Raw genomic sequence first — 144,179 nt, forward strand, 5'->3', positions numbered from 1 at the left:
TTTCTGATTTTCCGTTAATAATTCTTTGAGGTTAGTCAATGCATTTCAAGGTCTAGTTTTTTGATTTATCGTTAATTATTTTTTGAGATTCTTTTTCACATTTGCATCCATTTCCGATTTTTCCCTAATTATTCTTTTTGAGGTTAGTTCAATGCATATTTCCTTATTGTTTCCAATTTTCTATTAATTATTTACAAATTCAAGTGCTCTTCCAATTGTGCTAAATATCCACTTTAAGAGGCTCAAAAGCATCTCATCAATTGCATTATTATGCTAAATATCCACTTTAAGAGGCTCAAAAGCATAATATTAAAGACAATTGACTATGCATTTTTTACTCATAAATAACAATCAAGTAATTTAGTCTATGTGAATATTATATTTGACATAAATCTTAAACCCGTAATTACCACCGCTTTTTTATTTTTATATTATTATAACATGAAAACTGTAATATTTATGTTGGTTTCTTACCCTGCATACGTGCACACATCTTCATATAGCCAAGCCTAAGGAGCATTTCAAGCTGCCAAATTAAAGCAATTCATGATCTGACTAGTATAGCAAGTATTTTAGGATACCACCCTTACCATATAGAGTCCCTTAATATGATATGTTTTAAAAAAAAATTGGAATACGAATCCTCTTCGAGTGCTTTTCGTACGTAAGAAGTGTTATTTAATTAAAACAATATTCATACGTAGATGATTTGTTAGGACTATTGAAGTTCAAGAGGGATTTATACGCCCACTAATATGGATGGATCTCGATCTCGGTGACTACGATTGCAGAAGAATTTCGTAAATTATTTAATAATTTAATTCATTCGCTTGCTAAGTACAGTTTTATCATATAATGTTTTCGTATGTATAATTTGTACATGCGGCGGTTTTATTAACCGATGATTCAATATATGAACTTCTTTTCTATCCTTCTTCAAACCAAGAGCTAGATGAGGAATGCATATTTACACTTGATAATTAGAATGTAAGTCGTCCTTTCAAGACTGCATGTAGCCTCAGACATGCGACACCCATGCATGATATAACCTGAGTTATATATAATAATAGTCCCTTTTTGAGCTCTATTAGATTGTCCACGTCAGCTTCTTTACTCACGACAATATAGGGAAAAAAACACAAAATTTTGACAAATATTTGACGATAATTTAGAAATCTCCTTTACTTACTAAATAAAATCTTAGAATTCATATAATTTAACTTACTAAATAAAGGGTATTATTAAAGTTCTTCTACATTCAATCAATTTTCTTAGTGGCTAATAAGCACCCAAAACTGTAATATTAAACCCCATTAAGGACATATAAATTTGGTTAATTATGTGTTTAATAATCATAAAATAAGTATGTTTTCGCATTTTGCAGGTCTTCGCGAGAAATATGAAAATATTGGTTAAACCCTGCGTTAAAGCACGAGGAGCGATGTATATATGAATTCTTCCAAATCAGCCATGTGAAGCCTAAACAAATCCATACGAAGCATCAAACTTCAAGCTCCCACCTCTTGAACCCGGGACTCGAATCGACAAGTGAGCTGCTCGGACAATCGTAGGCGATATAAACCCTACGCATAAGCGGGGAAGTTGTAAAAACTGCCAAAAGACCGGACCGCCCACTGGACTGCATTATGGACCTTATATGGCCCATAAGATTTGATGAGTCATCATACAAGTCAAGACAAAGGTGCAAATAATTAGTGCAAAAGTGACACCTTGCATGTAGTTAATAAAGTTAGATGAGATTAGGTGTTAATAGTGAAAAAAGATAGGTGTCACTTTGTTGTGGATTGTGTGGTTAAGAAAGAAGTAAGTGTGGTTTGGTGTTTCACGTGGGAGGAAATGAGATTTCTCTCAAATGAAGAAGAAAACAAAACAAGGGGGGACACTTCATTTACTCCCTTGACTTCTTTTCCTTTACCATACATTATTTTAGTTCCTTAATCTTATTTTTTATTTTTAGTTTTTGAGTTTTGGTAAAAAGCTTGTAATAGTTTTAATGGAGGAAACCTTGTGTTCTTCTAGTTGAAAATAAATCTAAGTGCAAGTGAGTTTATATAGATAGTTCTTCTTCCTTTTGTTCTCTCTCTCATTCTACATTCTACACTTGTCATATTTTCCCAAGGAACATGAGCTAAATCTTCCCTTTGTGGGGACTTAATGATGCTCATGTGAGGGAAACCTTTGTTATTTGATTTTAGTAAGTTGTTAGGAAGAACAACTAGACCTACATCCTATCCCAAAATGGTAGTTGGTGTAGAGTCTAGTTAGGAATCAAGGTGATGAGCTTAGAGATAAGTCATTGCTTTGGTTCCACATACTAGCATGTATGATCTTAGAGATGAGTCATATATGTTAGGGATCAAGTTAATTTTTATTAAGACTTGTCTAAGAGTTCTAGGAAGATTAAGATGCACTTACTAAAAATCAAATAATAGAAGTTATCTTCATATAAGAAAAATTAACTCTCTACTTTTGTTTTAGTAAAATTTTATCTTGTCTTAGTTACATATTTATGTAACTTAAGGTTTTCAATTTTTGTGCATTAAAAGAAACCAAGTAGTTAGTATTAATATAATCATAGCTAAATTTACTCACTAGTTTCCTAAAAGAGTAAAACCAGTTGTAAGTGGTCCTAGAATTTAGGTTGGTTCGAATCCCTACTCAAAACCATATGAACACGAAGATCGTGAGTAAGGAAAATAATCTTTGAATTCGCACTTTGTTCAATAAGAGATTCATATCTCTAAGATACACAAAAGGTGAAGATCAAAATGGCGTCGCTGCCATTCTAAAGACCAATGACTTGTACTACAGACTGGAAATTGCTCCAAGGGGAACCCCCACCCTCATCTTTCCTTCCTTTTTGCTGTTTTGGCAAATTGGTATATTTCACCCTCGAACTTGTCAAGTTTTACCACTTACCCCCCTAAAGTTCAGTTTAGGCAATTTTAACCCTCAGACTTGTAAAGCGAGATCCACCTTCATATTTCCGGTTCATTTCCCAAGACCAAGAGTGGCGTGGATTAATTTTTCTTCACGTGAAATTTCTAATTTTGAGATGTATCAAATTCTTGCACACTCAAAGACACTCTGGTCAAGTCAAGTCAACAAAGACATGAGAAAATCACGTGACCTACCAACAAAACCACTCGCTACAAGACAAAAAAAAAATTATTCCTCTCATTATTTTCTATCCCCAAATCCCCAAATACCTAATTTGAAACCCTAATTCACAAATTTTCAAATTGAAACCATGGAAAATCTAAATTGAAACCCTAGTTCACTGTTGTTGTTTCTCAAACTCATCATTTTCGCTCAAACTCTTCATTGTTCTTTGCTTTCAAATTTTAGATGTCTTTTTGTTGAATACGACCGAAGTAAGTAAATGTTTGATTCTATGATATGTCCATAGTAATTTGCGTTATATAAATGTTAATTGTACATCTTCCGATGTTAATTTCATTACTTAAATGCTGATGGATTTTTTCTTATCTTAAAAGTACATCATGGTGGGACTTTTGTCGTAGCCCCAATTTGCTTGATATGATAGGGGAGAAACTAATTGTTCTTATGAAGATATGAATGCTAAAATGACATACCTTTATCTCAGAAATATGGTAAAGGATTTTGGTTATCCTCCTAGTAGTATAGCTGAAATTTTATTTAACACTCTGGGGTGGAATTAGAAAATAGGTTAAGGCCACTTTAGGGTGATAGTGATGTAAGCTCAATGGTAAAAGAGGTGATGTATTTGGGAACATAGAAGTTTATGTTATACACAAACAATCGATGCTAGTGATGATAGTGCTTCTCGAGTGATCTTTGAAAGTGAAGTTGGTAGTATAGACAATGTGAGTGATGAAGAGTTACTTGAGGTTAGGCATATGAGGGTTGAAATGAAGAAGTGTAAAAGAACATAGATGAAAATGGTGAAGGGGCTAGTCAAACCTGCTGCAGATGACATAAATGGTGAAGGGACTAGTGCTCCTCCCGATGTGGTTCCGATGTGGCATTGTCCGAAGAAATGGAGAGCACCTTGGGTACAAGAAGTGAGTATGGAGAAGATGGAGATTACAGCCCATCAGAGAGTGATGAAGAAGATGAAGCTGCTTTGGGTATGAGGTTTACAAGTAAAGATGAGTTCAAGGACTGTCTAAGAGATTATGGAGTGGCAAATGGTTACCCAATTAAGTTTATAAAGAATGAATCAAGCAGAGTAACTGCTATTTGTGGTGAAGGATGTAAATGGAGATGTCATGCCAGTCCAATGCAAGTTGAGTGTAGCTGGCAGATTAAATCACTAAATGATTTGCATGAATGTAATAGGGATTTCAATGCCAAATTTTGCAATGCTAGATGGCTTTCTAAGAAGTACAAGACTCAAATCCTTGCCAACCCTAGGTGGAAGCTAGAGGACTTTGTTGCTTCTGTTTTGCATACATATGCAATCAATGTTTCATTGAATCAATGTTCCAGAGCTAAAAGTGTGCATTGGGGGAGAGGGATTCAGTTATGATAGATCACTATGCCAAGGTTTATGATTATGCTCATGAGTTGCTGACAAGAAATCCAGGTAGTATTGTTAGAATGCAGGGTGAAAGTGCTACAAATGAGCTTAATTCACCAAAATATTTTAGAAGGTTTAATGTATGCCTAGATGCTCTAAAAAAGGGATGGGTGCATTGTAGACCTGTGATAGGGTTGGATGGTTGTTTTTTGAAGGGTTATATAAAGGGTGAATTGTTGACAGCTGTAGGTAGGGATGGGAATAATCAAATGTATCCAATTGCATGGGCTGTAGTTGAGGGTGAAAACAAAGATTCTTGGTTCTGGTTTGTGAATTTGTTGGTTCATGACATTGGTGTGGCAGATGGGTTTGGGTGGACTATTATATCAGACAAACAGAAGGGGTTGGTTGATGCAATGCACACACTTTTGCCATTGGCAGAACACAGGTGTTGTGCAAGGCATGTATATGCCAATTTTAGGAAGAGATTTAATGGTTCTATGTTAAAAGGACTTTTTTGGATGACTGCTAGAAGTACCACCATTCCAGTTTATGAGAGGAACATGAAAAGGATTGAATTAGTGTCAGCTGATGCAGCAGAGTACTTGAGGACCAAACAAAATCCAGAACAGTGGTGTAAAGCTTTTCAGTTGGATACATCTTCTTATGATGCAGTTGAGAACAATATGAGTGAGTGTTTTAATAGTTGTATTATTAGAGCAAGGCTCAAGCCCTTAATTCATATGTTGGAGGACATTAGGATTTATATAGTAAATAGGATGCAAAAAAAGAGGGAAGCAATGCAGAAGTGGACTGATGTGTTTGCTCCAAGAATTAGGAAAACCATTGAAGAAAACAAGATGGAAAGTAGAGACTGGTTGTGGTATATACCATGGGGCTGAAGATTTTCAGGTTAGTAATGGGAATGATGGATATTCATTGACCTAAGAAAGAGGATTTGCAGGCTGCGAGAGAGTGGATTCTTCTTTGGGATTCCATGTTGTCATGCAATTTCTGCCATCTTTAAAGCTACCAAGAGGGTGGACAATTTTGTGCAGCCATGGTATAAGGTTGAGACAGTTAAGCATGCTTATGAAGAACATATAAAACCTTTGAATGGAGAAGTACAATGGGTGAAGACCAAATGTATAAAATTGTTGCCTCAAAGGCAAAAAGAATGCCAGTAGACCTAAAAAGAAATAGGAGGAAGGACCCACATGAGTCACCAAAGAAGGGACCACAAATTTCAAGGAGAGGGAAACATATGAGGTTTAAACCGTAAGGAGATGGGGCATAACAAGAAAGGATGCGAAGAACCTATTGCACCAACTCAAAGGCAACCTAAATTGGTTTGTAAGTGGTTATTTTATTATTTCTATTTTTATTTTGGATATTTACATTATTGACTTTATATTGTTGTTTGGGTTATTTTGGATATTTATATCTACTTTCGAAGGTGAAAAGAAAAACAAAGAGGGGAACACAAGTGCACCACCACAAAAAGAGATCAAAGAAGAAACAGTATCAATAATGCCATTCTTATCTTTAAACATATGATGTTTAATTTGTTTACTTTTGGGTCAACAATGTTTTTTTGTAGGCCCCAAGTATTGCAGACTCAATCACGTGATCTCCAAGTGCAAGCAGCTCCACCTTCCAAAGGCAACAACTCCACCTTCAAGTGCCCCCACAAGTACAACAACTCCACCTCCAGTGCCCCCCACAAGTATCTGGTGCTCCAAGTCTGGCTCCACCTCCAAGTACCCCCACAAGTACAAGAGCTCCAAGTAATGCACCTCCAAGTATAACAGCTCCACCTCAAAGTAAAACAAATCCTAAAAGCAGATCCAAAATGATATGGTATTGCTCTATTTCTAGTAGTATCATGTACTTCCTTTATTTGTCTCGAAAGTACACTTCTTCTTCTCTTTTACAACTTCTTAGTACTTCCTTTACAACTCTTTTTATTTGTCTCTACTTCATCGGTGGTATGCTTTGCCATATATAGCCTAACTTGCTATGTGTAGAAAATTAAAGTTTGCTAGAAATCAGAAATTTATAACTTGTTTAAGAGAAAGCAGAGACTTAAAAAGTAAAGCGGCTTAGAGCTTTTAAAAATGAAAGCTGATAACACTACATTTATAAGAGGGAGACTTAAAAATATAAGAGAATGTGGTATGGTCTTGCTCTGTTTATTGGTAAATGTGGTATTGCTTTGTTTATTGGTTTTGTTTTTAATTTGTATACTTCATACATATACACACATGTCATATTTGTAGGTCCCAACTATGAGAACCATCAAATCCGGTTGTTGCTTCACAATGCATCATCTACACCGAGGAGGTAAACAACCCAAAGGCAAAGTTTGTGATTCTTGCTACAAGTCCCGCCAAGAATACAAGGTCATCAACTGCTCTTACTGAGACACAAGCATCAACTGCACCCAAAGGTAAACAACCCAAAGGCAAAGCTGTGATTCTTGCTACAAGTCCTACCAAGAATACAAGGTCATCAACTGCTCTTACTGAGACACAAGCATCAGCTGCACCCAAAGGTAAACAACCCAAAGGCAAAGCTATGATTTTAGATACAAGTCCAGCCAAGACTGCACCTAAAGCCTCTGCCAGAAAAACATCAGCTGCACCTGCAGGGACAGAAACATTAGCTGCACCTAAAGCTCCTACTAGAAAAGCTGCATCAACTCCAGCCGTGATTCTTGATTCAGGTCCATCCAAGAATACAAGATCAACAAAGACTTTGGGTATTAAGCCTCAGGGTACGGGCTATAAGACCAAGACCAAGACCAAGACCAATTGGAGGATATAACACCTCTATTTAATTTGGTTATGTCAGTAGGCATTGTTAGTATTGTCAGTAGGAATTGTCAGTATTTTGGTTCTGTATTTTGGAACAAAGTTGTTTGATGTTGATATGTTTAATATTGCTCGTATTTTGGAACAAAGCTATTTTATGTTTTCTCGTTTAAGTTATGTTGCTCTGTTGGAACAATTGTCAGTATTTTGGTTATGTATTATGTTGCTCTATTGCTCTGTGCCTTTAAGTTATGTTTCTCTGTTGCTCTGTGCCTTTAAGTTATGTTGCTCTGGAAAAGATTACCATTCAATTTGCTCAATTCTAAGTTTATAATGTGGAATGTGATGTCTATCTCATTTGAACAGCAGGAGGCACAAATTTGGTTTGTTTTTTCATTCATAACAAATTGATAAATAGACACTAATGCTCTCATCATCTATAGCTTGTTTCATTCAGAACAAACAGACACTACCGACTCTAATGCTCTCTACTCTGTAATGGTTCACATCCACATATCATCTAAAAACTCAACGAGTAAGGTTTGCATAAAACATACTTCCAAAGACATCTCAAAAATCACTTCAACCAGTCAATACATTCAATCTTTAAAGTCGATACAATTCACTTCAACCAGGACAACAACAAGTAAGCAAAAACAAACACTATAATCCATTTCTTCTTCTCGTTCTTCTTCTTCAGTTCTGTAATTTCAGCTCTCAATTCTGCAATTTCAGCTCTCAGTTCTGCAATAATCACTTCATGATCATTCCCTGCGGTGGATCAACCGGACAAAGAATAAACACCTTTCTGGGTGTGGAAACTTTCTACACCCAACAAATCTTCTTTCGGGGTTCGTTGGCGTCTGAGAAATCCATAACTTGGGTTCAAGTCCACAATAGCAAACGGTTCGGAATCGGGAGTTGCCTCGAGAGTTCACAGATGTGGTAGAATTAGACATAGACATCTAGAATTTGAGTAGAAATGATGAGTTTGAGCAGCAACAATGAAGAGTTTGAGCAGAAATGATAAATTTGAGCAACAACAGTGAACTAGGGTTTCAATTTAGATTTTCCATGGTTTCAATTTGAAAATTTGTGAATTAGGGTTTCAAATTAGGTATTTGGGGATAGAAAATACCAGAGGGAATAATTTTTTGTGCGCGCGCGAGTGGTTTTGTTGGTAGGTCACGTGATTTTCTCATGTCATTGTTGACTTGACTTGACCAGAGTGTGCTGAGTGTGCAAGAATTTGATACATCTTAAAATTAGAAATTCCACGTAAGAAAAAAATTATTCCACGTCACTCTTGGTCTTAGGAAATGAACCGGAAATATGAAGGTGGATACGTTTTACAAGTCTGAGGGGTTAAAATTGCCTAAACTGAACTTTAGGGGGTAAGTGGTAAAACTTGACAAGTTCGAGGGTGAAATATGCCAATTTGCTTTCTCTTTGTTTTTCTACGTTTTTGTTTTATTTTCACATTTTTTGCCTGCATAAGCGACACGACGATTATCGGATTTTTTGTTTGTACTTCCGGGAACAAAAGTTAGTACCGGGAAAGTAAACTACACAAGAATCTAAGGTTCTTTGTGAAAATTTTAGCTCATTGTAGGAGAATCCTCTGCGTGCGTGGTATTGGACTCGCAACCCCAAGTGGAGCCCGCATTCGCGGGTGTCTTTCTCTTTTGCTACTCATGTTCTAGCTCCAACATCCACTGATATATCTTGAGACATATCCGGGCCTAACTCTGGGGACTCAGAATGAAAAATTCAAATATCTTCCGGGATTAATTATGTTAATGGATTGAAACGTCTGTTTCATTTCTTTTTTCATGGACTAGCGGGGCCTTCTGAGTTCCACATTTTTACTGTTTTTGCATGAATGTCATGTACATAGTTATTATGTATTAGTTTATGAATTATTATTTACGTATTAGCCTAGAAATATGCATGAATCATGTTTATACACCTGTAAATATTTATATACGATTAACTGGGCATGAATTGCATATTAATGTATATTTACATATAAATGGTACTATTTTGCATGGTTATCTGTCTTTCTACGTATAAGTGTCTATTGTTGCATGTTTAGTATTTCTCTACGTATAAGTACACGTCCTTGTATAATACTTCGATTTTGTTCAGAAAGAGGAGAACATTCCAACGATGGTTAAAATCTGAGTTGGGTAAGTTGTTTCTAAACCCTACGGGATGAAGCTGCTCTCTATATGACACTCGCAATCTCAATGAGTATTGCCGAAATCGAATTATTATGTAATACAAGAGTCGTATTTTAGTTTATGTATAATACGTTGCATGTTTAGTTTTAGCATTGTCGTATTTATCTGCGTACGTATACTATATTCGCATGCTAATGTATTTAGATACGTATGAGTGATTCAAATTTGCCTGTTACTGTTGATATACGTCTACGTAATATCGATTTACAAATTAGCATACATATACGTATTACTGATGTATATTTGCCTGTACGTATTGAAGTATTTATCGATGATACAACCTTGCCTATTCGTATAGCTATATGTATGAGTAGAGTATCTTCACATGCTACTGCATCTAGTATTGTATGAGTAGATCGTATTTGCATGCTTGTACTTTCATCCTTGCATAAATCTTTAAAAATAAATAAATAAATAAATAAAAAATAAAAATAAAAATAAAAAAGTTTGAATGTGATTTTGTCATATTCCAGTGGATGGCATTTTTAATGCCGATCGTTTTGATATCTCATTCGTTCAATTTGGAGTTAAAACGAATTGAAATTCCACGTTTGAAATTTCGGGACATTTCGGGACATAAGGGGAATTTCTGGAAATCATTTGGACTTGGACCAAAAATTGGACCTGACCCCAAATCACGTGTCCGGTCACAAAAACCCACACGCGGGGCATCCCACATGTCAGCCCCTCATTTTTTCTCCCCCCCCCCCCCAAATCCGGATCTTGGTCCCCCATAGAAATCCTTCGCGCACGCGGCATCATAGGTCCAAATTTGACCAACGCACGCGGGCACTACAACACCGATTCATCCAATTTTTTAACACTAACATCCCCTCACTCCGTGTAATCAATATAGGCCCTCAAAAATTCATCTCGATCCCTCTATGGCTGGAAATCGGAGAATCACAGTTGAGAGAAAATTTTCAAATCTCTATAATTCTGGAATGTTTCATCCATTTTTCGATGGGGAAATTGCTAGTGGGAATATCTTTTGCATCGAATTTCAGCTCATTATTATGAAGATTTAGTGTTGAAGTTTTTTTAACAATGGAGGTTTTCGGGGGAATGAGTTTTGGATTACGGCGGATGGGTTGGAACGTGAACTCACGTTGGAATTGATATCGACAACGACGAATATTCCAATCAACTCCGATAGTGCGACACTGTTGATTTTGGAGTATCCGAATACAATGGAGTTGATGTTTGACACGCTTCTCGAGGGAGAATACAATGCTACCTCGAACTGCGTATACCAGCACTCGCTCAAACGTAACCAACTAGCCGTTACTCAGTGGCTGGCTTACAACGTCATTCGAACTTCAAATACGTCTGACGTGAACAAGACATTCTTACACTTGTTGTGGATCCTCCAGGAGAAGAAGGATACCTTTTGTATGGTCCATTTCTTGGGCCATGTTCTTACGTCTGTGTCAACCAGGTCAGCTCCTCTTGCTATACTTGTTACTCAGCTTATGCTTAATTTAAGGTTTCAGTCCGCTAGTCCTTTAACTCCAACAAGGTCTTTTGAAAATTTTGCGATTTTTGAGACTTGTGTCATGGATCACTGGGACCCTATAGCAAGAGATGATATTGAGCGTGATAACGTACCTTCTCCTCCTCCTTCACCACCCAACTATTTTAATGAGGATACCATGTGCCGAATCAGCACTCCCATGGAAGCTTTGAGACACATGAACACTAGTATCTTGGAGGATGTTTCTTCGTCGGGAAGAGATGCTTACTTCCCAAAATGACTTCCAACAAGAAATCATGTCGCCAAGGCCGTTTCGAGAGAATGATGATGGCAAATCGCGGCAATTCAAGATCAACTCTGCTGATCTTTGGTTCACATTCGGACCGATCAACTCAACTCGGGGAGTTTGTCATGGCATTTTAAGTAGAAACCCTGGTTCATCTTCTACTAACCCTGAGGATTCCTAGTAGTTGTTTATTTTCCTTGGTTTAGAAATAACTATGTCATTTATTTTCCTTATGCATTGCATTTTTATTTTTCTAGTGATAAAAAATTATATATCGTTTGATTTCTCATAATTTTGTATCTCCAAACGGTTTGAATGAGAAATGGTTTATGATATGAAATTATTGTACTTCGTAATATATTAGTTGTTCCTTGATACACTGGGCCTACTCTCAAAGCCCAACGGTCAAAACCTAACGAACTAATCCAAACGGTCAGATGCTCAACGGTCAGATTTCTAATTATAAATCCAACTCTCCTCTAAATCTATGTAACATGATCCAGAATATCTAAATCTATGTAACCGACAACTCTCTTTCCTTCTGTCATTTTGTATATTAGTATGGTGTGTTAAATAATTCTCACACATTTATGCGGTTTCATTATAAAAGAGAAGTTTCAGTATTAAATATTTGTGTGTATTAGTTGTATTTTTACCTATATAAAAAAATAAAAATAAAAATAAAATAAAATAAAATAAATCAACAACTAAGAAAACCATAACAAAGAAATTACCATCTAAATCTCACCAAAATAATTCTATCTTTACTCATGGTGTTCGGAGAAGATCGCCGCGACGCTACTACGGTGCGCGATAACACTTGTCACACACTTGCGCATTTCGATTATTCTATCCATATTCTATTCTTGAGGGTATGATCATAAATTCTAAAATTATGGGTAGGTCTAACTGCCATGTGAAACCTTCCCCATACTTTCTATCATTTTAACATCTCATTAATTGTTTGTGGAAATCGACATGAAAAGACTTACTATGGATACCCATTGTTCTTTGTTCATAAAGGTCGATTGTCACAACAACCCATGAGTCACTTGTGTTTTCATATATTAATCCCCGGATTTAACTAAACTTGGAATCTCGATTGGTACGGACTCATAGATTGGCTATAAATCTCTTTTTTTCAGCCATTCTCTTTCAAGCATTCTTCACTATACTTCCCTCCGTAATACTTCCAAATGGATCAACCAAGAAAAATAATGTCTGAGAAAGACTACCTGAACTTTTTTGAAGATGGCCGGTTTTCTCCTTATTTTGACACTGAAATTATACGTCGAGGATGGACGCATCTTCTATATCATTCAGCAGCTGGTTATTCCTGAGAATTGGTTATGATGTTCTACCAATTAAGCGGATCTGAAAATGGAAAATTCTATGTTAATGCCTATGGACGACGATTGGAATTGACTAGGGAAATTATCTCCGGCATACTTCAAATCCTAATGAATACCCAGGAGTTCCTTTTTCCAGAGTCATCATTTGATTCCGTCAAAACTTTACTACAAGCTACCGTATCTCATGGCGAAGTCGGAAATAGACATCACGTTGTTCTTCAACGCTTTTTGAAACAAAATCAACGAGTTGTGCTCCACTGGTTGGGACACAATGTGGTAGGTACATCACACCAATCAAAAGTCACAAAGTCTCAACTTCACCTACTTTGGGTTTTGCAGACTCAAAGGGATGATTTTTGTCTAATCCAACACCTGCGAAGCGTGATCACGGGAAAACAAAAAGGTCAGCACCTCTACCTACTTTAGTCACGCAAATTATGATGCGTTGGAGTTATCCAATAATTTCTCCAGAGACACCCCTTCAAAGAGCAAATATTAGTGTACTCCAAACAGACTACTCCGTTGGTTTTTAGACTCCTGATACTCTGACAGATGAACAGAACAACCCAAGCTCAAACTCTGAACTTTTCTTTGATGAAAATGTCATGCTAAACATTTTTAATCCCATGGAAGGCATTCAATTTCTTTATCACGGCATGCGGGAACTACACGCTCGTCAGAATATCATCATTACAACTCTTAAGGATTTCCAAGAACGTCAAGCAATGCATGATGTTGAACAGGAGAAAATCTTGGAAAATCATTCTCAGTCCTTGCAAAATCCGCCTCTCTAATGGAGAATCAAACTACACTCTCTGCGACCAAGGGGACATTAAGATGCATTTCGGCTAACAAATTGAAGAACTAAACCTTTGTGGTGCACGCGATATCGTCTCCAATAGCATCATAATAATCCATGATTTTCTTATTAAATAAAAATGGAATAATAATACTAAGTGAATAAATAAATAATCGTATATATTATTACGCTTTTCGTCATATTATTAATTTTGTTCTTATCTTTGTGTCTTCTTTTGTAAGAAATGCTTGATAGAATCATTTACGTTGTGACTAACTAATTTTAACATGTGATTTTCAATGTCATTACAGGAGGGTTTATTTTCTTCCATACTCATTTATCCATCCAGTTTGCCTTTCTCCTTGCCCTTTTTTTTACTTCATCCACCATGACATCTTCATCAAACATTGCATCTTCATCAAACATGACACCTCCAAAACTCATTCCTGAGCAATTCTTTCAGTCTATGATGGATTCCAATACTTATGGCCATCTCTTCCGTGACTACATCACTAACATTGGGTGGTCTTCCCTAGTTCTTCAACCTGACCAAACTTATTCTCCGAGTTTAGCCGTATACTTTTATGCTAATATGGAGGACACACCAGCATTCAATCATGCGCATGGCTTCTACTTAGACGGGTTCACAATCCTAGTTGGTGACACACATCATATTTTCTCTGAATAACAGCTTGCCCTAACTTTGGATCTTCCATATCACGAACCGGCCGCATCATGTCATTACATCTATCATAATTCTTACTATTCCTTTCAGTGGCAAGTTTTTCACAAAACTTACGGTGATGGTCTTGAGATTAAACGAGAAGGAGATGGCCATGTACCATGGCGCGACATCACCATTCCCTTAGCAAGCATGACCATGAACATGGGGACTGCAATGTTGTTTATACTCCACGAACATCATGGGAGATTGGAATTTTCTATTGCCAATGAGGGCCTGCGTAGTATTGATTCAGTGTAATCGGCTCAAGGTCATACATTATTTAACATCTTAGGATGTGTTATCTCCAACCTGAAACGAGCTCGCACTTTTCAGGATCAGTATATTCTTTTACCTGTAACCGCTTGCCGAATCATGAAGACACATTTTCCACAGTTTGCAACTACTTTTCATGACTGGGTCAAGGTAGATTCTATGTGCCCAACAAACAAAATCATTCGTTCATTAAGGTTTAAGTAATGGAAACGTCTCGCTCGGTACCTGAGGCATGTTCGTTGTTACCCGAAGGATGAAAATATGAAGAAACATTTGAACAAATCTGGAGACAAAGAATGGGCAGAAATTTGGCAGACTATTATCTCTTGGCACGATGCTAAGGAAATGCATTTCCTTATTGAGGACGCCAGACCAACACATCCTGCTGGATGGTAAATTTGAGAATGACATTGTACATATATCTAGCTAAATAATTATGTTTCGTGTGCTATTGTTTTTCATTGTTTATTTCTGTATAATATATTATGTTCTCAAACCTTTGTGTTCTAGCAATCCAGACCTAATTTTGCTCACGGTTCTCAGGTAATTTCTTTCTTTATCTATTGATACTTCGAGGACTAAGCATCATTCTGTTTGGGGGTGTCTTAAACTTGTAGCAAAAATTAGGCAAATTGTAGCCTGTATATAGTTTTTATTTTCTTGTTAATAATTTTACTTAGTGACAAAGTCTTGTCTCCTTTTCAATGATGAAAATTGTCTAGAAATCTCACATTAGTATCTGAGTTAGGATTTGTTTTAAGAAACTTAAGATAATACGTATGCAATAGTTTATACATCTTTTCATGAACATTCATGTACTGAGTATCATTGATTGTACATAGCAGTAAGTTTTTGGAACCAACGGTTAGTTACTTAAACGATCAATCCTGTGAGAATCTAACTAAAAAGCCTCGATATGTGTGATATGTGAGTAATGACATAGAGGAGTAGTTTTTCGACATTAAAGAAAATCACGCAGCGTCTACTTACTTGATCACCACCGAACCCTAGGAGAATTTAGGCCTTCTTTGGATCGACATAGCTAAAAAAAAATTCTTACCTATTACAAATTTTACCGCTAGTCACTCCAATCGAACCTTTCATCAAAACCTTTCACTTTCACAAAAAATTCCTTACCCATCTATTAAACCAAATAAAAGAACCTACCTAAGTGATGAGTAAGAGAAATAGGATGAAATGTGGAAAAATAAAGAGAAAGACTTGTCCCAAATAAAAGTCAGTTACAGTATCCAGAGGCTTAAGAACAAGGTTGGAAAACTCAGTTAGAAGAAGGAAAGAAAACAAGGATTTCTCTAGTATAAATATCTTGAAGACCCTATTCTCTCATACTCGTAAATTTTGATTATCCATTTCCATTTTCTTCTACACCATCACCTAAGCCCCACAATACCTAATAAAGACCTTTAGCTCATTTAGGAGTAGGAAGGTGTGATAATTAGTAGTAGACGTGATTGATCGACCTCGGCTCCTCTGACTGTCATTGAGATGTGAGGAAACGTGCGCCCATTGCACACTGGAGTTAACGAAACCTGAGTGGAAATTTTTTGAGTGAATTTGTGTTTCGACACAGACCTGTGATAAGAGCCCAAAACTGTAGTTTTAACCCCTTAATAATACTACTTTTAAACCAATTATACGAGTAATAAATAAGAGTTAATGTTAATTACGTGCTTTTATGTATTTCAGGCATGGAACTCAATTATGTGCAGAAATGTGCCACTTTGGCGGTATAAAGGAGCAAAGGGTTGGTTGCTAAGAAGTTCTATGATAAAGGCCAAGGTTCAAGGAGACAAAGCCTTTATGAAGCCCGGTCAAAAGCTGAAAAGTCAACACGGGCAGAAACAATGCACAAGTCAGCAGAACTTCCAAAAACCATATCTTTGGACTCAAGTCTCGGATTTGGGCCTACCTTACGTCAAAACTACCGCCTCGAAAAGAGCTTTCCAATGGTTTAAACCTTGACCCAATCAGAGGAATAGAAGTGGACGAAAAGTCTGCTGAAGTCAAAGTCAGCTGAAACGGGCTCTGTGGACTGAAGAAATTGGGCTTTGGGCTCGATTTTCCGGCCCAAAACATGGCTCCTCAGCCCATGCACAAAATTGTGGATCTGGTCTCCTCCTTTACATAAAACAAGACTTAGCTCTTAAGAGAGGGGATAGTTAGATAGCTTAGATAGAAAAGTAGCCATTAAAATAGCTTGTAGATCTAGTTTTTGAATTGAATTAGTTAAATTAATTAGTTTCATACATTGTTTTAGATTAAGTCTTTGAATCATAGTTCTTCATTGATTAGATAAATAAAATAGTTATTTCTTGTTCATTTCGATTTTGTCATTTAAAATTGTTAGATCTAAATTCAGTTGTTATTCAATTCTTAGTTATTAATTTAGAATTCAAATATTGTTAGTTAAATTTAATAAAGTTATAATCTTTATATTACGTCTAGTTTTAATTCACATCGTAGTATAATTCCCACCATTGCTCTCATTAGACTTTGAATAGATTAGTCAATCTAGGAAACTTGAATGCTAAAGAACTAAGAGTGGAACGAACTTTTTACTTCACTCTATTTCGATAGAATTGAGAGTATAGAAATCTTTGATAGCAACGCGTAATTAAGTTTAGTTTCACTTGCGTTTTGAGTTTCATCGTTCATTTAAGTAGGTAAATTATTCAATTTTCATTATATCAAATGGCATTTGCTGCCATCTTAGTACTCTTTTAGTATTGTTTTCGTAGACTTGATAGTTTTTCAATGTACCATAACCCACCCACCCTTGTTTGGATTCTCACCGAGGTTGTCTGCGTTTCGCCTTTGCAAGTTTCCACGAAAAATTACTTCCGGGCACTTTTGCGCCTGGCAAGCCAAAGTGGAGCGCACCCTAGCCACACTGGAATCCCACCCTTTGGCTGAGCGCCACCTGCTCCCTACCAAGGCCAACTTGGAGCGCCACCTGCGCCCACACGCCTGGAATCCTACCTTTTGCCTGATCACAACCTGCGCCCTGCCTAGGCATATTCGGAGCGCACCCGCACCCTCTGCTTAACTACCCGATTTCCATAGGTTTGTTTCGAACTTCCATTTCTTCAAAGTTTTCAGTGTTCTAACTTGTTATATACACTGAGCACGCATAAACAAGACGTTATTCATAAGCGAAGCAAGGAGGCTTTCAGGTACTCTTTTCTTCCACACCTCGCATCTTCTGTTAGAGGTTCATACTAGCATATTAGGATTGTTTGGAGTGTTGTTGTGTTTCATTAATATTAGTCTTAGCCTTGCATGAGATTAAGGTCGGGCCGAAGAAAAACACCTAACGTAATTAACCGACAACGGCAACAAATAAGTCTTTCTAGTATACCACTCACTACACCTCTAGCTAGCATACCACACACACCACCTAAAGTAATGGCTGAAGAAAGAGAGTCTCCTCTCTCTGACTCTTACAAAGCCTTGAACGATAGCCCTAAATCTTGCATCGTTCTATCAGACCCAGTGGGGGATTTCCGAATCCCCCCAAATATATTTAATTTGTTACCCGCTTTTTATGGGTTAGACCATGAAAAGCCCCTATCACATCACATTAGGATTAACCAAGTCCTTACTACATTCCACCATCCTACGGTAAGTCTTTGAACAAATTAAACTAAGGGTATTTCCCTTCACCTTAGCCCGATAAAGGCGTCTTGGTTAATCGCCCTGCGCCTAATTCTCGTGGACTCGTGGGCTAAACTTGTTCAACTATTCATGGAACATTTTACCCACCATCAAGACCGATGAAATGCTTTCCAAGATTCATTTCTTTCGACAAAATCCTCATGAATCATTTTCAGAGGCTTGGAATTGCTTCACCGATCTACTTATAGAGTGTCCACATCATAACCTCGCGAAAGACACGTTAGTTCGTGCCTTTTTCAAGGGACTTCTACACCACCATAAAGAAGTCCTTGACATAATGAATGGGGATAGTTTCTTAAGTAAAGGAGCCTCAGAAGCTTATAAATTTTTAGAAGATCAGACTAAGCGTAATAATAACTGGGGGTAGTGACGATATCTCCCGCAACGCTAGTTCTTCTACAACAGTAAAGGCCACCGGTATGTTTGAGATGAAACCCAATTCGAAACTTAAAAATTTAATCGAATCTCTAACTAAAAAGGTAGAGGCTATTTCTGTTCAACAAACACCTACCCCCGTCATGAATGTCAACTCCAATCCATGTAATTTCTGTTTGAGTCCAGAGCATCCCAACTCCTATTGTCTTTTCGCTTATAAGCAACAACAATCACAACAAGATAACGTTTGTTCCATTAATAGCAAACCTAACGCAGCTTGGTGACAAAACCCCAACTTCGGTTGGCGGAATAATCAACAACCTCCAAGGTTGTTTAACCCAAATGTTTGGCAAACAAACAATTATAACCAAGCTCAACCACGACAAGGTCAAGCACAAGGTCAGGGTAATTATAATAATTATAACGATAATAATTATAATGCTAATATAGGTATCGTTTCGATAAATAATAACTACCAAAATTCATTCATTAATAATCAACATGACATAGTTCCTGTCACACAACCAGTAGCAAATACTACTCCACAACTGAATCGTTTTGATACCTTTATGCAATCTCAACAACAGATTTTACAAGCCATCCAACTTTCCTTACAGCAGTTAGCTCAAGATAAAGTACAACCCAAAGGTGTGTTTCCAGGACAAGCAATACCTAATCTTAAAACACCAAACACAGCCTTTGAAGTAAACGGTAATACTAGTAACGAAATTGCAAATGTAGGAGAGATAAATTCCATCACCACTCTCCGTTCAAGCAGAGTGGTGGATAACAAAGTAACTATGTCTATAGTTACCCCACAAGGAGTTCCTACACCATATATTATACTAGATACGCGAAAACGTAAACCGAAGATCCTACCCCAGAGGTACCGGTTAAACCACAACCTAAGAAGCAAAAGCAAAGGTTAGATATCCAGTAGAACCATACGCTAAACATAGTAAGAAACCACCGTTTCCCCAGAAATTAGCTATGTTAAAAAGAGATACAAACTTTGATGAGATTAGGGACGTTTTCAAAAATCTAACGATTAACCTACCCTTTCTCGACGCAATTAAAAAATTACCTCACCACGCTAAGTTTCTTAAAGAGTTGTGCATTACTAGGAGTAGGACAAATATTCCAAAAGCGCCTTTTCTCCTTTGAGCAAGGTTCCAACTTTATTAGAACATAATGGAATAGTTAAGTACAAGGACCCCGGTCGATCCTATCAGATAATACACCTTAGGAGATACTCACACGACCAATCGTTTTTTATTAGACACGGGGCGAAGTGTTAACTTACTCCCTTATTATTTATATAAACAAATAGGTCTACAAAAATGCAATCTACAACAATGATGTTGCAATTAGCTGATAGGTCTATCAAGTATCCTAAGGGTGTAGTGGAAAACGCGCTGGTTAAGGTTCAAGATTTCTACTATCCTGCAGATTTTGTTATCCTTGATACAGAAGTTGCTAACGACGCTGTCCCGATCATTTTAGGGCCGCCCTTCTTGCTTAACCGCCAACGCTTTTATAAATTGCCGCGATGGTTCAATGTCCTTATCTTTTGGCCATCTTTCCGCTGAGGTCAATGTATTTAAACCGATCACACAGATTCCTGATACCAATAGCGATAGATAGGTTAGTATGATCGAGAGTTTAGCTCATGATTATGTCAAAACCACGTTTCCAAATAATTAGATGCACAAATTCCTTTCCTTTGGACGTTCCAACTTTAATAAGGACTCCTTGGACGTGGAGGGAATTGAGGAAGATTCCCTTCAACTCTTTTGCAACTCTTCTCCGCCACCTCGAGAGTCCCCTCCTATTGATAATCATTCACCCACCTCACATCATTCCCCTTCCACCAATGTATCTCATCCTACACCTTTTCAAAAGAACCTGGAGTTTGCACTTGACCCTCTTATTTCTTCTGTGCTTAATGATTTTCTAAATCCGCCTAATATGGATATAATTCCCGAAGAAAAGGCACATGACACCTACATTTTCAGAATGGAGACAGTTCCTACCTACACCATGAATGAGTTTTGTGCTAAACTGATAAGAGCCCAAAACTGTAGTTTTAACCCATCAATAATCATACTTTTAGACCAATTATGCGAATAATAAATAAGAGTTAATGCTGATTACGTGTTTTTATGTATTTCAGGTAGTAAAGTCAATTATATGCAGAAATGTGTCACTTTGGTGAGATAAAGGAGCAAGGGTTGGTTGGGATATGAAGTTCTGTGATAAAGGCCAAGATTCAAAGAGACAAAGCCTTTGTAAAACCCGGTCAAAAGCTGAAAAGTCAACATGGGCAGAAACAGTGTACAAGTTAGCAGAACTTCCGAAGACCATATCTTTGGACTTAGACCTCGGAATTGGGCCTATCTTACATCAAAACGACCGGCTCGGAAAGAGCTTTCCAATGGTCTAAGCCTTCACCCAATCAGAGGAGCAGAAGTGGATGAAAAGTCTGCTGAAGTCGAAGCCAGTTGAAATAGGCTCTGTGGACTGAAGAAATTGGGCTTTGGGCTCGATTTTCCGGCCCAAAACATGGCTCCTCAGCCCATGCACGAAATTGTGGATCTGGTGTCCTCCTTTGTATAAAATAAGACTTAGCTTTTAAGTTAGAGGAGTTAGATAGGTTAGAGTAAAAAGTAGCCATTAAAATAGCTTCTAGATCTAGTTTTATTTGAATTCAATTAGTTAAATTAATTAGTTTCAATTCATTGTTTTAGATTAATCCTTTAAATCATTGTTCTTCATTTAAGTTAGATAAATAAAATAGTTATTCTTGTCATTTCAATTTTTGTCATTTCAATTTATTAGATCTAATTTCAATTGTTGTTATTCAATTCTTAGTCATTAATTAGATTTGAAGTATTAGTTAATTAAAAGTAGTAAAGTTCGCATCTTTTTATATATGTCGTTTTAGTTATAGGTAGATCTTGTCGCGAATTCACGCCAGAGTATAAAACCTCCACCATTGCTCTCATTAAACTTTGGATTACTAGTCAATTGTAGAAAACTTCAATACTAAGGAACCGAGAGTGGAGCTAACTTTTTACTCCACTCTATTTCGATAGAATTGAGAGTATAGAAATCTTTGATAGCAACGCGTAATTTAGTTTAGTTTTCTTGCGGTTTGAGTGATCAACGTTCATTTCGTAGTAAACTACTCTTTTTATGTTTATCATAAACTCACATTCTCATTCTTTCCATTCTTTCCTTCTAATACTTATCCTTATCCACCATATCTTCCAAAACCATCCATTTTTTCACACTCATTCACTTGGACAACTTCTCGTTCAAAGATGAATAAGAAGGTGCAGTGCATGCTCGGTTACGTTCTAGGTCTATCAGACTTCGTTTTCATTCCACTAGGTTGCACCGTAGGAAACCTTGGTGCCTGATTATGTTTGGGGGTGCATTCCATGTTATTTATTTATAGAAAGACCCACAACTCTTTAGGTTGTTGATATATGGAAACTGCAGGGTATTAATATATATATCCAGTTATTTGTTAAAGTCTTTTCGTATCTGACTATAAACGACTCATTTGGTTGTCTGGTGTACTTCTTATCACTTCCGTATACTGATAAGTGTACTATTCAGGTAACCGGGCCCTCCCTATGGAGTGTGTGCCTGTAAGTACCGGATCCTAAGTCCGCGATTAACATAATTCACGTTTTCCACTCTTGCATGTTTTCTCGGTTTTTGAGTCATGTTCTTCTATGGTGTAAATTATGCATTTATTGCTTTCTTGTTTTTCTTATATTAACTTTTATTCATAAAAAATTAAAAATCATTAAAATCACAACCATAGTAAGTCGAGAAGTCTCAGGAATCTGACTTTAAAAGACCCACTTTAAAAAAAATAAAAAAAAATCCCAACTCTGTGTCTAAAATTTGTTTGGGGGTGGGGTGTTCGTTCCATCCTGAATTGTTCAACTCTCCAGTTCTGTTGGTTAGACCATTTAATGGTATTACAATTCGGATTGACATTTTCTATTAAGTTAGATTTCATTCGTTTGCATAACTTACATCATGCACGCACTTCAAGGCATTTTTCATCTTCTTATATGTCACTCATGGTCGGAATAGAGTGTTTTATGGATCATTAGATTGGAAATTCTCTCCTGATCATTTCCATATCTCATTCGCATAAATCGGACCGGTAACGAAGCGGGAATTTTAGTTTAAAGTTGCGAGAAAAATCGACAAAAATCGGAAAATCAATTTGGGCTTAAGCCCAACGCACGCGCGTGCGTCTCCCTCCTCCAAAACAAACTGAATCGCGATTCTTTCCAATTCCGCCATTTCCAAATTTAAAAATCTAACCAAAAATAACAATAAAAATAAACCTCAATACACCCACGCCCACAATACAATTCCAACTTTGATTCTTCTCCAAAACACTCTTCCACCAATCCCAAAAATTTCCACCACCGAAAATCACCCAAAACCAAACGAAATTCGAACTACCACGCCACCACTATTATTTTGTTAGTAAGGGAGCCTCAAACTCCATTCCCACAGTCCTTTTAAACCCCAAATCATTCTAAGATATCAATGGCTCAAAGATGAAGGTTGTTGCCGACAAGCGTTCTGATCGACCGACTTCCACCGCTTTTTACGGTGATGAGATGATTAGCAGGGGTTGGAATCGGTTGTGGTACTCGACAGATGATTTCTACCACTCCAATTTGGTCGAACAGTTCTATAAGAAGAGAGAGTTGGCCGATCACAAAATTTTTATGAAAGTGGCTGGGACTCAGAGAGAGTTATCGAAAGAGAAGTTGGCTGAAATTTTAGGCATTACGCCTGGACGCCACATAGAAGCCACCATGCAGGAATCCCAATATACAGGTGTTCTTGCATTGATTAACGACACCCTTATGGAGGGTCAATATAATACGACTTCTCATTGTGCTCGACAGCCATCGTCATCTCTAGCACCAACTAACCGGTCAGCTTCGATTGGATTGGTAAGAACACCATTAAGAAGGAGAAAGTGAGCGACATCAGGTTCACATGTCTGCACATTCTCTGGATATTGCAAGAAAAGAAGTATGAATTCTGTATCCTCGAGTTTTTGCTAAATATGATTAGAGGAGTTGGGAAGAGTATCGCACCATTTCCTCGTTTTAATTACTTAAGATAATGTTGTCTTGGGGAATAAACCAAGAACCGAGTGGATAATGTTGAAATTGCATGCAAATGAAAGTAGTTATAAGGAGTGTATCAAAAGACTTGGATGTTGTTGGGAGGGATAGGGTAGTGGATTCGGATGAGGAAGGGGAAGACATGACATGGTTGGATGAAGATGCCTTGGAGAGGTGTACATCTGATTTAGAACGATGTGTCGATGTTGCATACTAGCGTGCGTTGCATTTACACTATTTGTGAAGATATACGAGATAGACAGATTATAGTTCGAAATAAAAAAACGAACTTTAACACGAGTTTTGGAATACTCGAAAAGGGTCAGGAAGATATCTTGATTAACATGGAGAATATCAACCAGCGTCACCAGGCCCAGTATATAGCAATAAAGGCTGAGATGGAAGCACAGCGCTTGTTCCAAGTAGAGATTCTACGACGATGCCACCCTTTGAGGGTTCTGTTTTCGGATGAGTCCGAGAGGCATGGAGCCGCCGCCGCCAAAGAAGGAATGGATCGGGCCCTTCTTCATCCCATGACCAATCTCCATCTCAGGGCCCTTCTTCATCACATGGCTAGGTGTTTGAATAATTTTGTGTTTTGTTGTTATTTAGTTGTTTTTATTGTTTTATTAGTCGAATATTAGTTAAGTAATTAAATTTGAATTTGGTTGTTTTATGTTGTTTGAATTAAAATTTAATATAATTTGGTTATTTTTGAATTGTGCGTGGTTGTTATCATTAATCCCACCTTTCCAAATTGTTTGGGGGTGGTATTAAATAGCTTAGCATAATTCATTTATATGTTCGTCTATTTTAGAATTTGTTTTGGAGTGAGGGTTGAGAATATGACCGATATGGCCATCACTATGAATAGATATTGTGGTAGGATGAAATCTCGATGAGTTAGGCTGTTTCTATCCTCAATTCAACCTAAAAGATATTAGGGTTGTCTTAGAATCAAGAATATGAGTTATTTCCGTTTTCGGGTTTGAAAAATTTTATTATTTTCGACAATTGCCTTAAAGCTTTTTGGCAACTTCCCGATTCATTTTAGCAATTTAAAACCTATAAAAACTGCATTCATTCTACACTCATAACCCCAACTACATCTCATATTCATCTCTCACGTTTCACTCCCACTTTACCATATTTTTCCTTCAAGACTTCGCCTATGGCCTATCGGCTCCCACTTAGACTTGCCCCAGAGGAGGAGCCACTTGCGCCTCTAAGCCCTGTCGAGAAATCCTACCCTAAGCACGACTGCCTACTCAAATTTCAAACCAGAGCAGCGCCCTGCTCGCCAAAACACAAAATTCCGAATTTTCATCCGGGGCACCACCAGCCCATCCGAGCTAACGGTGAAGCACCCCTGCCCAAGTGCCTGGACCTCAAATATCACCAGAGTGCCACCCGCGCCCACCCCAGGCATAGCTTGAGCGCACCTTGCACCCTGACCCCTGTGAGCACCAAAAATTTCCAGTTTTCCGAGGGTTGTTCCAGGATCCTTCGCATCTTTTCCAGCAAGTTTATTGGGGATGACATTCCCTCGTATCATACCAGAACAGTCATTTGAAGATTTATTCCAAAGTAACACCTATGGTGCGTGGTTTCGCGAAGTTATCATTCTAGCAGGATGGGAGCCACTATTGGTAAGTCCTAATGAACTTTATTCTCCCACACTTACATCTTATTTTTATGATAACTATAAGTTCTTTGATAGACCAAATGGAGAACAAGTGTTCTCCATCACCATCGGGGATGAACCAATGGAAATTTCCAGGTTCTTGATAGCCTTTGTGCTTGGACTTGCTATGACGGCCGAAATACAAGACTCATGGGCCTATTTGGTAGATAATATGTACATGTATAACTATGATGATTTGCATGAGTATTATGGGGTAGGAATCTTTACGATAGAGGACCAAGGGGATTATAACGTCGCCCTTGGTAGCCTGTCTATAAACGTGGGCACTGTTATGTTTTGGATTATGCTCAACACATTAGGGAATGGCGTTATTCTTCCGTGAATGACCTTAAACTTGTGATATTTTCCTTGCTTTAGCGGGGACGTACACTCTATGATATTCTCCGGACCTTAATGTCTAGTTTAGCCCGAGCCCATGGTGGCAAAGGGCATGAGCACCTTCTTATGCCTTTTTTAATAACCGTATAATGCTATGTTTCTTCCCTATTTTTTGTGCTCGTTTCACGGATTGGGTTGGGGTCGACATTGTGAGACCCACCAATTGTATTATTCGATCGTTTTGTGCAATGACTTGGCAAGGGTGGAGGATACAACCTTATCAGGTTGGGCCTTACACCCCATCCGACCAAGTAGCGCTTGACATGTTAGCTATAGTAGACGATAAGTGGTGTGAAGCCTGGCAAATTACCATGGCATGGCAGGATGCGAAGGAACCTCATTTCTTTATTAAGGATGAAGAAGGAAATGAGGAGGAAAATGTTTAAATGGGAGTGCAGGTAAGTTTTTATTTCAGTTAGTGTCTGTTTATGTCCCAAGCAATCTATTTCTCATTATCCCATAACGGGTGGAACTCTTATAGAGTTGCGTCAGTTTTTCTTTTCTATATTAGTATGTTATAACCTTGTTTTGTAGATGTTCCGGAATTTCACGCGTTTCAATGGTATTTTCCTACCCTCTTTATTTAAAATACTTTGAGGACAAAGCATGCTTCTTGTTTGGGGGGGGGGGGGGGGATAGAAACACGTGTAATTAAGACATCTGTTAGGATATAGATATGTATAATATGCACTTGTTTTCTAGCTAAAAAATTCAAAAATTTTAAAAATATAAATAAAAAGTATGCTATACACTTAGGAACATTGGTATTGTTTTCTTTCTCTATGCTCTCAATAATCTAGAAGTCTCACGTAGCTTTTGTATTAGAATAGTTTTTAGAAACTTCGGCTAATATGTAGGTAATAATCCTTGCATCTATCTATAAATATGTTACATGAGTATCTATGATTGTTGGCAGTAAGTTTCTGAAATCTAGGCTAGAGTACTTATTCTACAAATCCTGTGAGAATATAGCCCAAAGCCTTATATGAGTGACACATTTGAGAAATGACACAAGGGAGAAGTAAAATCCGGATAGAGAAATCACACTCCCACTTGCTAGATCGCTATACCATATCCTAAGCGAGAATTTAGGCCCTCTTTGGATCGATATAGCCAGAAATTTCAACCTATGAATTATTTTCCACTAGTCGCCCCTCTGAGCCTTTCTTTAGCCTTTCATAAACCACTATTCCTTTACCCCCCATTACAAAATAAAACAAAATAAAAAATCAACCTACCCAATTCTTTGAATAAGTTTGAGAATAGAGATGAAGAATAGAAAAGAGAATAACCTTTGAAATCAAGAACTCGTTAGTCGCTTCAGAAGAGAAAAGTAAGTTTCCATCCAAATAAAATAAATAAATAAAGAGTTAGAACTCCAAAAATAGAATCAAGGAGTCAAAAGCCAAAGAAAAAGAGAAAAAAAATATGGCTAAGGATGGAAACAAAGTGTAGAAGCAAAAGTAAAGAATAAGGTTTTCTCTAGTTACATAATATGAAGACTCTATTATCTCAGACTTGTTCTCTTTGAATATCCATTTCCTTCCTTCTTTAACCATCTCCTAATCCCCGCAACACCTAATAAAGACCTCTAGCTCAATTAGGAATATGATAGTGTGATAGTAAGTGGCAGATGTGTTTGATCGACTCCCCGGCTTCCTTGTGTGTCATTGAGTTTGTAAGGTAAAGTGTGCCCACTGCACACTAGAATAGCGAAACTTGAGCGGAAAAATCAAAGTGGTTTTTGTCTTGACATTTATATGAGGACCTACTTAAGGACGATATTCCGAGTTTTTAGAAACGGACCTGCTAGTTCATCTCATAGTATTACTCATTGTAAATATGTTTATTCGTAGATGATAGATTATTATGCATATATTAGCTTAGGTTTCGACTTGATTATTCTGTATTCATTGTTAGTGAGATGTATAGATAATTGAGACATAGATAAGGAAACAATAGTTTTATTTCTGAGTCGTTGTAGTATAGATGAAGTTTGTGAGTACCTTCATCGAAAACTCTCACGAGGGCTATAACTTCGTCCACTAGGGAATTCCTAGTGGTTTAAGGCCTGTTGCATATGGTCAATGCAATCGCGACTCTAATTTAAACGAGATTAGTTAGAACTCCATTTTTTGTCACTTATGCTAATTTCTCATATTTGCTTGAGGACGAGCAAAATGCTGTTTGAGGGTGGTTTGATAAGAGCCCAAAACTGTAGTTTTAACCCTTTAATAATACTACTTTTAGACCAATTATGCGAGTAATAAATAAGAGTTAATGCTAATTACGTGTTTTTATGTATTTCAGGCATGGAACTCAATTATGTGCAGAAATGTGCCACCTTGGTGATATAAATGAGCAAATGGTTGGTTGCTAAGAAGTTCTATGATAAAGGCGAAGGTTCAAGGAGACAAAGCCTTTATGAAACCCGGTCAAAAGCTGAAAAGTCAACACGGGCAGAAATAGTGCACAAGTCAGCAGAACTTCTGAAGACCATATCTTTGGACTTAAGCCTCGGATTTGGGCCTACCATATGTCAAAACGACCGGATCGGAAAGAGCTTTCCAATGGTCCAAGCCTTCACCCAATCAGAGGAGCAGAAGTGGATGAAAAGTCTACTGAAGTCAAAACCAGCTGAAACGAGCTCTGTGAACTGAAGAAATTGGGCTTTGGGCTCGATTTTCCGGCCCAAAACATGGCTCCTCAGCCCATGCATGAAATTGTAGATCTGGTCTCCTCCTTTACATAAAACAAGACTTAGCTCTTAAGAGAAGGGATAGTTAGATAGCTTAGATAGAAAAGTAGCCATTAAAATAGCTTGTAGATCTAGTTTTTGAATTGAATTAGTTAAATTAATTAGTTTCATACATTGTTTTAGATTAAGTCTTTGAATCATAGTTCTTCATTGATTAGATAAATAAAATAGTTATTTCTTGTTCATTTCGATTTTGTCATTTAAAATTGTTAGATCTAAATTCAGTTATTGTTATTCAATTCTTAGTTATTAATTTAGAATTCAATTATTGTTAGTTAAATTTAATAAAGTTATGATCTTTATATTACGTCTAGTTTTAATTCACATCGTAGTATACTTCCCACCATTACTCTCATTAGACTTTGAATAGATTAGTCAATCTAGGAAACTTGAATGCTAAAGAACTAAGAGTGGAACGAACTTTTTACTCCACTCTATTTCGATAGAATTGAGAGTATAGAAATCTTTGATAGCAACGCGTAATTAAGTTTAGTTTCACTTGCGTTTTGAGTTTCATCGTTCATTTTGTAGGTAAATTATTCAATTTTACGTATATCAACTTGTGAGAACCCATTTAGGTACGTTCTCTAAAGGATCCAGAAACGACCTTGCTAGTACATTTCAATGAAAAGTTCACTGCATGTATGATCATATGTAGATGTTTTAATTATTGAATGCATATTAACTTGAGTTTCAAAGAAATCAATCCTCGTTCCCTGTTAGGGAGATGTATGGATATCTGAGATTAATTTAGGAAACAAGTTTTTGTCACTAAGTCGTTGTAGTATAAATGAAGTTTGTGAGTATCTTCTTTGGAAAACTCTCACAAGGCTATAACTCGTCCACTAGGGAATTCCTAGTGGTTTAAGGCCTTGTTGTATATGGTCAATGCAATCGCACTCTGCGAAACGAGAATTAGTTAGGACTACACATTTTTGGCCACTTATCTGTTTTAATGTCTCTTCTTTGCTTGAGGACAAGCAAAGTGCTATTTGGGGGTAGTGTGATAAGCACCCAAAACTGTAATAGTAAACCCCATTGAGACATATAAATTTGGTTAATTATGTGTTTAATAATTATGAAATAAGTATGTTTTTGTACTTTTGCAGGTCTTCGCAGTAAACATGAAAATATTGGTTAAACCTGCGTTAAAGCACAAGGAACGATGTATATATGAATTCTTCCAAATCAGCCATGTGAAGCCCAACAAATCCACACAGAAGCACCAAATTTCTGAAGCTCCCACCTCTTGAACCAGGACTACTAATGCGACAAGTGAGCTGCTCAGACAATTAGGGCGATGAACCCTACGTATAGGCGGGAAGTTGTAAAACTGCCAAAAGACCGAACCGCCACTAGACTGCACGTGGACCCACTATGCAGGCCCGTAAGATTTGATGAGTCATCATACAAGTCAAGACAAAGGTGCAAATAATTAGTGCAAAAGTGACACCTTGCATGTAGTTAATAAAGTTAGATGAGATTAGGTGTTAATAGTGAAAAAAGATAGGTGTCACTTTGTTGTAGATTGTGTGGTTAAGAAGGAAGTAAATGTGGTTTGGTGTTTCACGTGGGAGGAAATGAGATTTCTCTCAAATGAAGAAGAAAACAAAACAAGGGGGGACACTCCATTTACTCCATTGACTTCTTTTCCTTTACCATACATTATTTTAGTTCCGTAGTCTTATTTTTTATTTTTAGTTTTTGAGTTTTGGTAAAAAGCTTGTAATAGTTTTAAAGGAGGAAACCTTGTGTTCTTCTAGTTGAAAATAAATCTAAATGCAAGTGAGTTTATATAGATAGTTCTTCTTCTTTTTGTTCTCTCTCTCATTCTACATTCTACACTTGTCATATTTTCCCAAGGAACATGAGCTAAATCTTCCCTTTGTGGGGAGTTAATGATGCTCATGTGAGGGAAACCTTTGTTATTTGAATTTAGTAAGTTGTTAGGAAGAACAACTAGACCTACATCCTATCCCAAAATGGTAGTTGGTGTAGAGTCTAGTTAGGAATCAAGGTGATGAGCTTAGAGATAAGTCATTTCTTTGGTTCTACATGCTAGCATGTATGATCTTAGAGATGAGTCATATATGTTAGGGATCAAGTTAATTTTTATTAAGACTTGTCTAAGAGTTCTAGGAAGATTAAGATGCACTTACTAAAAATCAAATAATAGAAGTTATCTTCACATAAGAAAAATTAACTCTCCACTTTTGTTTTAGTAAAATTTTATCTTGTCTTAGTTACATGTTTACGTAACTTAAGGTTTTCAATTTTTGTGCATTAAAAGAAACCAAGTAGTTAGTATTAATATAATCATAGCTAAATTTACTCACTAGTTTCCTAAAAGAGTAAAACCAGTTGTAAGTGGTCCTAGAATTTAGGTTGGTTCGAATCCCTACTTAAAACCATATGAACACGAAGATCGTGAGTAAGAAAAAAAAATTGAATTCGCACTTTGTTCAATAAGAGATTCATATCTCTAAGATACGTAAAATGTGAATATCAGTGGCCGTTTGGCAACTATTATTGTAAGAACTAATTTTATTCTTAAAATCAATTTTCACATAAATGATTTTGACTTAAACCCTTATGGAAGAAATGATACCAAACAACCAAATACAAAACAATTTATGATTTAATGATGGGAACAAATATAGAAAGAGAAAATTACTAAAAAAGGAAAAAAAAAATGAAAATAAGGTAACTCATTTGAAGAGGAAAGCTCCACAATTTATGTTTCTCATTTTTTAAGCTAGTTTTTTTTTTTTTTTCCTTATGAATTAATTGATTATCTCATTTTGAGAATGAGATGATGTTTTTAAAATTCTCTACCAAACACATTTTTTTATACTAAAAAACAATTATGATAACTATAATAGATTAATTGTCATATAATCCATTATCACAATGGTTTCCAAACGACCCCTTAGTCAATCAATCAACCTTGAAGAACAGGTATTTTTTTTTACCCAAATTTGCAACCTACTCATATACATATACTAAAAGTCTCTTCAAGTTCAATAATGTTTGGGTATCGATCAATCTATTTGTACATCACTAAAGAAGCAGATCGATCAGAACCCACTATCAATATGGATGATTAGTTTAGTAAAGGGTCGAACTTTCGATCGAGGTAGAGGTAACATATAGATGAAACTGCTCTTGCCTGAGGATTGTTTCTTCACAGTTATGCAACTTCATGTCAGTCATTTGTGTTTTATTACTTGGACAGTGTAAAGGAGTGTTTTTATCTTCTCCTAATTACAATAAGGAAGAACGGGAAGGGTTTGGATTTTGGATGTGACCGAGGTCGCTGTGAGCGAACTGCCTACGTATCTTCTCTCGTTTTTTCTTTTTCTGGGGAGAGAAGAATCAGGTCTGACGTAGTTCCAGTAGGTGGTATTTATAGAGTTTAGGGAGAGGAGATCCTTCTGACACGTGTCCTCTTTTGTACAAATGTAGGGTGGAGATCATGGATGAGTGTTGAATTGGATTTTGGATATGCCCTGTTGTTATTGGGGGTAGATGCGGTAGTCCCTATTTTCCGGTGATGAGATTACCACTAAGATCTTGGCAATCATTACACCTGGTGGGGTGTGTCTCTATTCGAAACGTTCTGTATCTGGCGAAGTGTTCGTACTGAGATATCTTCGTTCGCACCACCTACTCGAGCTGCTCGCAGGTCGGTCTTGGAGGTCGCCTTGGATTCATCTATGCTGCGCACTCGTGTGCCTGCTAGGGGCGCTGTTCTCAGATCTGTCTTGGAGGTCGATATCTTCAGTTCGCTTATGCTCCTCGCGAGTGCGATGCCCTATGAGGATATCGCTCCCCTACACAGCCCCCTCTCAGTAGGGCGTTGATGTAAGGGGAAAACGTGCTGCTGAGAGAAAGATTCGGACGAGTGTGGTGGAGCATGGGCGAACAGTAGTGGAAGAACTGACTGGTAGGGCGCCACTTTTGAATGCTGTGGCCTGGTGAATTTGGCGGGAAAAAGGTAGTTTTACCTGGCTTGCACGTGACAGAATCGTAGCAGTTGGAGAAGAAACGTGTCGCCGCGTTATGCGGAACTGCTGAAAAGACAGTGCCTTGGAACACGTGTGCGGGCTATAGCGTAGGCTGTAATGATTACTCCTTGGTAACTGAACGGGCGGTTTATACAAAATCAGATTTGGGATACCAAAAAAAAGGTATTTCGTGTTTTCTTCCTCCGCAAAAACGCCAGCTAGGGTTTCTCAGGTGCGTGCTCCTGTTGCTGTTATCTTTCCAATTTCCATTTGTTTTCCTCTCTGTCCGGCTCGTTAGTTTAAGTAAGTAGGTTATTGTAAGGCTATAGGGTTTAGGACTGAATATTTGATAGAAAAGAGTTGTTATAATGTCTGATTCGGATGATACTCGATCGGAGGAGGTCCGAGAGATATCTTTGAGTTGTGGAGAGTACGAGGAAGAAAAGCAAATAAGTGTCGTGTGGGGCTGAGTTGGAAGAAGAAGATAGGATAGGCGGGGGTAATGCCCGATCTAGGTCGAGGAGATAGCGTGGCCGAAAGACGTCGGTCGGGGAGAGGTCGTCATCAGCGATGTGCCCCTAGAAGTGTGAACCGTCGTCTTTGTTAACTCTTTCCCCGAAAGAGGGCAACGTATGGGATTAAGGTCCCCGACACGGAGATATCTGAAGCCACGATTGAGTGAAAATGTTCGTAGTGAGGAGTATAACCCGCCGAACGGTGGAGTTATAATCTGTGAGGGTCAGCTGAGAGCGCATATGCATATACCGTTCTCGAAACTGGTATGCGACTTCTTGGCGCTTTGTTGGAAGTCGCCCTGTCAGTTCGTGGGTAACACCTGGCGATTATTTAAGGTGTTCGACCTGTTGAACGCGAGTGGGGAATATGACATAAGGGCAGCTGACATAGTGGAGCACTATGTGATACGTCGATCGGGGAACATGAACTTTAGCTTGCAAACCATGACGACGCGTTCTGCTGTGATCGATGGAGTAAGCAATGAGGCCTGGACTAAGAGACCGTTGTTGCTAGTCGGCAATTACTGTTTGAGCGGGTGTATACTACGAACTAGGATTTGTAACATATCCGGTGGGTAGGAACACTTTTCTGTTGTTATTTTTCAGAACGTTTGATAGTTGTTCTAACAGGTCTTTGTTTTGCTTTGGCTGCAGAGTTTTCTGTGAAGCGGCGAACTGATCGTGGGGAGATAGAAAGATTTGCTCGGCTGAGTCGTGCGGAAAAACAAGCGAAGTTGCCCGAGGTTGCACATTTCTTTGTAGAAAAGGGTGGACCGGCAATTCGGGGAAAAAGGAAAGCGCAAAAAGAGAGAGCTCGAGCTCCGCTAAGGCAAGGAGTGATGGAGGCACGAACGAGTGACCTGATAACACGAGAGGAGAGGCAGCGGGTGCATGGGAGCGCAAGGCGTCCTGTTAGGGGAGGAACCTCAGGAGCTGGAGGATCGGGCAGCCGGCCTGAATGGGGTTCGATCGAGGCTCCTGTGGAGTTGGAGCCAGTGGTGTTGACCGCTCGTGCTAGGGGTAGGTCGGAGAGGAGGCCACGCGACGTCTCTGAGCAAGACGCTGGACGAGTTGCGAAAGTAGCTCGACACGCTCGTGGGGATGGCGCTAGCGCGGGGGGTGGATCTGATGGTGGTACGGCTGGGGCCACGGTATCTCGCCGTAGTGGGGCCCGACCGGAGCAGGTCATGGACTTGGCCACTTTTGGAGTGGAGTCGAAAGACGCTCGATTGGTAGCGATCCCGATCTGGCGAAGAAGGCCAAGGCTCGGCGAAGGTGAAGGAATTTGGAAGCGGTTGTCGCGGATGATCCGGAGGACATTTTGTCTATCCGGACGAGCATGGGGGCAATAATCGCGGAAAGTTTAAGCGCTGTTGCTTCAGATCGATGAAGATAGCGGGCTGTTTGCTAGAAAGAGATAATATTTGGATGGCAACCGCAGAGAGCTAGATGAGAAGGGGTTGGCCGACAACTTGAAACGAATGGAAATTGCGCAATGCGTGGTATGTCTGTAGTTTCATCTGAGGTAACTTGTTTGCTTATGCAAATTGTTGTTGTGCTAACCATGTGTAAGTTCGTGCAGCTGGTGAGTGGATTCCAGAAGTTGAAAGAAATCGCCCAGTTCGCAGAATCAGATAGGGAAATGGTAGTGAAGCTGACTGAGGAGCTGAAAAATGTCCAGGACGCCTCGCAGATGGAGCGCGAGGAACTGGAAGAGTTGAAGAAAGCTCATGAAGTTACCGAAGTCCGCCAAGATGTTGAAAGATACTGAAGCGGAAGAAGATTTGAGGCAAAAGCTAGAAGGCGATTTGAAGATAATGTTCGAAAGCGACTACCGTGGAAATTGGTAGTCGAACGAGCGAGTATGCTTTGCTTGCGCAAGAAGGTTGCTTTCGACGCGTAACCAGGCCTATGACACGGGACTTGAGACTTTCGTTGGTTGGAGGTGACTACAATGGCTTGAAGGAGGAACACGCATTTGCCGCGTCAGTCCCTTGGTGGAGGAGGTCGAGGGATGCCGTTAAGAGGCGATTACCTCTTCGTGGCGTGCCGAAGGGGGTGGCTCGGTTCGCTGTTACTGGAGCGGTGATGAGCTTAGAGTTGGATGGCATAGCGATTATTGTGGGCCGGGAGAGATCCGAGGTCGATGAAGCTTTTTGGCGTGGAGGGATAGCTACTTGTGCGGATATGACGAGTTGTAAAAGTTGTTGCTTGTCTTTTTATCGGCTTATATCTTTGTGATACAATAGAGGCCCGGTTTCTGGGGTAACACAGGCAGTTCGCCTTTGTTTGTTTTGTATCTTGTAATCTTGAACAAGTGGGTGTTACTTGCTGATTCGGGGTAGCCGAATGTTGTTAACTTGTGTGGGGCCGGGTTGGATTTTCTGAGTAGTCTCAGCAACTCGGCTCAAGATTTGAGCTGTATGAAAAAGCTGTTAAACCAGGTCGTCCTTTGTGTGCATGCGATGGTAGATATTTGTTGTGCTTGTGTATGTCTGAGTCGTGTGCTCGCTTATAGTTATGCAGGATTATACGACTTATAATGGAACGTAGTAGGCACATTGTGGTGACAACCTCCTTACTTATGTTTGGTAAGATGGGAGGAGCGTCCTGTTGTTGGAGTGCGTTCGATTGCGAAATCGCGACGCTGGCGTGAGCATCGGATCATTTGGAATCTGGTGCGAGGCGGAGGTCGAATTGTTTCGTATTATTCGATCGCCAACAAGCTGCGGTGTTCCACGGCGTGCGTGACACGTGTAGGGAGACGAGCGGTTCATGGGACATAATGATGGCGGGCAGATGGCGTTTGGCGTCTCAAGGTGATTATGAGGCACTTAGGAAAAGACGTTTCCTAAGGAATATAAACCGCTCCTCAAATATCATCAAGGAGTTTTATCATTGTTGTGCCTAAGCTTCCCTTCATCGTCTTTGTTCTGTCCCTTCGTTGTGCCTTTCTGTCGCTGCTGTTTCATCAGGTATGTGGTTTCTTATCTGCGCGTGTTATTATGTTTGAGAAATACCTAGAGTAAGCTTGAACTCATGACGCAAAGATAACTTTCTTTCGCTAGGTTAGGATGGCTAGATGTCGATGCGTTTACGAGAGAAGCGTCACCACTATCAATGGAGGAAATGGAGTTTGAGCCTCATGTTCATGGCGATCGGGGAAAGAAAGGTTGTCGATGGGGAAGCGAAGGGTCATAAGCGGCCCGAGGAGAGATAGTCGCCTATTTGGCGGCATTGTGTTCAGTCGCCACAGCCGAGTGGGTGAAACGAAACGGGTCGTCGTGGTTGGAGCTAACGAAGCCTGGGGCAAAGGTCGCCCGATCCATCGGTGAGAGGTCGTCCCCAATGTAAGGATGTGGGGGGCGAATTACTACACGGGGAAGGCGGGGAAGAAGCGGATGGTGAAAGCGTTGGTTGTAGCTTCCACTCGGCTCCCCATAGCGACTAAGCGTTACGAAGGGGATTGTGCTAGATGGTGATAAAGCAGAGGTGGAGGACGAGGACATGGGGACACTACTGGGGACGATGGATATGGCCGCTTGTTTGGTGAGCTCTTGATACCTTAAAAGGCTGCCAGGCCGACTTCCGGGAGTCCGGTGTTCTAACTTTGCTCATATAGTTTCTTGGAGGATAAAGATGAAAGATCTTTGTTGATAATCGAGACTAGTGGTAGCCCTCACGTGGAGCTGGGGTTGATGCGAGCTACGTGGGGGGTGGACAAGAAGAAACTAGAAGTGATGTCCACCAAGTACCAGAACGTAGCTCTGGAGAATTATTGATCTTGGTGGCCGGATATGACTTTGGAAAGGGAATTGGGCTGTTGTATTTGCTTATGCGAAGAAATGTCGAGGTAAAAGTAGCGAAGGCGATATCTTGAAGCTGTACGCCTATGCCGCTACGGGACGAAAAAGTATGACACTCGCCGAGGAAAACGATTGCGGCGAGGAAGGAAAGCCCGAGATCGTGTGATGTCGGGGTCATTTCGACATCGCTTCGACTAAGCGCAGCCCCGTAAGACAAGCATGTCATTCGCGAGAATTGATAAGGTGATCTTCATTTAACTCTGTTGGTCTTGAGTTGTGAGTGTAGTGCATTTCTCTCTCTTATCACGAGAGCAAACAATAGAATTTGTGTTTTCGGGCTTGCTGCGGCGATTCGGCATTTTCATTGAGAACTGGTTTCCACGAAAGTGGCGGTTCAATACTTGGTGAATTTTTGTAATGATCATCGATCACGGATTTCTGGGTAATCCCAAGGAGATCGGTGGATGTATTTGCTATGACGTATGGTCATATAATGTTATTGTGAATGTGTATGCATGCTGCCGTGTACTTGTGTGTAACTAGCATCGACTCGATTCTAGAAATATCGCCCCTGTCATGTAGTCAGCCCTAGAAATAGAGGTCGTTAATGTGACAGGAATTGGAGAGGCTATGGTGCCTGTGAGCTCCGGAGAGCGTTTGCTCGCGGAGAGCGTTCTCGTGTGGTCGATCCTAGAAATATAGGGCCTCGTCGTAACAAGACTTGGAAAGGCTGTAGAGCCGGTGAGCTCCAGAGAGCTGTATGCTCGCGGAGAGCGTTCTCGTGTAGTCGATCCTAGAAATATAGGTCCTCGACGTAACAAGAATTGGAGAGGCTATGTAGCGGTGAGCTCGAAGAGTTGTATGCTTTCGCGGAGGCGTTCTCGTGTAGTCGATCCTAGAAATATAGGTCCTTGACGTAACAAGAATTGGAGAGGCTATGTAGCCTGTGAGCTCGAGAGCTGTATGCTCGCTGAGAGCGTTCTCGTGTAGTCGATCCTAGAAATATAGGTCCTCAACGTAACAAGAATTGGAGAGGCTATGTAGCGGTGAGCTCGTGAGAGTTGATTTCTGCGAGGAGAGCGTTCTCGTGTAGTCGATCCTAGAAATATAGGTCTTCGGCGTAACAAGAATTGGAGAGGCTATGTAGCCCGGTGAGCTCCAGAGTTGTATGCTCGGGAGAGCGTTCTCGTGTAGTCGATCCTAGAAATATAGGTCCTCGGCGTAACAAGAATTGGAGAGGCTATGTAGCCGATTGAGCTCGGATAGTATGCTCGCGGAGAAAGCGTTCTCGTGTAGTCGATCCTAGAAATATAGGTCCTCGGCGTAACAAAATTGGAGAGGCTATGTAGCCGATGAGCTCCGAGAGAGTATGCTGGAGAGCGTTTCGTTATGGAGTATCTTCTTTGGGCCGAGGTGGCGAAGCTAAGGAAAAGCGTGTAAGCGGCGTCTCTATCTTTGGTAAACTGGTTGACTTGCCAATACAAATAAAGATAGCAACTTGTATTAAATGACACAGGAAACTTATTGGACATTAATGTGAACCAAAAATATACAGCATGGATGGCGCTATTGGTAAAAAAAATTCAGTAGATAAGTATTCCAAGGTCGAGGCAACATCTTCCCCTCTTGGGTTCTTATCCAGTATGCTCCATTGCCAACAACGCGTTCCACGATGTAGGGGCCTTCCCATGTGGGTGCTAACTTGGAATCGTCCTGCGTCTTTTTGAGCACTAGGTCTCCAGGTTGAAAAGACCTAGGATGAACTCGCTTGTTGTAGGAGTTCTTCAGAGTTTGCTGATAAGATGCGACTCTGACGGTAGCGAAGTCCCGCTTTTCTTCCAACAAGTCGACGTCTCGTGATAACACGGAGTCGTTATGCCCTGACTCGACAAGTTCGATCGAAAGTGGTAGTGACGGTTTTCGGTGGGAATTACGACTTACGTGCCATAACATAAGGAGAATGGCGACTTCGCCCGATCTTGGAAGCGGTACGTGGTGCGGTGAGCCCATAGAATGTTTTCAACCGATTTGGCCATTGGCTCTTATTCTTTTCAATCTTTTTTCTTCAAATTTTCCAAGATTGCTTTGTTCGCGGCTTCGCTTGGCCATTACTCGGCGTCATCGCGGAGTAGAGAACGCATGAATGATCTTCCACTTGGCTAGGAACTCTTTGGTATTCGCCTTTGAATTGAGGCCCATTGTCCATTACTAGTGTATGTGGTAAACCAAATCTGGTGATAATGTGAGTCGGATGAAGTTTGGACATGGGACTCTTTGACGCGTGTCGAGAGGAATGGCCTCGACCCACTTGGTGAAGTAGTCGGTGGCAGCTAGGACAAAGCGGAAGCCGATACTCTTACGTGGGATGAATGGTCCCATAATGTCCATGCCCCACATGTGAAATGGCCACGGCTCGCTATCTTGTCGGTTAGTTAAGTGGCGCAGGTTGGATGATATTATGGGCGAACGTTTGGCATTTGAGACATTTGAGGGCGTATGCTTTAGCATCGATCCGCATCGGGGCGAAATATCCTCGGAGAGATGGCCTTGTGAGCTAATGAGCTGCCGCCCGCGTGATTTCCACATTCTCTCCCGTGGATTTCTGCAAAAATCAATTGACCACGCTGCGGGGTAATGCACCGTAAGTGTGGGCCCCCAGCGGATTTCCTAAACAGCTTGTTTTGGACTAAACAATAACGACGAGCTTGATATGGACCTGCGGCCTTGGTGCTCCTGGGGCCGCACTACCATCTTGATATAATCGATGATGGGCTGCATCCATGTTTGGCTCAACTGACTGGCGGAGAGAGGAAAGAGGTCGCTTATCATCAAGGTATGGTCGACTTGGTATGCAGGTCGATCGACGACTTCTATGAGAACTTGTCGGGGAACGCAGCTCGGGGTCTGGGTAGCCAAGTAAGCTAAACTGTCGGGTGGCGGTTCTCCTCACGCAAGAAATGATGTATGTGTACCGCTTAAAAGAAGGCAATAAGCCCGATGAACGACACGAAGATACTTGGAAAGGTTACCGCCGTGGGTAGTGTACTCTTTTGCAACCAACTGCGACGACCGGTTCGCGAGTCACTAAAGACTTGGAGCTCTTCGACGACACGGTTTGCAAATGCCATCCTTAGTCCCCTAATTAGCCCGTTACTCCGCCTCATTATTGGAAAGTGGCAAAGTCAATGCGGATCGACTTTTCAATCATATTTTCGGGGAAACTAAGGCGACTCGATGCCACTTCCACCGAGATTACTCGAACCATCCACAAAAAGAGACCCGGAGGCGATTTGACTCTCGTTTTGGTGTCTGGGAGCTCAGTTTGTGGGTCCCAGTTGGGGTCCTCGACTGGGAAATCTGCTAGGAAATCGGCGACGACGACCTTTTTCGAGAAGTCGCGGGGACGAACTCTATGTGGTGTTCTCGAAGTTCTTCGGCCCAAACTGCCATTCGAGTAGTCTTGTTTTCTTTGTGAAGGACTTTCTTCAATGGAAGGTCGGTAAGAACTTTGATTTGATGTGCTTGAAAGTACGGCCTGAACTTCCGTGCGGAATACAACAAAGCAAATGCGGCTGCGTTCAGGAAGGAATAATTCTTTTCGGTGGCGTGAGTGTCTTACTCGTGAAGTAGATCGGCTTCTCTGAATTGTTCTCCTCTTTAAAAGAACTGAAAGCTGATGGGCGAAATCGGATCTGACGGATAAAGCCCCAATGTCTCTCCATATATTGGTTTGGCTAAGGCGGGGCGTGGTGAGATACTCTTTGAGAGTAGCGAATGCATGATGACATTAATCGCTCCATGAAAACGGCTCGCCTTTTTGAGGAGCTACTGAACGGTCTACACTTATCCGAGGCCCTTGATATGAACGGTTGGAGCGCGACCATTCCCCGACAATTTACGTATCTGTTTCTTTGTGCGTGGATCGGGCATATCTAAGAACGCTTTCGGATCTGGTCGATTTGCCTCGATCCGCGGCTGCGACACGATACCCTAAAACTTGCGGAGGGCGGCAAAGAGGCATTTTTCTGGGTTCAACTTCATGCCCGTGACGGGCGAAGTCCGGAGAACGCTTGTTCGAGGTGGGTGAGGTGATCACCAGCTTTTTTGCTTTTGACCACCATGTCGTCAATGTAGACCTCCATGGTGTCGCCTAACATGTCTTGGAACATGTCCGTGACCAGGCGTTGGTATGTCGCTCCAGCGTTCTTCAGACCGAACGGGAGGACGTTGTAACAATAGATCCCTTGCTCCGTAATGAACGAAGTCTTCTCTTGATCTTCCTCGGCGAGTGGGATTTGGTTGTACCCACTGTACGCATCCATAAAGGAGAGGAGCTCATGACCACAGGTTTGGTCGACAAGTTGGTCAATGCGAGGCAAGGGAAAACTGTCTTTTGGCGTGGCCTGATTGACATTTGTGAAATCGACACATAGGCGAACTGTGCCATTCTTTTTGGGGACGGCGACAATATTTGCAATCCACTCGGGGTAGTCTACCTTTTCGATGAAACCGACTTGTTTTGAGTTTTTCGACCTCGTCATTGATGGCTTTTGAAAGCGCAGGGATAGTCGGCGAGGTCGTTATTCGACTGGTCTAGCATTGGGGTTCACATTTAATTTGTGGCATACGCGAGGTTAGGATCGATTCGGGCACATCGATATCGACCAAGCAAAACATCTTTATTCATAGATAAGAAATTTACAAGGTGGGATCGAGTGTGGGGTCGAGGTTAGCCCCTACATATACAAACTTCGGTCGATCTTACGTGCCAAGATTCACTTTTTCTTTTTTCACCGGAGGTTGGAGGTTTACTGATGATGGCATTAAGCATTGCTTGGCGACTTCGCCGGGAGAAGGGTGAACTCTGGTGGGGACGATCCGACCGGTCGAGGGTGAAGCGAATTGTTCAGGCAACGCTACCGGGGTATCCACGACTGGAGAGTGGGACCCGCTGCAAAACACGTTGATGGTGCGGCCGCGGCCGGCAACCGGGTATGGCTGACGACATGGGTCTGAGACGATCTCACGAGACTTTAATCGACGGAAGTCATCGCCGTCGTTGGTCAATGCTAGCAGGTCTTCATGCGTGTGACTTCGGGACTCGGGGCGCGGTAATGCGGCATGGAGAGAACTTCTGCTTGTGAGAGCCCCCAGCGTTCTGCTTGGCAGTTCGGGGTTGGACTTCTGCGACTAAGTCACGTGCCATTGTGTAACTGGTGGGCTCGTGTATGATGGGTGTCGATCCATCGCGATCTCACCGGCCGATACTATCCGGTTCTGATACGCTTCAAGCTGATTGCTTCTAAGCTCCATCATTCCCCTAGGTCCTGGGAAACGTAGAACTTGATGCAATGTTGATGGGACTGCTTGCATCTGATGGATCCAGCGTTGCCCTAGTATGGCATTGTAGGACGATTTAATGTCGAGAACGCAAAACCGTGTATTACATGTAATCTTATCCTCTCGAGATCCCACCGATACTGGTAAGATAATGTCACCAATGGGGTCGGCTCTGGAGCCATTGAACCCGTAAAGGGGGGCGATTGAGTCTACGAGAACGGACTTGGGGAGGTTCATCTCTTGCATGGTGTGGTAAAATAAGATGTCGCAGAACCGCCGAGGTCGATCGGGGCGCATTTATCGGTCGCTGATTTTGACATGAACTACCAATGCGTCATTATGAGGAATGCAGACTTTGCTTAAGTCGGCCTCTGTGAAAATGATATCGCCTGCGCTGCGACCTGAACCCCGCGGGGTGTGGGCTGCCTGTGAAGTAAAATGATAGACTTCCTGAAGAGCGCCTACCCGACGTCTTTTCTCGGGGAAGAGGTCACGCGGAATCGTCCGGAAAGGTAATCACATGAATAGTGCGGGCATTGTCACGATCGGACGAGTCTTTGCCTTCTCGTGGCGAGAACGATCACGGGGCGTCCTCACCGTGAGGACGAGCCCTGTACCTCTTTGGTGGTGAATGGGTGAGGTGGAGATCGACTCACGCATTACCGACGAGCCATCAACTTGTGACGCAGGTCGCCATCAGGAATGCTAGTGTATTGTTTGATATGACCATCTTCCACCAGGTCTTGGAGATAATGCTTGAGCCCCCAGCATGCATCAGTTTCATGGCACTTTGCTTTGTGAAATGCACAAAAAGGCTTGCCAGTCGACCGCGGGCTGCACGATGTTTGGCCGGAAAAATGAGGCGCGTTTAATCTTATCCAGGATGTGACTAGGGGAACGTGTCGACACAATGAACTCTCTGTTTGTTATCGATCGCGGCACGAATTTGCCGGTGCAAAGCGACTGGCGCACTTCTTGACCCGTGGGGTACGATCCGAGACTTCGGCGACCTCGTGGTTCTCTGCTAAACCATGGAGTTTTAAAGTTTCCTGCAACTTGATGTATTTGTCCACGCTGGCGTAAAGCTTCTGGACGGTGTCTCTGGCGTTCCTTCATCAAGCGACCTAGCGAGGTCGGTGTTTCGCGACTCGGCAAGCATTGGAAAAGGCGGTGTGGCGTAAAGATTCTTTCAAGCCACTTTCCATGCCGCAAGATTCGGCCTTGAACCGCCCTAGGAATTCGCGAATGGTTTCGTCCTCCTTGAATGATAATTGAAACAGAGAATCAAGATCGCCTTCTTCCGCTTTGTTGTGGGATCGGTCGGGCGAACAAATCGAGAAGCCGATTGAAGAAGGTGTTTATAGAATCGGACTCGATTGAAAAGAACCAATCGAGGCGCCATCCTTGAGGTCGGGCCGGAAATAATCTGCGAGTGGAGATAATCAAACTTCGGGTGGTGTAAAGTGCCAAACTCGAATATAGCGAGCCACATCTTGACCCCGGGGCATGTCTTTGCCGTCGCACATGGAAAGCGTGGCTGGATAAAGTCGTGTGGAGGGTTTCATCGAGGACCTCTGCGGTGAAGCGGAGATGCACGATACGCCTTAAGCATCTTGTGCACAATCGTGTCGAATCCTTCTTCGCGGCGGGTCCGCCAATCCTTTGGGATAACTTCATTAATCTGGCGATTAACGTCATTGATGATCTTTGTGCTTTCGGCCCGTTGCCGACTTGTTGTTTGCCGGTAACTATCCACCGAGCACGTAAAGTAGCATTTTCCTCCCGAGCAAGGAAATGCTCTCATTCGTTATTCAATGGTGGGAAAGGTTCGAACTTGATCTTCTATGCTAACCATGCTTCGTGGGGTCGGAGAGTTAGAGATGGATGAAGCCGATCTAAAGTGGCTCTCGATGTCGAACCCACGGCGGCGCCAATGTAAAGGAGTGTTTTGATCTTCTCTAATTACAATAAGGAAGAACGGGAAGGGTTTGGATTTTGGATGTGACCGAGGTATTTGTGGAGTTTAACGCCTGCCACGATCTTCTCTTCTTTTTCTTTTTTACGGGGAGAGAAGAATCGGTCCGGCGTAGTTCCGGTGGAGGTGGTATTTATAGAGTTTAGGGAGAGGAGATCCAACCGACCGTGTCCTCTTTTGTACAAATGTAGGGTGGAGATCATGGATGAGTGTTGAATTGGATTTTGGATATGCCCCGTTGTTATTGGGGGTAGATCGGTAGTCCCTATTTTTCGGTGATGAGATTACCACTAAGATCTTGGCAATCATTACACGGTGGGGTGTGTCTCTATTCAAACGCTCAGTATCGGGCGAAGTGTTCAGATCGAGATATCTTCGTTAAGCACCACCTACTCGAAGCTTTCGCAGTCGGTCTTGAGGTCGCCTTGGATTCATCTATCGCGCGACTCGTGCCTGCTAGGGGCGCTGTTCTCAGATCTGCCTTGGAGGTCGATATCTTCAGTTCGCTTATGCTCCTCGCGAGTGCGATGCCCTATGAGGATATCGCTCCCCTACAGACAGTGTCGTCAGAAAATTGGAAAATCAGGGGAGAAGTCCCATAACCTAACCAACTTTTCGATGAATGATCGCTACTCCCTTGGACTCCAGCCACCATCCAGTACGTGAAGCTAGCTAGGTAGCTTTAACCAAAGACGATGGGGAAGCTCAAAAAATGAGAAAGTGTAAAGCTTCTATTCCTTTTCTTTGAGGCGATCTAATCATGTTATTCACATGTGCACTGATATATTCACTCCCTCGAAAAAATAAAACTATCCGATAACTCTAATGGTCAACTTAAGCAAACTTAACAGATGATGTTTATGCTAAGATAAAATGGAAAAATAAAAAATTAGTTACAATGAAGGAGGGAAGAAAGAAGTATCCTCATTTACTTGTCTACCTTTGGTCGATATAATAAGGCTTCAACTTCGAATGAGCTTGTGATTTGTGTGATCTATGAAATGATATAATAGCTACCTTAAATTAGCCATTGATTAATGGAGCCATTCCATATATGCCATCTATGACCAAGGAATTTATAAGCCTGGCCCATAAGACGTTTGTAACGATGGGGTTGTGGGGTTGTGATATCAATTGCTCTGTGGGTAAAATGAACCTTTTGGTCGCATGCTCTGGACTTTTTAATTTAGAACATAGCTTTGGTCCCAGTAGAAGTGTAGGAAGGTGAAGCTCACACCTTGATTAAAGAACTAACTGAAGCCTTCCGTAGAAGGTTCAGAGCAATTAACTTCATTCTGACCAGTAACAATGCAACAAAGAGCAAGAAATAACCACCTCTCAACTCGATTATAGAATCAGCTAGAAATTCAAATTTCCCGGATACAAAGTGCGCTGCAAAGGTAAGATAGTCCATGATTTCAGGATCCCAACATATTTTCTAAAATGTGATTTTCCTCATCAATATAAACAACAATAAGATCGCTTCTTCCATGTTATTTGTAAGGGTAGTTGGTCCCCATATCCACAACTGAGGTGGCAAACTTAACATGTTAAACTACATTAATCACATCATAGGAAAAGAAAAAGAAAAATACTCACATCAGTTGGTGGTCGTTGACCAAAAAGAAAGGCACCTCACGTCACTTGTAATGAGTTGGTATGTGATATAAATTCTAAATGTTACAGAGGCGGGGCATCTAAATATGCGAAGATTTTGGTATGGGTATGAATTTATGAAATGCCTGTTTTATTAAAACATAACAACTATACTCATTTAGTAGAATGTCAAAAAAACTTAATCATCTATACTCAAGTGTCATACACAACTATACTCATTTCATAGAATGTCAAAAAAATTGACAATCAACTAAAATGCTAACAATCAACTAATATGTTCCACAACTAATAAGTACAAAATAACTAACAATCAACTAAGATTCTCCACAACTATATATCAAACAACTAATAAGTGTTATTAATCCACTTCCTTATTTTATCAACCTCTATTCTGACTTCTGCATTCTTAATCTTGCCTTGAACAATGGGTACACCCAAGTCCCTTTCTAGAAAAGCACCAACTGTAATCCCCAGCTCATTTTGGAGTAGCTCCTTTCTCACTGCTGTAACCTGTAAATAACTTGCTCTTTGCTTTGCTAACACATTGACCTGAAAAGAGTTGACATCTATGAAAAAGTCCTGCTATATATCTTATTCCCCTTAAGTCTCCTTTAGCAAAAATAAAGATGTCATCAGCAAACAGTAAATGGCTTAGCCCCATCACTTTCTTGACTTTGACCATTGGCTTAGTTCTCTGAGAAAATTCAACCCTCTACTAAGCACGTCTTCTACCGGTGCAAATAGCAAGGACCGCATGGACCTTCATTCACCATGACTGATAGTTTAGCTGTGCTCCAAATGAAAAAGCACGCAACACGTAATTATTTGTGTCGTTGTTTGTGTTATGTATCTTTTGCAAATCTTACTTAGCCTATTATATATATTGATTAGTATAGTGGCTAGCAAGGTATCAATCCTACTCTAAATAACTAAGTGATGATAATAGAAATTTCTAATCTAAATTACTCTAATGGATGCAAGTAAAAGATGTGGCTAAGTAATAAGTAATATATGGTTGATTTGATTTGAGATTTAAACTATGTATAAAATAAACTAAATTAAATATATAAATATGAATTAAGAGAGAGAATATCTTGGGAGAGATGAATTCACCAAAATCATAGAATTAGTCTAACAAATCTACCTATCATGCTTAATATAAATCACCAATAGAAACTCACCATACCTACAAACCTTATGCTCATAACCATGATGATAATATGTGGCTTTCAACGTGCTTTCTATCTTTCCATCAAATACTTCTTCAATCTCCAATGATATCTTCTATCTAACCAAATTGTGCTTTTAAGTGGCATTCAATATACAACTCTAGGTGCCATGAAAATCCACATGTGGCATTAACCATACAACTAATTGAGGTGCCATAAAGAATCCAATCATCACACTAGAACACTAAAAACTAGAAGAAAAGAATCTAGGGTTTGTGGTATTTGGCTCTACACAATCTTGAATTACCCAAGACCTCCTAACCTCCAGGGGGCGTTAGATCAATGGACGAATAAGAAGAAACTCAATGAGGGATTTAAACTAAAACATGATAGAAGAAGAACTAAACTAAAACATACAAAAGGCTTCATCTCCCTCCCAAGAGAAGGAGATTAGCCCTCATACTATCTTATGAACACAATATGAAAAGGAATAATCTTTATAGCTATTAATGGTGAAAAGGTCCGAACTTTCTTCTCTCTTAATTCTAGATCTAAGATGCAAAAACTAAATTTCCTAGATGATATAAACTGAGGTTTTTTGTGCCTTATATATTGGCTTACATGCTCGCCCGGATAGAGATCCGAATCCTATGTTTATTTGGTGTCAAACTCTCGTAATCTTTCTAGAAGCAATCTTGGAAAAGTTAAATTCGGTTGGACTAAAGTTAGGCGTGGCCTACTTTCCCCTTGGGCTATTTCCCAATTTGTAACGGCGACTTTCGGTTTCCTAATTCTTGTGAAACTTCGGACTTCTTTTCCATGTTGATCTCATCTTCCTATGAAGTGAAATTAAGGCTTTGAGATCAGATTGAAGACTCTTCTAACTCAATTATTATCCTCTTTTAGTGTCCCATTAGGCTTGGCACTTATGGAGACAAATATGACATATTTGCCCTAGGCCTTTAGCTGTAATTCCCAGTGACTCCTTTTTGACTTGTTTGACTTCTTTTCCCTCCATATTTCATATTTAGGTTCTTTAACCTGCAAAAACTCAAATTGCATCATATTAGAATATCTAAATATAAAATGGAGACTAACATACACATAATTGGGATTATAAATCATTACTTTTGAGCACTTATCACCAAATCTATGCATCAGACTCCAAGAACTCCCAGCTGAGTGTATCATATGCTTGTGAGATGTCAATTCTGAGACCAACATTACCAGCAAATATTTTCTTCTTCAGTTCATTGGCCATTCCAGAAGGTAGGCCAATGTTTGCTTGGAATGCCCTGGATGCATCTCCGTTTGATGAAACCTGCCTATTCCTTTGACATTAACTTCTCAACAACATTGTTAAGTCTCATTTGTAAAAAAAATTCAAATGATCTTCAATTCATAATAAAATTACCCATACGGATGTGAGTAATAAAATGTGAGTCCATTCCATCGGGTCCAGACGAGTTTCCTTGATCCATTGCAAAAATTGCCGTTTCAATCTCTTTATAGGAGGGAATTGCAATTATCATCTTCAGTGACCAGTTTAGGTATATAGGTCTTAATTGCATTCTTCATCCACCTCCAAAGTCCAAAAGTTCCAAACCTGGAAAAAAAAAATGAAAATGGAGAATAAAAAAGAAAATAAAAAAAGTGATAACGGACTTGAAAACCTTTGGAGTTAATGAGGAAACGGTCACATCCTATAAAATAACTAAAAATAAGCTTACTTATGCCATTCTACTATTCTAGTATTTACCTCACGTTGGAGAAATCTAGCTTCATTACACTCTTTAACATGTAAAAAAAAAAAAAAAACAATCTATCTGAGTGGAGAAGAGCGATGAATAACAATCAAATGTATGCATCATTCTAAATTGAAATAGATCCAATTCTTCTATATTAAAATAGATTTAATTCATATAAAGCTACAATATGAGAAAAGCAATAAAAGAAGAATAAATAACTAATCCAAAACAATAAATAACCTATTAAAAATGCAATCTTTTATTCATATCACTTTAACTTGTGAGCACGCACATGCTGCTATAAGGGTATTGGAATTTTGAAATAAAGAAGAACACACCTTGAACGGAGGTGATCCGATTTTTAATGTAAAGAAACATTCATCTTCTCGCCCATTCTACCAAACGAATCCAATATGCTTCGAGTTCCTTGGAGATGGCGGCCACAGAAGACTTGAAACTCTAATTAAATTTGGGATTCAAAAAATAATATAGAGTGTATTTTTTTGGTAAATCTGGAGTTGAATACTTCATTCTTAATCTCAATCATCGATGCCCTAAGAAATTTTGGAATCTCATCACCTTCTTTGAGTGCAACTGATCCATGCCACAAAGTGTTATCATAACCAATGACTCCTCCCACCTTAACCAATTTCATTAATTTTTTGTGATCGTTTACATAATTTATCTTGTCCGCATCCACAAAGGCAAAATCGAAGTTTGCTTCATTCTCACCAAACCAACATTTGGTCTAAAACAGCTATGGCATCAGATTGGATAAAGTTGATTTTATGTTTTACACCAACCTTTTTGATAGAAGCTAGGCAAACCTTTGATCACTTGTATCTGAAAAACATTCACATTAGTTTGAAACTTAATGACAAACTAATGCAGACTTTAAAGGCAATGGATCTTTAACAATTATTTAATGTAAATGAATAATGCGTGGTTTATTTGTTGGGTGTACGTTCGGTACCTCCTGGTCTTAATACTTCTAATGGAATTGCTCTTGATCACTAACTGATGTATCTGCCGATAATGTTGAAACTCAATAACATGAGTTAACTACTTCGACACAACAATTTACCTTGCACGTACCATCTCCAAACCATATGGGTGGTGCAATGGACTCATCCCACTATATTGTGTTTTACATTTTACATATATACCAAAAACAAATAAAATAATAATAATAATAATAAATGATAGGATTAACTTAACACATTTTAATAACATGGGCTCAATGTTTATCATAGGTTCAAAAAGCTAACCTGACTCATTTGCATTGAATGAGAACGACACTTCAGAATCTTCCTTTGACGAATTGGTTATACTTGGAAAATCTGTCATCCATAAGAAAAGCTTAAAATCACAAAGATGGAAAGAGATGCCAATGGGATCTTCAAGTTTTTCCCAAAGTGGTGATTCATAGTATTTTACCTTGTAGTACGAATGATAATATCAATTTTGGTATATAAACAATAAAGGCCTAATATTCCAATAAAGACATCATAAAAGAACCGACTAAAGTAAGGTAATAGACCTAATTGAATAAGATGAAAACTCATATACACGATGATCAATTAAAAATAAGTGTACGAACAACTCCTGGCTCTATCTTTGCTTTGTTCATGTCTTATATGGGTCCCTGGGCTAGGTTCAGTGTTTAGTATATCTATCGACACGGTTAGTGCGTGTGATGGGAAAAAGCATGGATCGCCTAGCTTAGCCTGGGCAGGTCCTTTGAATTTGAATTGCCGGAATCAAGAGTCTTATATACTATGTGACTTCCAGGAAGGATAGTCCCTTCGTTCACTCTCCTAGAACTAGCTTTCAGTGGTACCAAGCCTTACTCATTAGTATATTCTCATTGGTTGAATTATATGATCATAACCATAGAACGTGTACAGGCCCACTTTATGGTCAGGATAATTGAAGTCTACACGTTTAGATTGCAAAAATACATGTATGGAAAATTAACTGTGCAAAATACATATATTTAGCTCACTTTATAACATTAGAACCATGATAAACATGACCCAGTCAAACACAAACGCAATGTGGCGCTGTGATTGCAATTATTTAGATAGAAGAAAATTTAAATTTTATAACCTTGAAGCAAATTGCTATTACCTTTTTTGTTGGCCGCCTTGGTTGTATTGTCTCATGGACTGAAATCTCCTTTTCTGATTATATGAAACGCCTTCCAAATGCTACAATAAGCAAGCCAAATAAAAATTGATTCTAAAAAGAAACTCTCGCACTACATACATTAATTATAGCATCTATAATACTTTAATCGATTTATTCTAACCTGATTTCTCGTTGTCTGGAATTTCAGGAGGGGAGTTTCTAAGTGGAGAAACAATGGTTTGGTGAGATTCAATCGTGTTGTCATTTTTTATATTCCTTCTACCATTAGGCTTGAATCAATTTTGTTCTGGCCTTATTTTCTATTTCAATTGTTCACCATTCTCAACCCCAAAAAAACAACAAACCCCGACTTTGCCAAAAAAAAGTGGTGTTTTCAGTGTCTACTTTTCTTCAATGTTTTTTTTTCCTATAGTCTATTTCCTGGTGAAATTCAATCCGTATTCTACCAGTGGATTCTAGAGATATCACTCCTTTTATTGACTGATCCATAAGCATGTGCTAGTCGTTAAACGTGAATATCCAAGGAGTTATTAACACATGAAACAATATTAACATATTCTCAGCTAGGATTCTCTCATCAACAACTTTGATAATCTTACGACTAGTCTAGAAAAAGAACAAAAGAATATAAAGCGTAGGCAGTAGGAAAGAGGAATCATAAACAACGTACTTTCTTTTGCCCCATGAAATTCCACGTTGAACTCATTGGTTCAATCATTAATTGGCCTCATATTGTAGTCACTCATCATCTTAATCCAAAGATGCAACTTCCATGTCTGAAGGTGCAAGTGTGAAATCTAGAGATGTGCAAGAAGAAATTAAAATGATATTAAGATTAAAAAGAAATGCACTCACACAAAAACTGGAATTTAACACACAGAATTGCTAGGCTTAATCAATGATTTATTGTCAACAATATACTTAATAGTTAATATTGTGACTCATGTGAAGCTATACCCAATGCTTGAAATCAAGCTTAGATGGTTTGTTAAAACCACAGTCCAATCCTTGCTCATTGTAAGATGAAGAAGCACCAGTACTTGTTGACCCAAAAGAAGTTAAAGCAAGAAGATGGGGCTCAGGGTGGGTAAGCTGCACAACTTGAAGGATCAAAACAAAAGGCCGCTTCAAAATGATGTATTATGGTGGAAAATATGTTGCAATTGACAATAGTTCATAAAGAGATCAAATACACAAACCTTGAGTGGAAGCAATCGGCTACAGTAAAAGATTATTAAAGAAGATCTGTTAAGGTTTATTTTGAAGATAATGAGAGCAGTCAATTATATATTAACTTAACAGTTTCCATAGTTTCTAAATATTCTGTAAGTCATTATAGCTTAGTTGGTAAAACATTTGAGTAATGATAGCAGAGTTACTGATCTCTTTAAAACAGGCTTGCCACACTTTTTTACCAACCAAGAAAAAAATATTCAAGACTTATAAAAACATTAAATTTTGTGGGACTCTTACTTCACAGTTATTTTCTCCTTTTTTCTCTCTTGATTTCCATAGAGAAGTGCTTTTGTAGTAATATTCCTTTTTTGTCGTCCTGATTTCCTGTGAGTAAAAAGTCGTCTGGATATTCAATATGTCCTGATATTCAATATTCTATATACGACGAAAAACAAACCTGCAATGACACGACCCCAAACAGAACTTCCATAATTGAAGAAGGTGGAAGGTTCAGAACAAACCTACAACATTGTTCAGAACTTCCAAATAGTACTGCAATCAGTACTTCCAATATTCAAGGTTTCGAGAACGATGGCTTTTGTTCTTCACTTTGTTGAAACCTTGAAGAAGGTTTATGAGATTGGGATAGAGAAGACATTGTGGGTAATTAAAGTATGGGGGTTTAGGAGGCTTATTTCCCGGGCGAGTTTTTTCCCCTCTAATTTGGGTACTTAAAATTTGATTACGTGACACCCTTAGAGACCAGGAAAATGGACTGTTATTCTTTTTTCCATAAATACTCTTCTCTAATTTCTTTTTCAATATATTTTTTTTTCAGTAACAACTAACAATCTTATCCTTTTTCAAATCTAAGTATATAAAAAGTGATTCACTCAAATATTTTCAGTTTCCCACATCTACATCCATTCTCTTCTTTCTTTCTTAGTCAATCCTCTTATTCACTTCACCATTCTCATTTTCTCCTATTCATCTTATCAAACCAATAAATACTCTAATTAAAAATAGGATTAACTAATTTTACCCCCCCCCCCCCCCCTCCCTACTAGATGAGCCAATTAGGATTTCCCACCTATTAGATGGGAAATTAGGGTCTCCCCCCTAAATACAAACAAAAAAAAAGTCAAAGTAGGGATAACACTAGTTCATCCTTAAAAATATTTCTTCAAATTAAAATGTTACTTTAAAATTTCTAGACAAACTCCAAATTTCAATTCATAGGTAAATTTATGTTTTTCCAATTCCCAATACATACACAATATCGGTTTAGTGAACTTGACCCATGCTAAATCATGTCTCCTATGTCGCAAATATCCCTACCCTGCCTGATTTAATATATTATTTATTTGGTCGAATTTAATCACTTAAAAAAGTTAAAATACACTAACCGATTTTCTCGGGTCGCCTTTGGACTTTTTTTTTTTTTTTTTTTTTATGCAAATCATACTTATATTATCATATAAACCAAAAGAGCAAGAACCACTCAGTCTTACACAACCATAGGCCTACAGTTTTTTACTACCAAATAACTTGGAAGATCTGCAAGGTCTAGCTGTTGTCTCGCCCAACTGGCTAGCCTATCAGAGTCCCCATTTACTGTTCTACTTATCCATCTAAACACCCAGGAGCTAACATCTGCCATCGTTTGCTTGATGGCTTCTCCTACAGCTTTCCATTCCCATCTGCATCTATCCTCTTGTACTGCCCCTATGACCTCCTTGTTATCTCCTTCAAACACAAAATGCTGCCTATCCAATCTTTTTGCCAACTCACTTGCTACTTCTGCTGCTTCCATTTCAGCTTCTGCTGGATCCATTGCCTTGTACCTCCTCACCGCAGCTCCAATGATATTTCCCTCATTATTTGTTGCTATTGCCCCTGCTCCAGCCCAGCCTGTTTTCCTGCAGTAGGATGCATCAAACCGAATTACAACACTCTCATTATGTATTACAGGGAAATTAAAATCTATTCTATTGCTGTCACTAGATGAGGAGGTATTAGGGATAAGGGATTCTTCTCTGAAGGCCTGATAGCACTTGTCTGCTCCCACTTTGCTCTCCCTGATCATTCTCTCTCTATTTGCCTTTCTCTTCTCAAACTTGAGCTCATTCCTGGTTTTCCAGATTTGCTGGAGCAAGTATACTATATGTGTGCCTGCCAATCTTTTTCATGCTCGGAAAGCAAAGACCAGTCATAATGAGGTCAATCTCTCTAGCGAGGAAGCGGTGGTCCTTATGTATTCTTGTTCCCACTTGGGAGCCAAACCACAGAGCTCTTATCCAGTCACAATTGAAGAACAAGTGTTATGCACTTTCCATCTCTTTGAGACAGAATTGACATGAAAAATCCCCAGCCATTTTCCTTTCAGCAAGGATGTTTCCCATAGGTAACATCTGCATATACATTTTCCAGATGAAGAGCTGAGTTTGAGCTGGGATGGGAGCTCTCCATATCTTTCTCAGGGTGAGAATATTACACCCAGAGTTCTGGCCCATCTCATCCTTAGGGGTCAGGTAGTGGTAAAGTCGACTTCTGATCATTTTACCATACCTATCATACCCCCATCTCATCTTGTCTGCAATGTTAACTTGTGGTCTCACTTTGATCTCTAAGACCTTTGCACAAACAAAGGGGTCCAGATAAAGGCTCAGCTTTGCTTCATCCCATCCACTCTTATCTGTTTTAAACAGATCTGATACTTTCAAGGTATTCCATTCAGGAGCTTGCACTCCTAACTCCTCCAGGATAATGGGTTTATTGTTACACTTGATCCAGGGGTCATGCATGACTGAGGTAGACTCACCATTGCCAATAGCCCATATTAGCCCCCCACTGATATCATTGAAAGTATTATGCACCCCTTTCCAAAAAAAGGAGGCTTTATCTGGGGGTTTTTTCCTATCCCCTATCCAGTTCTTCCCATATATGCTGAACATAGTTTTTGTCCACAGGGAAGTGATATCTGTGGCAGCTTTCCAGGGAAGCTTAGCTAGCATGGCCTTATTCATATCTCTTGCCTTCCTCAGACCCAAACCCCCAACTTCTTTGGGTTTACAGATTTTATCCCACCCCAAGGTGTGGATACTTTTAGAGCCCTCCTTTCCGGACCACCAAAACTTCTACATGCCTTATCCACTTTATTACAATACGTAGAGTGGGGTAGATAAGTGGACATGGCATATAGTGGGTGGGCCTGGATCACAGCTTGGATCAGAGTGGTTCTTCCAGCTTGTGATAGGACCTTGGCTTTCCAGCCTCTAATTTTCTTATGGATTTTGTCTACCAGATAGTCAAAGTCCTCAGACCTCTTTCTGGTGAGCATAATGGGAACCCCCAGATATTTCTCTTTTGGGGCAAAGTTTCTCACTTTCCAAAACCTGTTTAGCTTAATTTTCTGTCTGAAAGACACATTCCTACTAAAAAAGATGCTGGATTTTTCATAATTAACCCTTTGGCCAGAGGCCTCACAATACTCATCTAGGATCCTCTTTAGATTTCCACTTTCCACCATGGTAGCTTTGGTGAAAAGGATAAGATCATCTGCATACAGCAAATGTGTCAAAGCAGGAGATGCTCTTTTTATCTTGATCCCATGGATCCTATCTTCTTGCTCTGCCTTGGCTACCATCCTGGATAAAGCCTCAGACACAAGGATAAAAAGGTATGGGGATAGGGGGTCTCCTTGTCTGACCCCTCTTTTAGGGACAAATCTATCAAGAGGTGAACCATTTAGCATGACCTGAAAGGATACAGTTGAGATACATTGTTGTACCATATGTCTCCACTTCTCATGGAATCCCAATCTCTCCAAGATATTATCCAGAAAAGACCACTCCACTCTGTCATAGGCTTTGGCCATATCAAGCTTAAGAGTCAACCACCCATTATCCTTACCTCTCATATTCTTCATATTATGGAAGACTTCACTAGCTATCCCCACATTATCCCCAATGTTTCTGCCTTGGATCTGAATTGGGAGAATACCATTTTATAGTTTTGGGGAATGTCTGTATCACAGTTTTAGTAATAAATTTGATTGCACGAATTTTGGTGGGACATTAGAGGCCTCCAAAGCAGAGACTCCCTCCTATCTTTTTGGGCGATGTTTGGATCAGACTTTTAGTTGAAGAGACCCCATGTAATGCTTTGCTCGTGATGAAGGGGAACCTCCAATTAGACTAGTTACCGATAGTGACAGCTTGTTCATTATAAGCTCAGTCCCTCTGAATCACCTCCTGTTCGGTCTTTATCCAAAACCCACTTTAATCATCTTCACAGGAGCTTTAGTAATCACTTTCATAGTTCCTCTCTATATGCTCCACTATTGGCTGTCTATTTTTCTGATCAGATACCTGTTTTGAGTCTAGAGGGTGGAGATAGTAAAATCGAACTAGAAATTTCGGTATCCTTCTGGTCCATGGATTTGGAGGTGGAGTGTTCTCTTGGAGGCATGTGATGGGAGTGTTGGCAGAGAAAGGATTGTCATTTTTTTTATTCATTCAATATTCTTATTTCCCCTGTTTGTCTGTCACCTGTTTTATTGAGAAAGAGGAGTGTCTTCACCAGTGGGTTAAGATTAAAAATCAAATGTTCAAATGTGTAAATTTTACACTTTACTAATTAAAAGAAATAAACAAGTTTGGAATGTACTGCTTCACTATTGTATACAACTGTAAAGGAAGGTGGGGAGAGGGTCTTAAGAAGTCGGTCATACTTCAGATCATTGATCCTGTGATTTAGGATAATTATAATCACTACTGTAATATTTGTAATTTATTATTCTTGTACGAGTTCCATGAACTATGTGTTCCTACTATCCTTCGAAAGCGGAAGCAAAAAGTTTAATTCCTACTAAGTGATTTGGTGACAGTGTTTATGGTTTTACATCTAACATTTGAAATTCCAATAATAAAGGGGAAAAGATTGTAGACGTTGAGGTAAAGATAACAACTGAACATATAGTGTGTGTTTGTTATGATGGAAACACTATGGAAAGGAAAAGAAAATAAGAGTGGTCCACCTTTTCCATAGTTTTTAAAGGCGTTTGTTTACCCATGGAAAGAAAATGGGCTTTTCCATATGGAAACAAATGGAAAAGGTTCTGTGTCTTTAACTAACCCCTCAAAATTTTGTGGAAAGGAAAGGAAAGGAAATAGATAGATAGGGACTTACTACTAATACACTCCACTCAACAATACAATTATTCCTTTCCATAGCTTTTGCAAACAAACATGATTATTCTTTTTCCGGTTTTTCTTTTTCCTTTCCCAGCTTTACCAAACACATACCATTTAAAATTATTTCATTTCCATTCCATTCCATAGTGGACCACCCATTTTATTTCCTTTCTTTTCTATGAGTTAAAATTTAACAAACACACCCATAGACATGTAGAAGTACTAAAAATGATGTGCAGAATACTAGCGGTAATTCATTGACTGAAGATTATGATATAAAAAACTAAATTGACATCATTTTTGGGACAACACATTGATGGTATGCCTACTGGTCAAGATTTTATTAATCCGCTTTAGGGAATAAGGTCTAACTATCAAAGAAAAGTTTTCTTCTAGGATCTATGTGTGGAATTTAGCCGGTTGTTTAAAGCATACTTGGAATGATACAAATTAAACTCTCTTCTGAGGTTACCTAGCATTCTGAAGTTGATCAACAAATGTCAGAAATGTCCTATATTTTTGCGTTATGCATGATTTTGAGGTTTGAGGAAAAGCAAGTCCGACCTAAATAGCAATGTGATGATTACACATTCTTTATTCAGATAGTTTTGGTTACTATTATTTTGGGACTTGTCTAAGACTGTAACATACGATCTTTATGCTCTATACCCAGGTTGATCTTCTCCTTTCTTTCTGTTTGGAAATGGTCTTCAGTAGTCCTTGTTGGCCATGATGATGGAGGTCTGCTTGCTTTGAAGGCTGCACAAAGAGCACAGGAATCTGTAAATCCTGTACATGTAAGTAGTTTGCTATTATTATGTGTTAATAACTCATGTTTGGATCTTTAGTATAGAATGAATTTATTTGTTCAAATATGTTTAAATTTATGGCTTAATAATATCAAATTAGTTTATTGGGGTGTAAATTTGCGGTCATACAGTGCTGACACTAGAATCTGATGTAATTTCAGGTTGATATCAAGGGGGTGGTATTGCTCAGTGTCAGCTTCTCAAGAGAAGTAGTACCTGCCTTTGCTAGGATCCTCCTACGGACTTCGCTGGGAAAGAAGCACTTGGTTCGCCCTCTGCTGCAGACTGAGATTACCCAAGTGGTAAATAGAAGAGCGTGGCATGATGCTACCAAGCTAACCACAGAGGTTTTGAACCTGTACAAGGTAGCCCACACTCCACACCACTTTCAGTTGCTTAACTGTTTTGTTGATGAACAGAAGTGCATTACTTTGTTTCATGAGTATATAAAGTAATCTGCAATTAACAAAACAAGTAATTTATTCTCAAAATAGGCTCATCGAGATCTTAACCTCATTAAGCTTGGCATTTCGTGTATTCAGCAACCTCTAGCATACAAAGCTTTGTTTCTTGGTATAATAAGTAATCTGAATTTCTTAAAACAAGTGGTTTAGTTTCAAAATAGAGACATGGAGATCTCAACTTCAGTAAGGTTGACATTGCTTTATTCGGCAACTTCTAGCACACAATTATTTGTGTGGGAAGTTGAGATTTAAGCAATAGTGCTTACATGAAAACTTCATTTTCAATGTGAAAGATTCTTTTTCATTTGTCAAGGGTTTGCCTTCATTTTGGGGAGCTTATATGTGACTTGGATTCTATAATTGCATACCTTTGTGATTTTTTTAATCTTTTTCCCTTACCGACTTCTTAGTCTGAGTCCAATGGCTCCCTATCCCTTTATAAAGTAGAGCTAAAGTCAACATATATAGAGAGTAAAATAGAATATATAGAGAGTAAAATAGAGATAGAGAGTAAAATTCTTTGTATATATACATAGAAAAATAATGATAGAGTAAAATATGTTGATTTTAGCTCTATTTTGTTGACTTTAGCTCTACTTTATTGATTTTAACACTACTTTTAAAGGGATAGGGAGCTATTGGACTCAGCCTTAAAAGGTGCAGTACTTACATTTGTATTGGCCAGTACTTGAATTTCCACATTGATAAAAGTTTTGATTTAAAAAGAAAGGGGGACTCTATGCTTGGATGTTCTCAGACTAGTAATTTAAAAATCAAAGGTTTTGAAATGATTGGGATTGTTTAATTGGTGTATTTAATCCAGTTTTTACATTGCACCGCTGTTAGTGATGACATAAAAGAATTATGGAAGGAATTTTCAATTTTCCAATTGAGAGAGGGAGAATTTAATTCTTTTTCTTAGATCTGTGACCTACTTGCTGAATTGTGGTACCACATTGTAACAGTTATCACTTAATGTTAAGAAATTTTGTAATTTTTGGTTTGCGAGAGTGTCCTACTCTGTTGGGTTACTGAAATCTTTCGCTTGAAATCAGGCACCACTTTGTGTTGAAGGTTGGGATGAAGCACTTCACGAAATAGGCAGGCTGTCGTATGAAACTATCCTCTTGTCACAAACTGCAGAAGCTTTATTGAAGTCGATGAAAGAGCTTCCGGTTTTGGTCGTTGCAGGTGCTGAAGATGGGCTTGTCTCATTAAAATCAGCTCAAGTTATGGCTTCAAAGCTTGTAAATTCTGTAAGTCTTCTTTGGTTACTTTTCTTGTTCTAGTTCTCTCTCTGAAAGTTATGATGCGACCAGAACTGATTTACTGACTTCCTGTTTTCTTTCGGTCTTAAAAGACCTAAAAATATTGGGTTAAAAATTAAACTAGAGTTTCTGAAGCATGGGATAAATTGTCTAACAAGTGAATCCATAAATCGTCTGTCAGGGTTAGACACAGTTCACAGTCCTGTTCTTTTTGATTCACATTCGTGACTAGGAGGATATATGTAACTAAAATGACATTAAGAGAAATAGCAATAATTATAGTCGTATCGACGAAGACGACGATAATGAATCAAAAGTTATGCAATATTCTAGGATTGGTTAGGATCTTTGGGTCATGGCAACTGGAGCCTACGGTTGACAATCTAGGATTATGATTAAGATCTGATACTTTCAAGTGGGCTTTATGCTTTAAGTCGATGCTTCACTAAGTTCTATTCAGTTGATTTTAGTTCTAAGTACCCAGAACAATCACGCACCTTTTGAAGTCGTTTGACTTTTGAGCTCCTTACATTCCAAATAAATACAATTTTCCTGACCATTTTATTCTACAATTGATGGAATAATAGTACAAATTGATTAATGATTTATGTAATATATCTTTTTTTCTTTACTTTTGTGCAGAGACTAGTTGCAGTATCAGGGTGTGGTCATCTTCCACATGAGGAGTGTCCAAATGCATTACTCGCAGCTTTATTGCCCTTCTTAGCTAAAATCGTATCATTGCCCGACCATCACCATATCTTACAAAGACAATAGAGACATTCTCTAATCAGTTATACTAGGGTTGTAAGTTATCCCTTTTTTTCCTCTTGTTTAATTTACTTCGGGAGTTGGGGCAATATCTCTCTCCTGGGTAGTTTTGAGTGTTAGAATGGAGCCAGACCCTAATTCTCTCAGGGTTTAGAACTCCCTCGTGTATTTTTCTATTTTTATCTGTTCTTAGATTTATTTCGTTTTATGTTTGCTTTGATAGTGGTAGTTTCCACCGAGGGGGTGGAAGGGCCATATATTTGTACATTTGCAGAATGATAACGTGTGCATTCATGTCATGCTTGTTTGATTTGACCTAAGTTTGCCAAGCTCCTTTGCCGTTCAAATATACAGATTTTCTTTTAGGTTCTCCGATTACACAGTGCGTATATGCATTCTTACGTTTATCAAATATTGGGTGGCATGGGAAAGCTTTTTTTCTCTGTTCTTTGTTTTTTTGAAGGATTTGCTCAATGTTTCGGAAAGAGTCATTTAGGACGTTTTAGGAGACACTGTTGCATAGTGTTTTTTCAATGAGGTTACCTAGCCTTTTAAAAACAAATAAAAAGACGGCAAGTTTTGAAAATCAAGATTTGCAAGTCAACAGCTAAAGAGTATAGTGATCTTGACTCAAGATCAAGGAATTCCTACGACTCTGTGATTGTCATTTTGGGCGGGGCTTGGACTTTGTTTTGCTCATTGACAGCCCTAGTTTGGGGCGCTATAACCAACAAGTTACTATTCTCTTGGCTTCCCTTAACCCCTCCTGCAAAATATACAGCAGCAAAACTCTGACATGGCAAACCTTTAGTCTTGAATTCTTGATGATTGGTGTTTTTTGTCAACTCTGATACAAGTAGAGAGCTCATCTAGTTTCTATTCGCCAAAAAACCCAATTCGAAAACCCTTTTACTCGTCAGCCCCATAGCTACTGTAATAAACTACTGAGTTCTGAATATCAAATGAAATGGAACAGTAACTTGAAATGAATAATAAGCAAACAATCTCTCTGATTCAAAGAATACAGCAGAGCCTCAGTTCTTAACTATTTTCTACTTAGCCACCTTCACTCCTTTTCTCTGCTCTTATTACACATGACCTTAGAGATTTACTTTCCTCCTTGCCCTACACGTGTTCACATCCTAATCCTAATCCTAATAGGTTTGGTTATTACAATTACTAGGTTACCCTTACTAACAAAAGTAATACTTAGTCACTCATGACAATACCGATCCCTAAAAAAAATCCTTGTCCTCAAGGATTAAACTGAGGAAAATGCATGCTGATGTTTGCCCAATCCTCCCAAGTAGCATCTTCTGGTGGAGTGTGTGACCATTGTATGAGCACTTGAGCATGACTTTGTTGTGTCTAGGGACTATTCTCATGAGAGACAAAGAAGCGGGTTCCATCAAGAGTCGACCTCGCATGATCTACCGGTGGAAGTTGAGGCATAGGTACCGTGGTGGTGCCTAGTTTCTTCTTGAGCTGTGAAACATGAAACACGTGGTGGATTTTTGATCTTTGGGGAAGGTGAAGCTTATAGGCTCTGCCCCCACTTTGGCGAGACTTGAAATGGACCATAGAATTTAGCCCGAAAGTTTACGGTTCTTCGAATGGAAACCTGTTGTGCAATGCAGAAGGTTGTAGCTTCAAATAAACCCAGTCCCCCACTTGAAATGATCTGTCCATGCGTTTCTGATCTGCAAAATACTTCATACGCTCTTGAGCTTTAGTTAAACTCTCTTTGATCACTGCGACTATACTTTGTCTCTGTTTAAGGTAGTCCTCGACTGCTGCAATAGAGGTGTTGACTGTAGTGGGAATGGCAAGGTGGGGTGGGGTGTATCCATAGAGAGCTGTAAATGGGGACATTTTGAGGCTTGTGTGGAAATTAGTGTTGAACCACCATTCTGCAAGAGAGAGCCATTTCCCCCAGTGTTGAGGGGTGTTTCCAGTCATGCATCTAAGGTAGTTTTCCAAGCATGCGTTTGTGCGTTCTGTTTGCCCATCAGTTTGAGGGTGATAGGCTGTACTGAGATGCAGCTCTGTCCCTAGTGATTTAAACAAACTTTGCCAAAAAGAGCTAATGAATACCTTGTCACGGTCTGAGACTATGGTTTGAGGAAGGCCATGCAATTTGTAGATGTGATCCATGAAGACTTTGGCCACTGTGGATGCGGTATAAGGATGACTAAGAGCCACGAAGTGACTATACTTAGTAAATCTGTCCACGACTACGAGAATAACTTCCTTCCCTTCAGATTTTGGTAGCCCTTCAATAAAGTCCATACTAATGTGTTGCCATGCTTGTGTAGGAAGAGGTAATGGCTGAAGAAGTCCCCCAGAAGGGAAGGTTGTGCTCTCCCTTGCACCTTTGGCATACATCACATGTAGTGACAAAGTGTAACACATCTTTTTGAGGCCTTGCCGATAGAAGTAAGTTTTGGCTCACGAGATATGTGCCTTGTATGCCTGAATGACCACCAACAGAGGATGAATGAATTGTTGCTAGTAGCTTGGATCTCAAGTTAGTGCTGCTGCCAATGAGGAGTTTGCCCTTGTATCGAAGTACACCTGCATCATAAGAATAAGGAGGTATACTATTAGGTGAGATCATGAGTTGTGAAATAACATGTTGGAGAGCGGCATCCTGAGCATAGCTCAATGAAGCTTCAACCATCCATTGTGGATGTACAGTGGTAATGAGATGACAATCTCCTTGTTCCTCCACAACCCTAGAAAGAGCATCAGCTGCAGTATTGTCTTTTCCTTTTTTGTACTTGATTTCGTAATCAAAACCTAGCAATTTGGTCAGCCATCTTTGTTGGAGTAAAGTGGTAATCCTCTGCTCCATGAAAAACTTAATACTTTGCTGATCTGTGTGGATTATGAAATGATGTCCCGTTAGATAGGATCTCCATCTTGTAACTGCCATCACAATTGCTAGTAGTTCTTTTTCATAAGTAGAAAATCCCAATGCCTTGGGGCCTAAGGCTTTCTTGAAAAAAAAGCAATAGGGCGACCATTCTGCATTAAAACAGCCCCAACTCCTCGTGCACAAGCATCTGTCTCGACAATGAAAGGTTGCTTGAAATCAGGAAGTGCCAGAACTGGTGTTGTTGTCATAGCCTTTTTCAGTTCCACAAAAGCAAGTTTCGCTTGTGACCATTTAAAACTATTTGTTTTAACATGTCTGTGAGAGGTCGACTGATGGTGCCATAGCCTTGGACATATCGTCTATAGTATCCGGTGAGTCCTAGAAATCCTCTCAAGCCCTTGATGGTAGTAGGTTTGGGCCAGTTAATCATTGCCTCCACCTTAGTGGGATCAGCTGCTACTCCATTGGAAGTGATGAGATGACCCAAGTATTCCAGTTGAGACTTAGCAAAGGTACACTTGGAAGGTTTTGCATAAAGTGTATGTGCTCGCAACAGGGTCAGAACTTGCCTTAAGTGAACTAAATGTTCCTCGAAGATGGTATTGTATACCAAGATGTCATCAAAGAAGACCAAGACATGCTTGCGAAGGAAAGGTGCGAATATCTCATTCATCAAGGCTTGGAAGGTAGCTGGCGCATTAGTAAGACCAAAGGGCATTACCTTAAACTCATAATGTCCTTGATGAGTGTGAAAAGCTGTCTTGTACACATCTGCTGGATGTACCAAAATTTGATGATAACCTGAGCGGAGATCAATCTTGGAGAAGAACCGAGCTCCATGCAACTCATCGAGTAATTCATCTATGATAGGCATCGGAAACTTGTCCTTCACTGTCATGTCATTAAGCTTTCTATAATCTACGCAAAAACGCCATGTACCATCCTTCTTCTTGACTAATAACACTGGTGAAGCAAAGGGCTGTGACTAGACTGAATTAATCCAGCTTGAAGCATTTCTGCCATTAAGGACTCAAGGACCGCCTTTTGAATGTAGGGTTGCTTATAGGGTCTCTGGTTGGTAGGTTCTGCATTGGCCTTGAGTGGAATGTGGTGGTCTAAACTTCTGGAAGGTGGAAGACTAGTTGGTTCTTGAAAAACATCTTCAAATTCCTGGATTAGGGATGTTACTGCCACTGGCATGTTTGACTCCACTTCGATGGCTGTAATAGAGAAAATTTGTCCCACCAGTGCATGGGTATTTTTCCGCAAAAATTTGGACAATGCCTTTGCAGTGATCATTTTAAGAGAAGCCGTTTCAGGTCCCCCTTTGAGCACTATCTTTTTACCATCTCTTTTAAAGGTTAACTGAAGTTTCTGAAGATTGATTATCACATCACCTCATTGTTTGAGCCAATCACCACCTAGTACCATATCACAACCACCCAAAGGTAATATCCGTATGTCCTCCTCAAAAGTGTGACCTTGCATGTCCCATTTTAAATGGTTGCATATCGCTTTACTAATAGTCTTCTCCCCATTAGCAACTGTGACTAACATGTGAGCTGTGGGATCTGTCTTACACCCTGCTTGCCTAGCCACTTCAGAATCTAGGAAGTCGTATTGTCTTGCCGATATATATTAGTATAGTAATAGGCCTCTTTTTATCATACCACGAATACGTATTGTGTTCTCGCCCACATTCAGTCAAGGCATGTAGAGAAATTTCCATGTCCGTGTCATTTCTCTTTGTGTAAGTTGTTCCTCTTCACTAGTAGCTTCCTCTAGTTCCTTTGTCATCTTACGTTTCCCTACGAGCATATACAAGTATTGAGTCTTACACTTGTGACTGGTTTGTATGTTTCATCACAATTATAACATAGTCCCTTCTCTCGCCTCGAATTTCATTTGGTGGGTGTGAGTCTTTTGATGGGGGTAAGTTGGTAGGTGCTTGGTTTTGGTTGTTATTGGTGGGGTTGTTGGTGAACTTAGCAATAGGTGGAGCAGTTGGGGTAGGGTTTGTAGGAGTTGTCTTTTATTTGGAAATGGTGGGGTGTGGAAGTAGGAAGTTGTCGTGTTTTGGAATGGTTTACGTATTTGTTTGGAGGTTTGCTTTCCTTGGGCATCTATAGTCGCCTCTCTGCATTCGGGCAAGGTATAAAGCATCGCTAAGGTGAGTTGGTTTAAACATTTGGAATGGAAGCTTTTAGTTCTTCTTTCAACCCACTCAAAAACTAAGCACAAAGTATTCCTCCGTCATTTGTTTATTCTTGGTCACCATAAGGGCTTGGAGTTCTTCAAATTGTTCAAAATACTCATCCACAGTACCCAGTTGAACGAGTTTGTTGAAACTTCCTACATAATTTTCCTGCCCGACCGTTTCAAATCTAGCACAAATGACTTCTACTAACGCCTCCCAATCTAGTAGTGTCTTTCCTTCTTGGTAGGTAAGGAACCATGAATCTGCCTTACCCTCAAAGTACAAAGATGCTATTTGAATTTTTTGAATGTCGTCCATCGTGTGTAATCGGAAAAATAACTACATTTCCTGGCCCAAACTCTCGGGTTGGAGCCATCAAAACGAGGGAAATCTAGTTTTGGGGTCTTGAGAAGTTTACCGGGATCCCTCCGGTTGACTTGAAAATGCTGACGTGAATGATAGGTGGAGTTCTCTGCTTCAATAGTGGAACTAGATGGTAGCTCATTTCTTTGTTGTATTTCTAATTCCTTTTCATCCAACCACTTAAACAGCTTGTTCGAATCGGCTTCAAACTTTTCGTCCGCAAGTTCAAATCTAGCATCCATCTTCTTCTCTATAGGTCACTTCTCTTGATTGGGTCTCTCGATCAACCTTTGTCATTCACTTGATTCACTAAACCTTGCATCTCGGTCAGCTGGTTTTGGGTTCCTTTGGCTAATTTCTCTACCTCTAGCAACGTCATAATCACCAGAATCGAACGCTCTTGATACCAATTGTAATAAACTACTGAGTTCTAAATATCAAATGAAATGGAACAGTAACTTGAAATGAATAATAAGCAAACAATCTCTCTGATTCAAAGAATACAGCAGAGCCTCAGTTCTTAACTATTTTCTACTTAGCCACCTTCACTCCTTTTCTCTGCTCTTATTACACATGACCTAAGAGATTTACTTCCCTCCTTGCCCTACACGTGTTCACATCCTAATCCTAATCCTAATAGATTTGGTTATTACAATTACTAGGTTACCCTTACTAACAAAAGTAATACTTAGTCACTCATGACAGCTACATAACAGCACCCAATTTTTCTACAGCAACAGAAAAGTTGATCCGAAGATGCCAACCACACACACGCACACATGATGAGATTGGACAAAGTGGTCATATTTTGTGTGCGACTTCACACGGCCAGATGAACTTCCAATTTTGTTTTGCACGATTTGATGTGCCGAGAAGCATAGAATATATCCTTATTCGATTTATGGGAGTTTGGTGTCATTTAAAGGTCATGGCTGAGTCCTGGAGGGAGCAATCCGATTGGAAAGTAATTTTTATACCCATATTGCTATGGATGATAGTGTGCTGCCATCGGGATGAAATTCCCCACTTGCGGTCATATCATAGGCATCCAAATTCCCCGAAGTAGTATTTTGAAATTTTGAGGCATTGAATCTGACAAATCACAGTGAGCTCAAAATATCTTAGAACAAATAGAACACATCCCTGGGACTACAGGATCCACATTTAAAATAAATAAACACGAGCCATTCATATCTGGCTAAGGTTTATATATAAACTCTGAAGTCCAACCATACTTTCACCAATAGCGCAAATACAAACACCAAAATGGCCAGACGACCAGAACTTGCGGTCCATTTCCCACCTATGTGTCAGTTCCAAACGTTCACTGCCCCAAAAGCCTACCGGAGCTTCTTTCCGTCCCTTCAGAAAAGGAAGTGTAGTCTATAAAACTAACCAAAAATTCGACTGGGGTGTTAAGTTGAGTGTAGTGGACCAAAGGCAACAAAGTTCAAAGGTTGAACTGAAGCAAATGGTAGATTTCTTGTATGAAGACCTTCCACATTTATTTGATGATCAAGGGATTGATCGAACCATGTAAGATGATCAAGTCAAGTTTCTGGACCCAATAACTAAACATGATACGATAAGTGGGTATCTCTTCAACATTAATCTTTTGAAGAAACTGTTCAAGTGTTCAACCCAGATTTTGTGTTGCACCACGTGAAACAGGTATTATTACTATTTTTTTAACCACTACCATTCTAGTGGGTGACTGTAACTTGTTAATTCTCCAGTCTTTTTCAAAACACTTCTGGTGTAGAAGAGCATTCTATGTCTCTCTTAAAGTTTGTCGTGCAATATACCATAGTACAAAATATCAGGATATAGGTATTTATCGATATTCAATTTCTGGATATGTATCGTGGATATATCCTCCTCTTTGGAGATATTTGATATTGTTTCACATGCAAATATCGTGGATATATCCAAAATATCGATAAATATCGTAGATATTAAAGATATTTCTTGATATATCATGATACATTATTTATATTTATTTAAAATATAATGGTAAATATTAAATAAAATTATTATATATATAAAATATCGCTAAATATCTCCAAATATCGTAAAATATCCCCAAATATTACAAATATCGCAAATATTATCAAAATATCACTGATATTTGCAGTCGTATATATCTCTAAACATATCGTGATATTTATTTATCTTTTTCTGAAATATAAATAGATATTTCAAAATATCGCGATATATTGGGATATTTTATACTATGCACTATACTACTATTGTACAAATAGATTATAGGTACACTTAGGAACGCAGACGCGTCGTTGCGTGCTAGCAATGAAAAATGGGGAGGAAAAATGAAAGGAAAAGAATTATGTATAATGTAAAATATTACATATTAAATTTTGTCCGAATGAAACTTTAATTAAGGGAAAAAAAAAACATTTGAAATCGTTAGTTTTTTTTTTTTGTTTGATCACGATTTTTTTTGCTTCTGCCATGCTGCGAATAAATATATTTGAAGATGTATTTAACTATCTGTAATTTAGTTAGTATGTAATTAGTATTGTATATGCCACAAACTTATTTACCTAAAAAATAGATATTATGTTGAGGAAATTCACCTTTGTGCTGCTAGTTGTGTAATTTTCTTGGCGATTTTATATGTGATGGAAGAGCATTGTTGGATTCATATGAGTGTACTACCTGTAAGATATAAAATACTACATCATGTTGTGCAACATAATGTGTATTCTTAACTGAAGAATAAAATATCTAAAGAAAAATGCAAGAAGAATAATCTTTTTCTTATTATTGTCTTCAAAATGATATAGCGAATCCATTAGCAAATGTTTTTTTGTCGTTGAATATTTTGGTTTGATTAAGTAAGTAAGTAGGTTGGATAGAGGTAGAAAATGTAGCTAACAAAAAAAACCCATTTTTTTTTTTAAAATTTAGAAACGTTTACATTTAAGTCGGATATAATATGTGGACTGAATTGAATGTATAAATAATAGCTTTCGATAAGATGGCTATGTGGTAAGATTGAATGATTAAAATGATGGAGGATTGAATTTTTTCAATCCATTTGTATGGAGGTGCACAGAAGTAAGAGCAGAGATAGACTGCATGATAATAAAATGAAACAATAAAAAACATGATATTAACTCAAACAATGATTTTGAACAAAATTTGCAGATGTGTGCAGTCAAAGAATCTAGATAGAAACGAGCTGTAACGCAAAGCGAAGGGACTCATTTCCCCAATATTATCTTAGTTAAAGGATTTGGCCAAAGGGAGAATCTAAAGCACAGCTGAAATGCATCGTCGTATTAAGCAACAATGGTTATACTACATGGTAGGCAGTAGCTGCACCTGAATCATGAGGGGCCTTCAAAGAAAGTGTTTGTTTACCATTATCATAACAAACACTATTACATGGCAGAGCAAATCTAGTAGTGTTTTTTTTTGTTATCGAACAACTATTTATGTAAATTCTATCACATTACTATTACATGGCAGAGCAAATGTAGTAGACATTAGTAGCATCACTGCTGCATTACAGAATAAATTCCAAGAACAAAATATCTAATAACCATAAATAATAAAACAATAGTAAGTTTAGGACAATAATAATAACGACATAGTCCAAGCCATTTCCAGGATTCAATCCTATTACCGTTTACATGCTCCAATCTCAAACTACAACATCAGCAGCATAAAGTGCATTGAAAGTTGGCGATAACAGGTGTTTGACCTCATAAATGCGTACTCCATCCTTTGTATAACTATCAACAAACAGATCCCAAGTCGACCCACAAGTACCAAGTAGATTCTCATGTTCTTCAGTATAAATCTCAGGCCGCAAACCTTCTCCAACTAAAGGTCCTAATAAATCATCCTCCTTCTTGGTTCTCTTTTCACGCACTTCTGTGTAGCTAACAGGAGTTGCATTTTGTAACCTGTAAGTCCAGAAAACACCAACGCCTAACTCCATCAGTAGCCCATTGTGTTTCATTTTTTTTTTCAATATTTTGAACAAATCTAAAAACACTCATCATAAATTCAAAACAAAACCAAAAAATGACTAATCACAGAAGTTACTATTTGAGTAAATGCATGAAAGCAACGAAAGGAGATGGTCTATTATTGAGGCCAAGCATTCAAAGGACAACACCCTAAATTCATTTCTACTTGACGAAATATAATGCAAATATCATTATGATTGGCCGAAGCACATTCCATAACAACCATTGCACATAATCACTGTATTTGGTAACAGGATAATCCAGCAGCCAACCAATAAAAAACTCCATTAATATTTACGTGTGATGAAAGAGAACTACCCGCCATGTGTTTGTTTTTGAAAAGGCTTACTATCCATGGAAAAACGAAATGAGAGAAAACTAACCTCATCCATTGCCAGTGCGTCTATGCAAATCCTCAAAAAGAAAGATGGAGATAAAATATCGGAGTTCGGAGGAGTTCGTGAAGAGAGTATAAAAATCATATAAAGGAGAAGAAAAAAAAATTGGAGTTTGTAAACAGAGATGGAGAAGAGATGGAAAAGGCAAGAGATGGTAGAAGGAAACAGAGATGGAGAAGAGATGGGGAATGGTTTGAAAGCGGTGTCTTTTTGGCTATTATTTTGAAAAGAGAAGTAACCGGTTTTTTTTTTGGTTTTGTTGTTTGTTGAAGGACAAACAAAGCCTTTTGGGTACCCTTGTGATTTAAAAGTTTGGGTAAAACCAAGGATACGTGAACTAAACTAAACGGTGGCTAAAGTGTCCGTATTCCAACCATGCTACCACACGACCTATATAAATGAAAAATAATTTCGTTTGTGATCTGCTTCTATGAGTCATTCCCATTGTAACAACAAATATTCCATTATTACAAAAAAAGACAAATTGCATTCAAAAGCTTAGAGAAAAATTCCATAATAATAGGACTTTAGCATCTCACTTTTTGATATGTTACATATCGTTTTTGATAGGTTACAAAACTCATAAATGCATTCATCTGTTAAAAGCTTTCGGTTGAAACAGAATTCATAACGTAGTTCTTTATATCACAAAATATCCTCTTTTGGAGTTGATTTATTGCTTCATAAAGTCGTCGACCTTGGACATAATAGAAAGCCTACTCGGTATGAATTGAAACGTATCTCTTCTTCTTGTTGGTGGCTTGTTTTGTGGGATGACTTTAAGCTTCTATTTACCAACAGCTATTCGGTAGATAAAATTTGAGTACTTGTTCCACTAGAAGAAGAGATGGTATTTGATTCTGGCTGCCTATCTCTTCTTGACTTTTAGTTTCTATTTGGAATATTCTTGTGAAGGCAACATCGTCAGAATCATGACCCCATCGATCTACTTCTTATGTAGGTTCAAGAACATTTTCTCCTCGAAGTCATTCTTCTGTTTTGGATTGTGATTGGGTAGTAACATTTTCTCCTCGAGTCGATGTAGTTCATCCCGCTTTTTCCGGCGGCTTCTTTATGATGGAGTGTGTTAATCTCTTGAGAAAGTACATGTGTTGCTTGTTTTTTCGCTTCTTATTTTGTACTACGAGAGGAATTACTTTTCTTGGTGGTTCCTAAAGAGATCACGAGGGGGCATGTCGAGAAATCAATAAATAAACTTCAATATAGGCGATTAGCATAAAAAAATGTACAACTATTTTGTTTTGAGGCCTCAGATTGTAGATCCTTGCGATGATTAATAGGATTGATGTAAGATCCCATCTAAACTTAAACCGAATAAGAACGCAAAGGTGGACTTCAACAATGAGAACGCTCCCATGTCGCCTTGATCCGGCCGTCTTTGCGACAAACCAATTTTGCGACCATCGACCCGGACATGAAGCGAACGCTTACGGTACTAAGAAGCTCGGATAGAAGCGCAAAGACGAAGATATTGCAATGTGTCTTGTCTAAGAATTCGCAACGAGATGGTTTTTTACGTTTCATTACGGATTGTCTTATGAGGTTGAAATGTTGGTACGATTTGTGGATTAAGAGGAGAGAAGATGAAGCAGTTCGAGGAGCTTGCTTGTATACCATTTCTAGAATCGTTTGCTCCCAACTATCGCTTTACGTATAACAATAGACCCATGAGCATGAAAGCAAGCGAGGGGCCACCCCCTTCTCTCACAAAGGCATCGTAAAACACGAATGATATATGAAAGTTAAGATCAAAGTTAAAGAGCAAATAAATGTTTTAAATCCATAAAATGAACAAAGAAAACATAGAAGATCAATTGAAAATCACTCAGAAAGCGTGTCAATACCTATTACCCATAATGAAATTTAAGAATGACCGCCACAATTCCATTATTTGTCCACATGATTAAACTTTATACTTTAGCCATTGATCAAAGATTTTAAAATCCGGCTAATAGGTGGGATAATAGATCTCCTAAAACCTATGCGGATAATAGAGTCCAATAGAAAACGGATAAGGAAGCATGACGAAGAGAAGAGTTAACAATTTAGAATATCCAAGAGTTGCACATTGTTAAAACCAAGTAGTGACAGACACCATTCTTTTCTTTTGACTTGTTTTCTTATAATAGTTAAAAAGCAATAAAGACACAACAACTTCTCTAGAACTCTTGAAAAATACAAAGACTGGCTAAAGACATGCACAAAATGCTTAGCACAGACGATTGGGTCGCTGCAATGGTATGACATAGCTCGTTGACAAATAAATAAACTACTCAATCTAGCCAATTAATTAAAAGCCGGAGCTAGTCACAACAATGACAGCAAGAACAACATCAAACAATGCAGGTTTAACCAAAGATCATGCCCATACTTTAAAAACATTTCCATTTAGAAATGTTGCGCTTAGGTACATCCTGCATACCCAAAAAAAAAACCGAGTAAAGAAATCGTCAACTGTGATGTTAGCATAATACATGCACTGATGGGAGATGTACCTGCCTTAAGAGATGCATATGTTGACAATAGGGACAGAATGGACAATAAGAATCCGCAAGACTAAATGAGAAAAAACCAAATTATTAATTACTAAACCACTACCCACAGCTTCAAGGAGAAATGTTTGAAACACTCAACCAATCAACCATATAAGACACAAATAATTAACTTAATTTAAAAAATGAAAGGATAACATCAAATTTGTTAAGGATGTGTAATATATAAATGACTTTAATTAGCACAAATAATATTAGTTTTTAGTTACTTAATACAAAATTTTCAATAACAAAACACTATAAGTAAGTAACATTTCTCATTTGATCAAAATATACATTGTTTACAAATCCAACCGTACATGAAAGTATAAAACACCTCATCAAGGAAACCGGTAAACAGTGTATGGCATTAACATAAAAATTCAAGGCCAATAGTAGTGCATACCTTGTCGAGTCGTGTTGTAAGGGCATACGATTGGGGGAGCCACCAATTTCATCTTAACGGGGAAAATCCTCATTTCCAAAGAAACTTAAGTTTTCGCATGGCAGCCTGTAAAATGGAGAAGAATGGACGTAATATGTGCTTCAAAGAACTTAAATTTGGGCAAATAAGCTAAACAAATCATATTAGAAAAAAAACGAAACGAATTGAAGTCAACAAAGATGAGATCATGACCTTGATGTGAAGAACCACTTCCATCCGAAAACATTTCATTTCATTTATCCGTTTTGTATTTTCAGTGGCTATAGGGTCATCGCCTCCTAATGTTGATTAAAAGAGCATCTTTAATCTCATCCGACCACCGGTACCAAACTTAGTGACATGTGTAGTGACAAATTGATAAGTTAAACAGAAACAGAATACCTTATACTACCAAATAATGAGGGGCGCGAATTGTAGTTACCTCCTTTCCATCTTGACCAACTTCCTTAATCTCGTGAGTAAGTCAGTTCAAAATGGAGTCAGGATGATTCACGATTAACCTGAATGCCTGGTTAAACAATAACACTTAATCAAATTGCAAGTCAGTCAACAACGTGACTTTAAGGTGAGCATGGTCTAAGAAATACCTCATATGGATGTCCATATTTTCGGTATAGAGGCCAACCATATGCATGTCGATATTATTAAGTAAACTAATAGATAACAACCAATAACTACACTAAACAACTAATTCTATAAACAAAATCAACAATTCATAGATTAGGAACCACCGGAATAGCAACCTTAACAGGAAAAGTTTCTGGCGGAAGATTTGTAGTAAGAAGTTGTCTTAGACGACGGATTGCCTTGACCTTGTTTGCGAGAAAATCAAGCAAAGGAAGGAGTTCTTCTGTCTGAAGCGGGAAATTGGGTGAAAGCCAGAGAATAGATCTCAATCCATATTTGTACTCGCTCTCACAATGACTTTCTTTGCGCCGATGACTACTCTTAGAACTCAAAGATGGTTTTCTTGTATCCCTTCCTCTACGGAGTTCATCCCCCTTCGCAGCAATATATACTGAGTGCCTACCAAGTCTGTTTGTGGGAGGCGAATCCCCAAGGAGATCACTGACCTTCTCCTCCACACAAAGTGAACTTCTAGGAGGAAGCAAAATTTTTGTGTCTCGCGGCTTGGCTTCGGTTTTCTCCATCCACCAAATAAACACTATGCCGATGAGTAATAAACCCATCGAAATCCCATTCTCTCGGTAATCGACTCAAGAGAATCTATCTTAAGGGCAAGCTCCAATTGACTCTTCTCATCCTCTGTCAACAGATAACCATAATCACTCTCCGTCTCATTGCAAGACGAGAAAAACCCATCGTCTGTGATAGCTACCCGTCTAGACTTGATGCTCACAACCACGTTATGCATATCATAAACTTAAGCTTTCCACTGCCCAAACCATTCCCGTATTTTCTTGCCTTCTCCAAGTTAAGTGTGGTAAAAGCACTTCCCGTGTCTGAGACATTGCAGTGACTTATTGTTGAACCTCTCCAAGTTATGCAAAGTGAAGCAAGAAAACGAGGCTGAAAGATGAAGAATATGAAGAGCAGACAATAAACATACCCAATCGATGAAGAGCAGATAAAGAAAGTTGATGTCTTAAAGAAAGCATCGTTACTCTTGTAAAATGGTGCCAGCGCAAACAAATTGGAAACCAAACTTGACCTTTCGAAAAGTAAATTTAAAAAATAATAATCTAACCTCTTCCATGTGGAGAGGGATTTTAAAGATGAAGAAGAGATGTTGCTGAATATGTTTTTTTTCTTTGGGAAATTATCGAAACGGTTGGTTAACTGAAAACTTTGGGCAACAGATTAGAAGACCATACCTTTCTGTTCGAGGTGGAAGTTGGGTAAAAAAGTATTGAATGATTATACCTTAAATTTGAAGAAATAAACAAAGAGTAGATTTCAATTTATAAATTCAATCAGCAGAGGAATGACAGAGTTGTTTTGAGTGGAATGACAGAGTTATATTTGTCTTAAAATCGGGAGGGAGCGAAAGAACGGAGAAGACAAACGAACGGTTTAATTGGGAAACCGCGAAACGGTGTTTCTGTTTTAGAATTAACGGGAATACAGGAGGTAATGGCAAATTTACCCTTCGAACATGAACTGGGGAAAATTTCGTGGGTGAAACTTTCGGGTACCCTTGCGATTTAAAAGTTTGGTGTAAAATGGAGAATACGGGGACTAATAAACGGGGCAAGTTTTCCCATTATATATAAGATGAGTCGAGGATTAAATAATGTTGTGAGAGTTTAAAAATGAATGACATCTGTACTATAAAATAGACAAGAGTTGAATAAGGATTTCTCACAAAAAACCGCCCCATGAGAATGCACTTTTTGTCGTACGATTTCATCTAAACTTTGATATGGTGAATGCAAAAGTACTGGCCAATGATGTATCCTCACATGTTTTTATCGCTCTGAGGTCTGAAGAGTGTCTAAAATCTATGTGAAGCGTAAACTAAGAGGTGGTGGTCACCATGGCATGCTGCAGAAGTGGTGGCACGGTGGGGGTTATATTATGAATGGATAGAAACAAGTCACGGTCCCCTTTTTTCGGCTTAGTAGGTATAGAAACTTTTCAATCCTTTTGACTGGGACAGGAAGTCAGGTACAATCTCACAATCATATGTCATCGTCACTCATTTTCTTTCTTAGGGGCAATTGTTTCAACGTTGAAATTTTGGCAAAACTAAGTATCAAGATGTTTGCAACACATCATAAGATACTTTGTTAATTATTTTAAAGCTTAAATTTAAGTGTCATATATAGGTTATTAGTTTTAGTATAATTTCAGCTATTTATAGATTGGATTGAATAAGGTGTACAGATATATCCTTACAGAAAAAAACAAAGCATGAATGCAATTTGCAGTGTGATCAATGTGAAAAATGAAATAATATAATCGCTTGTGCGATATCTAATTGTAAAAGGAGTATTTCTAGCGTCTCGCTTAGTTGGGCACAAAAGCCTCGAACGAGGGCTTGCATCTAACAAACGGTATGGACGTTTTCTATAACTTTCATCGTGAAAAAAAATGCATCCTCTATTTGTCTTTATTGTGATGTAGCCTGTTGACTTTAGTTTATTTTGAGTTGTTGCATTTTGAAAAAATGCTCTTACCTGGTCTTGCAGTTTTCATCTTTCTTGTTTAATAGTTAAACACCTACACCTAATTGATTAATAACATGTGATACAGACATTTATAGTGGCAATGATACTGGTATGTTACAGATATTCTTATGAGTTAATTTCACTGTTTCATTTTCTCAACAGAACATGGTGTCCATTGTTTCTTCCCAATGTTCATTCAAAACAAAAACCATTACATTTCCTTGCGTTCCGTTGAGAACTGACAAATCCAACATCACTTTAAGAAGAACCAGTTCTAGATTAAGATGCAATTTAAGACTGCATAACAAAGAAAAAAAACAAGAAATGGCTATAATTGATGCAAATGTGATTTCATATAATCTGCTTCAATTTATTCCTCGTGTACTTGAAGAGCGAGGAATTATTTCAATACTGTATGATAAGTGTGTCAAGTTTAGCGATCCTGTTACTAGAGTTACTTCTTTACGGGGGTTGGTGCTCTACTTTGATACCCTTAGGCTATTATGTCAAAACAATATGCAGTTGCATTATGTGGAAGAGGTACATGCTTTCAATTTCTAGTGCCATCTTGTTCTCTTAGTCTTCATTATTCTGTAAGAAAATAACGTTATTAGGATTTCGTTAGTTACATAATGTAGAAGAGTATTTATGATCATTTACTTGGTGTATAGTAACATGGTCTAGCAAGAAGTATATAACAGATATGTCAGTGAAGATGCCTTACATAGAGCCGTAAATCTCATAATTGGTTGATTGAAAAACAAGAAAAAGAAAAAACTTTTATGCTGAACAGTTCAGAATAAGAATTGTTCCTTTCTTGCAATCATTTGTGTCACTTCAATTGTTGAATTTTGTTTACTACAGGGTAAATATTATGTTGCCCCACTTAGAATTGTGTTCATGCATTTGGTATCATGTTTCTTATATTATAGACAGTGATTATCAAGCTCTTGAAGATCAAGAAGGTTACGAGAATACTGAAAACACTTATAACCGTTGCTTCCATTTGCTTCATGGATATAGCTAATTATATTGTACATAATGACATCATATTCTTGATAAAAGATGTTTTCATAAGCTCCATGGATAGCTCAATTTTCGGAACACAGAGTCTGTTTTCTTCATATAAACTTTAATTTAGTTATCATAACGAGTTACGTATGTTCTTTACTTACATGCTTACAATCAACTGTAATTAATTGATGTATAGACAGGACCTTATGAAATTACAACGAGGTGGACAATGGTGATGAAGTTCGTCCTTCTACCATGGAAACCAGAGTTGGTCTTCACCGGAACCTCAGTCATGGGCATCAACCCAAAGACTCAAAAGTTCTGCAGCCATGTTGTAAGATTATAGTTGAAAGTGTACACTTCTATTTTCATGCATACATAATGTGTTGCATCTTTGAATTTGATGGAGAATATATAACACTGGACTTCTCTTATTCTGTTGTAGGATTTCTGGGATTCCATTGAGAAAAATGATTATTTTTCTCTGGAAGGTTTGTTGGATGTTGTGCGGCAGGTACTGACATTTAGAGCCATTTGGTTCAATGAAAAATAATATGGACTGCAAACCTCTTACAGGCACAAACTTTAGGATATATGCATAGGAGCAAGAAAGGGAGAGAGAAAACAGATATACATAAAATCTAAATTTCCGCACCTTATTTTGTGATGCCGAACAGTTGACAACATTCTGCCTTCATCTTGTTGTGTTATCTACTTGTGCAAGTTACCGAGACATAACAATTCCCCTTAATGTGCAGCCACACTATCGAAAATGTTTTTAAGGGTTCACATTTACAAAATAACTCCATTAAGATGTTGAAGTTGTCCCTTTATAGTCCTTTTGCCTTCTAAATTGTGTTGTCCTGGTTTCTTGTAGCTGAGATTTTACAAGACTCCAGAATTGGAATCACCAAAGTATCAAATACTGAAAAGAACTGCAAATTATGAGGTACACTCTTTTCCGAAACGATTGTAGCAACACTACTCAAACTTGCCCTATGATATCATCTTAAACATTATGTTGAATGAAGGTCTAGTATCTTTTTCATAAAATTGGTAATGTAGAGATTATATCAGATGGTGCAGAGGTGTATTGGTGTCAAAGACTCAAAAGTCTATTTGAAAGAGATCATCAACCTTTACTAGATTTACAAAAAATCACAGGTTCGGAAATACCATCCCTTCATGGTTGTAGAACAACAGGAGACAAGCTATCTGGGTCAACTGGATTTAATGATGTTGCTGGGTAAGTTCCTTTCCTAGTTCAGTTGATGTTTCATGGTTTCATGCGCATATGGCTACAAGGGTAATTACGATTGTTATCTGTGTATATCTAGATATATATTTGGCAAGAACTCGGCGGCAGAGAAAATCCCAATGACCACTCCAGTCTTCACCCAGGCATTTGATGCTGAAAAATCCAAAATAGCCATCCAAATAGTTTTACCAATGGAGAAAGACATGAACAGGTGAGGTTTTCTATATTGATTTGGTCTAACAATACAACTTCATCTAATGTGGCTTAGTCATGACAAAAGACTAGAATTTGCATTTTGCAATACCAAGTTTTTAATGTGAGGGACATGTCAGAAAATAGAAGTAGTTGTAAGGAGAAATCAGATTGAATAAAAAAAAGGAATGGTTTATTTTTGTCAGTAATTTAATTCGAATGGGAGACAAAAAGGATTATAAATGTCAGAAAATATAACAGAGTTCTTCGGCTTCATACATAGTTTGTCTTTTTAACCTTTAGTTATGCATGTGGATCAGTTTACCAAATCCCAATCAAGATACACTTGGCTTAAGGAAGATGGAAGGAGGCATTGCTGCAGTATCAAAATTCAGTGGAAAACCGCTTGAGGATGTTGTTCGGCAGAAAGAAAGGGAATTGCGCTCTGCACTTATTAGAGATGGTCTCAAGCCTAAAGAAGGATGCATGCTTGCTCGTTACAATGATCCAGGCAGGACATGGAGTTTCATAATGGTACGTTGATCTGATTCTTTCCTTGATTTATTTTAGTGTTGGTGGATGTGGACAAAAGCTGGAAGAATAGATGTCAAATGCCTGAACAAAAGATGTGACTCAAAAATAGAGTATACAGCCAGATAGCAGTGCGTGATGCATAGTGTGAACACTGTCTATGTGTCTGTATGTGTTTGCGTGTGTGTCTTTAACGGTGGAACCAACTCAACAATTGGTGTGGGAAGCTGGCATCTTCTGGTACTGAGTTTTTCGTGCTTACAGCTCCACCATTAGGTTCAACTTCAACATTTTAACAAATTTGGAACTTCCGGGGAAAAAAATGGTTAAATGTCATAGTTCTCAAGAAATGTAGAAGTTGCAATTTCCAGAGAGTTGTACCCAAGAATTCATGGACTTATGAGCTCAACCAAAGTGAGTAGGTAGAGTAAACTAGAACTCAGTTCTTTTGAGCATCCAACCAAAAGTCCAAATCCAATTTGGAGCGACCCCAGGATCTTATATGCATAATGCAAGGCCTCAAATGATCGAATTAGGACTACATGTCTCAACAAATGTAGATTCTTTGTAGCTAGTTTTGGAAACCAATTTCTGTCATCTGAAATTATTATCTGGCTTAATTTTCTTGTATTTGTTGCTCTTGAAGAGGAACGAGGTGCTCGTATGGCTCGAAGACTTCACATTGGAGTAGTGTATGCAAGTATAATTCATAACAAGTACATGTATGTTTCTTTACCTAAAAAAGTACATGTATGTTCGAAGATTTTGTGAGTTGTCTGAGTATCCGGATCGTGCACAAATGTAATTATGTATGTAAATATAATTCAGATCTCAGAACAAGTAAATGTGTTTTTGAAGATTTTGGGGTTAACGAGTATTAACCCCCCACTAGATGAGCCAATTAGGATTTCCCCTAGATGGGAAATTCGGGTCACCTCCCAAATGCACACAAAAAAAACACGGTTAATCCAATTTGATATTTTTTTCATGTGTATTGGGGAATGTGTATTGGGAAGGCGACCCTAATTTTCCATATAAGAGGGAAAATCCTAATTGGCTCATCTAATAGAGGGTAATACTCGTTAACCCAAGATTTTGTTAGTCGTTTGACTATCCTAATCGTGCACAAATGTAATTATTTGCAATTACAAGCTTAAAAGTCCCCAAGTTAAAAGTGTACTCTCTCATTCTCTCTATAGCGCGTGTGTAATGGTGCAGGCAGGGGCGGATCTATGAGTTGGCTGACCCGGGCTGTAGCCCCCCCCTAACTTTGCTCAAAACCCAAAAGTACAGTGGTAACTATTCACTCCAAAAAAAAAAAAAAAAAGTAGTGAGAATTAGTGTTAGTAGCCCCCCTATTGTTGAATCCTGCATCCGCCCCTGGGTGCAGGTTGGTCAGAACTCAGTCCTTTACCAACTGAACTTGTGGCACCTGCACAATGCCCTCCTTTGCACATTCACATTTTCTTTTTCAGATTTACATTGTCTAGGGTTTCTTACATTGTTTTATGTGAAAATCTGCATCATGGCAAACGATGACGCTTTTCCTGACTGTTGCACCAATGGGACTGACTCGTTTGAGACTCAGGGGTGAAAGAACATGTTGCGTGACTACATGCAGAAACGTGGTCAAACAACACAAGATAAACTACAAATGTGTGTGACCTGCTTGGTCAAGTGTTTCAACAATAACCATGTACAACCCAAATAACAATATTAATTAGCAAAGCATAAAACAAGTAAAGAGAAAGTAAAGAACACACATTACAGTGATTTAAGGTGGTTCGGATTTTGATGCATATGTCCACACATGGTGAGATCGATGGTTTCACTAGATGAACAAGAAAATTATAAGAGGAGCTCTCAGTCACTCATAAAGAGTGAATCTCTCAATACTCACAAAGAATGCACTCTCAAATTCTCTCTCAAATAAACCCTATAAAAAGTTATCTTCTCTCACAAATAAAAAGTTATTTCACTCTCTCTCAATAATCCTTTATATAGTAAGTACAAACTTAACTTACGGGTCAATGATACATTATTATCTTGACATACTTCCACTATGTCATTCTTAGTGCCAAATCAACCCATTTCTCAACATTCTCCACCTCAGTGAGATTTTAACACATAAAACCAAGCCGAACACATCCACACTATCCACCAAAAAACTAGTCTTTAAACCATATCTCGAACTCATCGTCAACCTCCCTAAAAGGCCATGCCCACAAAGGGTTATCATCAAACATGTAGGATTTGGAGTAAGTCTAAACCAGTGTAGTCAAGGCGCGCGCTTAAAGCGCAAGGCGTACTTTTAGTGCCTCGCCTTGACCAAGGCGCGAGAGGTAATATAAGGCGTGCGCTTTTTGCGTTTTTTTGCGCTTTTTGTCGAGGCGCGAGGCGCACAAGGCGCGCGCCTTTTCAACTTTTACAGTTTTTTCGTTTTTTCTTACAATTTTTACTATACGTGACACATTTACACTCGATCCAATTGTTGTATGATATAAGAAATTGTACAAATTTAGTAAGTTTCATTGTGGAGTACACTTTAAACTTAATTTTGACTAGTTTATGTTAAGTTGTATGGATTGAGAGAAAACACAAAGATGGATTAAATTTTAAATGAAGTTTTACGGGATTCTAAAATTGAATCACGTATTCTATTTTATGAAAAACTCATTTGACTCAATTCTATCGGTTCATTATTTTAGTTTATTGAAGTTGAGCTAAATTGTATTGAGAGATACGAGTTTTATTTTGTTATTTACTTATTGCTTAAGATTTTTCTTTTAAATGACTACAATGGTTTTATGTTTACAATCACATAAAATTAATCTTAAAGTTTGGCTAAGCAAATCAGTAATAATTCATGTCATATTTAATATTTATTTTATTTTTTATTTGATATATCTATTTTTTATTACTACGCTGGCATCACTTCGATCGGTAGCGTGCTACTCGCCGCCTGCGCTTAAGGCATTGAGGAAGGTGTCGCGCTTTAGGTGCGCTTTTAACATTTTACTCTGATGGTCTAAACAATGTTGGAACTTAACTCTGGGGACAACCTTTGTCAACATATCAGTCGGGTTGTCCTTGGTGCCCACTTTCTCAAGTGCTACATCACCATCCTGAACCACATCTCATACAAAGTGATAATGGACATCAATATACTTAGTTCTGGCATGATGGACTTGATTCTTTGCTAAATGAATAACACTCTGATTATCACAATACAAATCAACAATGTTCTGCTCAATACCTATGTCATCTAAAAGACCTCGAAGCCACAAAGTCTTTTTCACTGTCTCTGCCACTACCATATACTCTGTCATTATAGTAGATAGTACCACTGTAGCATGTAGCATAGACCTCCAACTAACCGGTGCACCATATATCATAAACACATAACCAATAGTAGATATTCATCTGTCTAGATCAATTGCATAATATGAGTCCACATAACCACTGATATGACATGTATCTCCACCATAAACTAATCCCGCATCCAAGGTATCCTTAGCTTTAAGTACCTCAAGACCCATTTCATTGCCTCCCAATGCTGCTTCTCAGGATTTGTCATTTACCTACTCACAACACTGACTGACGGTGAAATGTTTGGGCGTGTGCACACCATAACATACACCAAACTGCCCATTGCACCAGCATAAGGAACTCGAGTCATATGTTTTTGCTCTTCCACCTAGCTAGGAGATAACCTAACTGAAAACCTAAAAGGCCCAGCCAGCCAAAGGAATAGAAACTGACTTTGCATTCTCTATACCAAATCTAGAAATCACTTCTGAAGGTATTTCTTTTGCGATACAACTAGCCTTCGCTTCTTCTTATCTCTCTCAATCTCCATGCCCAATATATTCTTGGCTCCACCTAAGTCTTTCATCTCAAACTCAATGTTAAGTTGAGATTTCAACTTTTCTATCTCCACTATGTTTTTGGAAGCAATAAGTATGTCATCCACATAAAACAAGAGATAAACAAAGTCATCACCACGAAGCCTACAAAAGTAAACATGACAATCATGCTTACTTTTGGTATATTTATGCTTCATCATGAACGTGTCAAAACACTTGTACTATTGTCTGGGCGATTGCTTTAAACCATACAATGACCTGTTGAGCTTGCACACATGATCTTCTTTCTCAACAACGACAAGATATTCCGGTTGTCTCATATAGATCTCTTCCTCCAAGTCTCCATGCAAGAAAGCGGTTTTCACATCATGTTGCTCTAACTCCAAGTCGAAGTGAGCTACCAAACTCAATAACACACAAATAGAAGTATGCTTGACCATCGGTGAGAAAACCTCATTGTAGTCAATTCCTTTTTGTGAGAAACTCTTTACTACCACTCTTGTCTTATACCCAGTACCACTCGACTCAAGAATGATATCTTTCTTTCTGAACGCCCATTTGCTATCAATAGTCTTCTTGCCCTTAGGCAACAAAACAAGGTCTCATGTGTGATTCTTATCAAGAGATTCCATCTCTTCTTGCATAACTACGAACCAACCAATCTCTGTGATGTGCATCTCTAACAGCTTCCTTGAAACTATCTGGCTCGTCACCCTTAATATTAGTACATATGCTACTAAATCCACCTGCAGACCATAATGTTTCACCGGCTTATTGTTTCCATACTTGTGCACTTCCTTAACTAGTTAACTTGTCTCTTTTGCCTAGTGCTAGCCAAATCAAGTTGTGGATACTCATGCTCTTCTTCATGTTGCTTTGGGGTTCCATGATCTTATACATCATCATGAACCAACCAACCGTCTACTGCATCAGACGTCTCAAGCTTAGTAGCTTGAGATTCCATAGAATCACCACTCTATCCAGCTTGCTAAAAGATAGCACCGAAGTCTCAACAAAGATAACATCCCTGCTGACCAGATACTTGTTGTCTTCAAAACACCACAATCTGTATCCCTACCCATTTACGAAGCCCAAGAATATTGTTTTCTTAGCTCTTAGATCAAGCTTGTTTTCCCTTAATTATATAATTACATTGTAGTAAGTTGTAGATCCAAACACACACAAAATACTATAATCAACTGGTTTTCCTGATAACACCTCATAAGGTGTCTTGCATATACACCCACATTACGATCATCAATGAATGAGACATAATAACGGTTACCTCATTTAGAAGCCACTTTGGAGGATCCCCACACATCCGTATGTATGCACATAATCCAGGATGTTTGTAGTTGTGTGCTTGCTTGAACTAAACTTGACTCTACACTAATTCCCATAGACACGATGCTCACAGAATCTCATACTTTGCTTATTCAATTCTTTCAATAACCCTCGCTTGTATAACTTAGACAAACCACTCTCACTCATATTCCCTAGACATATATGCCACATATTAGTGCGCTTAGAATCATCACGACATTGTCTGGCACTGTATTACCCATCAAAGTATGCAAGGTTCCATGTCTTTGGCTTTTCATAACAACTAAAGAGCCACTAACAATCTTTAAGACTCTACCTTCTCCCATAATATACATCCACATTACGATCATCAATGAATGAGACATAATAACAGTTACCTCATTTAGAAGCCCCTTTGGAGGGTCCCCACACATCCGTATGTATGCACATAATCCAGGATGCCCATAGTTGTGTGCTTGCTTGAACTAAACTTGACTCTACACTGTTTCTTATAGACACGATGCTCACTGATATTTGCACTTTTTCACGTGTAAGAAACCGAATCTCACACTCACTCAAGTACACTTGTTCAAACACCTTGCTCACGTGTACGTTGGAATACACTTCGAGTAAGGGAATCGTCCCACACCTAAAGTCTAAGGCACTTGTTTGTAGTTACTTAACTAGAATTTCTACCTAGGGAATTTGTGAGAAGGATTTGTGGTTAATTAATCGAACTACTATATGGTGTTTGGAATTCAAATTATTAAAACTTACAAAAGTAAATACCGATTTTCTTATCCCTAAATTTTACAAATTACAGCAACTTAACTTGATTGTAAAGAAAATACAATAACAAAGGAAATTCTACTTATGACTTAGAAAAGATTTTTAATTAACTACATAGAATTGAAAACATATTACAAGCTTACCTAAAACTAATAATACATGGAAACTTTTTAACTCCAGAACAAAACTAAACTATGGAGCAAAAGTTATGTCTTGCCTGTGAAGACATCCTTTTAAAGCAAATGAGAATGCTCCTTTTCTTCATCCATCACGTGAATGTCCACCACTCAACTGGATCATTTACTGTTTGATAAAAGTTATTTTACGTATTCTAACTATCTATGCGTAAACACAAATAATCAATTTACGTAAATACGTGCTTATATCAATATTCCTACTCTTAATAACGAAGTAATATAAGAGAGTCAGGATTCGTTCCACTCTTAAACCCTCAAGACTTAATTAGAATTCAACTACTCGACACAAAGAACAATGTGAGAGTAATGTGTGATGTGAAATTTCTAATATCATTATACTATCATTTCCCAAGCAAATCAAACAAGACATGGCATAAAGGGTTGAACTTTGCTTGTTCGAATTTAAAAGGAAACTACTCATGTAAGAATTGATTTAAACTAATAGTAACAAATACTAAATCAATGAATTGTAATAGATGTTTAATGGAAAATGAAGCTAGATTATAAAAAACAACTAACTTTATTAATCTAATGAAAAGTAACAATGATTCAATAATCTATATTAAAACAAGGTATGAAAACTAATTAATTAATGGGATAAAACTCAAAACTAGATCTAGATCTATCTTTTTCTAACCCTAAACTCCATTAACATTAGCTTCCTAACCTAACTACCTACCCTTAACAAAGAGTCAAGCTTTTGTTTTTATACTTTCAGATCCAAAAATTGTGCATGGGCTTGGAGCCATGTTTTGGGCCGGAAAATCGGGCCCAAAACCCAATTCTTTCAGTCTGAATAGGGCTCTTCAGCAGGATTTGGCTTCAATAGATGTTTTGTCCACTTCTGCTCCTCTGACTGGGTCAAGGATTGGACCATTGGAAAGCTCTTTCCGAGCCGGCCGTTTTGACATAAGGTAGGCCTAATTCCGAGGTCTGAGTCTAAAGATATGATCTTCGGAAGTTCTGCTGACTTTGTGCACTATTTCTGCCCGCGTGGACTTTGACTTTTCATCTTTTGACCGGGCTTTACAGAGGCTTTGTCCTTTTGAAAATTGGCCTTTAATCACAAAACTCCTTAGCAACCGACCTTTGCTCCTTTATCTCGCTAAAGTGGCACATTTCGCACATAATGGACTTTGAAGCCCGAAATGCATAAAACACGTGAATCAGATTAACTCTTACTTATTATTCACATAATTGGTAAAAAGTACGATTGTTAAGGGGTTAAAACTACAGTTTTGGCTCTTATCAAAACCACCCCAAACAACATTTTACTTGTCCTCAAGCAAATATGAGAAATTAGAATAAGTGACCAAAAATGGAGTTCTATCTACTCTCGTTTTTGAGTGCGATTGCATTGACCATATGCAACAAGGCCTTAAACCACTAGGAATTCCTAGTGGGACGAAGTTATAACCTCTTGAGAGTTTTTGATTGAAGGTACTCACAAACTTCATCTATACTACTGGCGACTAAGAAATAAAATTATTGTTTCCTTATTTATGTCTCAATTATCTATACATCTCACTAGCAATGAATCTGAGAATAATCATGTCGAAAACCTAAGCTAATATATGCATAATAATCAATCATTTACGAATAAACATATATACAATGAGTAATGCTATGAAATGCTTAGCAGGTCCGTTTATGAAAACTTCGAATAACCCTTAAGTAGGTCCTCACATAAAAGTCAAGACAAAAATCACTCGATTTTTCCGCTCAAGTTTAAGCTACTCGGTCTTGCTTGATGGGCACACTTTACCTTACAATCTCAATGACACACAAGGAAGCCGGAGTCGATCAAACACATCTGCCACTTACTATCACACTAACCTATTCCTAATTGAGCTAGAGGTCTTTATTAGGTGTTGCGAGGTTTAAGAGATGGTTTAAGAAGGAAGGAAATGGATATTCAAAAAGACAAGTCTGAGATAATAGGGCCTTCATATTACGTAACTAGAGAAAACCTTGTTCTTTTGCTTCTACACTTTGTTTCCATCCTTAGCCTTTTTCTTTTGGCTTTTCGACTCCTTTTATTCTATTTTTGAAGTTTTTATTTTATTTTTATTTTTATTTTTCTTTTCTTTTTCTTTGGATGGAAACTTTTTCTTTTTCTTTTTCTTTTTCTTTTCTGAAGCAATTAACTAATTTACGTTTTTTACGATGTTTTTTTCTCTTCTCTTTTCTTCACTCATCCTATTCTCGGACTTATTCTAAAATGGGTAGGTTGACTTTATATATATATATATATATATATATATATATATATATATATATATATATATATATATATATATATATATTTATTTATTTATTTATTTTGTTTTTTTTTGTAACAGGGTAAAGAAATTGTGGTTTATGGAAGGGCTAATGAAAGGCTCGATTAGGGGACTAGCGGAAAATATACTTAGGTCAGAATTTCTAGCTATATCGATCCAAAAAGGGCCTAAATTCTCTCTTAGGACATGGTATAGTGGTCAAGCAAGTGGGCGTGTGATTTCTCTATTCGGAATATACTTCTCCCTTGTGTCATTTCTCAAATGTTTCACTCATATAAGGCTTTAGGCTATATTCTCACAGGATTTGTAGAATAAGTACTCTAGCCTAGATTTCAGAAACTTACTGCCAAACAATCATAGATACTCATGTAATATATTTATAGATAGATGCAAAAATTATTACCTATATATTAACCTAAGTTTCTAAAAACTATTCTAATGCAAAAGCTACGTGAGACTTCTAGATTATTAAGAGCATAGAGAAATAAACAATACCAATATTCCTAAGTGTATAGCATAAACTTTTTATTTATATTTTTGAATTTTATACTTTTTAACTAGAAAACAAGTGCATATTATACATATCTATATCCTAACAGATGCCTTAATTACACGTGTTTCTATGCCCACCCCCAAACAAGAAACATGCTTTGTCTTCAAAGTATTTAAATAGAGAGGGTAGGAAAAATACCATGGAAACGCGTAAAATTCTGGAACATCTGCAAAACAAGGTTATAACATACTAATATAGAAAAGAAAACTGACGCAACTCTAGAAGAGTTCCATCCATTATGTGGTTAACAAGAAATAAATTGTTTGGGACATAAGCAGGCACTAACTGAAACTAAAAACTTACCTCCACTCCAACGTTTACTCGTCATCCTCCTCTTCTATAAAGAAGTGAGGTTCCTTCGCATCCTGCCATGCCATGATAATTTGCCATGCTTCACGCCATTTATCATCTATGATTGCTAACCTATTAAGCGCCACTTGGTCGGATGGGGTGTAAGGTGAGAGATGGAAGTTAGGTTTAGTGTGGGTTGTGAGTGTAGAATGAATGAAGTTTTTATAGGTTTTGAATTGTTAAAACGAATCGGTAGGTTGCCAAAAAGCTTTAAGGCAATTTCCGGAAACAATAAAATTCCCGACCCGAAAACGGAAACAACTCATATTCTTGATTCTATAACAACCCTAATATCTTTTATACTGGATTTAGACTAATAACTTCTAAACTCTCTTAGATTTCATCCTACCACCACATCTAATTATAGGTATGCCAATTACGACAATATTCTTAACCTTCACTCCAAAACAAACTCTAAAATGAAGGATCTTCTACAAATCATGATAGAATAAATAATATCACCCCCAAACAATTCGGGAAGGTGGGATTAACAATAAAATCCATGCACAATTTGAAAAGAACAACATTATATTAAAATTGAAATTCAAACAGCATTTAACTACCAAATTCAAAGTTAACTACGGAATTTAACAACGTAACATCCTATCTACTAAAAAATAAAAAAACAACATCAAAACAACAAACAAGGAGAAATCTAGCTACTCTTAAAGGAGCGAGGTGGGGATAAGAATAGGAAGTTTAGTGATCAAGCATGGAAAAACCAAAACACCCCACCCCAAACAAATTTTTGAAAACAGGTTTGTAAAAATTTGTTTTAAAAACGGGTCTTTTAAAGTCGATTCCTAGACTTAAAAAGTGATATATATGTATTTACATGCAGTTTCCCATATATCAATAATCTAAACAATTGTGGATCTTTCCATAAATAGTTAACATGGAATGCACCACCAAACAAAATCAAGCTCCAAAACTTTCTACGACGCAACTTAGTTGAATAAGAAGGTGTCCAAGTGAATGATCATGAGTAAATGAATGGTTTTGGAAAATACTTGGAATGTGGATAAGTGTTAGAAGAAAAGGGTGGGAAGAATGATTGGATTTTATGAGGGATTAACTTCGTGTGGATGGTGGTAGGGTGGTGCTCTAGGTAGTGCTTGAGAAGGTGGATCATCAGAGCTCTTAGAAACTCGTCGAATTCCTCATCTAGGTTGTTTGCATCCATATAATTATGGTATTCATCTCCATCTTTAAGGAATTCATCTATCTCGTCTATTGTGAGGTTTAGTCCATCTCTTCTATGGTGAGGAAAGGCAGGGTTGAAAATTCTTTCTCTAGTTGGTTATGTTCAAAGAGTCAAAATTGTGATCTTTGTCTTCTTCCATAAGAGGGATATGTACTAGTGTAGGGACGACATCGTCGAAGCACTAATGTGATATACAAAACTCTCAATAGACTTAACTTCACCTTCCCGGGGAAAATCTAGTTGTTCATGCGGTGTTTTATCCCCTATACCTAATATGAGGGGGGAACATATGTGTTAACCGTTGCTTTATCTTTTATCACTTTCCAACTAGGTTTCCATATTGGAACCTCTACAGTGTGGGGTCTTCAATTTCTATGACAAGATTTGGTATGGTATCATTTATAGTTTGTGGGTAATCTTTAGGCATAGTCACTTGGTTATCAACTACTCTCCCGAACGAAGCGGCGTTGGACACTGTAGGTCCCCTTGGTTTATATTACCATTACAATTGAATACTTTTTATTTCAAGGGTGTTTGTTAACTTAGGATTAGGTAACCTTTTTTAACTTGGAAACACCGGTTTGGTTATTATTTTGGTTAGAAGACATGTCAATAACCTTTTGGCACAAAGATCGCATCATTTGCATCGTTTGTTTCATCATATTAGAGTTTTGATCATGCCGATCTTTCATCAAGTTGGAGTTTTGTTGCATAATTTGATTTTGTTTCTCCAACAAGGTCACTACTACTTTGTCCGTAGATGGTTGTATTGGAATTAAAGCTTGTTGGCGTTCATGTCTTGATGTTGATAGTTTTTGGGTTATGGGTACTAAATCTCTATTCGGTCACCTAAGTTCCCTTGTCCTTGATGTTGAAGTTAACTAGTTGAAGTGTGATGGTTGTGGTGGTGTTTGTGCATAGACAAGAGGACAATAGAAGTCGGAATGCTCAAGACTACAAATGCATTACAACGAAAGTAGAGTTAATGTTCATGATTGGAGTGGGTTGTTGTTGAACGAGATGGCATCTACCTTTTAGTGAGGGGCATCGATAAGAGTTTTAAGCTTCGGGATCATGTTTAACCTCAAGAGAAGAAGGAGAGGAGCGGGAGGAATCGTTTCCTCCCAATTGTTGTTCTTCTTAGATTGATCTTCTAAGAATTTATAAGCCTCCAAGGCTCCTTTACTAAGAAAACTACCCCTACCATGATATCTAGAACCTCCTTATGATAATGTGAAAGCCCCTTGAAGAAAGCACGAACAAGTGTGTCTTTCGCAAGATTATGATGCGGGCATTCAATGAGAAGATCGATTGAAACGATTCTAGGCCTCGAAAAGGATTCATGAGGGATTATAGTGGAAGAAATGAATCTGTGAAGCATTTCATCATCTTCTTGGTGGGTAAAACTGTTCCATGAACAATTGAACAAGTTGAACCCATGAGTCCACAGAGTTTGGCATTTGGGCAGTTAACCAAGACGCCTTGTCGCCTAGGATGAAAGGAAACACCCTAAGTTTAACTTGATCGGACTTACGCTAGGATGATGGAATGTAATGAGAACTTGGTCTATCCCACGCGTCTTTTTGGTAAGGCTTCGTGGTCTAAACCATGAAAAATCGGTAACAAGTTAAATATATTAGGGGATTCAAAAATCCCCCACTAGGTCTACCAAGAACGATGCACGACTTAGGGCCATCGTTTAGGGCTTTATAAAAATCGAGAGAGGAGTCTCTTGTTCTTTAGCCATTGATGCAAGTGTAGTGTGTGAAATTCTAGATAGGCGTGTTGTATTTATTTCTACTGAAAAACAAGCCTGATTATACTAGAATTAAAACTCCTCCCGACGTAAGAGGTGAGGAGTGGAAGAAGGAGTACCTGAATGCCTCCTTGCTACGCGTTTGAATAGCGTCTTGTATACGCGATCTCAGTGTATTTAACAAGTTAGAAACACGGAGTAACTTGAAGAAATAGAAATTTGAACTAACCTGTGAAAATTGGGCTGTTCATGCTGAATTTTCCTCCGAGGGGAGGTGCCGCTGGTGTTTGGGCTTGGGCTTTCGGGGTTTCGAATGTCCAGTGTTTTGGGCGCGGGTGCGCTCCTTTTGGGCGTGGGTCGCGCCTCAGGGTTTTCAAATTTTAGGCCTTTTATCGTACTCCAAAAAATTTGAAATTTTTACAGTAATTTGCTAAGACGTCTATCAAGTAGCCTGAAAAATTTCAAATCAATCGGAGCTATGAAAGTCCCTCTACTGCCCTGCAAAGTTTGCAAAATAGTTTTCAGACACAATACAAACAACCGAATGGTTAACCCATCAAAACAAAGCCAAAAATTTCCAAATTTTTACTGGAGACTCCTGACATATCCTACTTGTTCTTGTAAAAACTTTAGAGCAATTGAAGTTCTACAACCTCTCCTTATCGGCTGGTGTTCCAGATATTAAATGTTTGCAACACTGCAGAAACACACTGGAAACACTATACTATTTAGGAGGTCAAAACAAATCAAACACTCGTCAAATTTTAACTACAAACTCCTAACTTAGGATAGATACTTCTGTAAAAATTACAGAATTTTTAGAACTCCCTAAGTAACCTTACTCGTCTGTTTTTCAAGAACATACGGTGTGAAAACTGAAATGCAGCACTGTAAGGATCATATTTTTTCACAAGGTAAAACAACTTTGAAAAATCTGAAAATATTCCAGTAAATCAACAACAAATTAGATATTATTTCTGAAAATTTTCAGAATTTTCGAAAATTTAGAAATACCTTCACCGCAGTGTTTTTCTCTATGAATCCGCAGGCCCTATGCCTAAAACAGTGAACAGTTCTGAAAATTCAAGAAATAGGAATGAAAAATTAAAAGGGTGGGTGGGTAGAGAATGGGGGATTGCCCCTTGGATTCAAGCAATTGAATTCTTGTCTTGAACGAGATTAAGATGGCAGCGACGCCATTTGATAAAAGTTATTTTACGTATTTTAACTATCTATGCGTAAACACAAATAATCAATTTACGTAAATACGTGTTTATATTAATATTCCTACTCAAAATAACGAAGTAATATAAGAGAGTCAGGATTCGTTCCACTCTTAAACCCTCAGACTTAAATAGAATTCAACTACTCGACACAAAGAACAATGTGAGAGTAATGTGTGATGTGAAATTTCTAATATCATTATACTATCATTTCCCAAGCAAATCAAACAAGACATGGTATAAAGGGTTGAACTTTGCTTGTTCGAATTTAAAAGGAAACTACTCATGTAAGAATTGATTTAAACTAATAGTAACAAATACTAAATCAATGAATTGCAATAGATGTTTAATGGAAAATGAAGCTAGATTATAAAAAACAACTAACTTTATTAATCTAATGAAAAGTAACAATGATTCAATAATCTATATTAAAACAAGGTATGAAAACTAATTAATTAATGGGATAAAACTCAAAACTAGATCTAGATCTATCTTTTTCTAACCCTAAACTCCATTAACATTAGCTTCCTAACCTAACTACCTACCCTTAACAAAGAGTCAAGCTTTTGTTTTTATACTTTCAGATCCAAAAATTGTGCATGGGCTTGGAGCCATGTTTTGGGCCAGAAAATCGGGCCCAAAACCCAATTCTTTCAGTCCGAATAGGGCTCTTCAGCAGGATTTGGCTTCAATAGACGTTTTGTCCACTTCTGCTCCTCTGATTGGGTCAAGGATTGGACCATTGGAAAGCTCTTTCTGAGCCGGCTGTCACACCCCGAATTTCGACAGAATTCGGAAAAAACATTATTTGTTCCCGACTCTTCGATTTTCGAGGTGTGACGCACTCTCCACTTCAAAAAACCCCTAAACAGTTTAAATATGCGGATAATTAAAACCAATAAATTTTTTCACTTAAATAAGAGTCCTCTTCATTATAAAAATTTACAAATAAGATTAGGTTACAAATCTCTTTTCAATAACTCTTTAATTAAAATTACAAATGAAAATACAAATAATATTGCCTCAACTGAAAATCTATATCACCTTAAGGGAAAACAAAACCTATCTTGAAATGCAACGCTTAACGCAAAACCACAAGCAAAGAACCAATCTTCTTCAACACTAAACCTGTCAAGACTTATCAACTGTGTTCATTTAATGAACACACCCGATAAGCAAACATGCAAATCGGGTCAGCATTATATAAATGCTGGTGTGAGTAGCCCTAAAATACAACATATAATTATACATATATATACACAATCCCTACGGCAGTTAGTTCCTCCACCGAGGCGCCTTAACTTTTAACGACTAATAAAACATCCTTAAGTACAATAACTAAGGCAGGTAGTTTCTCTACCGAGGTGCCTTAACTTCCCACTAACCACACAACAAACTATACGCATAATGAATAAGGCATGTAGTTCCTCCATCGAGGAGCCTTAGGTTCTAACTAAACAAATAACCAACATATTACCATAATTAGATTATTTAAGGCTTTCTTTGTGTGTCCCTAAAATCACGTCGTATCTATGTCTTACCTAGTTTCCCTGGCTACCACAATCGCTACCAACGCCTTAACATGTACATCCACATGCCTCCCCTTACATAATGAGCCACTCCGGCGTAACTACCCTGGCCGGGATGCCGCGACACCGTAAATCCTCACGCGGAAGCCAAATCTATGTAAGAAATCGCCACTATTCGCATAAAATATCAGCGTCATCGTTCTATTTGCTTAACGGAATAATCAAGCCACTATTCGGCTCGCCGGGAGGGCCATTCGGCTTTTATCAAACGCCGGGAGGGCCAATCACATTACTTACGCGAAGGCCATTCAGATTAATCAAACGCCCGTAGGGCCAATCACATTACTTTACAGCGGAAGGCCATTCAGATTAACCGAAACGCGGAAGGGTCAATCACATGAGTTGTGGTAGCTAGGTTCTAGGATTTTCGATACGTAGTTTATTCAAGTGTCATACATCTATGACTCATAATCATTCCACTATATCACGCAAGTGGTCAATTACCTTATTGCACTAAGCCACAATATATAGAAATATCTCAATTATATCTCATAACCACTTTCATACTTTCACGTGCAATATATTATTGCACTAAGCCAACAATCGTGGGCAAATATCCACAAATACTATACTAGCATCTCATAAATAAAATAATGGAGCGTTTACTTTTATTTCTCCAAAAATATTGCATTTAATATATACATCCCAACATATCATATAATATCACCGTTTCTCCAAACGTATCACATAACATTTTTATTATAGCGTATTAGGAATATAATGTCTCCTAACATCTCAATATCGTCACATGTCAAAAATACACAACACCAATGTCAAATCTTTCTTAGATAATGACAACCAAATTATACAAGCTTCCACAGCATTTTAGCATTGAATTTGTCCATACAATATACAACATAAAACGAATACAATTAGGAAATCCACGTACCCACAATCAAAGCCCAATATATATATGCTTTACACACTACTCACGTCAAATCTAAATTAGATAATGACCAACCAAGTTATACAATTTCCGATAACATATTATTACTACATTTGTCCATATAATCAAATATGAGAAAAAACTGGAAAAGTCAACATTCCACAGTCAATGGTCAACGGTCAAAGCCAACGGTCAACGGTCAAAGTCAAAGTCGGCACGTCATGGTCACCAGTCAATGGTCAAAGTCAAAGTCAAAGGTCAAAGTCAAAATCAACATGCCATGGTCAAAGTCAACCCATCATGGTCAAAGTCAACACATCATGGTCAAAGTCAAAATCAACACGTCATGGTCGAAGTCAAACTGTCATTGTCAAAGTCAAAGTCAACATGCCATGGTCAAAGTCAACCCATCATGGTCAAAGTCAACACATCATGGTCAAAGTCAAAATCAACACGTCATAGTCGAAGTTAAACTGGCATGGTCAAAGTCAAAGTCAAACATGCATGGTCAAAGTCAAAGTCGACACGTCATTGTCAAAGTCAAACTGTCGTTTCCATGTTTGACAGGTTCAGAGTCATAGCCATGGTTCATGGCTAAAGTCAATGGTGCATGGCTCATGGGCTCATGACCAAGGTAATGGTTCAGACCCAACTGGCCAAGCCCAAACCTTAAAACCCGAAAGTCTAAAAGTTGAAAAACCCAAATAGAACTATTTTACGTCCTATGGACTGGCCCCAAGAAATATTAGAAACGGGCCCAAAAACTAATCCAAATTGGTCCAAAACTTAGTTGAACTGGTCCGGCCCAACAACTTAAAACAAATCGGGCCCAACCAAAACAAAACATTTCGGCCCTAAGTAACTAACCAAACAAGCCCAGGAGAAACCGACCCAGGCCCAAGCCCAGCCGGTCATCTCCTTCCTCCAGCAGCTCCACCAGGCACCAAAATCCGGCCACCACCAAGCACTAATCGACCACCCCTTTTGATCAGGCGGTTTTAATCCCCATAACAAACCCAACAACATTAATGAAAGCGATAACCCCAACTCATACAATCCAAACCTCACCAAACTAGATCTGAAATTTCTTGCCGCCATTAATGGCTGGCCTCAAGCTTCCAACAACCCACTCAACAGCCCTCACACAAACCTCAAACACACCCCTCACAACCAAACATCAACCCATTCATCCACAAAAAAACACAAAACCAACCATGCCGATTCATGGCGATTTCTTGGCTGCCATTAATAGCCGTTCAAGCTTTTACCAAGCTTCAACAGCCCACCCAACTCTCCAATACACCAACGCCCACCAAAACAAACGTCCTAATATAAGGGCAGTACGACCCATGGGGCACACGCCAAGGCTTCCATTACCAAAGCTCCGAGTTTTGAACCGTTCAAGTTCAATACAATACAATGAGAAACAAAGAAAAACAAATGACGATTTCTATAGATTATAGATTGGGCTTTAGCTGCCCTTAACGGCCATAAAGTTCGACAGAATATCGGCGATTTCATTTTGTTGGACTCGACGCCGCCATTGATGACTTCGAAGTTCCAACGATTCGACGGTTAAATTCAAACCAAATGTAACAAAGTTTAATAAAACAAAAGGCTAAGTCCAATACAAATGGGATAATGAGCAATATAAAAAAAAAAAACAAGATGGACCGTGATACACCGACATACGAAAAACTACAAACCGTGAAATAGCAAAATAGCTACTCACCTTTATCCCAAGCTCTACGAATCCCTCGTAGTCCGAGCCGTCGCGTTCCAACGCTCTAGCCAACGCGTTTCTAGCTCTACCTCCATTTTCATTATTTTTATTATTTTTAAAACCCTATTCTCTCGAACAATGTGTTTATATACTTGGGTCCGAAACCCAAGCCCAACACGCAATTCGGGCCAAAACCAGCCCACGTATCCCGAATCCAATCCATTTTAATTTTGAAAATAAATAATTAAATTAATTAATAAATAAATAGAAAAATACGTATTTAAAAATACGGGCATTATACCAGCCGTTTTGACATAAGGTAGGCCTAATTCCGAGGTCTGAGTCCAAAGATATGATCTTCGGAAGTTCTCACGACTTTTGCTTAATTTACGCCCAGCGTGGACTTTGATTTTTCATCTTTTGACCGGGCTTTACAGAGGCTTTGTCCTCTTGAAAATTGGCCTTTAATCACGTAACTCCTTAGCAACCGACCTTTGCTCCTTTATCTCGCTAAAGTGGCACATTTCTCGCACATAGTGGACTTTGAAGCCCCGAAATGCATAAAAACACGAATCGTCGATTAACTCTTACTTATTATTCACATAATTGGTCTAAAAGTACGATTGTTAAGGGGTTAAAACTACAGTTTTGGACTCTTATCACTGTTCCATTTGATTTTCTTGATCAAGATTTTTTTCTTTGTGTGCCACCTAATCAAAGTTTTGTGTCAAAACTTTGCATCCATAAAGACTTTGTGCCACCAAATCAATTTCCACCTAATTCAGCAAGACTTTTGTGCCATCTTAATTTAATCTTGATTTGTTTGCCAACTAATCAAGACTTTTGTGCCTTTAATAACTTTTATTTGCCACCTAATCATGCCACCAATTAAGACTTTTTATGCCAAAGTGCACAAAAATATTTCATGTAAATTGATTTGTGCTGAAGCTTGACATGTAAGCTTGATCACCAATTTCTGTGAGTCTGCATAGTGGGTCCATCATGCTTCGACCAGTGGCGGGTCCAAAAGTTGACTTTTTACAAAGTCCCGCCTATGTGTAGAGCTCGTCGCATTGATCGTTCTGATGGTTTATTTTCGGTCATTGGAGTCCAGGTTCAGAAGATATAGGCTTTTGGAGTTTGAAGCTTTTTGACACATTCATCCTATACTGACTTGAATTTGTCATTTTTGCTTTCCTGGGATTTAGTTGGGCTTCACGTGAGCTAAATTGGAAACTTCGTGTGGACACCTATTCCGTGCTTAAATACTGGCTTTTATACTCATTTTTACGTTGATTGCTTAAACCTGCAAAAGCATGAAAATACGATTATTTTATGATTATTGAACACATAATTAACCAAAATGTCATTTCTCTATGGGGTTTTATATTACAGTTTTGGGTGCTTATCACTTACAGAATCTTATGCTTGGCTTCTTCAATTCCTTCAATAACCCTTGTTTGCACAACTTAGACAAACCACTCTCACTCATATGCCTTAGACACATATGTCATATATTAGTGTGCTCAGAATCATGACTACATTGCCTGTCACTGTATTATCCATCAAAGTATACAAGGTTCTATGTCTTTTGCCTTTCATAACAACTAAAGAGCTACTAACAATTTTCTGGACTCTACCTAATTCCATAAACTTGTGGCATTTGGAATCCAAGGTACCAAGAGAAATAAATTTGTTCTTTAGCTCGGGAATATATTTCAAATCATTTAGAGTCCTCATAATACCATTATGCATCTTGACCCTTATAGTTCCTATCCCAACCGACTTACATGCATAATCATTAGCCATCAAAACAGAACTGTCATTGATGCTTTCATAAAAAGCAAACCACTACACTTTCTATTCGGGTATCACATGGTAGGAACACCCGAAATCAAGAATCCACCAATCGACCATATAGTTTTCTTGTGTGAACACACAAAGACTTACATTTTCCACTTCAGAGCTCAAAGCAAAACTTGCCTCATCATTACCCTTACCTTTATTTTTGTCATTCTTCTTGTTACTTTTTTTCGGTTTAGGACAATCACTTGCGTAATGTCCATTTTCACTACAATTGTAGCACTTCACATGTTTCAATGACTTCCTTTACTTGGACCTAAACCTCTCATTGCTTGTAGAAGCCCTATATTGCAACCTTCCTCTTACCACTAACCATTGTGCATTATCAATATTAATCTATACTCGTGACTTCTTATCAACTCATTAGAAAAAAAGGTTTTTGACTTAACCCCCCAAAAGTAGACCCCCCTTTTGAGATAACCCCCTATTTTAAAAATTATTACTGATTGCCCCCCACTCTGTCTGTTTTGTGAGTACCGTCAGTTGCTATTTTCTATATTGGCCATTTTGGCATCTTGAACATCTTGTTGTATTTGATTCATATTCTTTTAATTTTGAAGTTATCCAACGATCCATATTCTTTTAATTTTGGTACAATTTTTGACAATGTTAATCGTATTCAATTTAGTTGATTTTTTGTAGGGGTGTTCTCCATCATGTGATGCATATCCTCACAAAAAATTAGCTTTAAATTCATCTTGTAAGTCCACTATTATGAGTAAGTCCACTATTATGAGTGGAGTAACCTTGGTGTTACTATAATGTGGAGTTCATATAACCATTCTCAATATATATACACTAAACTTTCTAGAGAGGATGGGCTCTCATTTTGCACCAACTTCTGGGCCCTAACCACTGATCTGTGTCAATTGTGCTCAGGGCCCTTGTATACATCTGGTTACTAGTATGATTGTATCGATTTTTTTGATGTTTTTTTTATATGCCTATCTATCTATTTGCTTCAATTGGTTGTGTTAAAACAGTAACTATGTATGTGACCAATTCACCAATCTGAACTAAGATATGAACTAGGCTTGGAACACTACTTGATTGTGTGTGTAGAAAGTAGACACAACTAACTAAGACGCCCCATTTTTTAAGCTCTGACAAGATTCATATGGTCATAGAGTTTTCATTTCTATACTGTAAAGGCGTGATTCAGCTTTTCTTTACAAATACGGTTGGATGGGAACTGGAAAGGGCTATTATTGGGACCGAGTTCGGCTTAGGAGCAAACTGCCTACGTATCTTGCTCTCGATTCGGGAGGGAAAGAAGAATCAGGTCTGGCGTAGTTCATAGGAGGGGTATTTATAGATGTTGAGAGTGAATCCTCGCCCACCACGTGTAAAGTGTATCACAAATGAGGGGTCTCGATTAAGGAGGCGTGCGAGTACTATCTTTATAAGTCTGCTGTGATGATGTGGATTATTAGTATGGGCAAGTAGCTTGCGGCAGTGGTCAGTAGCTGGTGGCAGTGATTTGTACATGTGCATCTCTGTTCATGATTGCTTCTAGAAGATAAGCTGAGTCACGTTAGCCTGGTTCGCGTGCTAGCGCGAACTATTCTGGAACGTTCTCTTAGCTTGGGGATGCGATCTGATTCTACAAGTCGGTGTGGTATTTCCATCATGCTGAGTACACGCCTGATATTCTTGAAGGAGGATATCACTCCCTTACACAGCCCCCTCTCAGTAGGGCGTGCTGGTCATGGAAGCGGCTTGCTGAGAGAAAATGGTAGCGCGTGCGGAGCATGTTTAGAGTTGGAAATACCTGACGAGCTAAGGAGAACGACCTGTGCTATCCTGTGGGCTGGTGGGCACTGATGTTTGACACGTGAGAGGATCTGAGCAGTTGCAGGGACAACGTGCTGCTCCTTCTTCTTGCTTCATGCTTAATCTTTGCTTTAGAGTTGTTAGGACGTTTGCTTATTTATTAGCGGCTAGAATCGTTAGGGTGAGAGAGAGATGTCTGACTCAGATGACACACGATCTGATGAGGTTCGCGAAGTTTCTCTTGGTTAGGATGATGAGGAGGAAGAGAAAGATGAGTCGGTGTGTAGGGTGAGTGAGGCTGATGATGAAGATAAAGAAGTTGAGGAGGCTGGAAGTGGGGAAGATGAAGCTCGACCAAGATTCGTGGGTCTTTGAAGTGAGCCGTGTCGTTATTTGTGAAGGGTCGGCGTCCGGTGAAGTTTGCCTTTGTATCGATGGACGACACGCTTTGAAGGCGTTCCCCTATTTAAGGAAAAAATATGGGATAACCGTAAGCGGTCTGGAGATCCATGAGCCCGAACAGCACGCTCTAGTTTTTAGCAATAGGTATACCCCACCGAACTATAGGGTTATCGTCTTTGAGGGGCAGCTGAGGGCGCATATGACGATCCCATTCTCTAAGCTGGTTTGTGAGTTCTTGAACCGCTGTGGCAAAGCGCCTGTTCAGTTTGTGGGTAACACGTGGTGGTTGTTCAAGGTGTTCGACCTGCTGAACGCCAGTGGTGAATACCGTATAGAGGTCACTGATATTATTGAGCATTACTCTCTAAAGCAATCTCGGTCGCTTAACTTTAGCTTGCAAACCCGAGCTAAGCTGTCGAGCGTTCTGGATGGTGTGAGTAACGAGTCTTGGGATAAAAGACCGTTTATGCTTGTGGGAAACCATCGCGGCGTCTTGGTTCGGGTTGATTGGTGGAAACTAAAATATGCGACTTTACTGGTGGGTACCGGTACGCTCTTTGAGAATATTGACCTTACGTTAACTGAGCTGTACTGATATTGCTATTTTGTTGTCTTTGCAGATATCCCCTAGAAAAGGAGACGAGCCGAAAGGTGATTGAGAAGTTCGCTAGGTTGACTCGAGCTGAGAAGCAGGCGAAGCTTCCAGAAGTCGCACATTTCTTTAAAGAACGGGGCAGACCTGCGATTAGGGAGAAAAGGGAGGTGCAAAAAAGAGTAGGCACGGGGGTAAAGGTGAGCGGGAGAACGCGTTGAAGAAGTCCGCGTGATGGAAAACGTCGGAGTGATCTCGGGTGACTAGGGAAGATAAGAACCACGCTTCGTCTCGGGGTGAAGCGACCACGGAGGTCTTTGCGTGCGTTTGGGTGGGAGTCAAGGTGGTCAAGAGGACTTCGCCGCCGATTTGGAGGACTCTCTTTTGAAATCCCCGAATCTAAAGCTTTGTCGACGAGGAAGGGTAATGACCCAGAGTCTCGACCTTCCAAGGTTGCGAGGGTAGCTGAGACCACGCTGGGGGGTGGTGAAGGGCGAACTGGGGGAAGGGCGGCTCGTAGCTCGAGAGCGAGACCGATGCCCGACTTCAGCGTTCTGGGTGAGGACTCCCCGGAGGTCGTTCCGACCAGGGTTGTTGGAGATGCTTTTGGCAAGATGAAGGGGAAGGTTGGTATGAGAGAGACTGTTAAGGGGCACTCCAGTGCTGGGAAAGACGAGCTGGAGCGCAACCTGATGTATATAGATGAAGTGACCGGGAAGAAGTGCTATGTGAGGAGGTCTGACTGCAGCTACAAGTCCGCACCCATAGCTGCTTGTTTGCTGAAGAGTATGACGCTAGACGGTGATAGGAAAGACCTGGATGCAATGGAGCTGGAGTCGAATCTGAGGGGGATGGATAAGGCGATGTGCCTGGTGAGTAACTTTTGCGTTCAAACTTGGATGTGTTATTGTGCTATATGCTGTTGTTTGATGCTAACGTGATATGTTGTGCGAGTTGTCGCAGCTGATTGCTAGGTATCAGAAGTTGAAGACGGCCGCTCAATTCGCTGAACTGGAAAAGACGGAGGTTGAGTCGCTGAGGGACGAGCTTCCGAATCTTCGAGCTGTGCAACATTCTGAGAAGAAAGAACTGGACGCTTTGAATCCCCAACTCACTGCCTTAACGCTGGAGAAGACATCTGTAGTGAATGAGTCGATCGGGCTGAAGCATGAGGTGGAGGCGTTGAAGGGCCAGTTAGTCGCAGCGAAAGCCTATGCTGAACGATGTAAGACTTCCACATTGCAAGCGAAAGAGGCCTATCTCACCATCATTGCTGAGGTGGAGGAAATGGAGAAGAAATTTGACGACCTACAGGAGGAGCGGGAGCGAAGAGCTTCGGGAGAACGCGGAGGTGGGCCACTCGAAGATGGTAGCACTGTTCTTGCAGTCGTGCTTCCCCCTATTATTTGTGTGGTGTGTGATCAGCTTTAGGGTTCTGGCGAGCTAAATGTGGCCGCTACCGAGGCAGTTGTGGCATCTACTAGTGATCCGAGCTCTGCCCCAGTGTTGAATGTTGTTCTTGCAGAAAACTTTGATGATGTCGTTTGAAAAAGTTGTTGGTGTTCGTGGTTGTAATTGGTCTTTGGCCATAAACAATAGAGCTGGTTTCCTGGGTTGACCTGGGCAGCTCGTTTTTCTTCTTTGCCAGTGATCATGATAGCTAGTAGCTAACTATGCTGGATTTCCTGAGTATTCTCAGCAGCTCGGTTAGTCTGCGAACTGAGGCTTCCCTAAGGTCGTCAGTTCGCTCCTTTTTGTGAATGTGAAACATGTTGTTTTGCTTTATATAAGTAGTATTGTGTATAATATGAATGTTTGCATTCTATAAGTATGGGTATGTTGTTGCGACTTGTCGTATGGAGGGTACGGTGTCGATGACCTGTGACTTTACTGGTCTATCGTGCTTGCTATCCAATTTAAATGGTGTAGGTCGCACATGTCTTGAGGACACAAGGGGCGTTCTTTACTTTGGAGTTGCCTGAGCTACAGCGCGTGCGTGGCACGTGTAAGAATATGGGTGGGCGGGAGTCATGACATGATGGCTGCCAAGTGGCGTGCCGTTTTGGCGTCTTGATGCCATCATGACCTGTCTTGGGAAGATACGTTACTTTACCATAAGTAGAAGTGTTCTTGGAAGAGCAAAGGCATTTGCTCTTCTTCTTGCTGTCACAGCTCTTCTCTCGCCTGTGTTGCATCATTTACTTTGTCGGTTTACTCAGGTACGTTTGGCTTCTCTGTTTAACTGTCTCTCTCTATTGTTTTGTTGAAAGGGAACCTGAGGCTTGTTTATTTAACCTGTGTCATGTGTAGGTTTCTTTATGGCCAGGTGCCGCAAATATGTCAGGGGAGAGGGGAGTTTGAGAGAGAGCTCCCCTCTGATAATGGAGGAAATGGAGTTCCATCCGCACGTTCATGGAGATCGTGGCAAAAGAAAAGTTGTAGCGTCAGGGGCGAATAGCAACAAGCGACCCAGGAGTTCAGGTCGCGCGACGGGTGGCATTGTCTTCAGGTCGCCTCGGCAAGCTAACGACACTGGTCGGGCTGCTGAGGAAGCTAGCGACCTGTGGCAGGGCCATCACGTTGCTGGTGATAGTTCGCCTCCCCGCATCGGGGATGTGGGGAGCAAATTCTACTATATGGGGAGAACGGGGAAGAAGCGTGCGGTGAAAGCGCGACTACAAACTTCCACTCGGCCCATAGCGACCCGGTCTATTTGAAGGGATCGCGTCTTTGGGCGACAAAGCTGAGGTTGAGGATGAAGATATGGATACGCTACTGGGCATGATGGACATGGCTACTTGTTTGGTGAATGTTTACTTGTTAGGCTTGTCGCTCTGTTTCGTAAGGGATCGTAAACTTGAACTTGTCCTTGTAGTTTCTGACGGGGTACGACAAATTGAAGAAGCGGCAAAGACGCCGCCGATCGCGATGTCAACTCCCGAAAGTGATGGGATGTCTGCGAGCTGCGTGGGGAGTTGACAAGACGAAGCTGGACGTAATGACAGATAAGTACCGTGCGGCTGCGGATGAGAATGCTAAGCTTGTTGCAGCGATGACTGATCTGCAAGGGAAGTTAGCAGAAGTCACCGAGTATGCCAAGCAATGTTAGGGGGTCGCACATAAAGCTCAAGTTGCGTATACCACGGCCTGTGCTCAATATGCCGAACTGGATGAGAAATATTTCCAGTTAAAGAAGGGACAAGGGGACCAGGGTACGGGTATGCGCATTGTGCTGAGATCGGCAAGGCACCCTTCGTCGATTAGTGCTACCCCAGAAGATAAACATGTTGTGGTTGCTCCTTGATGGTGATTTTCCCCTTTTGTTTTTGAAAAAAGTTTAAGTTGGACAACTGCTTTGTGTGTTCTCCTCTCTATGAGAGTTAAACAATAGAGCTGTGTTTTCAGGTTTGCCTGAACAGCTCGCCTTAGTTGATACTGAGAACTTGTTTCCACGGAAGTGGCAGTTCGTTAATTTTGCTCCCCTTGTTCAAAGAACCGATCTGGATTTTCTAAGTAGACCCAGCAAATTGGTGGATTGGAACTGGTTTCCTAGCCTTGGCCGGGCAGTTCGATTGGTGAATGCATATGTAATGCCATGTTTTGCTTGCCTGCTTGTAGCTATTATTTTGTGTATGGGGCTTATGGTGCGCCTCTGAGATTTAGTTTAAGAAAGCGTTATGCTTGTGAAGTATTGCTCAGGAGAGCGACCTCCCTAGGCTAATCTTAGAGGTATAGGTCCCTACCTGAGCAAGGTTTGGAGAGGCTATGAGCTTGTAAGCTCACGAGGCGTTACGCTTTCCTGCTGGAAGATGATAACCCATTTGGAGGCGTATGGCCGAGCTGAGGCGTTTGTAGCCCTTAGGGTGTTACGCTCACCGGAGAGCTTTCTCTCGGAGTTGATCCTAGAAGTATAGGTCCTCAACTCGGCAAAGTTTGGAGAGGCTATGAGCCTGTAAGCTCCTGAGAGCGTTCTGCTCGCGAAGAGCGTATTAAGCCGCTGGAGGCGTATGGCTCGTTGAGAGCGTTTGTATCCCCTGAGGGAGTTCTACTCACTGAGAGCGTTCTCTCGGAGTTGATCCTAGAAGTATAGGTCCTCAACTGAGCGAAGTTTGGAGAGGCTATGAGCCTGTAAGCTCCTGAGAGCGTTCTGCTCGCGAAGAGCGTATTAAGCTGCTAGAGGCGTATGGCTTGCTAAGAGCGTTTGTAGCCCCTGAGGGCATTCTACTAACTGAGAGCGTTCTCTCGGAGTTGATCCTAGAAGTATTTGAATAGAGTGGTTGACAATACGAATGTAACTAAACCATCTGAATTATCGAAGATTAAGAACATGATTGTGTACGAGACTAAAATTTTATTGATAAAATCTCTTTAACAAGTAAGTGTTCCAGGGTCGTGGAAGTGCTTTCCCTTATTGTGTCTTGATCCAGTAAGCCCCATTGCCAACAACTCGGTCCACTATGTACGGTCCTTCCCATGTTGCGGCTAGTTTGGAGTCATCCTGCGTCTTTTTCAGAACTAGATCACCAGGCTGGAAGGATCTAGGATGTACTCGTTTGTTGTAGGACCTCTTTAGAATCTGTTGATATGATGCCACTCTGATAGCTGCCAGGTCGCGACGCTCCTCCAACAAATCAACCTCTCGGGCTAAGATCGAGTCATTATGTCCTGACTCGACAAGCTCGGATCTAGTTGTTGTGATTGTCAGTTCGGTGGGAATAACATCTTCGGTGCTATAACATAAGGAGAATGGTGATTCGCCTGTGCAGGAGCGAGTTGTGGTGCGATGAGCCCACAGAATGTTCTCTAGCTGGTTTTCTTTTCAATCTTTTTCTTTAAGTTTTCTAATATGGCCTTATTGCTGGCCTCTGCTTGACCATTGCTTTGAGCGTACTGTGGAGTGGAGAATGCGTGAACTATCTTTCACTTGGCTAAAAATTCTTTGACCGTTTTGCCTTTGAACTGGGAACCATTGTCCATCACCAAGGTGTGTGGCAGACCAAATCTGGTGACAATATGAGTCCAAATGAAATTTCTAACATGTAACTCCTTGAAATGTGCCAAAGGAACTGCTTCGATCCACTTAGTGAAGTAATCGGTTGCAGCTAAAACGAAGCGGAACCCGGTGCTTTTCTGTGGGATGAATGGTCTCATGATGTCCATGCCCCACATGTAGAATGGCCAGGGACTTGCAATGTTAATCAATTCGCGAGCGGGTTGGATGATGTTGTGGCCAAAGGTTTGGCATTTGATGCATTTGAGCACATATATTTTGGCGTCGATCTGCATACGAGGCCAAAAGTATCCTTGAGAGATCGCTTTGTGGGCCAAAGAACGACCTCCAACATGATTGCCCCATTCTCCTTCATGAATCTCAGCAAAAATCAATTGACCTTGAGTTGAACTTATACATCTCAAGTGAGGTCCTCCAGCAGATTTTCGAAACAACTTGTTATTCAGAACACAATAGCAACGTGCTTCATATGGTATCTGCCTGGCTTTGCTCTGTTATGCCGGGAGTGTGCCTTTCTGAATGTACTCTATGATGGGCTGCATCCATGTTTGGCTCATCTGATCCTCAGAGAGTGGGCATAGGTCGTTGACTTCTAAGACGTGCTCTACTTGGTAGGCAGGTCGGTCAACTACTTCAATGAGGAGTTGTCTCGGGGCGCAGTTCGGTGTTTGAGTAGCCAAGTAGGCTAAACTGTCTGCGTGGCGGTTCTCGTCGTGCAAAAAGTGGTGCATGGTGGCCCTTTTGAAAGATAGAAGTAACTGATTAACAACTTTAAGGTATTTAGAAAGGTTACCTTCGTGGGTAGTGTACTCTTTAGCAATCTGGTGAACGACCAATTGCGAGTCACTAAAGACTTGAAGTTCTTGTACACCCAGCTGTAGCGCCATTCTAAGCCCCATAATTACTGCCTCGTACTCTGCTTCATTGTTGGAGGTCGCAAAGTCGATGAGAACTGATTTCTCCATTACTTCTCCGGCGGGCGATACTAATATGACGCCAACGCCACTTCTGCCGGGGTTGTTGGAACCATCTACAAAGAGGGACCAAACAGTCTTGTCGTTGTGCTTGGGGGGGTAGTTAGTCTATCTCTGGCTCCCAATGTAGATCGTCCATAGGGAAGTCGGCAAGGAAATCATCCATGACTTGTCCCTTCTAAGAGGTGCGTGGGACGAACTCGATGTGATGTTCGCCGAGCTCTTCGGCCCAAACCGCCATGCGAGTTGTCTTGTTTTCCTTGTGCAGTATCTTCTTCAACGGGAGGTCGGTAAGTACTTTGATTGGGTGTGCCTGGAAATATGGTCTGAATTTCCTTGCAGAGTATAACAGTGCTAAAACTGCTCTTTTGATGTAAGAGTAGTTCTTTTTGGCTGGAGTTAGTGTCTTACTCGTAAAGTAGATTGGTTTTTCTGAGTTGTTATCTTCCTTGAATAGAACCGAACTAATAGCGAAGTCTGATATTGCTAGATACAGCCCCAACGTTTCTCCGTCTGTTGGTTTGGCTAAGACGGGAGGTGTTGTGAGATACTCTTTGAGAGTGGAGAAGGCCTGGTGACACTGATCGTTCCATGAGAACTGCTCGCCTTTTTTGAGGAGTTGCGAACGGGCGGTCGGTACTGTCGATGCCCCTAGATATGAATCGGTTGAGTGCAGCAACCATGCCCACGATAGCACGTATCTGCTTCTTTGTCTGCGGGTCGGGTGACACTGCCTCTTTTTGTGTGTGTAGATGAGATGATGGGTGATGTAGATAGATGATGGTTGATGTAGATAGATGATGGTCGTTGAACAAAATAGAAGCGATATCAAAACCTAATTATCCCTCAATAAGTAAAGGATGAGTAGGTATCGTTCCACTTTTAAGTGTATGTTATGTGAATGGCGGATTTGGAAAGGGGTTTAAGGGATTAAAACTATGATTATAGAGATTTAGATTCTAATGCTAAACTAAACTAAATTAACTAAACTATTGGGAATTTATAAGAGAGGGAATTCAAGAGATTAGAATCCACCAATACTTTTAATCTATGACATACGCTTCATGGTTGTTCTTACAAGTAGACTACAATTAGGCAATCGAGCAAGTGCCGATGCCCTCTTGGAATGAAACATCGTTAACAATTAACTCTACTTAAGGTTGTTCCTATGTTTATGCTATTAATATCTTCTTTCCTTTTATGTAAGCTCGGGCAGCCATTCAATGTATTACCATGAGCAACATCAAGGAGTACTTCCTAATAGGGCGGCCATTCAATGAATCACCACTTAAGGCAAACACAAAGAATACTTCCCCTAGGCAGCCACTCCCTGAGCTACCCCTTCTAAGGTAACACAAAGAATACTTTCCTAACTCTAAAGAATTATACTACTAGAAGAAAAGTAAAGAACACTAGCATGATATTAATATTGCAAAATATAAACCCTATTCTATACTTCCATCCCCTGGTGTGGGCAATGGAATTAATAACTAAAAACATAAAGAACTAACCTGATTGAAGAACACCATGAACCAGAAGAATCATTAAACCTTAAGCACTGGCTTCATCTCCTCCCTTGAAGGAGAAGATTAGCCTTCCATAAAGAAGGAAGAACACGAAGAACGAGAAGAAGAAGAGTCGAAGAACATAAAACTAGAAAGACTAATTTATTAAGACTCAGCTAGTTAAAACCGATCTTTTATTATTAATCTCTCTCTGTCTCAAGTTCTGGAGACAAGAATATAAGTGAATTGGCCCATTACATGAGGCACTTAGGTCCTCTATTTATAGGGGTTACAATGAGCTCTAGAAGCATTCCAAACCGTCATTTGTTTCCTAATACAAATAGACTTCTTTCAGAGTCCAACTTCATGTCCAAAACTGAGAAGGAATTGGCTACAGTGTCGATTCATGCATCCCAGACTTAATCAATGCGTCGGGCGCTTCGATCTATCGTCCCGGGACCTTAATCAATCGCGTCGGGCCTTTCGATCCACGTCCCGGGCGATAAGCCGATTTTCTCTCTTCTGCTCTATCCTTCTATCATCTTTTGCGGGCTTTGGTCCAAACAACGAATCCTTTGGCCTTAGGCTTCCAAATAGGCTTAAAATAGGTCCAAGTCGCATCTTTAATAGCTCCAATTCCTTGGCCTTCTCCATGATTGTCCACGGGCCTCCCATGTGATCCTTAATGCTCCGAATTGCTTCGTTTTACCCCATTTTCTCTAATATTCTACAAAACTGTCTTTTTCACCTGTAGAAATCTTAAAACATAACTTATAAACACTATTAGTCTACTAAGATGGCTGAACAAGAGGCATAATCGAGGGTTAAATAGCACTTTTTGAGCATTTATCACAACTCCCAACCAGCCTTTTGCTAGTCTCTTAGCAAATAAGATAAAAAAATAGATAAGTGATCAAAATCACATCCTAATAACAAAAATAAAATCCTAACTCATTTTAGCGAGGCATCGCGATTGCATTTTACCATATGCAACAAGGCTTTAAACCTTTAAGTTCCCCAAAAAGGACGAGTTATAGTCTCGTGAGGGTTTTCGGGTAATATACCCACAAAATCAATCAATAGCATGTTCAAGAATGATGATATTTTTTGAGAGGGAAATTCCTTACCTACTTAGTGCTTACTCCAATGAGGGCGGTCTCCATTGCTAACTACATTCTTTGCAAAGACTCATAGATTATGATGGGAGATAGTAAAAATTGACAAAAATTCTTAATCAAGGCTTATGTGTGTACTTAGTCAATTTTCCATACTCTCCTATCCAAGAAACGGAATCCCTATTTTACCATAGGTAGATAATCTCGACTTTCAATCCTCACTAGTCATACTCTCAACAAAGAATCTCTCAGAAGATAGTCTACTATTTTACCTCATGTATGTGGGAAAAAAAAATAATGCATCTGAACATCCCACATACTACCTTGAAAACAGGACTTCGAATAAAAGTAGTCTCATGGAAAGAATTTCAATCACATATGAAGTGTCGGGTCCTTCACTTTAGTATCCTCTCACCTATTCTAGACTTCGTACCATACTGTAATGATAAGTCATGAGTTGTAACTTGGCTTGGGTATTGGTTTATGAAGGAAATGTAAAAAGGATTCTAAGGTTGTTTCTGAAAACACTAAGGGTTTTGCTTCTTTCTTTCAAATTCTGTATTGCAGAGAAAATTCTTCCTTTGTCTTAGCTTTTCCATCCATTCTGTTCAACTTTTTTTTTTTTTTTTTTTTTTTTTTTTTTTTAAAAGACTTCGGTGGTATATCCTTGATTTAATCTTGGATATGCTTGTTTTCCACTAGCTTCTTTCACTTTGAACAGAATGATGGACTTCATTGTATCTCTCTGATATTTCCTTGTAATCTTCCTTTTGTGGTCTTTCTTCCTCCTTGTGCCCCTCGTATTCTCATAAACATATGGGTATGGCTGATAAAGATTTTGGCTATACTTCTTGTCTGGAGTTGGGTGAAGGGTAGAGGGTTTTATGAAAGAAAATGGCTTATTATAAGGCGCAAAAGGGTTTAACATGATGGTCCTACTAGGTGGGATAAAAGCTGAATGGGTTTACTACTTGACTTATCAATATGATACTCTGTTTTGAATAGACTACAAGACCTAATGGCTATCCCCAGTTGATGTCACCGTGATTAACCAAATCAACAAAATAATAAGACTATATTACAACGACATAAAGAACCGAAAGATCTTTGAGTCACTAAGATTGGATTTTTTCGTAAGAACTCTCAAAAAATGGGTATAAAGCTCAAGTCTCATTGGGCTAAGTCTAAAAACTCTACTTCCAATTTACTAGGGGTTTAAATCTCTCTTCTAGAAAAAGTACACAAAAACTGACCAAGTACTTATGGTGGTGCCTTGATAAAGAATTCTATCAACAAGAACTATGTCCGAGCATAATAAATAGTCTACGGTAATGAAATCAATAATATCAACTATCTATCAAACTCAACACTAAGCAATATAGAATATATATCCGGACTCATCATTAAAATTCATTTTTCTCATCTTTGCGATATAGAAACAAAAATATTTTTGTTTGTGAAAACTAATTTTCGAAATTCATTTCTCAAGTACACCCTCCCCCAACTTAACATATGCATTGTCCTCAATGTATAGAAATTAAGTAAATGAAATGAATGAGAAAAAGGGAAGATGTTACCATTGATGCCGAATTTTTAGGTCTTTTTACGTCAGATCCCTAAGACGTAATGTGAGTCTTTTAAAGTCAGATTCTCAAGACTTTATATCATGCATTATCAATTTGGAGTGAGGAGATCAGATTTTCTCACCCAAATTTGACAAATGTTTGGAGGGCGAGGAGGTCTCACCTTGTGGGTCATCAAAAATACTCCTTGATATGCTGGAAAGATTGTTGGTGAAGTTGCTTATCTACCTTGAACTATTTCAGGTCTGATGATTGTGTGATAGGCCTTGTGGTTCCCCTGTGTAAAAGGTTGACGAAAATCTCTCTTTCTAACAGGACAATAGTATCTGATGTGCCCTTTACCACCACGGTGATGATAATGGATGTCCGGGTGACTCTTTTCAGGGTGGGGCGATGGGACCGGTTCAGTTTGTTCAGACAATGATGGTGTAGAAGAAGCTTCAACAAAGTCAATTATCCTTATCAATATGGTTGACTTTACGCTTTAGAAGACTCATTTCAGTTTCTAGATTACATTTGTTTTTCCAAAACTTCTTTAAGCTGATTTTCTAGTAACTCGATTTTTCAGAAGCGAAGTTTGTTGTTCATCCCGAAATGTAGAGTTCATCTTCTCAAGATATGATACTCTCTGCATCAATTTTCCATTATGCTCACTTAAATCCCTGAATTTTCTGCATAGATTCTAAGAACATGGCTAGCAACGCCTCTGTGATGGGGTTCTCGGGTTCATCACAGTTTTTCTGTAGATTGAGCACTCTCAATTGTATCTTCGAATGGGAAGGATTCTTGTATCATGCTATCAAGGAAGTACACCTCTCCACCCCGGGTGTTATCACAATCCTTATGCAACGGGTGAAAGATATTTATGTCCATGGACATCTTACCAAAGTTGATCTTCATTTCACCGTTGTGACAATTTATCAAAGCTTTTTGCGGTGGCGAGGAAAAGGTCGACCTAGAATAATTGGAATTTTATCAAAGGCCTCCTTGGTGTCTATTACAATGAAATCCTTTGGATAGTAGAAATCAGCTACTTGAACAAGAACATCCTCAACTATGCCTCCAGGAATCTTGGTAGAGCGGTCACTAACTTCAATTTGACTTGTGTAGGCTTTAGGTTTTCAGGCCCAACGCTTGGTACACATGATATGGCAAGAGATTAACACTAGCACCAAGGTCTAAGAAAGCATTACCCGTGAATTTTTCTCCTATCCTGCATGATATTGTAGGACTTCACGGATCTTTGAGCTTATTTGGAGCTTCTTTGATGGATAATAGATGTTGTTTGTCCGGCTAGAAATGCTCGCTTTGGAACATGAGTACTTCTCTTTATGTTGCATGCATCCTTCAAGAATTTGGCATATGATGGCAATGCTTGATCGCTTTGAAAGGGGATATTGATGTTATCTTTCTCAAATGCCTCCTTCATCTCTAAAATTGCTTGTCCTTTTTGCTTTGAGCAAAAACATAGGAAAAAGGTGCGCCGGTACAAACACATCAGCATGTGTTTGCTCTTCTTTTCTCTTTGGCATTCTTACATATCTTGTCTTGGTCATCTTGACAAATGGGAGTGGAAAGGATTTCCCCACTTCCTTTTGAACTTCATTTGAAATCTTGACCGATTGCTCAGTAGCAATGTCATCATGAGAAGGTAAGTCAACCTTGTTGTCTATCTTCAATCGATCCGGTAGTAGTAACCGAGCTAACATGATCATGGAGGTGATCAATACTAGAAGTTGTCCCAATGTGGCATACATCTTCACTCTTCAATATTGGTTCCAATAAGCTAGGTTGAGTGGCTTGTGTCTTCTAAGACAAAGCGATTGGTGAGTTGGTCGACCTTAGCCTCTAGAGACTCCATTCTAGAACATTGACTTGCCCGAAATTGTTGGAGATTGGTGAGGCGTGCAAGAAGCTCTAAAACACTTTCAAACTTCGATTTTTACGTGATAGCAAAGTAATAGCATTCTCCGGGTTGGTAGGTGTGGCATAATTTCTCCTAGGATCGGGCACTAACTCTCCACTTGTATTGGAATTTTGTTGAGAGTATAATTGTTGTTGAGGGACCAACTGTGAAACTTGACTTGTGCGTGGAATATAACTTTGATCTTGAGAACACGGGGGTCCAGCGTTCGTCTCCAATAATTACCTTGAAAGTTATTACCACCTTGGTTGGGCCTCACGAAATGAGTTTATATTGTACTCTCCAACCGATGATGCCGATAGTAACGGGACATTCTAGAGTTGCATGAGAAGTGTCCGAACGGACTTTCGCGATATTACCGGGCTTGCATGGTGGGGAGAGATTTAGCTTGAGACTTGTTAAACTTGGAGGGATTCAGAGAACCGATTAAATTTCTTACTCGAGTTTCAATGTTGGTGCCGGTGGCCAATGTAGACTTCCGAGTTCTTGATCCGATTGTTCATGTGCTTGGTAACCAAATTGCTTTGGCTCCCCCTCCATGCTAGCGACATCCTCGTTGCTAGTAGTCCACTATTGTGTTTCTTGACTAAATTCTTGAGAAAGTTGTAAGCTTCCTCTCCATCCATCAATGTAAACTTGCCTTTGTGCATTGGTATCAGTATCTGCTTGTTCATCATCGAGAGTCCTCGATAGAAAAAATGAGCAAGTGTGCTCTTATCGTATCCATGATGTGGACATGAGACTAGCGATTATTGAATTTCTCCCGGCTTTGATGATATTCTTGATTACCTTCCCTTTGAAATTGTTGATGGCTGGCTGGCGCATGGCATCAATGTACAGGGTGGGTAGAACTTGTTCATAAACTTTGTTCTCAACTTCTCCGGTTGTCTATTGAATTGATCGGTACATGCGGTTAACCATTCAGGATGTTTTACCTTCGAGTGAGAGTGGGAACGAATGATTTTGATACTCTCATCCACGATATTCAGTTCTTGAAAGTTCGGAGGATCGATAGAAATTTGTTCATGTGAACATAAAGGTGAACATTATGCGAACCGTTGAACTTTGGAAGCATGAGATTCCGATGCTCTAAGCTCAAAACTGGTTAGCCACGTTTTACGAAAAAAACAATCACTTGGGTGGGTCTCCAATGATTGTGAATAGAAATCATTTCGATTTCTTCCTGTGTTGTGCTTGCATGGGTGGGATAGCCGGGATTATTGGTATCCAAAACACCTCCATCATTCGCGCGACCATTGTATTAATCTCGCCTAGTATTCTTGTGAGTCGGTTGTTAAACCTTGTCCATTGTTGTGTTCTTACGGACGATGATATGGACGACGGGGCATACACTAGAAAATGCTATCGCGAAAATGGCGAAAAACTATCCTACAATGCTTGAATAATATGCAACTATTCTAAATTATACTAAAATGTAAAACTACTTTCCTTCAAGTGGGTTGGGCTTTTGCGGCTAGTATCTCAGCCCGTTTGTCTAAAAGTTTGTCTCTTCTAGGGTTATGGTGAATCACTTAGATTGCTTAAGTACCACTTTGTCCACGACGATAGTCCGTTTGTCAAGATTCGGACAAAAAACACTAGAGTTTGATGTTTTATTTGTGTTGGCTTACAACTTCAATTGTTGAAAAGGTCCTAAATGCAATTATACTAGAAAGCAATAAAACTAAACTATGATGCAACTATACTAAGAAAGCAATAAAAAGAATGAAGATTCGACTAACCCGGATGGTAGATCTTGTCTTGAGATGTCCTTCAAGCTTCTTTCTTTCTTAAAAGGATGGATGATCGCGGCTAAAATTACCTCAAGATCCAAAATTCTAATCTTGAAAGAAAACGTTAAACATAAACAACTTAAAAGCGGTAGTATTTATATTTGACACTTCCAGGGCTACAATTAATTATATCCCCCGCAATGTTTTTATTTGACCTCTTTTTGTGTGTGTAGATGAGAGATGATGGGTGATGTAGATAGATGATGGTTGATGTAGATAGATGATGGTCGTTGAACAAAATAGAAGCGTATCAAAACCTAATTATCCCTCAATAAGTAAAGGATGAGTAGGGTATCATTCCACTTTTAAGTGTATGTTATGTGAAGAAGCGATGGGATTTGGAAAGGGGTTTAAGGGATTAAAAACTATGATTATAGAGATTTTGATTCTAATGCTAAACTAAACTAAATTAACTAAACTATTGGGAATTTATAAGAGAGGGAATTCAAGAGATTAGAATCCACCAATACTTTTAATCTATGACATACGCTTCATGGTTGTTCTTACAAGTAGACTACAATTAGGCAATCGAGCAAGCAAAGTGCCGATGCCTCTCGGACGAAAACATCGTTAACAATTAACTACTTAAGGTTGTTCCTATGTTTATGCTATTAATATCTTCTTTCCTTTTATGTAAGTTTCGAGGCTGACCATTCAATGTATTACCAAGAGCAACATCAAGGAGTACTTCCTAATAGAGGCCATTCAATGAATCACCACTTAAGGCAAAACACAAAGAATACTTCCCTAGGCGACCACTCCGAGCTACCCCTTCTAAGGCAACACAAAGAATATTTCCTAACTCTAAAGAATTATACTACTAGAAGAAAAGTAAAGAACACTAGCATGATATTACTATTGCAAAATATAAACCCTATTCTATACTTCCATCCCCTGTGGGCAATGGAACTAATAACTAAAACATAAAGAACTAACTGATTGAAGAACACCATGAACCGGAAGAATCATTAAACCTTAAAATCGGGTTTCATCTCCCTTGAAGGAGAAGATTAGCCTTCCATAAAGAAGGAAGAACACGAAAAAAAACGAGAAGAAGAAGAGTCGAAGAACATAAGACTAAAAAGACTAATTTATTAAGACTCAGCCTAGTTAAAACCGATCTTTTATTATTAATCTCTCTGCATCAAGTTAAGGAGACAAGAATATAAGTGAATTGGCCCATTACATGAGGCACTTAGGTCCTCTATTTATAGGGGTTACAATGAGCTCTAGAAGCATTCCAAACCGTCATTTGTTTCCTAATACAAATAGACTTCTTTTCAGAGTCCAACTTCATGTCCAAAACGAGAAGGAATTGGCTACAAATGTCGATTCATGCGCCGGAAGCATTATTCATGCGCCCCGGACTTAATCAATCGTCACGGGCGCTTTCGATCTATCTATCGTCGACGCAATCAATGCGTCCGGGCGCTTTCGATCCATCGTCCCCGCACGCATAAGCCGATTTTCTCTCTTACGCTTCTATCCTTCTATCCTCTTTTCGGGCTTTGGTCCAAGCAAGCGAATCTTTTGCCCTTGGGCTTCCAAATAGGCTTAAAATAGGTCCAAGTCGCATCTTTAATAGCTCCAATTCCTTGGCCTTCTCCATGATTGTCCACGGGCCTCCCATGTGATCCTTAATGCTCCGAATTGCTTCGTTTTACCCCATTTTCTCTAATATTCTACAAAACTATCTTTTTCACCTGTAGAATCTTAAAACATAACTTATAAACACTATTAGTCCACTAAGATGGCTGAACAAGAGGCATAATCGAGGGTTAAATAACACTTTTTTAGCACTTATCATCGGGCATATCCAAGAACGTGCGGATTTGATCTGGGTTAGCTTCGATCCTCTGTTGTGAGACACGATAGCCCGAAAATTTTGGGGAGCTCGAAAAGGCATTTTTCTGGGTTCAACTTCATGCGGGTTTGGCGTAACCTGGAGAACGCCTGCTCGAGGTGAGTGAGGTGGTCACCTGCTTTTTTGCTCTTGATGACCATGTCATTAATATATACTTCCATGGTATCTCCTAACATGTCTTGGAATATGTCTGTTACCATTCGTTGATACGTCGCTCCAGCATTCTTGAGGTCGAATGGGAGAACGTTGTAGCAATAAACCCCCTGTTCTGTAATGAAGGATGTTTTCTCTTGATCATCCTCCACAAGTGGTATTTGGTTGTACCCACTATAAGCATCCATGAAGGAGAGGAGCTCATGGCCACAGGTCTGGTCCACAAGTCGGTCAATCCTTGGTAACGGGAAGCTTTTGGGTGTTTCTTGGTTGACATTGGTGAAGTCAACGCAGAGGCGGACCGTGCCATTCTTTTTTGGAACAGCCACTATGTTAGCGATCCAATCTGGGTAGTCGACTTTTCGGATGAACCCGACTTGCTTGAGCTTATCGACCTCATCGTTGATTGCTTTTTGGAACCGTAGTGATAGTCTCCTAGGTCGCTGTCGAACTGGTTTGGCGCTAGGGTTGACGTTCAACTTATGACAGACAACGCTAGGATCTATACTCGGCACGTCAATATACGACCAAGCGAAAACATCTTTATTCATGGATAAAAAGTTTACAACCTGGGCCTTGAGTATGGGGTCGAGGTTAGCCCCTACATAGACGAACTTAGGGTCATCTTCCGTTCCTAGATTCACTCGCTGCCTCTCGTCAGTTGGTGCTACAACTTGTGTTGGGAGAGCGTCTTATGGGGGGTTGAGCTCTGTGGATGTGTTGTTGGTCTGATGAGTGATTGGAGTTGCTGCAGGAGTTGGAGCCTTTTCTGTGGTTACGACCACAGAGTCTGGGATGACTTCTGTGGTTATGACAACAGAAGCTAGATTATGTTGTAGAAGCTGTTTTGGCGGTAGGGGATCTAGTGGGGTGACCTCGGTGGTCTGAACAGGTGGAGCACTGATTACGTGAGCGATCTCTGGTGTCTTGACGAGTGAATGAGTGGCTGCCTTGGCGACTTTCGGGGTCTGTTAAGATAGATAAGCCTTCTTGTTGGAGCCTCCAGCGCTTTGAGTTAGTGCGTTGCCTCTGACTTCGGTGACCAGGTCTTTGGCCATAGTGTAGCTGGTTGGCTCATCTCTTATTCTGATTGGGGACTCAGCGGTCTTGTTTGCTGAGAGGATTTGATTGCAGTGGTAAGCTTTGAGCTGGTTGCTACAAAGCTCTATCATGCCGCGGGGGCCTGGAAAATGGAGGACTTGATGTAGTGTAGATGATACGGCCTGCATTTGGTGAATCCAACACCGTCCTAGGATGGCGTTGTAGGACGACTTGATGTCCAAGACGCTGAAATGCGTGTTGAAGCTGACTTTATCCTCTCTTGATCCCACTGAAACTGGGAGTATAATGTCACCGATTGGGTCGGCTCTGGAGCCATTGAACCCATAAAGAGGAGCGATAGGATCTATGAAGACTGACTTGGGTAGGTTAATCTCTGAATTGTGTGGTAGAACAAAATGTCGCATGGCTGCCGGGGTCTATCGGACGCAGCTTAACCGTCCGGTCGCTGATCCCGGCGTGGGACGACAAAGCGCATCGTTGTAGGGGGGCGCATCTTGGTGAGGTCAACCTCGTGGAAGCGATATCCCCTAAATGGCGACCGAATGTCGCGGGGCGTGTCTTTGCTTGTGAAGAAAAATGATAGACTTCTTGAAGAGCACCGTGCGCGTTTCTCTCTTGAAGAAATGCGAGAATCATTTGGAAAAGTGATCATATGGATGGATTACGCCGTTGTCACGATTTGACGAGTGCGGGCGGCGATCATGACGAGAACGGTCGATGGGGCGTCCTCTGCTGCGGGAGCGAGCTTGGATGTTTTGGCTTTCCCGGCAGGGTGGAGATCTGCTACGTACTTGGCAGGCCATAAGCTTGTGGCGCAAGTCGCCGTCAGCAATGTTGGTGTACTGTTTTATCTGTCTGGCTTCAATGAGATCTTGGAGATAATGTTTGAGCCCCTAGCAAGCGTCGGTCTCGTGACATTTTGCTTTGTGGAATCTTGCTTGATAGGGCATGTCAGTCGGTCTGCGGGTTGCGATGCGCTAAATTTTGGAAGTATGAGGCTCGCTTGATCTTTTCCAGTATGTAGCTGGGAGACCGTGTCAAGATAGCGAACTCTCTGTTGTTATCCAAGCGGTTGTCTGATTTGGGTGCTTACGACCTGGACCGCTTTTTGGCAGGTGGAGTGTTGTCAAAAATCGCTGCGACTTCTTGGTTGTCTGATAGACCGTGGTGTCGCAAACCTTCTTGCTGCTTAATATATTTGTCGACCCGAGCATACAGCTCTGACAGGGTTTCTGGACGCGATCTCATCAGTGACCTGGAGAGGTCTGTGTTACGCACCCGACAGGCGTTGGAGAATGCCAGTGTGGCAAAAGACTCTTTGAGGCCACTCTCCATGCATATCAGTTCGGCTTTGAACCGACCTAGGAAGCTGGCGAATGGTTTCATTCTCTCCAAATGATAACTGGAAGAGTGAATCCAAATTTGCTTTTTACGCCTGTTGTACGCGTCTTTGGGGCAAACGGTCGGTGAGCCGCTCGAAAGTTTTGATCGAATCCAACTCGAAAGAAAAAAACCAATCAAGTGGGCCATCTTTGAAATTTGGCGGGAAAGAGCCGGCGGTGAAAATGGTCAAACTCGGGGAGTCGTAAAGGGCGGGCTTTGAATGTAGCGAGGCTACATGTTGGTGGGGCATGTCTTTGTCATCGTACATTGGGAAAGCGATAATGCGGACAAAATCGATGAGAGGGTTTCTCGAAAGTACCTCCGTGGTGAGCGGGGGGCGCGGTATGTCTTGAGTATTTTCCGACGATCCGGGATGCGCGTCTTTGCATCTTTGCGCTACTGGTCGATCCGTTACGACGGACTCGTTAATCTGGCGATTAACCGTTGATGCCGTTCTCGGCGGCGTTACCGGGGTTGTTGTTGGCGTCAACTTGTGCGCGAAGCGGCATTTTCTTGCATGAGCAAGGAAATGCTCTCGTTGGTTAATCCTAACTGGTTTGCGAGGCCTTGAACTTGAGCTTCGAGGCTTGCCATGCTTCGTGGGCTTGAGATATTTGGTTTTTGGTGTTTGGTTCTTTTAGTTTGTGTGAAGATGATGTCTCAAGTAATCGAGACCACAGACGGCGCCAATGTAAAGGCGTGATTCAGCTTTCCTTTACAAATACGGTTGGATGGAAACTGGAAAGAGCTATTATTGGGACCGAGTTCGACTTAGGAGCGAACTGCCTACGTATCTTGCTCTCGATTCGGGAGGGAGAGAAGAATCAGGTATGGCGTAGTTCATAGGAGGGGTATTTATAGATGTTGAGAGTGAATCATCGTCCATCACGTGTAAAGTGTATCACAAATGAGGGGTCTCGATTAAGGAGGCGTGCGAGTACTGTCTTTATAGGTCTGCTGTGATGATGTGGACTATTAGTCTGGGCAAGTAGCTTGTGGCAGTGGTCAGTAGCTAGTGGCAGTGATTTGTACATGTGCATATCTGTTCATGATTGGTTCTAGAAAATAAGCTAAGTCACGTTATAGTCTGGTTCGCGTGCTGGCACGAACTGTTTTGGAATGTTCTCTTAGCTTGGGGATGCGATCTGATTCTACAAGTCGGTGTGGTATTTCCATCATGCTACGCGCCTGATAATCTTAAAGGAGAATATCACTCCCTTACATATACCAAACTTAATTTTTTCTATATTTGATTGCTTTTTAGTCCACTATCGACCCAATCTACACATTTGATTGCTTTTTAGTCCACTATCGACTCAATCTACACATTTTTCTTCTAAAACATCGTGACCTGGAGTTGTGACTTTTCACGCTTCAATTGTTTTTTTCGGTTTACCAGAAATTGGATAAATGTCTATTGTTAATACACGAAATTCTAATTATCATCTGTCAAAATTTGGTTAACCTTGGAAACTAGTAAAAAAATCCAATTCAGTGTTGGACTAATCGGTGGACCACAATTAAAACCGTGAGTGCATAGATATTTTCTGGGCCATGATTCAAGTAGTGAACCCCACATAGAAATAGTGTGACCCTACAAAACTTCTTCAAGAAGATAGAAAACTTTGTTCCTATCAAATCAGCAAACGATATTAAATACGGTTATTGAAAAAAAGGAGGACCCCACTCATACTCCCACACTCTCTCTCCCACTCTTTCTGCAAATACATGCAAAAACTCTCCGAGAGCGTAAAAGACTGGAAGTACGGAAATAGTGGGTTATCAAATGACACACTAAATAGCCTCATTTTGTCATTTCGTTGTTATTATATATATGAAGTAGAAAAGCAACTCTTGAGTTTCCTTGTCCATTTTTAGTAACCAACTCCTTTTCTCCACTAGTTATAATAATACCCAAATTTCCAGGCTGCTTCGTCTTTATTTCACATCAAACTTGGGCATTTTCTTCGCTGAAAGTTTCTGGTAAGCTTTTTTTCTTCTTAAGTTTAACATTGAAAACTGGAAATGGGTATTTAAGTTTCACATTAGAGATGTTATAGCTCATTTTGATTGTTATTGTTTAAAAGTAATTGATTTGAACCATTTGAGGTGATCGAGATTGTTATAGTTTGTTTATTGTTCTTTAGGTTACAGTGGCTATAGTGTTGCAAGTATGTCTCACACTGAGCAAGCGAATAAAGAGTGTGATTTCAAGTGGGGTAAAAAGGGATTAGCTGGTAAAAAAAAGGACGTCCAGTTTTACGAGTCGTTTACTTATGATGGCGTAGAGTACTTCCTTTATGACTGTGTATATTTGTATGTTGAAAATGAGCCGGAGCCTTACATCGGAAAGCTTATGAAAATGTGGGAGAATCCAGATAATTCCAAGAAAGGAAAGGTTGTTTGGTTTTTTAAGCAGACTGAAATTAGGAAATATCTCCACTGTGTTCCACTCAACAATGAGATTTTTTTAGCTTCTGGTGAAGGTCGAGGACTTTTCAATGTTAATCATCTGGTAACGAGACTCTCTGTTTACCTTTTTAAGTAGATTTCTTATAAAATTATTATATCTGTTAAGCTGTTTCACCATCCTTAGATTGAAATCACATCAGCTTAACTCTGGGTGAATTATGTTTATTAAGGAAAATGTTATTAATAGATCTTTGCTGTCAATAATTGTACTGTCTTGCGTCACATGATAATTTACTGATGTTGATGTGCCTCTAATAATCCTTGCGCATTCACCACATAATGTCTTATTGATACGTAATAGCATTTGTCCAACATGCCTGTGTCATATGTATCTTAGTATTTGTTATTTATTTATTTATTTGTTTTTATTCTTTTATATTTGTAATTCGTCACTGCTTTGCTTTCATTTGAAATGTTTCAAGAGAAGCAATTGATGGATCAAACGCTGTGACATTTTAAAACTTTGTGGATTCTAAAGTATGTCATTTCTCTTCTATCACATGTACACAATCACTCTCATCAGTATACTTTTGCCTCTCATTTTTCTGTTTTACACATCCACATTTCTCTTGGGAATTATTCATGTTCTCCGTTTCAATACTCCTTTCTTAGCATGCTTTCACTTGAAAATATTATTTATATATACATTTGTTTCTAAAATAATGTTGAAAAGCGGTGTTGTGTAAGGTTTCAGTGAGAGTTTTCCAACAATACCACATTCACTGGGTTTGGACGTATAGACCAGAAGTTATAACATCCATGCGAAACAGTTTCTCTTTCTATCTCATATGCAATACTCTTGACCGTCATTTGCTAAGCTTATTATAAGCATTTCATAGAAAAATCAACATTTAACAGTGTGAGAACAAACTAAGAATGGAAAATCAGGTCAGATGCACTCAGTTGTTAAATTTTGAAGAATTCTCTATGAAAGTCTGAATGAAATAAATATTATGGTTTTTTGGGGATACTTGAGTTTTGGAGATAAGATATTTGTCACTTTGTACCCATGTTAGACATTGTCATTTAGTACACGTCTTTCCTTGTGACATTCATCTTATTTAATGAAATCGGTTGATGATATATTGTCACCTTAAAAAACATTTACTGCCTGTAGATGTACACGTTTTTACTTGTGCATTAGCGTTTTTCAAGTTCATACTCTTATCATTTCTCAGGATGTACTTAATGGGAAATGCAATGTTGTCTGCACATCGAAGGATAGGAGAAATCCACAACCTTCTGAAGGAGAACTAAAAAGGGCTGACTATATCTTTTATCGTACATTTGATGTTGGAAAGTTCAAAATATCGGATAAGTTTGATGATGAAATTGCGGGGGTTGATGGTATTTAATCTTTCTTATCAATCTCTTATATTAACAATTGTTTTGCTACTATTTCCGTAACCCGTTTTGTGATCTGATCTCTAAATTAGACATATTTTGTGTTTCTTGCAGTTAGGAACATCTTTAATAGGAAAAAAGGTCACAGCCTTGCAAATCTCCCTAAGATCCAAGCAAAGGCTAGTTGTGGAGAAGCTCCAGTAGTTGTGGAGAAGCCCGCCAGTGTTTTTAACAAGTATTGGGTTAAGGACGAAAGAAATTCCAGCCATCCAGTTGAGAACAAGGATAAGCTGAATCCAAGTCAGGATTCAAAACATTTTGGTGGAATACAATATGTTTCTATCAACAATAATGGCAGTCTTTCTGATTCAGCTAGAGCTTTGAAGGAGCAGAATGTCCCTGCAGTACGTGAACAAAAGAGTATGGTCAGTGTGGCAGAGAACCTAACCATTGACTCTGACGAGGGAAAACCTAGATCTCCAGTTAGACCATCAGAATACAAAAGAAAAGCTGTGGAAGCAGGCGATCTTTTTGGAATGGGCAGGAACAAGGTAAAATTTGGTGAGGAGGCTAAGAGAGAGAAGGGCATTGAAACTATTAGCCAAGTTTCAAAGGTTACTCGAAAACAAGAAATTGTAAGTTTTATTGTCATAATTTCCCTTCCCTTTTCTTTGTGGATTGCACTCTTGTATTTGATTAAATAAGCACACCTTAGTAAATTTCATTCAGGATTTTTTTTTTTTTTTTTTAGTTCTTTCAACTAAATCCACCAAGTTAGTTAGGATCTTCATCATTTTTTTCTTTGCAATGCTGAACTTAATGAGCTTCTATTTTCCTTCTAGAAAGTGCAATTAGCTGAAGTTCTAATCAGTCCCTAACAACTTAAAGATAGCCTATATAACAACATTCTATTTGGTTCTAACCTGAAATGATTATAATTTAATATGCTAATGAAAGCAGTGCAATTTCTAATATGCAAGGAAAATAAAAATCTGGGGACACCACTTGCCTTTGTTTACACATACATTGGAAAACCACTGCCATCAAAATCAAGTGCCGTGGGTCGCATGTCCGTAATGTGAGCACTTGACCAACTTGTAGGTTGCTCAAGCAAAGTAGATCACATTCATTGTCTATTTTCCTTTTCTGGTTAAAACTAGGTCACATTGACACAGATTTGTGTATCGGTGTTTGACACCGATCCAGAGTGTGACACGGGGATCTTTTTGAAGTAGGACACGGGGATACAACTAATTAAAAAGAAAACTATTACTATTCTTTAGTTACACAACTAATTCTTGGACTCAAGACCTTACAAAATAACAATAATAATAATAAAAATAAAAATAAAACTGTGAAAGTGGTATATTGTGGAGTTGTAACTATGCTATCATATTGTAACCCTAGTTTGAGATTGTATGCATAACATGTCAGTGTCCATGTTACTTAGGGTTAAACATTAAGGTGGGCTGGTCTTAAACATTACTTTATGTTGATGTCCTCTTTGATTGTAATTTTGGCAAAGCTTGTAGTTATGGATGACCACGTAAAAATCCTGTTTTTATTTCTCATTATTTTAAAAAAATAAATAAATTTAATGCTGATCTTTCCTATTTTTTTTATTTCTTTGTATGCACAGGATAGAAGCAATTGGTTCAAGGAGGTAAGTGGTTGCTTAGTCCTTAACATTATCTTTCTGTTCTTGTTCCCTTTTCCTATTACTTTATTTTTATATCACTAAACAGTAATGAAGTTAAATATCACTAAAGAGAAACAAAATCATATTCCTGTGACATGAAGAGATGTTATGCAATGAATAGCTTGGTTTGTATGAATAGCTTGGTTTGTATGAGTATATTGTAAACGTGTAAATTAGAATCACAGGGCACATGATGACATCTAAATGATAGCGTGTCGGGTTGACCTTTCTTTAAAATTTTGAAACTAGTCTGATAGTTGTAGAAAAGTGATGAAACCGTAAATTCGTGCTTACAAGAGATCTAAGATATATATATAGCTGCACTTTTCACTTTATGCTAAGCAAGCCCCAAAATATTATGGACAACAAACATAAAGTTTATAGGCTGAGTTATGGAAAAAGAGAAATTATTCTTTGCATCATGGACAACAAACAAAAGTTTAGTTTTGAATGCTAGCAACCTGAATGGGAGGCCACATCAGCAATGGTAGCCTGCACTTTTCACTTTATGCTAAGCAAGCCCCAAAATGTCATGGACAACAAACATAAAGTTTATAGGCTGAGTTACGGAAAAAGAGAAATTATTCTTTGCATGTGAAAGTTTAGTTTTGAATGCTAGCAACCCGAATGGGAGGCCACGTCAGCAATTTTTAATGGACCTTCCACAACAAAAAAAGAAACAATAAATTCCCAAGTCTTTGGTATCTATTAATATAGGTCATTAAATTTTTTAAATCCCCATTATGTATTAACAACCTAATGGAATGTGGAAACTAAGATTTTTTTGGAAAGGATCCATTTATTAATTGAAATTTCTAATATACCTCTAAGAGACCTAATGGAAAGAGGAAATTGAAGTTAGCCAAAAGATTGTACCGAATTTGAAAAAACACACACCATAGTTACCTTTTTTAAACCAGTCTTAGCGACGTTTTAAGATTGGCAATTGTGTGCCTTGTGTAGTCTTTTTAAGCTAGTTGCAGTAATGGTGGAGATGACTTTTAGATGCATATATCAACCTTCTCTCTCTCTTGCATGCACTCGCATGCGCACACATACGCAAAGAAATAAAAATAGAAGTATTTTGGTGCACTAAGCACATTAGACTCTTGCATGTTTTCTAATAAATGTAGTGAACTTGAGGTTAAATTTATTAGGGCAATTTGTTGATTTAATACTATCACTTATATGTAAATTTTCAGACATGGGAGGAAAGACTTCTGAGAGAATATGAGAAGGGAACCCTTGTTCTATTCCAAAATCTGGATCCATTCTACACAGCGGAAGAAATTCAGGTGTTTGTTCTACTTTAGATTATACTCATTACAGAATGAAAGGAATTTCTTTTGGCCACATATAAGTATTTTAGTTTCTATTATTGTTTGTTTATTCGCTCTTACTAGGTCTGTCAATGGGCTGGGTTAGACCCGAAGCCCGACTTGATTCAATCTAGTATCGTAGGACATAGTGCTTAAATATTAGAGCCCGTTAACAATTCTCTTCCTACTGTTATAAAGTCTTTGTTTATAATTTGGGGAGCTTTTATGGCTACTTTTGGTGCTAGTTTGATGGGGATATTTGAAGAAATAAAGTGGAAAAAGTTGCATGACATTTATCCACTGAAAGAATCTTATATAGATTAATCGATGGACACAACTTTTGTTTAATTTATACAACATTTATATAATATCAAGAACCCCAGAAACATCTCCAACTTACTTGAATATCAAACAACACAAAAAATATCCCTTTTTGAAACAGCTCATTGATATGGTGGGGCAAGTTGAAATAAATACCCTACATTAGGAGTTTGAAGCCTAGCAGTAGTTTGACACATTTCTTTTTCTAGTTTAATGCACCATCTGTAGTTTGTTTACATACGTAAAGTTTCATGTACATGTTCTTATTTTATATACGTGTTTGATTTTGAAAGAAATTTTTTGTGCATTGTATGTCTCGTGGGCAAGTGTTTCTATGATGAAAAGAAATTTTGTACACGTTTTCTTTTCATGAATTTCTTAACAAGAGGGCAAGGTCAATGGTATGTGGTCCACGTAAGAGAGAGTTAGGCATGTTTTGTAGTTTGCTTTTATGTAATAGTTCTTAAAACTTTGAAGCATCTAACTTCAAAACCACTCGACAATGAGTGGATAAGCCCCAAGAACATCTAAATTGCACTGCAAGGCTTTAAACATCCCCATGTGGTACTCTATTAAACCTCTCAACAATCCTCCTCACATCAAGTGGTAGTACTAACACGTGGACAAACATATCGCGTGACATGGAAGAAGTGGGCCAAATACAATAGTCTGCTTTGGTACCGTCTTTAACTTTAAAGAATCAAACTTAAAGTCAATTCGCAATGAGCGTAGAGAAACATTTACACTATACGGTAAGAGCCTTGCTTTAAAATGCTTCGAAATGTAAGTGTATCCCATCATACATATCCTACATTGTTGAAAAGTTGTGTTCTTGTGTTGCATCAGATGTGTGCCCTTCGTTTCATACGTTAATAGTTTGTTTTTAATCATGTTGATATATCATATTGGTCTTATAGGAAGCTGTGTGTCCTATATATTATATTTCCTAAGGTTGAGGGGGTGTTTACATCCTATTCTTTCATAAGTAATATAATCTCTTGAAGCTATTAGTTGAAAAGAGAAAGTCCAGATCTATCTTGAGAAGATAATTGTAATTTTTTCCCAAAAATAGTCCAAAACTACTTTTTTGATAAAAAGAAAACAGTTTGTTTCTTGCAATTGTATTTTGAGACTTATAATTCCGTATCGGGACATAACAATATTTGAGTTTGGGGCCATTCTACTCATTGTCAATTGGTATTGAGTTGAATGTTAAAATGCCGACATCTAATATGTACTTCAGGTCAACCATTTAAAAATTGTCCATGTGTTTCTCTCAGTATTGGCCACATGGGAGGAGCATTTTGAGATTTACAATCTCACATCAGAGATTCATAACCTCATATAACAATATATAGACTCGAGCTGCCCAAAGATTTACATAATACTATGCGAGGCTTTAAATTCAAAATTTGGGATTATAAGTCTCAACACGCCCTCACATATGGAGTGTGTTGACCCAAACACATGGACGGTTTTTAAATGGGTGACTAGAGGCACATAGGCCCTTTAGGCCAGAGATGTAGCTCAAGATGTGGGTATTCAACCAATTGGCAACGAGTAGAACGACCCTAAAATTTATATATCATAATGCGAGGTTGTCAATACTAGATATGAGATTATAATCACAACATTGTATCATTGTGTGATGGATTATCCCGATTATAAGATTTTCTACTCTAAAAATTTTTCTCAATTTGTCCATCTCTTTTCTCGGAAATTCGGAATCATACCGTTTTCAACACATTTTGCACAACATTTTATACAGTACCCACCACCACACTCTACAAGATGATTTAAGGTTTGATTTTTTGTGGATAAGATGTTCCCACCATGGACATGACCTCCACAAAAAACCAGGTCCTTTGAACATTTTTAACTTTGCCAAAATTGGGTTACAAAATTGATATTTCTGGACCGTCGATAAAACTTCATAAGTTGAGAACAACTTTTCTCATGGGTAGGAGTTCCCAAATGAGTTGAATTTTTGTGGAGATGATATCTATGATGTAGAATCATGCCTTAATTCATCATTTCAAGGGATATTATATAAAATGTTGTATAATAAGTGTTATAAACGGATCGACATGTGTTAGGATGGAGTGGATTGTTACAAATAGTATCAGAGCTAAAGATGGCTTGATCTTAAGATGGTGGGATTTTGATACCCTTGGGGAGTGGTCCGAAGAGGGATATGATGGCAAGACGCCTAGCCCAATGATTGTTGCACTATGGTGTGTTCCCACTTCACTAGTGGTTGTCCAAAGATCCTAGTTAAGAGTAATTGGCCTCTAAACTCTGATGTCGAGGCATTTTCAAGCACAATTGGATGTGGGGGTGATGAGAACTCTACTGCTTAAGCGTGCTCAAATGGGGGAGTAATTTTAGGATGGGGACCTCCGGCAGTCCTGTCGGACAAAACTCCACCTGTGTAGGAGGTCTGGTGGATAAGTAGGGACAATATTGGAGAAACATATACACAAACATCCCCTAAATATCATGGATGAAGTAAAGCTAGTTTTGTATATTAAATTTCATTGAAATGTATTACATGAATTTGCACTCAACATGATTTTCTTTTGGTGGGGAATGATTACTTTTTAACACATATTTAGCTTTAATTACTTGTAAACATTAATCCATGAATAATTTTTTTGTTGCAATTATGTCTAACAATTTCTCTACACAATATTTAATTTTTTTTATTAAAAAACAAATGTTGTAGGAATTTGTTTTGCAAGCTTTCCAAGTGAACTGCACTGTAAGGGCGATACCATGCAATGCATTTTCTAGCCGTCACGGTGGTAAGTATATAATGCAAACTTACAATCTTTTATTTCACATGAAGTTATTATGAGTTGTTTGGTGAATGACTTGGTCAATTTTATGGATGCAACTTTTTTTATTATTTTATTTTTATATGTGAAGGTTTTCTTCTTACTTTTAGGTCAAATTACAAAGCACATTATGAGAGTCTAAATAAAGCTTGGGACCCCCATATAATCCCCAAAAGGGCAGACCATAAATTCCCCAAAAGAGAAACATATGAACACTAGAGGTCCCTTTGATAAACCATAAAGCAAGTCCTTACTGCTGATACAATTTTAGTTAGTACAATGTTTGTTGAGCTGAAAATCCTCTTATTCTTTCCTTCATATAGTCGATAAGATGGCAAGGGCCAAATGCTCAAACAACTATTTTGGTTGGTGAGGAAGCATGTGCACATTTTGCATTAAATGAGGTATAGCCACGTACTTGATTGAGCACAAAGAATTTTGCCGAATTCTCCATTGTAAGCTCACAACAAAAAGAAGAGAAAAATGTGTTTCTCTATTCTCTTTATCCAACCCTCTTGTTTGGGATGCTTGTACATCCTCTATTGTGCATGTATGATTTAAAAGAAATTAGTGTAATGTGTTTTATCCTACGCGTGTTCTAATGCTTTATGTTCTACTAGGTGAAGCTTTTGCAATTTTCAAATCAAAACAAGTAGCAGAGATGGTGTTAATCAACTTACAAAAAAAATGTCTTATGCTAGACAATGGATGGTAATCGTCCCTGCCCAGTCATATATTTAGCAATTCAATCTTATGACTTTTGAGTTTCGAGTTGAGATTTTATGGCTCAAAATTAGAGGGTTTAAAAAAAAAAAAAAAAAAAAAAAACTTTTAGGTTTATTCTTCTTTAAGTGTAGGTCTTCGGATGATCGCTGGGTGGGTAGAACACTTTCATTTTTAAGTAATATTCAAATTAGATTCAAATTTTGGGATTACTTTCTGTTAAATAGTGAACATCGAACTCAAAAGAATTGTTGCGAGTGGATATGCCCAAAAATTTATTTACTATTATGCAAGGCTTTAAACATCCCATGTGAGACTAAACATCTCAACATTCCCCCTCACAAAAATTTATTTACTATTATGCAAGGCTTTAAACATCCCATGTGAGACTAAACATCTCAACATGCCCCCTCCTGTGGCGTTACTTGGGCCTAATTAACACGTTGACACATAGTTGGGTGCAGCGAAGTAAACGAACTTGTTCTCATACGATGTAAAACGCTAGGGCATCTAACACAAAACCAATTGGTAATGAGTGGAGAGACTTAGGAACTTATATACATTACTGCAAGGCTTTACACATCCCATGTGGTACTAAACATCTCAACACAACTATGCAACATCGACACTCCATATTTTTAAAATGTGTCTGATACAAGGAAATACCTTGGTTTTTAATATTTTTCTGTGTCGGATATTCCGTACCCTGTACTGACATACCTGCGTCAATGTAACTTGGCTTTTGAATCAAAATTTGGTTGGCAGTTTGGTTTATTTTGTCTTAAGAAATAGCTCGTGGCTTGATTGTTAAAAGAAAGAAATGCACTTGATCTGTAACTGTCATACCAGCAAGGATATTGTGGCAAATAAACTGCTGACTGATGGGTTTATTATCAGGCCTCTTGTTGCTTGCGTGGAAGCCCCAAGGGCACATGGTAAACAAGCCAAACACATTGGTCATCTATCCATTGAGAAAGCCCTCCAGAAGCACCGAGGGGAGAAGGTGATTTACACTTCTTTTAAGTTTTTGTTTCTTGTGCGTATAAATTAAGAACATCCCTGTTGGTGTTTTCTTTTTAAGTTTTGTTTCTTGTGCGTATAAATTAAGAACATCCCTATTGGTGTCTTCTTGGTTTTGTTGATATCTTGTTGTTTCATGATTTATAGAGAGATGCAGTGTCCACTTCACACTTTCCACAACCAAACACGATAGAGTACTATATGGCTGTCGAGTGGTGCCAACTACAAGAGCAATCGGAGTTGTGGTGGATGGAATTACATAAGGTGGTATTACAAAAGTGTTCGTTTCCAATTTCCTTGTCTTGCTGAGGCTTGAAAAGTAATATCTGTTACACGAGTCTGAAATGTTTTATGACTTTTTTAGCAACATCAAAGGGAATTGGAAGATCTTAGGAGCAAGCTGAATCACAAGTAAACACCCGCTTCATTGGTAAGCTTCATCCTCTCACCTGATAACTGAATTTATGTCATCAGGAGTTTTTGTGTTTTGGGAAAAGGTGACTAAGGAATGCTGGAGGTAACATTTAGAAGTTTATGTTACAGAGGTTGCAATCAGGAGTATTTTACAGATGATGCTGGAGATAACATTTAGAAGTTTCTTTTGAAGAAGGTAGAAGTATAATTTTCAATGCCACACACGTGGGTTCCCCATTTTTTTGTGATTGGGGCAGCAGCTATAGAAGTACATATCCATTAGGGAGAAAGAAAGAAGAAGTTCACGAGATGTATAGTGTTTGTGACTTTGTGTAATATGATACTTTGATTCAGTGCCACTTGCAGTAGTTACAGAACCAAAAAAAAAAAAGTGGTAAATGTCTCTTCCAAGAATGTCTAATATTATTGTGCATAGAAAATTGTTTCAGGCTTTCAACAGATGGAACTGGTGTTCTTGTGAAATATCAGCTTCATTGTGGAAGACATTTTTTCCCCCATGCTCAAATCATTGTGGGAATTTTAGAGCGTGTATGACTGAAGCAAAATGTTTGTTTGTTTCAGAAGATCGGAGATCGTGTTATATATATCTAGTAAAAAAGTTAATTATTACTGTATATACATTGGGCTTTCTTACGTCGGGCTTTGATTCTACAATTAGTCCGTTTACCTTTTCTTCTTTCATAAATCATAAATTCAGACTAGTCCTGTTTTTTATGTGTTGCGGTGAGTGAGTGCGAAAGAAGAAGATGGTAGGAGGTGTGATGACATCATCTTTAGATTCAGTAAGAGAGAAAACATTATGCAGCTCAACACTGCTCTCTTCCCAGTTCGCTACAATGACAAATACTACACCGACGCTCTCGCTTCATTCGTGATGTTTACAAATTGACATTCAAATGGGCTTCTTATCCAAAATTGTTTACAGGCCCATAACTTTTTCCGGATAAGAGTTGCACACATACCTCTCCAATTAGGCATGAACTGAAAGTGGTTGCTTGTCGTGTGGCCCACCGCCCACCTTAAAACGAACTTAAAACTTAAAACCAGGAAGACAAATGGGAAACGGGAACTCAACTCTTTTTATTTTTCTGTTTTTCTAAACAAATTTCTGACTCATTTTTTATTTGAATTGAATTGAAAAGTATATTCAACGAATGTGTTTTCCCATTTTCATTTTTATTGACTCTGTTTTTGCTTTTTTTATTTTTTAACCCATTGCCCAAAAAAAATGGATTCTTCTCTTTCTAGCGCTACTCCAGTACAATCATTTGGTCAGACAGAAATTAATTGGGACAAGTACGTACGCCATTCATTCATTCTTAGTTTTATTGTTTTTTTGCTTGAATGGGATTGTTTTATATAAATATGGATATATGATGGTTGGGTAATCGTGGTGCAGGCTAGACAAAACAAAGTTTTATGTTGTAGGAGCTGGCCTCTTTACTGGTGTTACCGTCGCCTTGTATCCAATCTCTGTTGTAAAGACCAGGCTGCAGGTTGCCACTAAAGATTCGGTGGAGAAAAATGCATTTTCTGTAATTAGAGGTTTACTAAGAAGTGAAGGCATTCCTGGTTTATATAGAGGGTTTGGCACAGTTATTACTGGTGCAGTTCCTGCAAGAATCATCTTTCTCACTGCTTTGGAGACCACAAAAGTAGCCACTTTCAACATGATTGAACCGTTTTCATTTTCTGAGCCAACCAAAGCAGCCTTAGCAAATGGACTTGCTGGCATGACATCGTCACTTTTTTCCCAGGCTGTGTTTGTTCCAATTGATGTGGTACGACCAACCTTCTCTTTCATCCAAGCTTCCCCTTCCTCTGCAATCAAATTTTAATGCTTAAAATGTTTACCTCTTTGCACTTCAGATTCTGACAGTTTGTGCATACAATTTCTTTTAGTGTTACTCTTAATAGTATTCAATGCCTACTCTTTTTCCTAACCTAAATGTTTGTGCTGATATCTGATCAATTATTTGTGTGCTTATGTCATTCAAATATGGTTTGCTTTCAGGTCAGCCAAAAGTTAATGGTGCAAGGATACTCTGGTTATACAAAGTACAATGGAGGCCTGGATGTTGCTCGTAAAATTGTGAAAACTGATGGAATTCGTGGATTGTATAGAGGGTTTGGCCTGTCCGTTATGACCTATTCCCCATCCAGTGCTGTATGGTGGGCAACTTACGGTTCAAGCCAACGCGTAATTTGGAGGTGAGGATGTTATTCTCTCTTCCGCAATACTATTAAGGTTTTGCACTTCTAGAGATTGTAACCCGGATAGTTTGTTCTCTTCCATTGTGAATCTACTTGATTTTCTGATGTTTATCACATTCTAATATTTTACACATCCTTTGTAATCTGTATGTAATGAGTCGATTGTACTCTCTCACATTAATAGAAACGACAAAAGCAGTACTGTTTGTTCTTTTGTACTCTCTCAAAAGCAGCAGTGTTTTCAAGTAAGAGCTGTGATGGGCGGTCTTTGTTCTCCATAGCTTCTTCTGGAAAATTTACCATTAAAATTTTAAAATAATGATAGCTGTAGAATTGGTGCTAAATCTAATTAGAGGAAGACTGGATTCTACACGATGCAGCAAGCTGTTTCATTTGTAGAACTTACCGACAGCTTGAGGATGATTGATGACAAAGATTATTGACGATGGTATGGCTGAGAGTAAAAGGCTTGCTGAAATGCAGATCGGTATTATTGATGTCCTGTGTAAGAGTGTCTGGAATTTTAAAATCCCTGCAGAGGTATGTTTCTTGTTTGGTCTTTTACGGGGTAGAAATCTGTCCAGAGATGGTCTTATGAAGACAGTTGTGGTGATGGTAAACAGCTGTGCTTTCTTGGGGAGGAATCCATTTGTCATTTGTTTATGGGTTTTCCCTTTATAATCAGAATTTCGAGGTGGTTTCCAGCATCTTTTAAGCGTCAATGTTCCTACTGGTCATGCGGATGAATGTTCTTAATGGTTGGAGTGTTGGAACCTATCTGCTGCGAGTCGTCTCATGTGGAGGGTCCTTTATCACGAGGTCTCTTGGGCATGAATATGAGAACTTTTGAAGATAAAATAGAGTCTTTTGATCGGATCTGCAACATCAAAGCCCTTGTATGGAGTTGGATTTTTGTTGCTTTTGTTATGAAGGGTATTAGTTTTGAAGATGTTATGTCTAGGTGGGAAGATATAGTAATGGCTACTCATTAGTGTAGGTTGTCTATTTGTTTGGTGGTAGTGTGACTTCCTTTATCTCACTACTTTCTCTTTATAACTTACTGTTTAATTTGCCTAATAGAAAAAAGTTGTAAAGGTTGTTACTGATATGGAAAAATACTGATTTTTTTTTTCTCTCTCCCCCCCCCCCCCCAACCCAACCCAACCCAATTTCCGTGCACATATTAATGGTTGGACTTTGAATATTTCATTTTCCATTTTCTTGCTTGAATGAATTTGATAGTGAATAATCTTGTACTATTTTACTACGAGGAAATTGTTATTCTTACTGTACAAAATATGTCAACCTGTTCTCTGAACTTGTCTGCCCTTTCATCTTCATGTTGTTGGTAGGTTACTAGACCGTGCTGCTGAGCAAAAAGAACCTTTTTTCGGTGACTGGACAGTAGTTCTAGTTCAAGCCAGTGGAGGAATAGCAGCTGGTGCTGTGGCATCTTGTGTCACAACCCCATTGGACACTATTAAAACTCGGTTACAGGTCAGACTTTCATCTTTAATTGGCACTCATCATTGTTTCCCCTTCCAGTCTTAGCATTCAGATATTGGCAGTTTTGTGGTGTGAGTTTGAAAATTTTGTACCCTTATATCATGGGGAATAGTAAATCTGATTTCCATCTATAACAGTGTAGTAAACCTAGGAGAAGTAGGCTGAAACAGGATCCAGTTGTTTTTTTTTTTTTTTTTTTTTTTAAAGTTGTTGCCATTTCGAAAACATAAATCACAACATCTGGAAAATCAAGTTAAGCATGCTACTTCTTGACATTTTTTATTATAAATCAAGAAGAGATGCTTCAAACTGACCTCCAAGACTTCACCTGGGAAAAGGGGGTTAGAAAATAACTATCCAAAATAATTGAAAAAAAAAATTACCTCCAAGATGACCCAGATACATGCATATATGAGCAGGTCACTTTTACCAGTATGATTCAAAGAACCAGTAAATCTTCTTTTTATGACTTTTATCTTTCCTTTTAGTTATTACCATCGAATTATCCTATATTTCAACTTGAAGAAACAATATGTGGATATGCAGTAAACCTGTTTAGTAATATACATAATTTAGCACCAAAAAATTATATATCAGAAGGGATAATTATAATCTATTTTGGACAATGGTCCATTTTTTTCTCGTATATGTCTATATATCCGCCACTGAAATTCATAGGAGTTTGTGACCAGTTTGGCGCATCCTCCCTTTATTATCCCATTTCTTAGCATGTCATATCCCCCAAATGTTTTTTAGATGTCTGTGTGGTTTCTAGGGCATGCACTCTGTTTGCTGCAATCTTGATTTACTCATCCTGGAAGACGAAATTGACTAATTCCAACTCGAAATGTTGAGTCACCTTGTAAACTGCTAAAAGCTGACTTTATATTCTCAGTATTTCACTTTTATATTTTCAGCATTCGTCAACTAAAAGTGGTGTTATTAGGTTTTCCTGTTTTTATATTATCTCTTCTGACCTTCAGGTAATGGGACATGGGAATAGAGAAAATCTTGTGACAAGTTGTGAAAAGATTAATTGTGGAGGATGGATGGAAAGGTTTATACAGAGGGTTAGGTCCAAGATTTGTCAGCATGTCAGTATGGGGAACATCGATGATAACAGCATATGAGTACCTGAGTAAGAAAAACTTTTCTTAAAAATTATTTTGTAGTAATTATTTTCTTTTAGGACTTTTTCTATTTTTAAGTGCCATTTTACATTAGTCGGAAAAGTTGGTGATTTGTCTATCACCAACTGCATTAGAGGATGCAGGGTGTTATATGTGCCTATCTTGGCCATATTGCACATTGTAACTACCAAGCAATTTAAGAAAAAGAAAAACAATATTGGGGGGTCATACAACAACACTTACCCCATACGTTTTCTCAGTTAATTCTGTTTAAACTTTAACCCATATTACGGAACCAGATTTATGTGTAGTGTGTGGTGTGTGGTACTGTATCTAGAAATCTATTCTTCTTTATGTGCAATTTAGAATTATGATAAGCTCACTCTCTCAAGCAGCAAATAATATTGATGGTTGTTTTTTTGTTGTCAGAGCGTGTGTGTCGAAAAGAGGACTAGGTATGGCCTAATCAGCAACCTCTATACTTGTTCTTCCTTACTGTCAGAGCTTGATGTCATCACCAGTGCTTGCGGTTGAATACTCAGCTAACCAGTTGTTCAAGATGATCGTGCTCCTTGTATAGCATGTTCTTTTCAACAATTCAAATCTAGAAATAGCAATGAAGTTCTGTTGTTTGCATTTAGAATGATAGTTCTACAAGTACATGGCTATTATTCTGGGTTTTTGAGTGCCCATGTTTTAGGAGGCTTATTGGAACCCACCCACAGTTTTTATATAGATTCTAATCATTTTTTCTCATTTGAAATAATTTTTGGGATTTGTAATAAAAGAGAGCACTTTTAATAAGCAAAGTCAATTTTGGATCATGTATCTTGTAGTTATTTCCAAGTTTGAAAAGGTCGCCTTCAAGCCTTGTTAGCAATGAATGTATAGCATCACAAAACATTTTAGTTATTTCTAAGTTTAAAAAGGTCGCCCTCAAGTCTTGGTAGCAATGAATGTATTTTCTAGATTAATTTTTTCCCGCAGAGCTCCTAAAACATGGATTAGAGATACTTGTGTTTCATCCGCAAAATAATAGAAGCGTACTTGTAGTATAGTGTATAAATTTTTAGAACTTAATTATGAACGGAAGTTGGTATAGTAGCCCTGTGGTAAAATAGTTGGGATACCTTTCCAGATTTTGTAAATAGTGTGGGGACAAAACTAATATGGACAAAATTCTGAAATAATAAACCCTAAAAAAACAATAGTATTTGGTATGCGCACATATGTGCATATCAAACATAGAAAAATAAAATTGGAAAGAGTGAAAAATTAAAAAAATAAATAAAAATCAAATCTATATTAATAATTAAAACGTAAAATGTGGTTTTTCTAGTAGTTATAAACCAAAATATGTTCTTATCAATGGTTTTGAAACCGGTTGTCCCATACCTATAATTAAAATTGAAAAGTGGGCCTTTTAGTTTATTTCTTGTTGTAAATATGTGCCTTAATGAACCAGAAATCATGAATAAGATAGAAACGTATCCTCCATTCCTTCTAAAATAAGAACTTGCAAAAAAAAAAATCTAAAAGAAGAAATGATACTATCATAGACTGGTTCATAATGGAGTCTGCACCAGAAATTTAAGCAGGCAATTGCTCAAATAACCGTAAAGAAGTTTGACATGAATAAAAAATTAACAATTCATCCTCAGTCACATTAAAGCAAGACCCAAAATATTGTCGATATATCTCATTTTTTGGGTGGAAATATCTGATATATTTCAATCGAATATTGAATCTGTTTTTTTTTTCGATATATTTTATAATTTCCGATATAATGATATATATCAACCGATATATCCAATATAAATAGTTGATTTTGACCAAATATTATTAATCCTGATCAATATATTGACCATATTTACAATATAATCGATGATATTTTCAATATATCCAATATATCAACATACAAAACAAAATTTAACGAACCAACAAAAAAATAAATATATCTAATATTTCCTGGTTTTTAAGTACATCGAGATATTCACCAAATTCGATATTTTGGTCCTTGCATTAAAATAACATCATATACGAGAAAATGAATCATACGAGCAGATTATGTCATAAGCCCGTCATATGATTGAGCTTGGTAAGAACATTCCCAATGCATATGATGATATGAATATGAAGGGGTTGTGACAAATATACTCAGCTATTTGTCTTATTCGACCCCAGTACAAAACTTTCATACAGAATATTTTTTCACCTTTTCAGTTAACCATATAGTATACCACCCCAAAAATATAACCATTCACTGGCAGAATTACGGGAATAGATACTATACGACCAATTATCATGAACAAAATTCTATAACACTGGTCAGTCAGGGAATCCCTTTAAGGAGTCTGATCAGAACTTTTGGTATCAGGAATTGTTTTTAAAATTGTGTCCTGTAGTTCTGCCTCAGTTACAAATCTGTTCCTCATCTTTGACTTCATCTTCACCTTCATCTTCATCGTCACCTTCTTCACCGTCAACTGTATTATCATCTTCATTGTCTCTACTAAGACCGGCATACTCATCAACTGAAGCAGCAGTAAATAATTCTTCCACCTTTTTTCCTTCCCCAGTAGTTGCGATTACCGAACTACCAGCCGTACCCTTGTTCATCTGTTCACAAATAAGACGCACGAAAGTTTTAGTAATTCATATAAGATGGTACAAGTCTGTAAACAATAAAAACAGCACAAGCATTGTGACCCAAAGAGATCATCTGAGAACAGTCTAAAATGGTTAGAACAATTTTGAAGCAGTCATGTCATGATAAAATTTGTTAGTTTGTACTTTTAAACTTTTATGAGAGTTTCCTTCAGCATGATCTTTTTCAGCAAACTGGATTTATGCTATAAAATGAAAATTCTAAATTACAAAATCTACCAAACCAAATTTGACTAACTTGATCAAGTTATACACAAATAGAAATACTTATAATTGGCAATGGCATACAATAATAAGAATAATGTCCTGGTTCCCAGGTATATTTATAGACTATAGGTGAACTTTGGTAAAACTTAACTACAAAATCTGCCAAACCAAATTTTACTAACTTGATCAAGTTATACACAGATTAGATACTTGGAAGTCCACTTATCATGACACTCGAGATTCCTTGGGTAGGATTTGTCAGGAAACCCAACTTTTTTAGGGTAAGAGTATTTATGTGATCCATGGCCTAACAGAACACAGCAGCAGGGATTAGTTCGAACTGGAGATAGAAATGTGGAGTGTTCTACTAGTCAACTGACATTTAGGATGAAAATAGCATCTAGTACATCTATGCTATGCTGCAGGGAAGAAGAAATAGTATCCTTCATCACCAGGTGGAACCTAAAAGGCTTTCAAAGCACTTTTTAAACATCATACGAGTGCAGGTGGACACTCCCAAAGGTTCATCACAGTACAGTCCTTCGGCTTTTACCTCCACCACATGCTGGGTAATACAATTTTGAAATTTGTATATACAATTTGGGTTTATAAAGGAACCCACAGCCTCCAAATGGTTCACTTTGAGGAGAACCCGACCTCAAAAGTTGACACAGATGCCAAACTTCAAAAAACAAATTGATTTCCTGATTCAATCCACAGATATAAATGCTTATATAAGACATCATAACAGTTATAACTGCCACTAACTTCACATATCCACTATCTAGAAATGCCCAAAATAAAAGGAAACTAACTAACTGACTAAACACCACATAGACCCATGATCCTAGATTATGCACAAGTAACAACACCAGATCGTTTCTAACTTTATTCTCTCTTCCTCTTAAAGGAAAAAAAGATGAATGTAGCTTAAGCTTTCAAGGATGGCAACTACGTAAATATGAACCAATCCAAAGAACAAAAAGCAAACCTTCAATTATATTTGGGACCTTCGGCATACTATTTATTGCCAGGTAATGATCCTTTAGTAACTACCGTGACCTCACATATCACATTACTAAAATCAAATTCCAGTATTCCTCCATTCTTTTTCCTTCTTCTGCCCCATAATGGCGAATTTCTTTTGAAACATATAGACCGAGGAAGCCTCAAATACAAGAGCGGGGAAAAAAAAGGCACAAGACGCTAACCCAACTACAACAAAATACTACAAATGGAAAACTCCTACACTCATTAAAAATCTCAGACCACTAAACAATAATGCCTTATCTGATATGATAACCTCCTCCTTAGATGCTGAAATCTTTCAAAATGATGACGATTCCACTCAATCCAAATACGCCACAAAATACTCCTCCATTCCTTACTTCAGCAAGACTATTGTAAATCCACTCCAAAATCCATAGGCATAAACCCGAAAAATTACTAGGAATACCAACAAAATAATCGCCTACCATATTTTAAAAATTGTTATCATTCTCTACAAATAATACATCTTCTACTGGAACCTGAAAATTCATAAGCTGCTGCACCCAAAGGATCACTTTATATATTTAGAAATCACTATCACCCTCTACATGGCATGAAATTTCTTATTAAATCCCCAAAGCTACTTACCCAAGTAACATGTCAAGGACTTTGTCTTTTTTTAGCTTACAACACTGTTCATCATTGTCACTCCGAGAAACTTCTTCCATGATTATTTTCAGTTGTGTAGCACAGATTAGTCCAAAATAAAGTTTTTGAGTTTCTAGAGCCACCTAGTTAAACTTTGTTGAAGAAGGTTAATACCAGTTAAAAAAACAGTATTGAGAGTGTTTTCCTCTCTTTTCTCTTTTTTGTATTTTGGTGCGTGTGGGTTGGGGGGGAGGGGGAACTTGTAAATTATGTAAAATGACCTACTCTACAATTAAAATGTTAAGAAGAAAAAAGAATATACATAGTCTAAAGGATCATTACTTTTGATTCTTTCATCAATTGAGTTAATAGAGATCACCTTTCTACAGTCTCCGTACCTTAGACACATATTAGATATCAAAACCTTACCAACTCCTATAATCCTTTACATAACAGTTCTAAAAAATGTGAGGTATACAGTCAAGTATACCCTTATCAAAGAAGGCATGCTCTGGCCATCGCTTTCGTTGGTGCATAAAAAAAGATCCAAATTTCTAGTGTCTCCATAGGCTACGAATTTCTTCTTTATTTCTTGATTTATGAATACAACAGCTTAGAAGACTATTCAAATTATATCTGCATCATTTTCGGTTTTACAAAACAGCTCTAGGAACTGAGGTATGTAGTCTGATCAAATCGTTACTGGAGAAGACATGATTTGGGCAACAGTCGATTGTTATGGGAGGTGAAATTTATAGGGTTCACCTCAAAAAGAAGAATAAGAGAACAAGTAAATTCCGTCTGCGCATATATCATGTGATTGAGTAAATAAAATAACATAATAACGAAATGAATTCCTTTATCTTATTTGGTGTTAATATTTAACTAATCTACGGAAATTGCATATATACACAAAAATCATGAATTCCGAGATCTTACAGCACGTAGTAGTGTTCTGCGGTCCCTCTCTCTTGAATTCTTTATGGCCTGATACAACATCACCCCATGATGTCAAATAAGAAATTTTTAGGAAAACAAGTTTGTACCAGAGAAAAAACATATAGACCAGTGAAAAGAAATCTCACATCTTCAAGAGCTTTTTTCTCTGCTTCTACTTCACTTAAGTCTCTACAGAAAAATAAATAAATAAACAAAATGACAAGCACTTCACTGTTAATAGGAAATAAAGAAATCCAGTTCATAACTTTCAATAACACAATCCATGTACCTTCCAACAATTCGTTCCACATGGCATAAGCATTTTGCGCATACATTTGAATCCTTGGCACATGCTGCATTAGTTCAAAATAGCAAAACCAGTCAATGACCACCCTAAGGTTTATACAATGAAAATAATCTTCAGTAACAGACAATGTGAACTAACCGGAACATAGACTATGGTAAGCTTGCCGAACCGCCCTCTTGGAACAGCGCTGACTGCAAAATATCAACAAGTACAAATAAAAAAAAACAGTCATTTAAGCTTCTTATAGCTTCCATTCCAAGTTTTCTTAAATAAAGACTACTTCTTTCATCATAATTTGCTTTGAAGTTTCTTCAAAGGGGTGTTTGCTTTCCAACAAAACTTATACCACTTGGCTGGTTCGCTGAGAGGTTTGTATTTGCCGTATTTGCGTTTCCATTCAATTTGAGTTTTGCAACGAGGGCAAACACCAGTGATGTCAGAGAAGGGTCTTCGTTTTCCACCAACTTCAGTTTCGTTCTTGGGATTGAATGCGTCTGGTTTCCATGCAAACTTGTTTTGATGCTTTGGTGGTCCTTGTTTACTCCCCATCTCTCTCTCTCTCTCTTTTTTTTTTTTCAGGCTGCACAGCGGACTATGAAAAACAGACAACTTTAGGGCTCTTTCTCACTTTATTATTTTCATTTTTAAGAAAACTATATAATAGCAAATTTGCCCTTAATTGATTTTTTATATTTCTAATTTAGTTATAAAGTATGATTTTTAGAGAGGAGTAGAAGACTAGAAGTAGACTAGTATGCCTATATGTCTATTGGAATGATCAAATTTATAATATTATAATATTATTTTCAGGTGTTAAAAAATGGGAAAACCTTTCATTGTTTTTTTTTTTTTGTATTTTTTAATGTGATTTTTATATATAATTTTCAGTCCTAATCAAGTGAGGGGAGCAAACCTTCTAGGCAGAGGGGGAGTTACGCCGACAAAAATGTGCACTCTCAATCCCTCTCGATGTTTGGGTGATGTAGAACTGTAATTTAGAATAAAAATTTAGAACTTGAATTAATGCCAAGTAAATTTAGTATACAGTGTACACTCACTGTTCGCTTTGCTATCTGGGTTCTTTTCAGCACTACTGTAATTGCGTGGGTAAGTAGGGGGTGTAGAAGAGTTTGGGTGATA

General features: G+C 38.8%; 5 protein-coding genes, 1 long non-coding RNA gene and 2 pseudogenes across 10 annotated transcripts; 5 read left to right on the forward strand and 3 right to left on the reverse strand.

Annotated features, from left to right (window-relative positions):
* Positions 1-4,530: 4,530 nt before the first annotated feature.
* LOC147480096 (uncharacterized) lies at positions 4,531-5,427 on the forward strand. Its single transcript, XM_086578557.1, has one exon. It carries the CDS (start codon positions 4,531-4,533, stop codon positions 5,425-5,427), a length of 897 nt encoding a protein of 298 aa, XP_086434683.1.
* Positions 5,428-48,154: 42,727 nt separating this feature from the next.
* On the reverse strand, positions 48,155-52,506 carry LOC147480097 (uncharacterized). 3 transcript variants are annotated; one of them, XR_015206681.1, is made up of 6 exons: positions 52,377-52,500; positions 51,861-52,003; positions 51,574-51,700; positions 50,883-50,962; positions 50,021-50,092; positions 48,155-48,610 (listed from the first exon to the last, which is right to left on the reverse strand). It is a non-coding gene; the product is annotated as an uncharacterized LOC147480097 (long non-coding RNA). The 3 variants fall into 3 exon arrangements; XR_015206680.1 differs by lacking the exon at positions 52,377-52,500 and adding an exon at positions 52,103-52,370; XR_015206682.1 differs by lacking the exon at positions 51,861-52,003 and having other exon boundaries at positions 52,377-52,506.
* Positions 52,507-57,624: 5,118 nt separating this feature from the next.
* On the forward strand, positions 57,625-60,885 carry LOC147480098 (uncharacterized). Of its 2 annotated transcripts, none has more exons than XM_086577529.1 (5): positions 57,625-57,815; positions 57,948-58,071; positions 58,245-58,448; positions 59,603-59,803; positions 60,458-60,799. In XM_086577529.1, exons 1-5 carry the CDS (start codon positions 57,772-57,774, stop codon positions 60,590-60,592), a joined length of 708 nt encoding a protein of 235 aa, XP_086433655.1. In that variant the 5' UTR covers positions 57,625-57,771; the 3' UTR covers positions 60,593-60,799. The 2 variants fall into 2 exon arrangements, with proteins under 2 accessions (XP_086433655.1, XP_086433656.1); XM_086577530.1 differs by having other exon boundaries at positions 57,630-57,850; positions 60,458-60,885.
* Positions 60,886-66,470: 5,585 nt separating this feature from the next.
* LOC147480099 (uncharacterized) lies at positions 66,471-80,383 on the forward strand (annotated as a pseudogene). Its single transcript, XR_015205422.1, has 9 exons — positions 66,471-66,478; positions 67,249-67,695; positions 77,759-77,896; positions 78,008-78,076; positions 78,440-78,511; positions 78,727-78,808; positions 78,900-79,031; positions 79,333-79,546; positions 80,190-80,383. The product of XR_015205422.1 is annotated as an uncharacterized LOC147480099 (transcript).
* LOC147480100 (uncharacterized) lies at positions 74,131-75,036 on the reverse strand (annotated as a pseudogene).
* A 41,606-nt stretch (positions 80,384-121,989) lies between the features above and the next one.
* On the forward strand, positions 121,990-133,045 carry LOC147480101 (protein ANTI-SILENCING 1-like). The gene is made up of 12 exons (XM_086576586.1): positions 121,990-122,244; positions 122,409-122,776; positions 123,912-124,080; positions 124,192-124,712; positions 125,717-125,740; positions 126,979-127,071; positions 130,142-130,220; positions 130,874-130,964; positions 131,874-131,979; positions 132,144-132,260; positions 132,361-132,426; positions 132,540-133,045. Exons 2-11 carry the CDS (start codon positions 122,435-122,437, stop codon positions 132,409-132,411), a joined length of 1,593 nt encoding a protein of 530 aa, XP_086432712.1. The 5' UTR covers positions 121,990-122,244; positions 122,409-122,434; the 3' UTR covers positions 132,412-132,426; positions 132,540-133,045.
* Positions 133,046-133,151: 106 nt separating this feature from the next.
* On the forward strand, positions 133,152-138,105 carry LOC147480102 (uncharacterized). Its single transcript, XM_086576587.1, is given in 7 exon segments — positions 133,152-133,727; positions 133,831-134,212; positions 134,446-134,642; positions 135,998-136,142; positions 137,135-137,167; positions 137,169-137,289; positions 137,711-138,105. Coding segments are annotated over 7 exon segments (972 nt in total). The 5' UTR covers positions 133,152-133,659; the 3' UTR covers positions 137,737-138,105.
* Positions 138,106-139,423: 1,318 nt separating this feature from the next.
* LOC147480103 (small acidic-like protein) lies at positions 139,424-143,692 on the reverse strand. The gene is made up of 6 exons (XM_086581558.1): positions 143,386-143,692; positions 143,178-143,230; positions 143,022-143,085; positions 142,879-142,921; positions 142,733-142,780; positions 139,424-139,900 (listed from the first exon to the last, which is right to left on the reverse strand). Exons 1-6 carry the CDS (start codon positions 143,586-143,588, stop codon positions 139,694-139,696), a joined length of 618 nt encoding a protein of 205 aa, XP_086437684.1. The 5' UTR covers positions 143,589-143,692; the 3' UTR covers positions 139,424-139,693.
* Positions 143,693-144,179: the final 487 nt, after the last annotated feature.

This window comes from Coptis chinensis, chromosome 8, assembly GCF_015680905.1.
Source record: "Coptis chinensis isolate HL-2020 chromosome 8, ASM1568090v1, whole genome shotgun sequence".
Taxonomy (NCBI): Eukaryota; Viridiplantae; Streptophyta; class Magnoliopsida; order Ranunculales; family Ranunculaceae; genus Coptis; species Coptis chinensis.

What these genes read in the sequence shown, in the direction of transcription:
- LOC147480098 (XM_086577529.1), top strand. Translation starts at nt 57,772, where the DNA reads ATGTCAGAAATGTCCTATATTTTTGCGTTATGCATGATTTTGAG. An exon ending in GCGTTATGCATGATTTTGAG is followed by an intron (nt 57,816 to 57,947) that starts GTTTGAGGAAAA and finishes CTCTATACCCAG; the next exon opens with GTTGATCTTCTCCTTTCTTT. An exon ending in AGGTTTTGAACCTGTACAAG is followed by an intron (nt 58,449 to 59,602) that starts GTAGCCCACACT and finishes GCTTGAAATCAG; the next exon opens with GCACCACTTTGTGTTGAAGG.
- LOC147480096 (XM_086578557.1), top strand. Translation starts at nt 4,531, where the DNA reads ATGATAGATCACTATGCCAAGGTTTATGATTATGCTCATGAGTTGCTG.
- LOC147480101 (XM_086576586.1), top strand. Translation starts at nt 122,435, where the DNA reads ATGTCTCACACTGAGCAAGCGAATAAAGAGTGTGATTTCAAGTGGGGT. An exon ending in ACACAGCGGAAGAAATTCAG is followed by an intron (nt 127,072 to 130,141) that starts GTGTTTGTTCTA and finishes CAAATGTTGTAG; the next exon opens with GAATTTGTTTTGCAAGCTTT. An exon ending in GGTGGATGGAATTACATAAG is followed by an intron (nt 132,261 to 132,360) that starts GTGGTATTACAA and finishes TGACTTTTTTAG; the next exon opens with CAACATCAAAGGGAATTGGA.
- LOC147480103 (XM_086581558.1), bottom strand. Translation starts at nt 143,588, where the DNA reads ATGGGGAGTAAACAAGGACCACCAAAGCATCAAAACAAGTTTGCATGG. An exon ending in TTACCATAGTCTATGTTCCG is followed by an intron (nt 143,086 to 143,177) that starts GTTAGTTCACAT and finishes GAACTAATGCAG; the next exon opens with CATGTGCCAAGGATTCAAAT. An exon ending in GTGGAACGAATTGTTGGAAG is followed by an intron (nt 142,922 to 143,021) that starts GTACATGGATTG and finishes ATTTTTCTGTAG; the next exon opens with AGACTTAAGTGAAGTAGAAG.